Consider the following 144,179-nt stretch of genomic DNA (forward strand, 5'->3'; position numbering starts at 1 on the left):
TATGACTCTTTTTCAACTTAGCCATTTCAAAAATAATTTATATGTTTTATTAGCAAGATTGAGATTTACAAAAAAAAAAAATGTTAAGGTAATTTTACCTAATATTAATAGGTCTTATAATTTTAAAGATAAAATAGCTTTCATAATTTTAAAAAATACAAAATTAGCAATATAAATGTATAAAAATAATATTGATGTAACAACCACTATACAATACAAAATAATTAGAAAAAACAAAAATTATTATCTTAATACCCGGCAATAGTATTAACAACAACATTTAACTATGGTGTGATGAAAAGGTCTAATGGGTGATTGTTTTAATTTTAACCTTACAAGGGACATGTACTATGCATATACTTTGGTCCTATGCAATCTACTGTGCAATATTCGATACAATGAATTTTCAATTATGAACATGTCATTCATATCGTTCTCGTCTTCCAAGGAGTGTGTGTCAATCTCGATAGTGCTTCTCCTACCGTCCAGATGCACTCCACAACGCATGCCACTTGGAGTCAATTATGTGATTGTTGAAGATGGGAGAGATCTGACGGTTCTGGAGGCTTTGGTTAGGGTTAGGGTAACTGCCTTTGAGGAATTGGCTGAGGGTGGTCATTTGTGTTCATGCACCACTGATGGGAAGCCTCTACAACCCTTCCCTATTCTTGCCTCCTGCGGCCTGAAAACTAAGTCGGTTTCCTCTGTTTCCTTCCTCCGATGTCGTTACTATGGAGCTTCTCAGTCTCCTCTGACAATTGGCTTGCTCAACAACATTTTTCATGCGGTTAGAAAGGCAAGGGGTTCCTCTTTACCTATTGCCTCTACTAGACTTGTTGCAATCCTACAGCATGATGGTTGCCGCAGCTCAGAATGTTCATCTTCGTGGTTGCAGAGGGTCTGTTCATGCCTTGAAGTTGATTTCTTCACATCAAATTAAGGTAAATTCATATTTGGGTTACTTGATTCATTTCTCTGTCACATATTCAATTTTAATTTGTTCACAGACAACACCTAACGAGGGTTTATTTCTGTGCCATAGGAAAATTGGTCGATGGTCTAGAATTTGATAAGTACTGAGGTTTTAGAGCCACCGAGCTCGATTCAGTCTCCGGATTGGCCAAGTTGGCTTCCATTTTCTTTAAATACATGCTATGGTTTGATTGGCCGAGGTTTCACTTGGTATGCTCCATCTCCTATTTGGAGTCTATAAATCCTTGTATAGCTTGTAATTACAACCATCTAGGCCTGAGATTTAGGTCATCTGTGGCTAGTTTGTTCTAAGTTTCATGCGCAAGAAGTTCTCGTTTCTTGTTGTTTGCTTCTTTGTACACATATTCACTAGCTGGTTAACACTCGAACTTTTGAGAATGCACTTATTGGTGTAAATGAAACTTTATTGCATATGAACTTGGTTGGCCCAAAATCATTTCTGTTGTTAATTTTGGATTCTGAACATATTAGGTTGCCATATTGTTTAATGACATATTTATGATTTTTATAATCGTAGATGTTTACAGTTCTTGTTACATTACTGAGTAATACTAGACTTAATATGATGAATGACAGGCGTTTGATTGTTTTCTATTTGTCTTGCACTTAAGTGCTTCTGAATGATTTCCATAATGTTCAGTTATCTGGTTATCTTGCAAGTTTGTTTGTTTAACATTCTTTATGTTTTGGCACTTGTGGGCATAGTATTATATTTCAGTTTTAATTAAGAGATTCTCTACTTAAATTTTTTGGTGCATAATGGCCACAAAGTTGAACTCTATTCTGAGACTGCATAGGAGATCATTGGAAACAACTTGGTCTCTAGCTAACCCAGTAACAGTCCAATTACCTTTCACCTTTTACCATGTAATTTGTGGATTGTTGTATGAGTGAGTTGTTTTCCATTAGGATGTGATCATGCAGTTTTATTCACGCATCTCTGCTATCTGGTATCCATATGTTCATGCATTAAACAAGGTATTTTCCATTATTACAAATACTTTTTGGTTATTGGCAACTTGAACACTGCATTCATCATTTATACTAGAACTAACCACTTGGGTGCAATTGACAGTTTTTTTAATTATGTTTATGGAATTCATCACTCTTGTTTCCTTTGCTTTTTCTAGCAGTATGTGAAATATTTGTTGTTTTCCTTAGCAATTAATTCATCTGCATACATTATCTACATGATTTTCTTTCAGCAAGTACTGCTAGAATTGCTCTCCTTATTGTTGTTTTTTTTTTTAAACGCTAAGAAAAGAGTTCCATTCAAATAGTCAGATTTCGGACCTCTTGGTAGATTGACCTCTTTTGATCAGTATCTGCACTCCTTATGAATAATAATAAATCTCATATGATTTCTTCTTACCGAGATGATGCATTGGTACTGGAGATTTATCATATTTTTCGTGTTATCTCCACTGCATTGGATGCAGATTTTGAAAATCTTAGATTTATGCTCCAACATAATTGTTATGGAATTAAGGATTGGGGTTGACTTATAGAGAAAATCCATTGTAAAATTTTATCATGGGCATGGAGTTGGCTCCCCTAGGAGGCAAGTTGACTCTAGTTCGAGCAGTCCTTCAGAGAATCTTTGTATATTGGCTTCATATTTTTTCTCTGCTTAAGAATATCAGTAAATGTATATTTTTGGCTTCATCTTGGCATGAGACAATGTGTCGTAAAGGACCGAGTGGGCTTGGTTGTTGTTTACTATGTATGGAGGCGATGGATATCCAGACTCATCTATTTCTTTGATTCTCCTCAGAAAAATCATTTTAGAATGGTGTATTTAATATGTTGCATTTATAGGCAGATTATAACTACTCTTTTGTGGTTGATTGTATTCGAGACTGGATTATTGAATATAAAACATTTGGACCACTTCCAATATACATTGGGGTTTCGACCCAAAGAATGCGTTATTTTCCTTAGCTCCTTTGTTGTGATACATCCACCTCCATCCTTGTCAAAAAAGCTAAAAGCCTCCCTGAACTTAGACAAAACCTCCATCCCATATTCCAGGATGGGGAATTTGATGCGTACTCTAACAATATTTGTTAGATACTATCCCAATTTTCTTGCTTATTCATTCATTGCCAAACACTATACCACTAGTTCTAAGAATCTTGTGGATACTATCACCATAATAAATGTATATTTTCTTTTATAGGAGACAAGAATTGTATATTTACCTTTGGGACACTTTAAAAATATTTTGATGCACCTTTGTGACCTTTATGACTTTATGACTTTAATTCCCATTACATGTTCATCCATGTCGATGCACTTTATGATGCTCTACAACAACCTAATGTCCTTGTCAACTTCCTCTCATCTTCCTTGTCATGTTTACAGGACTTGTGTATCCAACAAGAAATTTGGGAGATGAATGCCATCAAGGTAGAAAATCAAAGGGGTTTCAAGTCATTTATATAGGGTTCCCAGTAGCACAGTCCCACCATATGATCCACCCAATCCCTCAATTAGGGTCTATAGCTATTTCAATTAATTATTAGATTATCATGGTGGGCCATAATTCCAAGTTAAATATTATGACTCTTCATATGATATTATTGGAGATACTTGAGGAGACATATTTTTGGCTAAAGGGTTAAGGGAGGATTTTGACTTCAATATCGAACCATCAACCATATCCTCAATATATCTAACCAACAATCAAGAAGACAACTTAGATCAAGCATGGGCATCCTCTCTCGCCCACATTTTTCATGATATATATCAATCTATGAATGCCTCTACACTCCACCAACTGTGCATCAATAAAATTTTGGGTTTCCCCACTGTCCTCCAAGATGGATACATGTTGTCCCTACATTGTGCCTTTGATTGCAGTGTGGCTAATAATCACAGTTTATCGTGGATGATTGTCATCGTATGTAACATCCATGGTCCAATTCATTTGTTTGGTGCCCAATGTTGGTGAATCATTGTATTGCATCATGGTAGCACATATTTCCTTTTTTAAAGCAAAAATATATTGAAAATAAATTAAGTGCTAAGGCAGACCTAAAGGTGGTGAACTAAGTGCTTCCTATGCTCATGTTAGATGCTTGTATTTTTTCCACTTAGCATCTCAGTTTCTAACTTCCTGTAATCTTGTTTAGGATGCTAAAGATCCTTTTGAAAAGGCTATCTTGGATGGCCGAAAATTGGCTTTGAAGGTAAGTACAGCTTTGTCAAGTCTGTATTAATTATGGCTTGGACATGAAATAAAAGTAAAACTAGGTATGCTGGTGAAACGCATAAAATAGTTTTGGCTGTGTTCACTTGCAGATCAGTGCGAATTCAGTTTATGGGTTTACTGGTGCTACAGTTGGGCAATTGCCTTGTTTGGAGATTTCATCGAGTGTGACGAGCTATGGTAATTTCATAGTGCTTCCATGGAGAAAAAACATTAAATCCATGGACACCTTGATTCTCCCCTTGTTTTTCCTAGTTGTAATGTTATTGGTGCTTCTTTTACTTACAAGATAGAGATGCTTGCAATCCTCTCTTATTCTATATATGCATGTATCAGCCATTCACATTGATTATTTTTGGGCATCAATTATATCCATGTAATTCTTTTCTTCCTCCTGGCATAATGTTTTGGGTATGAACTGTAATTGACAATCTTGTACAAATAAGATCGAGTTCTTGAATTGCATTAATTAGTCATGTGTACTTGTACAACTAAGATGATATGCTTAGGCCCTCTTATTATATTTTGATTACAAGTCCAGTTTGATCTTTTGACACATTCTCTGTTCCATAAGACAATATCGATTTTATGTGTTGTTTTAGAATTTCATATCATTAATCATCTCATTTTTTTTCCACCTGTCAGGTCGTCAAATGATAGAGCATACAAAGAGGCTAGTTGAAGAAAGGTTCACAATATTTGGTGGTTACCAATACAATGCTGAGGTAGGCTATTATTTAGCAACTAAAGGCATTTGTAACCTTTGAACTGGATCAGTAATGACAGGAAGTACACTTGTTGTATTGGTGATAGTTTAAGTTCGAAATCATAATGGGTGATTTGATCCTAACCAAGATCTCTACTGTAATACTTGATATTATATTGTTATATTTGAATCTAGGTTGTATATGGAGATACAGATTCAGTTATGATACAGTTTGGTGTACCAAATATAGAAGAGGCCATGATGCTAGGGAGGGAAGCCTCAGATTATGTTAGCGGTACATTTACACAAGTACAGTGTCAATAATTTTAAATATCCGTGAAACCTCTAGAGTTGTTAATGATTTTTTTGTAGCGATGAATGTTTTAATATCACATTTCTTTTTAAAACTAATCTTCTTTTGACATTCCACTTCCATGAGATCTTTGTAAATATGCACAGGACAAGATGATCAGTTATGATTTTCTGTGGCTTATCTGCATATGTTTGGTGCATCTTTGGCATCTAATCAGTGTTTTATTTAACATATGCTTTTATGCAGCCTATTAAAATAGAATTTGAAAAAAATATACTACCCATACTTGTTGATTAGCAAGAAAAGATATGTTGGGTTGTTGTGGACAAAGCTAGATGCTTATGACAAAATGGATACTAAAGGTGACAAACCTGATCTTTTTTTTTCAAAGACAGGCCTTAGCGTTTGTGAAGGCTCAAAATTCTCTTAGAAAACTAATTTATTTTATGCCTTCTTAATTATTAAATATTCCTGATCTTTTAAATATTCCATATCAACAGGCATTGAAACAGTGTGAAGGGACTATTGCCTACTGCTGAAGAACTTGGTTATAGAGTGCCTTCACAAAATACTCATTGATCGTGACATACCTGGTGTAGTACAGTATGTTAAGAACACTATTTCTAACTTGTTAATGAATAGAATGGATTTGTCACTTTTGGTGATAACTAAGGTGACAACAATGAATCCTTTTGCATGTTTATGACGAAATTTTTTTGACCATTTGTTACTTTTGAAATGGAGAAAATATGATAGGGGGAAGAGGAGATTTACATTGCGAGCAAGTCACTTATTACATATTCCTAGTTTCAAGTGTTAGAAGTATATACTATATACCTAGTTGGGGCAGGCCATGGAAGTTTCCTTTTTAAGTCTGTCATGTTTCTTCTTCCTACATTCTGTACTTGGAAGGAATTTAGTCAATATTTACTGCTAGCAATGGGAGGAAGAAGTGTCAAGGGAGGTTCTTATACAATTGAAGAGAATCAAAACATGACAATATATAATATATCTACATTTCTAATTTCATCGTGAGAAAAATTGATTACTGTTTAGCTGTGGCAGAAACAGATGTTTGTAGGTCATATCCTTTATCAAGGCTATCATCATATTCTTAAGGGCATTGTTTTTTTCCTGTGCTAACAATCTCTTTGTTGAGTCAAGGTCTGACAAAGACTGGACATGACTATGCAGTCAAGGCAGCACACGTGGAACTAGCTGAGCGCATGCAGAAGGTAAATACTGGAAATAACTTCTCAGAACAAGTATAATGAAGGGTGCAATGCCTTCTGGTTCCATTTCAATCCTATCTCTCTATTTTTATTACTGCATTGCATCTAAAGACTCTTGTAATACTTTGCTTTTTATTGACAATGAGTCCATTGTTGGATTTTTTAAATTGATGTCATGTTTTAAAGCCAAGTTGCCCCTGGTTTACAGAGGGATGCTGCAACTACTCCAACTGTGGGTGATCATGTTCCATATGTCATCATAAAGGCTGCAAAAGGTACCAAGGTAATAATTAACCCCTTCTGTGCTCAACATAAGTCTCGATATTGCACTAAAAAATGGTTATTTTAATTATTTCGTTATGTTTTATTTGGAGGCATAATTTACAGAGGGATATGGATATTAATTAACCCCTTATGTGCTCAGCATAAGTCTCGATATTGAAGTATGTTTTGTCATATTCAATACCACCTCTACATATTTCGTATATTAAAGGCTGAGTATAATTATTCTCAAAAATATATCGTAGATTAAAGGCTGAGTAGAATTATTCTCGAAATTCTAGATAGTAAGCACTTATTTTGAGCTACATTATGCTTGATATTGAAAGGCTTTTAAGCCTGTTAAAATTATTATCAAAACTCTACACGTTTAGTGCTTATTTTGAGCTCCATTGTACTTGATCTTGCCGATTTTTTCAATTCCTTTGGTCTTTTCCTTTTGTCAACTTGTAATTTGCCAAAAGCATAGATGTTCAGTGCTTATTTTGAGCTTCATTGCACTTGATTTTGACCCTATTTTCATTTCCTTTGGTCTTCTCCTTTTCTCAGCTTGTAATTTGCCACCAAAAAGCATAGACAAACTTTACAAAGAAACGGTAGCCAATTTTGAACCCTGCTTAAATAACTTTCAAACGTAAGAGCTTTTCAAAGTTTCCTATTATGCAAAAAGAAATCAAAGTTTAGAGCATAGGTTTTTTCAGTCTTATTTTTGTGCAAGTGTTTGGACATGCCAGAAAAGAATTAACAATGGAGGGAGCCTGGTTAAATCTGAGCCAGTGGCTGGAAAATGCTCTTTGCTTCTTTCGCTTCACAATCGTATACACGCTCAAAAATGTATTAAAGGTATGTACGTAAATATAGGTTTGAAACCCCTTACCCATGTTAAAAGACGTAGAATTTTCTATTTTAAGAAATGATGAGCAATGGTTAGCTACAAAGTAGAGTATTAAGACTTATACTTTTAGAGTTTCATGCAGACAAGGCTTAAATATCATGGACTTTACTCCATACTTTGATGAGGTTCCATTTTTACATGCATGCCATGACCTTAAGGTAGTTATGCAGGCATCGAGAGGTAAGCATTGAACATATGGCATTGGTAAGCCATTCGGGTACTTGAGGTAGCTATGCTAGCACTCAGAGGCAAGGATCGAACTTAGCATTGGTGGTTCATTGGGGTACTTTCTGAGCAGTAGGCATGAGGGCACTGAGAGGTAGGATTTGAATTTATCCCATCGTAATGATTATCCAAATGTTACATACCCTAACCCATCTCCATGCTATAATTAAGGCCTACATTTTAACATTTGTTGGTTGGGTTGTAGGAATTTATCATAATTATCCAGGTTCGAGTCTAAGAATGGGCTATGCTTGAGAATTTTTCTCTTGCCAAAAATTATGACTTATTCTTCTTTCTTCATGGATATAAATATTTATTCAATTCCAAACAGAAAAGAACATGTCTAATATTCAGGAAGAAAGGGGGATCCCTTGAATTGCTTGTATTTTCAAGTTTGTTCATGGATATGAATATGTTTAATTCCACATGCAAGAAAACATGTCTAACCTTCGCGAAGAAAGGCTGATCGCTTTTCTTGTATTGTCAAGTTTAGTCCCTTTCTTTGCTCTGCTTCTTTTACTTTTCTTCATTTTTTTTTCATTGTAGGAACACTCTTGTACCTATTCCCTTGAAGCATAATATATAGGGCGGAAAAACTTGGCTAGAAGTGTTAAATACAGAGAAGTGTTATAGACGAGGATGTATAAGTTAAATTTGCTATAAGCCCAGTGGGCTACTTTAACTGGTTACTTTGGATCGACCAGTTTGAAGTGGAGATTGTTGCAAATTTCATACGTTCAAGTCCAATAGAATGTGACAAATCATTTTTAGGATTTCCTCCAGCTCTACTTGAGTTATGCATGTCGTTAAAAAAAAATTCTAAACCATTTGAATGAAATGATAGTTGGAGGCCATATATGTTTCTGGAGGACCAAAATGATGAACTATATCAAAACTTTGCTAGTTAGAGGAAACATAGCCACAATAATGACATGGTTCACTTCTGGGGTAAGGAGAAATTGTTGCCACCACAGTTGCGCTGTGGAAGCCATCGATAGTATAGACCTGTAGCTTTCCCCTGCAAAGAAGGGGAAAAGGAAGTTGTATACAATGATGAGCATGCAAAACAAAAAGACCTATGATAACATAAACATCATATATTCCACAAGAGCCTTACCTGCGAAGGTTGGCATATAGTGGGTGATAATGTTGAAAAACTTTCCAGGAAGACCTTACGTTTTTGTTGAATGAACCTAAAATCCAAGTGAAATTGGGAAAGATTTATCCAAGATAGATTGAATATATGTTGTTTCTGTTATCATAGGTCTTTTGTTTTGCATGCTCATAGAAATCCACCGTTCGATCATATTTCAAAGCTTTAGCACTTGTTTTTGAGAGAGAAACCCCAGAAAATATCGCCTGAATGGAAGATTTTTGAGGTCGGTGAAGAAATTAGTGACTCGATTAGGTTTTGAAAGCTTCCGAGTTCTCTTTCTAGTTTGGATGCAAGTCTTTTGATAAAACTATAAATGTCTTATATGTAGTACTTCTTTCTTTTGTGAAAATCTGCAATTATACATTGTGATGACTTGTACCATAGAAATCTTAGGTTTATTTAACACTTCATGAGTTTGCAACTATGTTCCCCTTGGTTATGATTTTCTAAAGTTTTTGGTCATTGGAATTTTCTAAGTCTCCAGCCTTGATATCCCCGATATCATTACTACAAGATATAGAGCTGTTGCTGGTTTCGTTCAAGCAATCAAGCCTTTTTTTGGATTAAAAATTGTTGCACCACAGATAATTGAATATTTGTCATTTTAAATATCTATACGAGTGGTATTCTGGGGCTAGCTTGTGGTTGAGATTTACAAGTTGGAAAAATTTAGCCTTTCTTGTTTGTTTTTGAGAAGTTTTCAAATAACTGCAAACAGTTTAACTTCACGACTTGTTGTCATAGGTTGCGTATTTTAGTGTAGAGTTACCTTCTCTAATTTTGTATAGGGAGCTCATGTTATGTTGTTATTTTGAGTCCTATTATTGTAGTGATATGCATAAAGGTTTTCCTACTTTCTAGACATTTGGTATTTTGGTCCTCACATTTTTATTACTGTAAGTTGTATATTAGGCAGTGTTAATTCATGGCTTTAACGTTATTTCTCCTATGATAGACAGAATATTTTCGTCAACTGCTTAAGCCTGTAACGTAGATGGGCAGTTGGCATTCTTAATGTATCAACCGGTTTTTATTTTCAAGATACCTTTATCTAAAAATACCGATCTTTCGGTGGAAGAGAACATGGATGGGCTAATGTGGTTACCATCATCCACATGGACCTTATGACAATTGTATATGGTAAAAGAAATTAATCAGAAAACGTTATGAACTCATATTCATTTGATATTCTTATTATGATCTATTACCCATCTGCTATTTTTCTATTCCATATTCAATAGAGTTGCAAACAGATGAGATATTTTACATGATTTCATCATGTGTTTATACAGCTGGTGATTTCATTTCACTAATATGAGATATCAGTTGCCTCATTGCTTTATCCATGTAAAGTTGGATTTCTCAGGAAAGGTGTTGAACTTCCTTCAGGCATATCGTCATTTGGGTATAGGAGAGTTTATGACGCTACGAACAGGTGTTTATGTTGGTTAACTGATCAAGACTACACTGATGTAAGTTTTCCCACACCATACCTGATTAAATGATGGAAATAGGGAACTTGTTTAGATTTTCATTTTTTCTATTTGTATATCTAAATGTCATGTTGGGTATGCTAAATACATGTTTGAAGGGGTGTTTATTTTGGAGGAGTATTGTTGTCCTCAATGACTTGAGAATCAACCTACGAGCAGCCTCTGTTGGTCAAAGTTCAAATTTATCTATGATGCAGTGCAAGTACAAAACACGTCCAAAGTTATTTGAGTCTTTGAACTCAAGGATCGAGGTTTGACAAAAGACGTTCAATTAGCATCATATATATTGATGCCAGGTCGTTGGTCCCTAAAGAAATCACATACCAGATGTTGTGAAAGTTCTACTTTACAAGTGAAACATATCAAGCAGATATTGGATAGTCCTTTTTGTTGATTTTTTCTTTCCCTCCAACTTTCATTTCAGAACATCTTTTTCCCACTTTTTCCATTTGATATAATTGCTATTTGGCGCTAATTTCCAATTTTAAAGTAGTCCAGGATTACTCTACATTGATGAACAAAGTTAGATTGAAGGTCTAAAATTTAAATGGATTTGTGGTACCAAGGTCCCATTCTTCTTGAATTTTCCAAAAGGGGAGTGTGTTTTGTTTTATTGATTGGAATCCTGTCCAAGCTGACTTTTTAGATTAAACTTATTTGAAAGTGACATGGATTTAAATAAATAGATACAATGGGAGGTGCAACTTTTGTGAATGATTTCTTCCTCATCACTATTTTGTAGGATGGCTTCTTTATGTAAAATTTTTCGTCTGGATATAATGGCAAGTGTGTTTACTTGGGCTCAGTCATATGAGAAATCTGAGGATCCAATTTACGTACTGGAGAATAACGTCTCTATTCATCCATAATATTATCTGGAGAATCAACTGAGCAAGGTGAAATACCAAAGCATCATCACTTGCAGTTTATGCTCTTTTTGAAAATTTCACGAGTGTTTCAAATATATCTTGATAGATAGTAATTCTCTCCAGCTAAGTGTTTTTTATTAGTGCCTGTTTTTGCTCTGTAGCCGCTGTTGAGAATATTTGAGCCCATTTTGAAGAATGCAAGCAACGAGCTTCTTCATGGTAGTCACACACGAGCATTTTCCATATCAACTCCTTCAAATAGTGGAATTATGAAATTTTCCAAGAAACAACTCAGTTGTATTGGTTGTAGAACACATATCATGTATTTAGTTAATACAAGTAGAGGGTGTCCTACATGTGGTTTCCTTGCTTATAGTAGTGCAAAATTGAGAGTAACTATTATTTTAGTTTGGCGCTTTAGAAAGCTACTAGGGTTCATCTTTTTGATGTGGAAAAATCTACGAGGTTGCATGATTCCATGCATGCTCTCCTTGTAAGAAGTTGTCTAGCTTTCTTATATTAAGAATGTCTGGTTAGGTTGCTTCATACTGAAATTAATGATGTTACCTGATTTCATGTTGCCATTGCAGCAAAGAAGATCAGACACTTTGTTCACATTGCAAAGGGAGAGAAGCAGAATTGTATCAGAAAACAGTTGCAAATGGTAAGCTGGTATTCTAATACCATTACTCTTTATTTGGAGAATTTAAAGTAGGCCTTGTGTCTATTGTTCTCACCTAGATTTTCTATCATATGACACTAATATTTGATCAATGTCAGTTAGGGAATTAGAAATGCTCTTTGGCAAACTATGGACACAATGTCAGCGGTGCCAAGGCTCTCTGCACCAAGATGTTCTTTGCACAAGGTTTTTGAATGCTATATTTCAGGTATTACATTTTCATAACATGATTTAAATTTACATTATGGATGTATTTTGTAACATTTGTGTGATCATGCATTTGTTTTTAATTAATAGGATGTTTTTTTTTTTTTTTTACAATTACTATCTCTTTTATAGTTGCATTGATGTCCTATCCTTATTGCAGTTGTGACTGCCCAATATTTTATCTTAGGAAGAAAGCTCAGAAAGACCTAACTGAGGCAGAGGTGCAACTAGAGCGCTGGCAGTTTTGAGGATGTTTCCTGTGTAGCTTGTAATTTTTTGTATTATTGAATATTTTTGTTTTCCTGAATTTTCTCTGGTGTATGTTTCTTTGATTTAATGGACTAGGGAATTTATTTGGTCCCTGAATCAAGATGAGCATGGTTTATTTATTGTACAGTAATTGTCAAGTCCTTGTTATTTAATGTCAACCAGTTCGATATATCTGTTCTCCTTGCAAATGAGATGGAGAAAAATTCAAAATAGATACATACTTCCCAAGGCACACCCTATAAATGCAATGTGCACGCATATCTAAAATTTTAGGAGAGCACACACTATAAAGCATAGATCTGTAGGCTTACATATGTATATCTAGACATGCATATAGTTGAATGGATGCATGGATGGATAGATAGATAGAGATGGATACACAAATAGATTGGCAGGAGCATTGCAACTACAATGTTCACTACTAAAATGACGGGAAATAACATGACAGATTTTACAGTTTTATTATTCGAAGAGCATCTTCTACGTTTAAACAGTATCATTGAGAGTGAACACTGCAAGGGTTCATATTATGGATTGAGGATAGTGGAACTCAAATTTATATCACCATATTTGCGATGCGCTGACTTTGAAGTTATTTCATTGGCTATCATGCAACTGTTGATTAAGTACACTTATAATACCGGTTTTGCATATGGGAAATTTACCATTGGTTATGTGATTAAAGTCCCAACAGGGGATCTTTCATTTAACGTAACCAAAACAACTATTTCTTTAAATGATTCTCATGGGAATGTTGTTCCAAACATGGATGTCTTTAACATGATCATGAAAGTGGTAATGAAATCTGTCGAGGATTATGAAAAGGAAGTTATCTCACGGTTATTACTTCGCTTGTGTATTTCAGGGATGCAGGACAAGGAGGTCACTCTTAGCGAGGATGAAATTAATTCCCAACTTAGGGAATTAATTAATTCCTGCATAGTGGGTGGAGAACCACAAGCAGTGAAATCTATGGTTAGGAAACCTCATTATCCCAATTATGTAATGGCACTTCCAGCTAGGCGTAAGGACATGAAACCTATCATTGTTGCCGATACGGAGACTGTTCTCGTCAATGATGTTCATGTCCCTTACGCAGCGAGTTACTTAATTGTATACCCTGGTGATGATATTGCAGCCATGCCTGATTATGCAACTCAAATATTTTCCAGTGAGGATTCTGCGTTCATCATGCCTGAATTTGAAGAAAGAAGTCATAACATGTTGTCACAATTTCTAATGCACTTAGGTTTGGTTGTTGAGAGCAGGAATATTAACACTGTTTACTTCCATAACTTGTCTCGGTTCGATGGTATTTTATTGCTGAAGTATTATACTTCTCATGAAGTATTTTGAGCAGATTTACTTTTTTTAAATAATTTTTGGGGGGAGTAAATCTTAGACAATAGTTTGAGTAGATTTATTTTTTTTTAAATAATTTTTTTTATTGTCTCTAGAGAGACAATAGTTTGAATTATGGATATTTATTTTTTTTTAAATAATTTTCTATATTGTCTCTAGAGAGACAATAGTTTGAATTATGGACATTTATTTATTTTTAAAAAATTTTTTATAGTCTCTCTAGAGAGACAATAGTTTGAATTATGGACATTTATTTTTTTTTAAATAAATTTTTTTATTGTCTCTAGAGAGACAATAGTTTGAATTATGGACATTTATTTTTTTTAAATAATTTTTTATATTGTCTCTAGAGAGACAATAGTTTGAATTATGGAATTGTCTCTAAAAAGACAAAATGGTAATTGTCTCTAAAGAGACACAAATGAAATTGTCTCTAGAGAGACAAATCAAATTGTCTTTATAGAGACAAGAATAATATTTGTTCTATATTGTCTTTATAGACACAAATTTTCGAGATATTATATTTTGAAACACCCACTTAGAGACAATATTTGAGTTTCTTTTTTTCTTAAGTTAAGACAATTGACTCAAATATTGTCTTAAATATTTTCTTAAAACCCCCCTACATGTAGTAGTGATGGAAACGCATGTAAGAGAAAACAATACATGTTATATTTTGAAAAGAAAATATATTACTATATGTAGTTAAAGATTGTTATGATATATTTCTCTTGGTAAATAAAGTATATTATTACATGTAAACAAATAGTTTTAATATATATTTTTCTTGGTTAAGAATATATATTATTATATGTAGATAAAAATTGATTATTATATACTTTTCTTGGTAAAGAAAATATATTACTGCATGTAGATAAAGATTGTTATGACATATTTTTTATTGGTAGAGAAAATATATTACTACATATAGGTAAAGATTATTCTTATTATGTATAGAAAAATATTGTTATTATATATATATTTGCACCATTAAAAGATAAATAACCTTTTTTGTCTTTATATGACATTGCATATATTTTATGTCAGAGAAGATAGGATGCATGTATTGATGTATGAAATAGTAACAAATCCAAGTAATTTTCCTTGAAGAGAATATAGATTAAAGAGGGTAATTTGTGAAATATTCGCATGGGTAAGAGAGTTCATTTGAAGAAGAATACATAGTTATTTTAAAATATAATAACCTATTCATAGATGAAATGAACAGAGATAATAGAAGTCATAGGAATCTTCTTTGAAAAAATATGTTTTTCCTATGCATGAAGGATAAGTTAATGGTGTCATAAGAATATTCTTTGGAAAGAATATGTTTTTCTTGGGCATGAAGCGTAAGTTAATATTTGCAGAAGTTACATTTTTTGGACACTAAAACGGTAAATGATTTTTGTGTTGAATATTGGATATTTTGATTTAATTGGAAGTTTTAATGCATAAAACATTACCATTATTATTATCTTAGTTCTTATGCCGAAAAGAAAGGTTGATTATGATACTTTCTTGAAAACGGATGCATGAGAACATTGTTATCATGCTTTCTTGGAACCACATGCATACTAACTTTCTACATAAATGATAGAGGAACTATGTTGGGTTCTTGAAAATAACTATGTAAAAAGAACACATGCAGAAGCATAGAAACAATAGTTGATTACATGTATGAAGATATAACTATTGTGTTGGATATTTTAAAGAAAAACATGGATTTGTAGAACTATCGTGTTAGGTATTTTAAGAGAAATATGGTTTTGTGTGTAGAAAATAGTATGTATTATGGAAAGTATAACTAGTTACTTCGAATAAATGTACTAGCTTTCCTTTGTAAAATACATATATCTTCATGCAAGAAATAATGACTAACAAATTAGTTTTGTTTTAGAACATTGCATTCCTTTGTGCGTACAATAGATTTTGTAAGTAGCTCTATCTTGGAAAAGATGTTTTTCGAAAAGGGCCTTATATTTGCATGCATAATAATAATGTCTATTATGTTAGCGTCCCCTTAGAAGGGAACATCTATTGTATTGCAAAGATTATTTAGTTACATGCACAAAGAAGAAGCTAAGGGGTTAACTCTCTCTGAATAAGTTTCATCTAATTACATCTACGAAAAACGAAGATAAGTTGTTAGTATCCTTTAAGTGAAATGGATAGTTACAGTAGTTTCCCTTGGATATGAACGTGTGCTCATGCAAGAATCAACATATTATATTGATAATTATTTGTTTATACATGCACAATGTTGTTAGGAGAAGCATGTCGTGATATTATATTTACATCTCATGTATGCACATGAATCGATGTTAAAAGATCGCTTTTAGAGATTGATTATTAACTGGTTAATTCTTTATCTAATCATGTTACCAAAGCTTGTTGATGACAATAATGACATCAAGGATGATGATTTGTACAAAAGAAAAATTATATTTAACATTGCGGAATATAAGAACTAATGGTCCATGCTGAGGATTACGAGCTACATGATGGTCTAGTAATGGAACAATCATGCCACAAGGATGTAGAGAGTGGTGATATGTGGGCAAATGGTTTCATGACAATTGTAATAGCTTTTAGCTAGGTATGTGGTATTTTTATGATATTTCATTGTAATATTTTATAGCAATGAATAAGGGATGCACTCACTTACAAGCCATTGAGTGAGGGGTGAACACCCTCACGAATGTTTGATAATAAAATTAAAAATTTCTGGTTTTCACCCTATGTCGTTTCTAGGGTATATCTGTGTTCAATGATGTGATTGCCTATTATGTTAGCTTGATGATTTGATTCTTTGCTTAATGTGATGTTGATAATGTAAAGTTTGCGATTAATTAATGTGGTAAAGTAGGTGTTCAATGATGTGTTTTCTTATTATGTCAGTTTGATCATGTTATTCCTTGCATAATATGATGTTGATAATGTCAATTATGTGATTAATTAGTGTTGTTAAAAGAATAATGAAATGGATGCAAGGTTATATCATACAGTTTATGTTAATATACTACAAGATTGGTTGTTAATGGCTATGAAACTTACTATTCCTTTTATGTACTGATAAAAATTTTATTTAATGGTTAATAAGGAATGTGAAATAATGATTTGGATAATTTATAGTAATGGATAAGGGATGGACTCCCTTATAATCCATTACTTGGATTTGTTACTATTTCATACATCAATACATGCATCCTATCTTCTCTGACATAAAATATATGCAATGTCATATAAAGACAAAAAAGGTTATTTATCTTTTAATGGTGCAAATATATATATAATAACAATATTTTTCTATACATAATAAGAATAATCTTTATACTATATAATTTTCAATTTTTAATTTTGAAAAAAATTAATGAAATGTGTCTAAACTTAATGAAATTAATATTTATTTACAATCTTTTTAATATAAATATTTCATCACCCAGATGCGGGTGAAATTCAAGAGCATTAATGGTGAGTCGACGGAATGACGGCGCTCGGCCCAGCCAGATGGTGGCTAGTGCACCAACCGAAGCTCAGTTAAGGCGTTCGCAAGCTCACTTGAGGTGAGCGTAGGTCAGCCTGTAGGAAGCTTTTAGTGGCCACTCAGGCCGAGATACGAATGTTGTTTGTATTAACATGGCACCCATCAATCCCTTAGTCTACCCTCCCTCCCTCAGCATTTGCCCGCTCCATGCTGGAAAGCCCTGCAGTAGAACAGTTATAGGAAGTCGATGTTGGCTTTTGTGTTGCATTGACTTTGGAAATGGGTATCGTTACTCCCATTCCAGGCACTGCCCTTTGAACCCTGTCTAGGATCCCTCTACGCATTCTCTGCTTTCTTTCCAGGCTTCCAATTCTTCTGAACTTCTCTCTCGCCACATTGTTATGGTTCGTCACCGTATGAGGAGTCGTAGAGGAGGTATCTGAGGTGGTAGAACTCGCTCACAAGAAGCGCAAAACTCTGAACCACCACCACCACCTACCTCTTTGCCTCCTCCTCAAACCAATTCTCCCCCTCCGAGCTTGCCCCGCAAACACTTTCCTCACACTCGTAGTGGCAGGGGTCGTCTTTAGGCTTCAATGGCAAAGCAAAGAGATTTCTGGCTTCACACTGTGACTTTCCCTCTGCAACCCAATCCGACCTCCCACTCGACTCAATTCAGGTTCCAGAGCAACCTGAACCGGCCCATCATCACTGCTAATGTCACGATCATTTTGTATGATGAAGAAGATCAACACAGTGATCTTGTGTGAAACTCTGTAGAGCAACCTCAGGACAATCACATCATGGGTGTTAGTCATGGTTCTGAGCGGCTTCCGACGGAAGAAGGCAGGGGAGCTCGGTGTGGTGGATAGCATGCGGAAGGCAATAACATAGGAGAGACTCGCCAACTAGTTGGCAGCTACCTCAGAGCCTCAATTTCGTTGGCAATTTCCAGCAGCTTGAGCGGCACCCTTCAGGCGAGGAAGACTCCAGGTGGTAAGGTGGAAGGTGACGTGGTGAAGGAGGATGAGGTCTGGTATGGGAACGCGTGCCCCATTGTCGAGGAGCCTCCTGACCAGGACGTCCCCATGTGATGCCACGTGGACACCCACGCGCCATCTCAGGGTTCTGCTGCTGACGGGTTGGGTCCAGTCTCTTGTTGTTTTGATTTTTGTCTACATGATAGGAAATTCTGTCTTGTTTTCAACTGCTTCAGATGGTGTTGTGTCAAATCTTTATTATGGTTTTGTCGATGTTTTCCCGGTCTTCTGCTTGGTTTTTGTAATGTTAAATTGGTTTCCCCAAATATGGGGCAGTTATGATACTCAGAAGGAACTGTGATGTTCTCGGCTGAGGCTGTAGCCTCATTGTAATTTTATTTTTGTTTCCTTTTAATGGAATTAGCCTTACAGAGAAAAATAAATAAAAAAAATATATTTCATCTTAATAAGAAGTTTTTATATTATACTATTATGAACTTGATGTATTTTAATTCTTGATCTACCCTGTTTCGAGGAGATTATAACATTTTGAAGGGTGCAACTATATTTGATCTGTCACTCTTGGCAGATAGGAGTTAAAATGGATATAGTTATATATATATATATATATATATATATATATATATATATATATATATATATATATATATAGCTAACATTGAAATATGTTATTTATAATTTAATTTCTCACATTAAAATGTCATATTTGTTTCTATACGTATACATTTAATTAATTTTACTATGAATATTTTCGAAAATATTACATATCAAATCCATATTGAACGTTAAAAATTTACAAATGTCCCTTATACATTGAATTCTCTCTAGTCTAATCTAATATATATATATATATATATATATATATATATATATATATATATATATATATATATATATATATATATAGCTGCCATCCAAATATTTTATTTATAATCTACTTTCTCCCATTAAAATGTAATATTTGTTTCTATATTTATACATTTAATTATTTTTATTATGAATATTTTCTAAAATATTACATATCAAATCGATATTAAACAATAAAAATTTACAAATATCCCTCAAATATCAAATTCTCTCAATCTTTCTCTATGTGTATATGTTTCATGTTAAAATGTTTTACTCAACTTGTTTATTGAAATATTTTATTTATATATATTTTAAACTTTTATATAACTCTATATTATAAATAAAACAGATTATAAATTGCACATCTCCTTAATTATATAAATTGAAAATATAAGAAAATTTTCAATTGAAATTACTTTATTTTTCTCCATATAAAATAGAGAAAAAATTACATTTCTTCCTCATTCCGAAAAATATGGTGCAAGTCTCTGTTAACGTTCAAAATTAGCAATGTTGAAAATTACACGTGTAGTGTTTATAAAAGTTAAATTTAAAATTTGTTATATTATTAGAAAATTCTTTCCAGGGTTAATATTATGATTCTTCAACTTTTACACTTTAATTATTTTTTATTAATATTATTTATATTTCCTTATAGTATAATTGTTTATTAAATAAATTCTTAATTTTTAAATTGGCGAAACTAGTTAGAGTTATCTAAATTAATAAAATTGATTAAATTAATTTATTTTATTACTAAAATAATTTTCATGTCATTACGATACTATATAATTGATGTAATAATCAAAATTAATATTAAATCAAAATATTTAAATATTAAAATCAATTTAAATATATAAATAATAAATATATAATTTCTTATATATAAAAATATTCTCTTGTTGTCTTTCTCGTGTGTCTCCATGGAAAACATGAACACCGAGAAATAACCCCCAAGAGCAAACTGACCATTACAATCTTAGGAGTAAAGGGCCTTCCCCCACACTTGGGGAAATGCAAGAAAAGGTCATACTACTAATAAGAAAGACCGATCCACTGGCTTGCCTAAAGCAGAAAACAAAATGCAAGTCTAGGAGGACAACAACAGACAAAAACACATCCATGATCGGCAAGTTCCACAACACTGGGTTGGATAACACGAACACTCATTTTACCCCGGACACCTATGTGAGTCTACCACCTCTGGATTACAACATTGTTGATGATATAAAGAAAACTCGGGCAAACATCAGTGTGTTCGAGTTGGCTAAGATCCAGTGAAAGTGAGATATCCTGTTGCCGACATTGGGACAAATAGCGACAAACAACGCAACCTCTAGAAGCGGGGGAGAGAGCGCAGCTCCTAGATCACTTTCCACTGTGCTTAATACACTTCGGATGGAAGAAGCAAACTTAGGTTGCCCCCCATTCCTACTATCTTTTGTAATTTTTAACTGCAATGTTCGCAACTGTTTGGTTGATTCTGGCGCGACATCCAACGTTATGCCACTCTCCATTGCCGAGAAGATCAATGTACGATGGAGTGAAACATCTGTGAGAATCATCCAACTTGATAGAACATCAGTACCATCCATTGGTGAACTGTGAGACGTGATCATCTGACTATCCCATGATAGTCGAGTCCACCAATGCATCAACATAGTTGTTGTGGACATACCAGAAGCATATGGCCTGCTACTCAGCAGAGAATTGTCGAGTAAGCTAGATGGATATTTTTCTATGGACTGGTCTCACATGCGGCTTCCATACAATGGAAAGTGCAACCAAATCTAGGTAGAATATGAGAAGCACATGAAGCATAATGTCACTCCCATCAATGGTGAGAATTCACCGTTGGCTTTTGTAGAACTCATGTTTGGCAACTACCTCCTTGACAAAACATTGGGTTGTTATCGTGCATGGCCAGCTCCAACCCCACTAGATGGATAGTTGGGACTCCTTCCTTACCCAATTGATGGTAACTAAACCTGTACTCCACATTGTACCAATAGTAGCAGTGATAGCAACAACAATAGAAGCAACAATACTAGCACATCAAGTGGTCCTTGTATGTATGAATTTTTTACTATGTACTTCGATGGGTCCAAGGCACAAGACAACTTAGGAGCTAGGTGTGTTTTTATTGACCCTTACAATAAGAAGCATCTAGTGTAAAGCCGCTTGGAGTTTGAGTGCATTAGCAATGTAGTAGAATATGGAGCACTTGTATTGGGCTTGTAGAAAGCCATCAGTGTCGATGTGGTCATGCTCAAAGTGGTAGGTGATTGAGAGATAGTGGTATGTTAGGTACGTAACACCATTCACTATTTATCACCACATCTCAAAGGTTACGAAGAAGAGTTATGGTGACTAACCGCAAGTTTCCAAGCATTTAATATCATTGTTGTACCATGTGCATGTAATGCAGCTGCCAATGCAATAACAAATGTAGCCTCGATAATGTCACCGATTAAGGATGGATTAAATATTCAAATTTTGTATAAACCATCTATCCCAGACAACATAAGTAACTTACGCGTGTTTAACGATGATCAACATTTACTACATTTTATTGTCAACACTGACATTTTCAAAGATTTCGTAATAGACAATGATGAGCACGAGCACTCTCTACAAGCAGAAGATGGTAACATGAAATCCCACATTATCACAAAAGGTGTGGCATCATTGGAAAAGCTATATGACTTGCAAGAATGGTTCCTAGGATGAGGGAACATAAAGACCCACAGTTCAACCATGATGCATGAACTGATATACCTGAGAACGGATCTGAAGTTTGTCAATCTTGGTACATGTTGTATGCAGTTGGAGTGACAAGCCTTTATCCACTTGTTCAAGCAAAACCGAGATGTGTTCACGTGGACGTATAATGACCTGAAAAATTACGACACACATATCATCCAACATATCATTCCAATCAAGGAAGGAGTCAATCCGTATCAACAGAACCTGCGAAAAGTACATCCGTCGCTTGAGCCACTCATACAGAAAGAGATTATTAAACTGTTGGATGCACGGATCATATATAAAGTTCAACATTCCACTTAGGTATCCAATCTGGTGACTGTATGAAAGAAGTCTAGGGAAATCTGCTTGTGTGTTGATTTCTTGAATGTAAATCACGCCTCGGACAAAGACAACTACCCCGTGATGTCTATGGACCATATTTTACAAACAATATCTGGGGAAATTTTTTTTGTCTCATTCACAATTTCTCAGGATATAATCAGGTTCTAGTAGCAGTACCTAACAGACTCAAAACTACTTTCCATACCATGTTGGGTACGTTTGCTTATATACGAATGTCATTTGGACTTGTAAATGCAGGTGCAACATTTTAGCGCGCTATGGAAAGTACATATTGCAGCATGGTGTTATACCTCGATGATGTGACTGTGTTCTTAAGGAGATGAGAATACCACATATGTTATCTTAAGATAATTTTCGGGTGATGCCAGAGATACGAGATTTCCTTGAATCCCAAGAAGAGTGTATTTGCCATGTTAGAAGGATACCTCCTCGGACACATCGTTGCCAAGAGCAGGATTAAGGTGGATCCATACCAGATCCAAGCCATGACATGGATTCCTCACCCCGTCCACAAGAAAGCCATGCAATCCTTCTTGGGCATGATAAAATTCCTCCGAAATTTCATCTCGAATTATGCGCAGACAGTCAAGCCCATGCGGGACATGATCAAGAAAGATGTTGTGTACAACAGGGGTAAGAAACAAAAGAATGCATTCACCTGATTAAGGAGGCCTTTGTAGAAGGTCCTACACTTTACAACCCAGATTTCAAGAAATATTTCCTGCTATGCATCTTCACTTCCAATAACTCGCTAGCTACAGTACTCACTAAGAAAGACGAAGCTAATGATGAATGTCCCATCTCTTTCATGAGTGCAAGCATGCAGGGATCAAATCTCAACTATCCACCATTGACAAGCAACATTATGTAGTTTACAAGTCGATGAAACACTTCAAGCCCTATTTTCTAAAGAACCACTTTGCTGAAGAACCACTGCATAGTCTTCCTTCCCCACCCAGCAGTCTGCACATTGCTAGTACAACAAGAGCTTGGAGAACGTTGTGCGCACTAAATGACATGCTTGAAAGAATATGATCTTAAAATCAAGCCAATGCACACGATCAAAGGACATGGGCTCTGTAGACATCCAATTGAAGCAGTACATGCTCCGGAGAATGAAGAAGAGTTCGCCGGTTGGGAGAAGGAGATTGAGATGTATGAAAAAAGGTGAGCAACATCCATGGAAATCGAAACCTCTTGGTATGCAGATATAAATAGTACCTTGAGCACGATGTCATACCCTCTCACTTTTCTATCAGAAAAAAGAGGGCATTTCGCCTTAAAGCCTTAGCATATCAATCGCTGCACAGAGTGCTTTACAGAAAGCATAGTAAGAGAGTTCTGCTCAGGTGCCTGGAAGCACATGAATCAGAGAAGGTACTTCAAGATCTACATGACAGAACCATCGGGGCCCACTTTGTGGGAAATACCACTGCACACAAGGTTATCCGAGCCAGTTTTTACTGGCCCACATTATTCAAGGATGTGCATCCCTATGCTCTGAAGTGCCCAATCTATCCGCGATGCACCGACAAAACACGAGAGTCAGCAACACCACTACACCCTATTGCAGTGACTAAACCATTCCAACAATGGGGCCCGAACATCGTTGTGGAAATTTTCCCTCATTTGTCAAAACAACATCGCTATATTCTAACAACAACTGACTACATGGTGGAAAGAAGTAGTTCAGGTCAAATAGATGAATGACTAGGAGGTCATCATCTTCCTCCATCATAATATCATCTCACACTTTAGCGTTGTGGTATCACTTGGTTTTTGTAATGAAGCTTATTTTTCGTCTTTAAAACTCTATGACTTTGCTTTAAAAAATGGTATTGTGCTAAAGCATTCATCGAATTACTATCCGTAAGGAAACTATTTAGCAAAGTCTATAAATGAAAACCTCATCTATATAATCAAGATGATTGTTCTCTTTGAGTAACGTAATTGGCATCCCGCCTTGACGAATGCACTATGGGCTGACCGTGTAACACCTAAACCCTCTATAAATACCTCACCGTACTTCCTGGTTTATGGTAAAGAAGCCAACCTCCCACCAAATATCTACTTGCTTGCACTTCAACTCTCCAAGGAATCCCAAGGCAAGCCTTTCCAGCTAGTTCGACGTGGGATGCATGCCCTCCATAAGCTTCAGGAAGAAAGGATGAAAGCAAAAAAAAAATCATGCTCCACCAGAACCGTATCAAGAAGTGGTTTGATAAGAACTACGCAGGGAAAGCTAGCTTTGATGGGGGTGACTTAATTCTGAAATGGGATAAGCCCCACGAAGACAAAGGAAAACATAAGAAGTTCCAGTCCCTATGGATCGGCCCATACATAGTCCATGAGAAGATTTTCCCACACATGTATCGTTTTTTATCACTTGACGGGAGGATTGACAACCTTCCTGTCAACGACCAAGATCTTAAGCATTATTTTCACCGGGTCGGGTCACACCCATGCCATGTACATGGTCTGCTTGCTACTTATTTTTTTCATTATTTTTGCTTTTCTTATTATCTTTGTTTTTTCTTTGTTTGATTCTGCTTACTATTTTTTTCATGTTCATTTTTTTTGTTTGATATATTATTATTTTTGTTTCCAAAAATAATTGTTGCCGACAACCAAATCCAGGCTTTTGAATAGAGTATACAGATGAAACTTGAGGAAACTCGTGACACTGCTGCACTTGGAAAATATTGTGTCCTCCTTCTTTGTGCTTAGCTCCAACTTTTGGCCAAGGAAGTCCTGACATAAAATATGAACCATCTGCAAGGGAAGTTTCAGTCCAACCATGAACCTATGTCCACACTAGGAAGCCCCATGCCTATACTCAACCTTCTACTCTATGTGTTAAAGCTCATCCAACTAGTAGAAATGAAGAAGGGGAAAAATCTAAATGAGCAAACCTATGTTGGAGGTCTTACATGCTTCTCTGAAGGAACAACCTCTTCTGCTCTCAATAAGTCGGGATTCCTCTTCTGCCCAAAAAATAAATAAGTGCCTATGCACGGTCCTCTTGAAAAATACAAAGGCGAAAGAAGATAAAGGCTTCCTGTGCAGAGAGGAGAAGCACACAACTCCACCATGGTACAAACCAGGATTGCTAGAAGTACAGCAATGTATGTGTTCCTTCGTGACTCCATCGAGGTACTATCCAAGCCTGCTGGCAGTGGAGAAAAACCAGAGATGAAAACTTATACCCTGAAAATCTTCAACTCGTGAGCTAAACTACCCTTCCCAGATTCGAAACGCTAAAATCTAAGCTGAAATTTTGATTGTGTTTGACTAAGTGGCAAAGTGTGAACCATCTATGTCCATCGGGTAAGTAGGGAAACCAAAGTAACCTGTACATCGATTCAATACTCCCAGAAAGACCAAGGCCCTGTGCTAGCAATGAACCGTAACAAAGAAGCTGGAGTTCTTCTAGTGTATCACCAAGTGTTGTAGCGGCTACAACCACCCTCCAAAATTTTGGCATGCACCAATTTCAGAGCCTCCCTTGAAGAGTTTCACTTGATGAATGCACACACTTGGGTTCACTCCATGAGCTTGTGTGAGTCTTTTCATCTGCCCTTCTTTTTCATTACATTCAATTCTTTGCATGCTGACGTCTAAGTCATGCTTGCAAGCATGTTATGGTTATTCTCAAAGTCTTTGCTTCATATGTCCTTGTTGTGTTCGCTATGAAAGCATATGTCGCACTCACACATGGAGTCACATTTACTATCACCCAAGCATCATCTTGATCAATGAATGATCAATCACAAGTCTCACGCTTGTAACTTACACCAATGGTCATGTTGAACATTTGTGTCAGGATGGTTTGGTCGTTTCATTGTCAAGTCATGCAAGTGTGTGTTCTTATGATCACCTATGCATATTTTGATTGTTCACACACTCCCCTCTGACAACCAGACCATCATCCTGCCATTAACTCGATCAACTGCCGACTAGAACAATGCAAAATCACCAAGATAGTATTTTCATGCTATGCTACCCTCAAGCAATTCAATCAACTCTCATGTTGGCCACCTGGATAGTCAGACCTGACAGTCACCCAAAGATTAAATACCCTCAAAAATAGCATACAAGCCACTGACCTCAACTGATCAACTAACTAAGGAAATTGCGTAGATAGGTCGGACAGACACAAAGTGCCCATCCCTATCTCCCTCAGTAAATTATGGAGTTTTTTGAGTTAGTCATCTTGACAGTCGACGAACTGTTCATCTCAGAAATTGAGTAGTGTTCAGGAGTAGGCCTTCCACTTCCCATCAATCAGCTCAGCTTAGAAATTGTGCAGAGATGATTGGTAGGCCGACCTCTCGGCCTTAGTGTATTTTTCCTTGCCATGAGCACCTAGCAACAGACTGCCAATTCCCTCTAGGAATTGCACACCTTCTTCTGCGAGTGACTCCAGTAGCCAACTGGAAGTTCCCTCTAGGAATTCTGCAGTTTTGGCTGCTAGTGACCCAACACCCAACTAGAAGTTTCCTCTGGGAAATGTGCAGTTTTGGCTGCGAGTGACCCAACAGCCAATTGGTAGTTCCCTCTCGAAATTGCACAATTTTGGTTGGCAGTCTCCTAGGCAGTTCCCCCAAAAAATTGTGCAATCCCTCCCTATTGACTCTTCATGCAGCCTAAACCGTTCCTCTAAAAAATTGTGCAAATTTGGTTGTACAACCCCGCTTCCTGTTCATTATGAAAAATGTGCAGAGCATGCCTAACTTGCCATCGAGCAGCTTAGATTGTCCCTCCCAAAATTTACACAGTTTTTCCTCCCAGTCGAGCCAGACCTTGCAAACGGTCACTATCATATCAGATTTCCCATCTCCATCACTCAATGACTTGTGCACCATTTTCATCAGTATACTGTGGAGCCCTCATCCTACTTTGCAACCTTTCCTACCTCTCCTGGTCACCTACATCCGAAATGATCATGTATCATGGTAGACTAGGAGGTTTTGGATTTGATGTGGTCTTTTCATGAGTGACTACAGGTACAGGGACACCAACAAACATGGAAAGATGATGAATGGGATGAACAAAGGGAGCACATGCAGAATGACAGGTTCACCAAAGGACGAACGAGCGAAGCATGCAAAGCAGATGAACACAAAAAACATGCACCTCCGCGAACAGATATGCCTGTCAAGCCTTCAAGTATGAAAGCAAGAAACAACATGCTAAAGCTTCATCAAGTGAATGAAGGACCATCAAAGACTCCACACACTTCACCCTGCGAAGGTGAAGCTACGATACACCATGAAGACATCCATCACCTAGCAGCACTATAGCTCGACATGCACTCCAACAGCCATACAAATGGACAAGAGTTGTCATGTCAAGTCATGTCGAGTCACGTCATGTGTCACGACACCCACATATCCACTATGGGGTTGTTGTCAATCAATGCGATGTAATGTGGAAGTCCAAGAGACCTCCTTGTTGAACAAGAGGCATGTAAGTCGAAAAGTCATGGAAATCAGAAGGTCATGAGTGTAGTCAACCAGCCACAAGGGTCAGTTTTACCCTTAGCTATAAATACCCCCTCATTTGTACATGCAAAGGACTTTTTCACCTCACCTAGTCCAACATAGCCAAGAAAGTCTATAATATTTTATTTGAGGAGTAAGTAGTGGCTCCAATGTCCTGCACTCAGGTTTAGTGATGTATGGTGTAACGATGTGTCTTGGAATTTTTTCTTAATTTAGAAGCCTACTAATAGGCCAACATGTTTTCACACATGTATTGTATCTTTTGTAAGACTCATCATTAACACCTGTAATTCATTTTTATTTAACCTATGTTCTATATTTGAACTACTTCATTTGTTGTAATGCATAATCTATTAATGCAAATGTGTTGTATATGTTGTTAACGATGTCTTGCCCATGTAGACTACTCTCCCGGGCATCAGACAGACCTTTCACATGAAGCTTTTTGTAATAACCGTTGCCCTCGTTCGGACTGATCCATTGACTTTTGTACATGTTATCTTACCTTGTATCTTGTGACTGGCGCATCCGTGTGGACTGCTACTCCGAAAGCTATGCATGTCCTGTTGTGTTGTGTGTTCCTAACACTACTAGGACTGCTCCCAATCGACCTAGAACTCGCTGTCACCCTATCCCTTGACAATGAAACAACCATTGACACAAGTGACATTTACACTGACTGGGCACGTGAACCTCACTTCTCGAACACAAAGAAAACCACTCTCCTATGCTGATAAGGAAGAGTTGAGGAAAATCCTTAAGATAATGGCAACCAAGCCATCATAGCGGATGGGACTCTCACACCAAACGATGTGATTTCTAGTTGGGAATTCATACCTGGGTGATCCCGTGAAGGTTGGTGGGTCGATCACCATCAACAGGGTGTTACAGCTTCCCCCCCTTATGAGGAACACCATCTCTGGTTTTCTTTTATGAAAAATAATGTCGGATAGGATTTATGCATAGTCTATTATTCTTTCCAAGTAGCCTCTTCCGGGAAAAAGTGCTTCCATTGCACTGTAACATGGGTGATGGCTCGCTTCCGTAAGGTGGTTTCTCTCCGATCGAGAATACACAGTGGTACTTCCAGAAACTCTCCCTCTGGTTCGACCTACACAATTTACAATTTTGCTGTCAGAATTATACCAAAACAACATTTCAATGTTACCTATTCAATTTTTTTATTACCTGTATATTTTCTGAGTTAATTATATGCTGGGGATTGGACACACATGTTTTTAGTAAGGATACATCAAAAACATTGTGGACTCGAATGTGGTCAGGGAGTGCTAATTTGCATGCCACTTGTCCAATTCATTCCAATATTTTGAATGGTCCACAGTACCGGGGTGCCAGCCTGGTGCACCCCTTCCACTCTAAAGTACTTTTACAGGGTTTGACTTTCAAATACACATGATCCCCCAACTGGAATTCTTTATGAGTCCTTTTCTTATCTGCATGAACTTTTTGGATATCCTAAGCGGATTTTAAGTTCCGACGGAACTTTTTAACTGTGGCCTCCATTTCAGCTAACATATCAGGACCCAGTGCTAGCTTATTAACTAGGCTATTCCAATCTGCGGGTACCTAGCACTTTCTTCCATACGAAAACTCAAAAGGGCTCATGCCCAATGATTCATGATGTCCAATATTATAGGTGAACTCTACCAAGTGGAGGTAATCCTCCCACTTGTGTGGTTGTTGCATTACAAACATCCTCAACATGTCATCCAGGACTTGATTCACTCGTTTTGTTCGACCATCTTTCTATGGATGGCAGACAGTACTAAATTGAATCTGAGTACCTAACCCAGCAAAGAGTGGTTTTCAAAATGCGGATGTACATTTTACATCTCTGTCAAAAATTACTACCCTAGGAATTCCATGTAACCAGAAAATTTCCCTCGTGAATATATCTTCGATTACTACAGTCTTGTAGGTGGATTTCACAGGTATAAAATGAGTAGTATTTCTTAACTTTTCCACTACCACCATAATTGAGTCATGTTATTTCTTAGTGTGAGGTAGTCCTGTGATGAAGTCTAGAGTGATCGTCTTGCATTTCCACTCGGGAATGGGTAACGACTGTAATAGACCGGCAGGATGTTGATTCTCTATCTTCACCAACTAACACTCTAAACAATTTGACAACTATTGAAAAACATCGTTCCTTAATAATGGTCAAAAATAAATTTTCCTGATGGTCGACAACATTTTTTGGTATCCTGAGTGAGCGGCGTAAGGCTTCCTATGAACTTCATCCAATAATAATTGTTTGACAGAATTTTGGTTGGGTACATATATCCTATTTTTGAAAGTCGACAATATGTCAAAGTTTATAACATAATCAGACCGTTCCCATTTTTCCTGAGTTTCTAGGGCTTGCTACCAAAGACATGCATACTCTAGGTCTTTGAGAGATGCTTCTCAGATGACCTCAAGTAGGTTAGATTGTACTTGCTTGTATTGGACTTCATAAATGCAATGTACTCTTCTGCTTAATGCATTTGCTACTTGGTTTTCCTTCCCCTTAAGGTGTTTGATATCAAAGTTGAATTCGCTCAAGGATGCGATCAATCTGGCCTACCAAGAATTTAAGCTAGACTAGTTAAAGAAATTTGTGAGGCTGCTATGATCAGTTAATAACCGAAATTTCTTTCCTAGGAGGTAGTGTGGCCACATTTTGTGTCTGTGTACTACTGTGGCTAACTCCAAATTGTATGTAGAGTATCGTTGTTGATAATCCTTCAGTTTGCATGATTCATAGGCTATGACCTTCCCTTCTTGTGTCAATAAACCACCGACACCCTCCTTACTTGCATTTGTGCATACAACAAATGATTTTCCAGGATCTGCTACCGTTAGAATTGGCACAGTAGTAAGTAAATGCTTTAACTTCTCAAAAATTTGTTGACATTCTGTTGTGCAGTAGAAGGCATGCCCCTTTTTCTGTAGTGAGTTCATAGGAAAAGCTATTTTTGAAAATCCTTTAATGAATTAGTGGTAATAACCTACCAGGCCAAGAAAGGATCTAATGTCAACAACATTTTTCATAGTTGTCCATTCCATAATATTTTTGATATTTTCTAGATCTACTTTATGCCCTCAACTGATATAACATGACCTAGGTATTGAATTTGACTTTTGTAAAAACAACGCATGCTATACTTAACGTACAACTGATTGCCTCTCAAAATATGCAATACTATTCTTAAGTGCTTCTCATGCTCCTCCTTATTTTTTGAATAAATTACTATATCATCAATAAAAATCAGTGCAAATTTATCTATAAATGGATGGAAAATGTCATGCTCCAGACTCATGAAAGTGGCTTGAGCATTGGTAAGGCTGAAAGGCAGTACCACAAACTCGTAATGGTCATAACGAGTTCAGAATGCGGTTTTGCAAATGTCATCATCCTTTATCCTGATCTGCTGGTAACCAGACCTTAAGTCAATTTTTGAGAATACATTGGGCCCCTACACTTGATCAAATAAATCATCAGTATGGGGTAAAGGGTACTTATTTTTTACAGTCAGCTTATTTAGCTTACGATAATCAAGGAAAAGCCTTAAGGTTCCATCCTTCTTTCACACAAACAACACAACGACTCCCCAAGAAGATACACTAGGGCGAATGTATCCTTTATCCAAAAATTCCTGAAGCTGCATTTTGAGTTCTGTTAACTCACGAATGCTCATGAATTAGGGAGATTTCGAAAGAGGAGTTGCTCCAGGTATTAGCTCAATGGTAAAATCAATATCACGTCTAGGTGGAAATCAAGGGATGGATTCAGGAAACACATCCACGAAATCCTGAATTATAGGGATATTTTCCAACGAATTTATCTTGTTTCGGTCATTAGTGTATCCTACTTGAACAACTTAAATCTGGATGCCTTTTTTAGTTCATATTCCAAGCTCGTTAGTAGTAATAGGGTGTATTTTAATGTTCTTCTTCATCCATTGAATTTCATTTCTTTTCCCCCACTCTATGAGGTAGCTTAGATATTTTTCTTTACAGTCCACTAGGGACCAATGCCCTTGCAACCAGTGCATCCTTATTAGTACATCGTATGAACCTAAGAGGAGTATGTTTAGATCAACATGGATGGGTTGTCCTGAAACTATTATAGGGAAGTTTGTTGTTTTCACAGATACCCTTCTTTTTGTTCCGGTGGCTAGATGAACTAGCGAATATTTCTTAAATTCGTTGATTTGTAGCTGACATTTCTCTACCACTTTAGGAATAATGTAGCTTAGGATAGCACCTAGATCAAATAAAATAGATACATATTGATAAAAAATCATACCTTTGAACTCGATCATGGTGGGTTGGTATTCTTCTTAATGATTGTCCAAAGCATCATTAATTCTAGGCCTATTCGTTACTATATCTCCAACTGTGGAGGCTCCATGTGTATTTGAAATTTGTTTTGTTTGCGCTTTGTGTGGGAAATTCTTGTAGTAACGAGATTGCCCACACCCCTAGCATTGTAGAGAAGGTTTTAGCAGTTGATCAGTAGCCAGTTTACTAACTCCTCATGTCTATCTATTTTCGGTGTACGTTGGGACTTTGCACGTTACTTGCAAATTTCACGAAAGTTCTTTGTTGATTAATCCTTCCATTTATGACTTTTCGTTGTCTCTTTGGGGTAAAATTCCTCAATTTCCTACCTAAAGCTCCTTTGGGCCCTTCACTTTTCTGTTTCATTTGCTGATAACATATACAAGCTTTTCTCACCATATCATCCATTGTTCTAGGATAATCAAATTCTAAGTTCTCCTTCATAAAGTTGGGTAGACTGCTAATAAATCACTGAATTTTAGCTCTTTCCTCCTGCATGTATGGGACATATCGTAAGAGGGAAGTAAATTGTTTCACATGTTTTTCCATGGTCAAGGTTCCCAACCTTAAATCATGGAACTCCTTTGCTTTTTCATCATAGTAACGTTTTGTTAAATATTTTTCTTTAAAAGGTTTATGGAATTATTGCCACATCACTTGTTCTTTGTCAATTTCTCTCACAGTTTTAATTTCTTCTCACCAGAAGGTGGCCTTTCCCCTTAATTGGTATACTACCAGTCATGCTTTAAGTTTGTCAGTATATTCATAAATCTAAAAATATTTACCCATGTCGATCATCCATGCTTTAGTTGCCTCTTCAGATTCTCCTTCAAAAGGAGATGGATTTATTTTTTTGAACTCACCTTGTAACTCCATCTTCTATCCTTTTGTATTTCTTTGGTTGGAAACATTGTCTGAACGCCCCTCTTCATCCTCCTTATGTCCCTCTACTGACTCTGCATTCTCTTCATCGTGATGGGATATCAGGGTCTTCTTCCTATTCTCTGTACTAGGATCTGGTCCTCATCGATTATGTCAGTAGGATAGGATTTTAAGGATCTTTTCCTGTGCCTACCTCAATCGTTTGTTGTCCATCCTTAAATTCATCATTTATGCACGTATTTGTTGCACTGTTTGAAGTAGGAGAGCATTGGCTTACTGAGATTCCTCTCCCATTTCTATCAGTATATCCAGGTTGCCCTCCACATAAGGCACTTCTCACAATTTTGATAATCTGGGGCTCCCTCGCATTTCTACTCTTTGGTACTGACCTATGTCTCTGTGTTCACATTCATATTTACTCGGTTAGTATTACTGATTTATATACAAGAATATTTCATATATATATATATATATATATATATATATATATATATATATATAGATAGATAGATATTCTTTGTTCGTATCTTTAGGTGTATATATTGAGTCCATAAGTCTCAGTGTGGGAACTTGTCACTCATGGTTTTCTTCTTATTTGTCTCTTATTCTTACCTTTTGTGTTTTGAGGGTCTTGGGAATTAGTTGGGAAGGAGGAAGCTAATGGAGCTCGAGGAGAGGTGAATGAAACCTGATAGGTAACGTAAGACCCTAATAAAGCTTGGTGCATGTATAAGTGTACATGAAAGAAGGAGTATGATAACTAGTTAGATTGGTTGGGTCCACTGATGTAAACAAATGGTGGTAGGAAAATCATTAGAAAGGTAATCAACAAAGGAAAATTAAATGGATTTGAGGGGTTAGATGCCTTGGCTACGTTGTGAATTGTTTCTGTCAGTGTTGTACATGTTGTGTATGGATAAAGTGGGTTCTCTTAACATTGACCTTATCATATATGGTAATTATGTTGTGATCCTAATTATGTTGATGTCTCTATATGTATATATGTATGTATGTATGTCCTTGTATGTCAAGGCCATTAGAGATCATGATTATTTTACTCTAATTTTTATATGTATGTATATATGTATCTATGGCATTGTGTGACAGGGTTGTCAATGATCATGCGTATGGAGGAATGATTGCTTATGTAGGTGAATGGCACGAAGAGGTTCCTGGTCTTATGAGGAATCAATTTGGAAGAGTAGACCTGAAAATATATATCAGGTTAGTATCATGTGGATATGAATTGATATTATGTGATTATAATATGTCTATGTTATGGCAGGTAATGCTGAGGGTTGCATCATCAAAATTAAAGCAGTTTAATCTATGACATGTTTGGGAAAGCATGGATGGTGGAAAGACACTAGAAGCAGGACTTCCTCGTCGATACAATGTAGTATTTGGATGTGCAATACTACTATTGTGTATATGTTGTATATATTGTATGCTTTGTACCTGTGTTTTTGTATAGATTCGATGTTATGTATGTATGGTTTTGTGGGTATATCATTTATGTGATGTTGCTTACATATGGTGTTGTGCACATGTTGGATATGTCGTGTTCTTTAAATATGGTGCTTTGTGCATGTTGCATATGTGGTGCTGTGTACATAAGGAGAGAAGGAACTAGGTTCTTTGTAGGCATGGAAACCAATCTAGTGTGTGTATGGAAAGGAAAAATAAAAAAAGGACTAAGTATCAGTATTTTATTTCATTTTTCTTATGCACGTGATATTTGATTATGTTTTATGATGGCTACATGTGATATGTGATTCTGGTATATGATGATTGTATGTGATTCATGATTTTGATCTATGATGGTTGTGTTTTGAGCTAACCGGATGTGATATATTTATACATGATGATTTGGTCAAGAGTGGGTTTGGCTTGTTGTGACGGGAAGCGAACACAAGTGAAATTTTACCTTATCGAAGGGCCACCAATGAGGTATGATTTGGATTTATTTCAATTTGTTTTGAATCTAATGGGAATTATGTGCTTGGTACAGGAAAACATGGAAATGCCCAAACTAGGTGGTTGAAACTGACTCCAAGAATTAGAAGCATCAGTGAAAGGAATTGGAAAAGGCAGTAGTATGCTGGTAAAGCACTTCAAAAGCAGGGCCATTATGGGACACTAGTACCCAATAATGTTCATTAATTCCCATGAACATGCTATGACTTGTATGATGGTTTTGAGGCAAGGATATGACTTGGATTTTGGACCTTTCAATGGGAGGAAACCTTTCCAAGGGAGGGTTCTCTTGAGGGACTGCATAGTAGAGAAGGGGATCCTCATGGGACTTGGAAGGTGTGTGACTACATGGACGGGGGTGACTGGATATACCGAGGGATAGTGGAGCAGAGAAGGGAAGGCCAGAGATGGATTTTATTTTGTCATTAACATTACTAGATGGAATCAGATGCACATTGGGAGTGTGCCTTGGAACAATGAGTTGATAAATATTCATTCAGAGGAAATGTGGCGTAGCATTGTGTCAGTGGACATTATATGCAACATTGACTTGGGTAGTGGGTTCTAGACTTCTTAGGAAGGAGGTGAATCATGGTATTACTTTGAAGGTGGAGGGGTGATCCTCTGGATTCCCTTGTTGCTAATAGGGCATTGTATCCTTTATTTTTAGGTTGAACAAATGTGCATGCATATATTATTGTAAATACTATATTGAGTTATATTTATAAAGATCCATAGACATCATGTTTTTTTGTTGGCTAAAGAAAATGAGCATGAGAGTATATGTGGTTGTCATTGTAAATATTGTAATGATTTTTGTTATAAAGATCTAGTAAACAATATGTTAGTCATGTTTTTAGCATTGGTCATTGTAAATTCTGCAAGAGCTATATGAAAACGCTTCGTAGGTATTATGCTTTTCTTTTAGGGATTTGCTAGTTTAAGGGTGTCATTGAACACCAAGGATGGTGTTCCCCCAAGGGGGAGGGTTCCATAACAACCTTGATTGATTTTCTATATAAAAAAATAAATAAGACCAAGATAATGGAACTCGTATTCGCAGATAAATGTTGAGAAAAACATCCTAAAAAGTGTTCATTTTGTAATTATCTTTAAATAGAAAATATTTTTATTTATATAAATAATTTTTATTTAGAAATATAATATGTAATATCATTATATTATAAAATCGATTATGTTATATTCTTATTTTAGTTATATTCGAAATATATGAATGAATGAGAAAATGTTATCTTTAAATACAAATTATAATATTAAAATAAAAATAATATAATAATACATATATATTTCCTAATTATTATTTTTAAAAGTAGGTGTTTGTTTTACAATATAGTTTATATTATAATTATATTATAATTATATTATATTATATTATATTTTATTATATTATATTATATTATATGACCAATCATATTATCTAAATGGGTTATATATTGATGTAGTCTTAGAGTTATATTACGAAAAGAATTGTAATCTTAAAAGAAGAAATATATAAATATGATAATAATTAATGGTTTAGATAGCTAATATTTTTAATTATAAAATATGATTTATAATATATTACTAGAATATTATATGATAATATAAATTAAGATTTATAGTTTTATCTATCAAAATATATAGTTATATTTCAAATACATATAAATAAGAGCGAGAGAGAGTTCTGTTGGAAAAGAGAGATCATAATTTTAAAATTTTATATATATATATAGTTAAAATGACTAATTCATGGTTTACCAACTAATAAAATGACAAGAATTAATGGTTAAGACCATGTGTTTCCTCTTAAGAGGTGATGTGCTCAAAAGTACAGGGGTAGAGTATATATGCCTTGGTAGACTTCCCTGAGTGGAGGTAGGTCATTTGTCGCACAAACAAGATGTCTCATACATCAATAATAATAATAATGACAATATGATATTATAAGTCATAAATATAAATGATAGTGATATTTGAAATATAATTTGAAATATTTATTTAAGGTTTATGAAAATATTTTTATGTTATTAATATATTTTTGTGTTAAATATTACATTCCAACTAAACAAAGAATGAATTAGATGATATTAATAATATTATTTTTATTTTTACATGTCATTTACAGATTTAATTTAATTTTGGGAAAGGCTTATAAGTTTCTCATTACTAAAAAGTTAATTTTTTTTTTATTTTTTTTACACTTTTAATTATTTTATCTCTATATAAAATTGATAAACAAAACTTAACATTTAAGAAGACTTAACGTTTAAAAAAAAATAAAAAAGAAAATAATTTGCTTTGTCAAACTATTTTTTAATTGGTTAAATAAAGATAGCGCTCGAGTACGAATTAAATATAATATTCTTGGAGTTAACCAAAATGCCATGAAAGAGATCAAATAAAGTCAAAGATGGTGCCCTAAATTAAATAGGGAAACACGACAAAATTTTCAATTTTCAAACACGACAAAATTTTCAATTTTCAATTTTTTTTTTTGAGTATAGAGGTGGAATATGTTGAAGTAAAAATAATTACAGAATAATTACAGAATAAAAAATCATTGTTTATTATAAATAACAAATTTTAACTTATATATTAAGTAAAGTATTCTTTAGTATTAAGAAGCTACTTAACACATAGAGATGATAAGTGTATGTAAACCTAATATAATTTATTTAATGTTTATTTAATATTTAGTTATTATATAATAGTTAAAATAAAATATTAATTAAAAAAATATTTTATTATATTGTAAATCATATTGTATAAATGAATTATATTATGATTTATGAAAAGATAAATGGTGTTTATAAAAAGACAAAAAAAAAAAAATTAATTTAGAATTAGAATATATAAAATTAAAAATCATTGTTTATTATAAATAACAAATTTTAACTTATATATTAATTAAATTATTTTTTAATATTAAGGAGATACTTAACGCATAGAGATGATGCATGCCATAACATATAACATATAGAGATGATAAGTATATGTAAACATAATATAATTTATTTAATATTCATTTAATATTTAGTTGTTATATAATAGTTAAAATAAAATATTAATTAAAAAAATATTTTATTATATTGTAAACCCTATTGTATAAATGAATTATATTATGATTTATGAAAAGATAAATGATATTTATAACCCGACAAAAAATTTAATATTAAAATTAGAATATATAAAATTTTCTAATAATTAATTATATTTAGACAGATAGTATTTTTAATTATATAGATAAATGTTTATTTTGAAATATGATTTATAATATAATATATTATTAAAATATTATACGAAAATATATGTTAAAAATTATATGTGTATTTTAGTTATATTTCAGAATGAATGAGAAAATGTTATATTTAAATACAAATCATAGTATTAAAATAAAAATAATATAATAATAAAAATATTTCATAATTATTAATTATTTTTAAAGGTAGTTGTCTCTTTACAATATAGTTTATAAAGACACTAGGGCCTGGTTAAATTTTTTGGAGATCTACGAGAATGTTGCATTGCAAAACATTAATAACATTAAAAATACTGTTACTTCTAAGTTCAAAGAGAAAATGTGGTGTGAGAAAGATTTAAGAGCTAAAAGAAATTTAAGATATTATAAGGAGGTCATCAACCCCACCTTAGAAGATCAAAAGTATCTCTCTATTTTAACTAGAATTAATATAGCCAAGAATGAAATCTCATGACCTCCATAGTGAAACGGGTCATTGGGCACTTCCTAAAACACCATGGATGGAAAAGTTTTGCCATCTTTGTGAGAATACAAACATAGAGGATGAAAATCGCTTCCTCTTAGAGTGCCTAGCATACAACCACATTAGATCTCACTTTCAAAATATTTGTTGCAATACTGAGCTTCCTAGCCTTTTATGATGTCAAAATTACAGTGAGTTTGGGAGGCTTCTCTCCAAGCTTTTGGAGCATAGGAATAAAATCTTAAATCAAACTAAATAATTGGTTTCTTTAGGTCCGATATTCAGTGGGCGTTAACCATCATCATCAATATAATATAATATTATTATATTATGTTATAAATCATATTATCTAAATGAGTTATATATTGATGTAGCATTAGAATTATATTACTAACAAAATTATAATCCAAAAAAAATATAAAACATTATAATAATTTAATTGTAGTTTAAATATATTTAGATAGGTAATATTTTAAATTATAAAATAGGATTTACAATATAATATATTATGAGAGTATTACATGATCATATAAATTAAGAGTTATTGTTTTTTTGTAACAACATTTTTGGTCAAAATCACATAAAATAAAATCTCGTCAACGTGTTTCGAACCAACCAGTGTGGTTCATCTTCTGGACAAGATGAGTTATAATTTTATTTACCAAAATATTAATGATAGTTATATTTCAAATATAAATATGATTGAGAGAGAGTAATGTTTAAAAATAGAAAGCATAATATTAAAATTATATATATATATATATATATATATATATATATATATATATATATATATATATATATATATAGTTGAAACAACTAATTTATGGTTCACCAACCAATACAATGACAATAATTTATTTCTATGGAGTTTTGAACCGGTGACATTTTCACCATAGAGTGTCTTAACAAGGCATCATATCACCTTGTCACAATCTATTATATGGCTAGTGTGGAATATAAATATATTACATTATACTATACAATTTGAGTGAGCTGGTTAAGACCATGTATTTCCTCCTAAAATCTCAGAGGATGAAAACCAAAGAGGGTAGAGTATGTATGCCTTTGTATACTTCTTCTTCCACAAATAAGGGGGTCTCATACACCAATTTGGTGTTTGGCTTCGACAATAATGATAGTACGATATTATAAATCATAAATATAAATGATATTTATATTTGAAATATCAAAATTATGTGATTTAATATAGATGTTGAAATATTTTATTTATAGCTTATGAAAATATTTTTATGTTAGATATTACATGCCAATGAAACATAAAATGAATTATACATTATGTAATACTAATAATATTATTTATTATTTTCACATATCATCTCTCAATTTAATTTTATTTAAAAAAAGCTTATAAATTTCACAGTATTGAAATATATATATTTTTAATTATTTTATCTCTATATAAACTTTATAAACCAAGTCTGAGATTTAATATTTTTTTTAATGATTGAAAATTATTTGTTTTGTGAAACTAGTTTTTAATTTGTTAAATAAAGATAAGCCCGGACTAGCAAGAATTAAATATAATATTCTGCGGGTTAACCATAATACCACTAAAGAAGATCTCATCAAGACAAAGATGGAATTAAATATAATATTCTGCTGGTTAACCAAAATACCACTAAAGCAGATGACATAAAGTCAAGATGGTGTGCTACATTAAATCTTGAAACACCGGAAAAATTTAAATCTTCAATTTTTGTTCAATATACACGTCGAAAATGGTGCGAGTAAAAATAATAAAATAATAATTACACAATAAAAAATCAATGTTTATTATGAATATTATATTTTAATGTCTATATAAATTTAATTATTTTTTAATAATAAAGAAGTACCTAACACATAAATACGATACTGCTATAATTTATAGAAATGACAAGTGTTATGTAAAAATAATATAATTGATTTAATACTGATTTAATATTTAGTTATTACTTAAAATAAAATATTAATTAAAAAACATATTATATTGTTATTCATAAGTTAATTATTTTAATAATATTGTTATTCATAAGTCAATTATTTTAATAATATTGTAAATAATATAGTTTTATTTTATATTTATAAATAAATTAATTAATTAATTTAAATTTTGTGAAGTTAAAATGCATCTATAATAGTTATAGACATATGTTTTTGTTTTAGAATATTGTTTATGATATAATATGATATTATAATATTTTAGTTTATGCTTTTGTTTTAGAATTTTGTTTATGATATAGTATGATATTATAATATTTTAGTTTATTATATTGTAAATTATATTGTATAAATGAGTTATATTTTGATTTATGAAAGGTAAATGATATTAATATAAAAGAAAACAAATATATTAAGATTAAAATATATAAAAATTTATATTAAGATTAAAATATATAAAATTTTTAATAATTAATTATATTTAGATGGAAAATATTTTTAATGAAATAAATATTTTTTGTTTAGAAATATATTTTGTAATATTTTTATATTATATATTATATTATATAATATAAATGAGAGTTAGTTTATATATCTATATATATATATATAATTTTAAAGGTTAGTTTAATTAGTCAAATAAGTGTCTCACCATTCGAAAGTCACAGGGTCATTTCTCCCGGAAGCCCTTGGGGTTAGGGATACTTTTGATCAAGCTTAGATATTTCTTAGCGGCCAACCAGTGACTATGGGTTTCTCCCCGAAGCCCTTGGGGTTAGGGATACCCTTGATCAAGATCAGATATTTTTGTGGACGTAGCGGCCACCCAATGACTGAACGGGTGTCTGTGAACCACACCCAGTGACTACACAGGTGTACGTGAACCACACGTGAAATATATATCGGTGAGGCACGAAGCCCTTGGGGTTAGGGATACCCTTGATCAAGATCAAATATTTTTGTGGACTTAGCGGCCACCCAGTGACCGCGTGCGGGTGTTTGTGAACCACACCCAGTGACCACGCAGGTGTCTGTGAACCACACGTGAGATATATATCAGCGAGGCACGAAGCACGAAGCACTGATTTGACCAGTTGAGCTATCCCTTAATTTGACTGGTTGAGCTAACCCTTGAGGCTATATATATATATATATATATATAGCATCTTTAGAAAAATTTGTAATTTAATTATATTTAGATAGATAGTTATTTTAATTATATAGATAAATGTTTATTTTGAAATATTATAAATGTTTATTTCTAACATAATATATATTTAAAATATTATACGAAAAGATGTTAAAAGTTATATTTTTATTTTAGTTATATTTGAAATATATGAATGAGAAAATGTTATATTTAAATACAAATTAGAATATTAAAATAAAAATAATATAATAATATGTATATATTCATAATTATTATTTTTGAAGATAGGTGTTTGTTTTACAATATAGTTTATAATATAATATAATACAATATTGTTATATTATATTAAATTATAAATCATATTGTCTAAATGAGTTATATATTGATGTAGCATGCGAGTTTTATTAAAAAAAAGAATTATAATCCTAAGAGAAAAATATATAAAATATTATAATAATTAATTGTAATTTAATTATATTTAGATAGTTAATATTTTTAATTATAAAATATGATTTATAATGTAATATATTATTATAATATTTTATGATAATATAAATTAAGAGTTATAAGTTTATTTGTCAAAATATATAGTTATATTTCTAATACATATAAATATGAATGAGATTGTTTTATGTTGAAAAAAAATGAGCATAATATTAAAATTATATATATATATATATATAGAAATATACATATGAATGATAATCATTATTGTTGAAACAATTAACCCATGGTTCACCAACCAATAGGATGATAAGAATTTTTTCTATAGAGTTTAGAGTGTCTTAACAAGAGTGTCACGATATATTAGATGGCTAGTGAGAAATATAATTATATTATGTTATATTATACAACTTAATTGGGTCTAATGGTTAAGACCATGTGTTTCCTCCTAAGATGTCACAGGTTCAAAACTAAATGGGGCATAGTATGTATGCCTTGGTACACTTCCTTGAGCGGAGGTGGGTCTCTTGTCCCACAATATTCAATAGGGTCATTAGGGAAATGGAGCATTAGGAATATTCAATAGGGTCATTAGGGAAATGGAGCATTAGGTGCTAAATTTATTTTGTTAGAATAATAGTACTCAATCCAATCTCTAATGGAACTAAGTATGTAGACTTGATTATACCCTTAAGTTTACTACTTAATACCAAGGTAATTGACAGTAAAATTCCTAAGTGTATTTTTCAATGTACTATAAAAACAAGATGGTTGATAGGGTTATCTAAAGTTGGTGGGTCTCTTGTCCCACAATATTCAATAGGGTCATTAGGGAAATGGAGCATTAGGTGCTAAATTTATTTTGTTAGAATAATAGTACTCAATCTAATATCTAATGAAACTAAGTATGTAGACTTGATTATACCCTTAAGTTTACTACTTAATACCAAGGTAATTGAGAGTAAAATTCCTGAGTGTCTTTTTCAATGTACTATAAAAACAAGATGGTTGATAGGGTTATCTAAAGTTGGTTTTGGGTAATCTTGGGGGCTTCCAATATACCTAATGGTATATCCAAATGAAATTTGATATATAGCTAGTGTCTAATGGAATACTACCTGAAGGGTTACAAATAGGGGTTATAAGGGTGTACAATGAGGAGAACATATTTTTATTTCCTCTTTATATTATTCTGTTCCCATAGAATTACCCACTGGGTGATAGATCACTATAGGGTTATCTAAAGTTGGTTTTGGGTAATCTCAGGGTCTTCCAATATACCTAATGGTATATCCAAATGAAATTCCATATATAGCTAGTGTCTAATGGAATACTACTTGAAGGGTTACAAATAGGGGTTATAAGGGTGTACAATGAGGAGAACATATTTTTATTTCCTCTTTGTATTATTGTGTTCCCATAGAATTACCCACTGGGTGACAGATCACTATGTTATTTGTATATATTGAAACATGTGTATATAGGCTAATTTTTTTTTCAAACAATATTAGTTGAGGAAAGTGGTATGGTACCGTGTGTGGTGTTGTTTATTAAAAAAATATAAAATTCAAAAAAGAAATAATAAAATATTCCACGATTTTGTGTGTAAATATTAATTGTTGGATAACCAAAATACCAAAAAAAGGAATTCATTAATTGATAAAAGCAACATTAACTTGAATCTTCAAGGGAAGATACTTCATATAAATAGAGCTTCAATTATGATATGCTTCATCAAAAATATCACTACATTACTTCTACTTCTTTATAGTGACTTATTATCTACATTCCTTAGAACGTACTAGTAAGTAAAACCTGCTATTAAGACATTAATTTTTTTTTTCCACACTACATCTATTACATGGGACTTATTTAATATAATATGAGATGAATACTTACACACTTCTTTATTTACTCAACAAAGCCAGGAGAACACTCTAACACAAAACTTAGGCTTTTCTACAATAACCCATAAAAATATCTTAATATACACTAACCATCCTCCATTATCTCATATTTTAATAATTGGAATACTAAAAAAACAAAAAATTCATTTAACCATCAATGGCTATTGCATGAATTTTATTTTCCTTAATCGTAAGACAATGGAATAAAATGATGTATTCATTTTCCTTAATCGTAAGACAATGGAATAAAATGACGTATTCATTTAATATCAAAACATTAATCAAATATAACTAAATACACTCGAAACAATGTCTCATTTTAAAATATTTCAGTGCGAACTCATTTAAAAGAATACATTTTAAAGTATTAAATAAAATATTTCATTTAATAAACTTTCCATTCACAATAACCTGAGTGAAAAACAATATGAAATGCAAAATGCATTCAATATACTCTATGTGCAATAAACTTATTAAGCGAACGTTTCTAGAAACCTCATCTCGGTAATTCCGACACAAAATCAGTCCAATGAGATGCCCCTTTTTATCATATTTTTTTAAAATGAAACCAAACATATTGTCAAACGTATTTATAAAATGAAACGCGTCCATTTATCATATTTTTAATGGGAAGAAGCCTATTTATAAAATTAAAAGCGGCCTTTTATAATATTTTTTAATGTGAACATTTAAGTTATTCATAAAATTAAAAGCGTTGATTGCGGATTGAAATTTTAGAGTAGAAAAGACTGTTGAAGTATTTTCCCGCCAAAAGTTAATTATGTTGCCAAGCGTGTTTGAAGATGCATTCAGATTTCACCGCTCGCCTCACAGTGCCTTGCACTGGATGCTAACAAGTAATCAGAATGGGCGATAAGTGATGGAATGATAAGTGATGGGCAAATTATTTATCAGTGGGTAATTTGCTGGTTAAATATATATATATATATTTTTTAATTGTTAAATTTTTTACTACCAAAAAATTTGATGAATAAATCTGTTTTAAAATTCAACTTAAATTCGACGCAAATATAAAAAAACCAATAATTATAAAGTTCGGAAATGCCCTGAAATATGGTTCAACACAAGTGGAAGGAATGTAAAGCCAAAATTAGATGAATAAATCTGTTTTAAAATTCAACTTAAATTCGACGCAAATATAAAAAAACCAATAATTATAAAGTTTGGAAATGCGCTGAAATATGGTTCAACACAAGTGGAAGGAATGTAAAGCCAAAATCCCAAAATTTGAATGACAAAAAATAAGGAAAATGTGATTATAATACGAATGGCATGACATGTGTGTGCTACATTCAATGCATTAATGGTATAGAACCTTTGTTATCAATTAACACAACACTCTACGCCAAGATTAAATATAATATTTTTTTGCATAGTAGTCTAATGAAGTGGAGGAATTGTTTGGAAAGTTATGGAAATTTCGGTTATATTTAGAGAAAATTTGGCAAAGGATTTTTGTAAAAAGTTATAGTTGTTAAATTCCAAAATTTTAGGTGTCTTAGACGTTTTTGATGGTGGTTCCATTTCCACTATCAAAAACACAATTCAAACACTCCCTTTACAAGATTTTTTGAAATTTTTTTGCCCGACCACTTTTGGCCTTCGGGACAATTCCTTCGCCTAGTTAGAGGAATCTTACTTTTTTTATATAAAATGTTTTTTAATTTCTAAATTAACATGTGAAGAAGAAATAAACATTAGAAAAATCAGTAAAATTATTGATAAGAAAATAAAATTTTTGAGACAGGTTTTCCGCCATAATCACATCAAAACTCATTATTTGAACGTTTCGAACCAACAAGTGTGGTTCATCGTCATGACAAGATGAAGAACAAGAGACCCAGATCTAGGCATAACTTAAATAGAGAGAGATGATTCAAACACTTAGAAAAAAACAGTTATAATTGACCACAGGGACAGGGTAACAACTATATTTGACTGGTCCAAGAGACAGTTAATTCATTAATTAATTTGTTAGAGATAATTATTTTTAATTCATATGAACCCGAATAAATCTAATTTAAAAATATTTTTAACCTAGGAACTATAATCGAAATTTTTGTTAGTTAACCAAAAATAATTATTTTTAATTCTTATGAACCTAAATAAATCTAATTTAAATCAAAATAGATATTATTTTTAATTCATATGAACCTAAAAAATTCTAATTAAAAATATTTTGATTACACTCATTAAAATAACTCATAATATAGTATATTATGTTTAATCTAATTAGTTAATTAATTAGTTAATTCTATTACTAAACCTATTTTTATATAACCAAATATGAATAATTTTTATTAAAATATATATAAACTCATCTAACCTATGAGTTACTCTATATATATATATATATATAATCAAAATATTTATTAGTTTTCAAAAATTAATCATTTTTAATTCATATGAACCTAAATATATCTAATTAAAAATATTTTGGTTACCCATTTTACCTTTACCAATAAAACGAATTAAATAACTCATAATATAGTATATTATGTTTATTTGCATTACTAATCGTATTTTTATATAACCAAATATGAATAATTTTTATTAAAAATATATAAACTCATCTAACCTATGAGGTACTATGGTATTAACTAGAATAAAATAATAAATAAAGGATTATTCATTACTAAATAAATTGGATAACTCTTTTAGTCAAATTAGAATATGATAAGGAATACACCTAAATGATAGTCAATTAATATATGATTATAATTTTAAACATATTTATTTATATATAAATTACTAAGAAAAACATCTACTAAAATAATATAACTTCACCTCAATAATAATGGAGACTCTTTTTATCCATCTAAAAAAAAAACAAGAAATCCACTAGATTAAGAAGACAAGCAAAAAATTCTTAAAGGAAACAAGGGGAAGAAAAAAAGAGGGTGGCGAGGATGGGGGATGGGAGAGCTAAGAGGAAAGTGAACGGATCCAACATATGCTAATCTTCGAGGCGTCGTCCATATTGAGATTGCTCAGCCTCCTTTCGATTTCTATGCCCACCCTATGCTTCTGATGATGAAAATGAGCAATCTTTGATATATCCTTAGCCTCCTCAATACATAAATGATGCTTAGTCTTCTCCACATGTTCAGCCAAGGCTAAAGTCCAGGTCCTCCCATGCTTGATGTGAGCTACGTGCTCATGAATCCTTTGATTAATAGGGCACCCAGTTTCACCAACATAGGGGGTCCCACACAAACAAGGAATAACATAAATACCTTTAATGTCATTGGGATCAACCGGGTATTTAATAGATCTAAGGGAGCTACAAATGTCTTGAGGGGTCTGAAGGTAGAGGGAACATTATGCCTCCTAAGGATTCTCGCAATCGTGTCAGTGGTCCCATAAATGAAAGGGAGATGCACCCCTGTGGCTCGATCTAAGGGGTCTTTTTTAACCTTGGGACCTTTGCTAGCTCTGAGGAAGGCTTTCAGACCTTGTTGCCTACTACAACCATTATTAACAAAAATGTTAAGAAGATGGGATTTCTCTTTATCAAGGTTCCATTCATCAGAGATTCTCAGCACACGAGTAGCAAGCGTGTTGAGAACACCCAATTTTTGAGCATGGAAATGGTGAGAGTTTGCCTGAAGATACTGCTCAATATGAGTTTTCTTACGAAACACCTTGTGGGAGAAAGAACCATCTTCATTCTTCGAAATCAGAACGTCAAGGAAAGGTAGGCACCCATCAACTTCTTGCTCCATAGTAAACTTAATGGAGGAGGATTGATTTTTGAGATGTTGAAAAAATAGATCTAACTCCTCATGTCCATGAGGCCGGATGACATTAGTATCATCCACAAATATTTTCCATAGTTTCGGTAGGAGATGGGTTGAGACCGAAGCCTTTGATTCAAAATCCTCGATAAAAAGATTATCCACAATAGGGGATAAGGGGGAGCCCATGGCCATTCCACAAGTCTGCTCATAGAATTCCCCTTCAAAGTAGAAAAAAGTAGAGGTAAGGCAAATCTCTACTAAATGAGTAGTATTACGGTCATTGAGGTAATTAATGACCTCAATGGCCTCCTTTATAGGAATGGAAGTGTAAAGAGAAACCACATCAAAGCTAACAATAACGTCCCCAAGATCACAGTTTATGCCCTTTAACTCATTGACATATGAATAAAAGTCTTTGACGAAGAACTTTGTAAGCCTTATTTGGTGTATTCCTTGTCATATTCTAATTTGAATAAAAGAGTTATCCAATTTATTTAGTAATGAATAATCCTTTATTTATTATTTTATTCTGGTTAATACCATAGTACCTCATAGGTTAGATGAGTTTATATATTTTTAATAAAAATTATTCATATTTGGTTATATAAAAATGGGATTAGTAATGAAAATAAACATAATATAATATATTATGAGTTATTTAATTCTTTTTATTAGTAAAGATAATATGGGTAGTCGAAATATTTTTAATTAGATATATTTAGATTCATATGAATTAAAAATGATTAATTTTTGAAAACTAATAAATATTTTGATTTAAATTAAATTTATTCTATAAATATATATATATATATATATATATATATATATACTCTAGTGAATACCATAGTAACTTATATGTTGGATGAGTTTATATATTTTTAATAAAAAATATTCATATTTAGTTATATAAAAATAGCTTTATTAATATAATTAACCAATTAGATTAAACCTAATATACTATATTATGAGTTATTTTAATGAGGTTATCAAAATATTTCTAATTAAATTTATTTAGGTTCATATGAAATAAAAATGATTTTTTTTATTAACTAATAAATATTTCGATTATAGTTCTTAGGTTAAAAATATTTTTAAATTAGATTTATTCAGGTTTATATGAATTAAAAATAATTATATCTAACAAATTAATTAATGAATTAACTGTCTCTTGGACCAGTGAAATATCATTGTTACCCTGTTCCTGTGGTCAATTATAGCTATTTTTTTCTAACTATTTGAATGATCTCTCTCTATTTAAGCTATGCCTAGATCTGGTTATTCATCTTGTCCTAATGATGAACCACACTTGTTAGTTCGAAACGCGTCGACTAATGAGTTTCTTGTCCTAATGATGAAACACACTTGTTGGTTCGAAACACGTCGACTAATGAGTTTCTTGTCCTAATGATGAACCACACTTGTTGGTTTCAAACGCGTCGACTAATGAGTTTTGATGTGATTATCGCCAAAAACCTGTCTCAAAAATTGGATATGGATCACAGAAACCTCAATTCAATAATTACATCCCTGCACGAAAGGGCCACTGCAACTAAGTTTCATCATTTTGAATGGGCACGCTTACAAGTTTCAAAAATGAAATCAGATCTAGAATTTCTTAAAAGATGTAGAGATTCCTCCGTCATTCTGATTTTTTGACTAGATTAATCATCCCCTCAATATTCCTAGGAACCAGCATGTCTTTCTGAAGGCTAGTTTAACCTTATTGAGGTCTGAGATTTGCAGGGTTAGAAGAGTTCTATATCATCTTTTTCCACATCTTCTTTCTTTACATCTGGAACTTTCTGGCATAATTCCATCACCCCTGTGGTCAAGGGTTGATGCTCGTTCAACTCTTAAATCTCAGCAGATGGAAGACATTTCGAGATAGAAGTAGTGCTTCAAGTTTCTTAGGTTGTCCAAAAGTACAATAAGAGATTTTTCATTCTCCATGGGTCAGTCATTCAGTAGCTGGTTTTCTGTCAGTCAAATCACTTCTCTTCGATCTTGGGTTAATGGCAATCCTCCTTCAGATTGTCGCCTTGTCAACGAGTGTATCTCGTCAAGTTCTGGAGAGGCTGCTAGGTCACCGAGTTTTCGCTTTCTTTTCCGCCACACCCTAACATGGAATAGGGTCCATTGTCAGTTAATATGGTTTCCCCTAATCTGGTTCCTCTTGTCACGGATTCTAACCCATCCTCGGTTTTAAACAACCCTTCCGTTGATGTGACTATTGTTACCTAGCCCGGTTCTACTCCAATGGTGGATAACTTTCCCTGCGACGGCATAGCCAAACCTTACGGTTCCACTTTTTTTCATTTCCTTCCCTTCGAAGACAAAGTTGGTGCTTCGATCATCCCTGCAATGACCTCTCGTATTTTCTACCCTTCGGATCAACACTCCACTGATGGGTCTCCAGCGCTTCACTCAACCTAGGTTCACTACGCTAATGGTGGTATTAGATCTGGTCTATCTCCCCTGAGTGTGGATTCAGAGAGGATCTATTCATTGAATGAGAACCTTGGTGATCTTGCATCGACTTACAATAACCATAATCTTTATTTAAATAAATTAAGGATCGTATTTAATAACGATCGTAATATGAATATTGATTTTTATGTAACAATTTGAATTGTAATGATAGACAATAGAAATCATAATAATTTTATTACATACAATAATATTAATAAGAATGATAAAAATAGGACTGTTATGTATTCGGATAGTATGAACAACCATAATAATAATATTGATTTTAAAATGAGTGATAATTCCTTTTGTAATAATAATAAGATTGATAGTAGCAATATTAATAATAATGAGATATATAATAATATTAAAATTAGAAGATTAATAATAATAATAATAAAGTTGTTAATATTTCTAAATTTTATTTTCCTGATTATGTTTACAGTCTTCTTGAGAAGGGATTAAACTTTGTGTTATGAAACCATCCCACAAAAAGATAGAAAATATAGATCAATGCCTTAGAAATAAGCCTCTTCGAGGGGGCAACCTCCCTTACATTACACAAATGAAAAATTATTGGATGATACAAATGAAAAGGCCTCCTTTCTATATATAGGGGTCTAAGGGGTCATAATATAATCAGAGCCGACATAACAATAATAATATAAGGGCACAATAATAACAATAGTGGGCTTCTATGGAGCACAATAATAACAGTATGGGGACTACATGGGTAAAACAATATAATAATGGGGTTGTGCTAATAACAATAAGGGGTTACGCCAGTAGTATAGGGGTCTAACATGCCCCTCCCCTTCAAAAGGTGTTGTCCTCAACGCTTGAGTACTTCATGGTGCTTCTGTAGCTCTTGGATTCTTGTTTCTATGACTTCTCCAAGTTCCAATATGATTTTTCCTTCCTCTTCGAGTTCTGGAAATTTTTTTTGAACTGGGATATTCTGCAACTTTTGAAAGAGTGGCCACACTTCTTTGTCCTTCTTCCATTCATCCCTTGCTTCTTTTATCCAATCCGGTTGCATCATAGAAATAACACAAAACAATGCTTCCACATCCTCATACTTTCTCGAGCGTGCATCTGCAACAAAAAGTTTCTTCCCTTTCCTATAGATGATTTCAAAGTCATAACAACACATATTTGTGACCCATTTTCTTTGTTCTTCTAAAGATAATATTTGTTCTAAAAATTATTTAAGACTATCATGATCCATTTTTACCTTGAAGTGTCTTCCCATTGGGTAAGGTCGCCATTTCTTTAGTGCATGTAATATTGCCGACATTTCCTTCTCGTAAATAGCTTGCTTGAGATGTAGCCGTAAAAATATGCAATCACATACATCAAAACTTTTTTCACTACGATGTTGATCTACCTGTTGTTTCATTCGATTCTTCACCAAAGTGGCGTTATCCTTTAAAAGTTGGAGAATTTGTTGTCGATGCTCGATGTGATTTTTCACTACTTGAACCTTTTTCTTCTTGATATGTCCTTCTATCTTGAGAGTTTGAGAAGTGGTAATTTCTTCCAATGCTTTACAAGATATGGTTGGATCATTTCTTGACGATCGATGTGATCTTCCACTTCTTGAACATTTTTCTTCTTGATATGTCGTTCTATCTTCGTAGTTTGAGTGGTAATTTTGGTCAATGCATTACAAGATATGGTTGGATTCATTTCTTCTTTCTTGATGTGATCTTTCACATCTTGAACCTTTTTCTTCTTGATATGTCCTTCTATATTGAGAGTTTGAGGAGTGGCAATTCTTGCCAATGCTTTACAAGATATGTTCGAATTCGTTTCTTCATTCTCTGAGGTTGGGTCCTAGTGTATATCCTCTTCTTTTGGTTTTTTTTTATCCTTTTCTTACTCCTCTTGATACTCTATGTAAAATAATTTCTTCTCAGCACCTTATGACCTTTAGTGCATTTACTATCACAATTGTAACAAATCCATTTTTCTCTTTTTTCTTCCAATTATTGTGGTGTAAACCTTGTAGTTTGTGGAAGGCTATGAGAAGAAACACTTCCATAATTATAGTCATGAGTGGTGGGATTCCTTGTTTCCATAATTTTGCTTTCAATTTTTCTTGCCCACCTGAATGCCTTCTCTAATGAATTAGGTTACCAAAGATGAACCTTATGTTGAATGTATATCCTTTAAGGTACCTATGAAGAAATCAATCATTTTCCTCTTTGGAATACCATTTACCCTTAGATTAATTTTTTGAAAGTCCTCAATGTGCTCTGCCATTGAACACTTTTGTTTAAGATTTATCAATTGGCTAAAGAAGGTGTTTCTCTTTCTATCCTCATAATTTTCTATCATTTCCTCTGTGAAAATTGACCACGTAGCAAGTGTCTTAAAATAAAAAAGCCCTTTATACCATAAAAATTAATCCGGTTCTAAATATGAAGTTGCAATACATACCTTTTGTAACAGTTGCACCTCATGTAGATCAAAATATTGCCCCATCTGTAGTATCCAATTTACTGGATCCTTGCCATCAAACTTCCTCATATCACCTTTTCTTGATATTAGGAGCTTGATCTTGAAATGACTATAACTCTTTAATTTCAACTCTTCCAGTTCTGAAATTGCGACATGTAGTAACCCTCTGTGTCCTCTTTCCAATGCCACCAATCTCATGAAGATTGGATTCTCCAAGAAAGCGTTATGCACAATCTCCCAAGATGACCTGATTATATACCTTTTAAGAAGAGCGAACTTGTATGAAGTGCCACGTGTCACTATTTTGACCTTTGGATATGAAAACTATATACAAGAAACTACAGTCTGTCCTCTTTCTGTAACTTTTAAAAAAAGTTCAATCTAACGTTTAGAGAAAATGTAGTGATGATTTTCCCAAGGTAGCCTGTTTGGAATGAAATTCGGGGGTCTGCAAAAACCCTAACTTCCGAATATTATATCTCCGAAATTATAGTGAGACAGGATCTGAAATTCAGAGCCAAGGTTTAAACCAATTTCTTCTCAAATGGGTTTTTGTTTTAGCTTCTGAAACTTCGTAGCGAAAGATTTATAACGAAAATTCCACGATGACCTATTTTAGTTGAAATGATGGAGCTTGCAAAAACCCTAACTTCCTTAGATCATATCTCCGAAACTATAGCGAGACAAGCTCTGAAATTCAGAGTCAAGGTTCAATGCAAGTTCCTCTCAAATGAACTTTTGCTTTTGCTTTTGAAACATCACAGAAAAACATTATAGCGAAAATGTCACGATAACCTATTTGGAGCAACGAAACCCTAGAATCTAAAGCTCTGATACCAAATGTTATGAAACCATCTCACAAAAAGATAGAGAAACACCTTCGAAATAATCCTCTTCGAGGGGGAAACCTCCTTTACAGTACAAAAATGAACAATTCTTGGATGATACAAATGACAAGACCTCCTTTCTATATATAGTAGTCTAAGGGGTCATAATATAATTAGAGCCGACATAACAATAATAATGTAATTGAATAATAATAACAATAGTGGGCTTCTATGGGGCACAATAATAACAATATGGGGACCACATGGGTACAACAATATAATAATGGGGTTGTACTAATAACAATATGGGGTTACACTAGTAGTATAGGTGCCTAACACTTTTCCATCACACCTAGAAAGATCCTCATGGAAGACATTATGTGTGACGTCGAGTTTTGCATTAGGGGCTTGGCTGATAAAATCAAGGACACTATGAGACAAGATTGTGTTGTCGTCCTCAGGAAGGCCAAGCCCCCTAAGAACAATCTTAATAAGGGTGAATTTGATGCCCTTAGATCCTTGAACTAGAACAAGGACATAGTCGTTCTAAAAGCCGATAAAGGTGGGGCTTCTGTTATCCTCGACAAGGAGGATTATCTTAAGAAGATGTTGGATCATCTTTGCAATAGTGGAAGCTATAAAAAGCTTAGTAATAATCCCCTGAAAAGGATCTCCAAGAACGTTTCTCTAGCCATTAAGTCTAGCAACATTCTAGCTTCCTTCAGTCACAAACTTATTGATAGTAGCCCCAGCACTCGTAAGATCTATGGGCTTCCTAGCAGCCATAGGGACAGGGCCCCCAAGAGACCTATTGTCAACACCATAGGAGGGCCCACCTATCTCCTAGCAAAATATCTTGCCTGGAAGCTTAAACCCCTTGTTGGGCTTACAGAGTCCTTAGTCAAAGACTCTTATTCATTTTTCAATGAGTTATAAGGAATAAAGTGTGATCCTGAGGACATTCTTGTTAGCTTTGATGTGGTTTATCTTTACACTTCCATTCCTATAAAGGAGGCCATTGAGGTCATTGATCACCTCAATGACCCTGATACTACTCATTTAGTAGAGATTTGTCTTACCTCTACTATTTTCTGCTTTGAAGGGGAATTCTATGAGTAGATTTATGGGGTTGCCATGGGCTCTCCCTTGTCCCCTTTTGTGGTTAATCTTTTGATGGAGAACTTTGAATCCAAGGGTTCGGCATGTGCCCGTCTCCGGTTGAAGTTATGGAAAATATTTGTGGATGATACTAATGTCATCTGGCCTCATGGCCATGAGGAGTTGGATCTATTTTTTCAAAATCTCAACAATCAATCTTCCTCCATAAAGTTTACTATGGAGCAAGAAGTTGATGGGTGCCTAACTTTCCTTGATGTTCTCATTTCGAATAATGAAGACGATTCTTTCTCCCACAAGGTGCTTCATAAGAAAACTCATATTGAGCAGTATCTGCATGTAAACCCTCACCATTTCCATGCTAAAAAATGGGTTGTTCTCAACACGCTTGCTACTCGTGCGCTGAAAATCTCTGATGAAGGGAACCTTGATAAAGTGAAAGGCCATCTTCTTAAATTTTTTGTTAATAATGGTTATAGTAGGCAATAAGGTCTGAAAGGCTTCCTAAGAGCTGGCAAAGGTACCAAGGTTAAAATAGACCCCTTAGATTGAGTCGTAGGGGTGCATCTCCCTTTGATTCAGGGGAACACTGATAGGATTACGAGAATCCTCAGGAGGCATAATGTTCCCTCTGACCCAACTGACCCCAAGGACACGAAAGGTATTTATGTTATTCCCTATTTGTTTGGGACCCCCTATGTTGGTGAAACTGGGCTCTCTATTAATCAAAAGATTCATGAGCATGCATCTGACATCAAGCATGGGAGGACTCGGACTTCAGACTTGGCTGAACATGCGGAGAAGACTAAGCATCATATATGTATTGAGGAGGCTAAGGTTATTGCTAAGATTGCTCATTTTCATCATCGGAAGTTTAGGGAGGCCATAGAAATCAAAAGGAGGCCGAGCAATCTTAGTAGGGACTATGCCTAGAAGATTAGAAGTTGTTGGATCCTTGCCCTTTCCTCCTAGCTCCCCCTATGCCCCCCTTCTTTTTTCTTCCCCTTGTTTCCTTTCTGTTTTTTTCCCTTGTCTTCATGATCGACTGGATTTCCTGTTCTTTTTTTAGATGGATAAAAAATCCTCCTGTATTATTGAGGTGGAGTTCTATAATTTTAGTATATGTTTTTCTTAGTAATTTGATATATAAATAAATATGTTTAAAATTATAATCATATATTAATTGATTATCATTTAGGCGTATTCTTTATCATATTCTAATTTGACTAAAAAAGTTATCCAATTTATTTAGTGATGAATAATCCTTTATTTATTATTTTATTCTAGTTAATACCATAGTACCTCATAGGTTGGATGAGTTTATATATTTTTAATAAAAATTATGGATATTTGGTTATATAAAAATAGGATTAGTCATAAAAATAAACATAATATACTATATTATGAGTTATTTAATTTGTTTTATTAGTAAAGATAATATGGGTAATCAAAATATTTTTAATTAGATATATTTAGGTACATATGAATTAAAAATGATTAATTTTGGAAAACTAATAAATATTTTGATTTAAATTAAATTTATTCTATAAATTTACAAATCTAGTTATATATAAAAAAAAAATCTAGTTAATACCATAGAAGCTCATAGGTTGGATGAGTTTATTTATTTTTAATAAAAATTATTCATATTTGGTTATATAAAAATAGGTTTAGTAATAGAATTAACTAGTTAGATATCAAAGAGATATAGAATAGTCCGTGAAGGAGCACGTTGTTAAGGCGCTCTGTAACCAAAGGTCACTGGTTCTAGTCTCGTCGATACTAAAAATCCAGCATGGTTTCCGCTGGTGCGGCTCAGGCCAGATGCGATCCCCGGGTGAATTTGATGGCTTAGATGCCCCTGAGTCGTGGCCTCTTAGCCACAGGGTAAGCGTGATTTTCAGGATTCACCCACTTATCAACAAAAAATAAAAAATAAAAGAATTAACTAGTTAGATTAAACATAACATATTATATTATGAGTTATTTTAATGAGGGTAATTAAAATATTTTTAATTAGATTTATTTAGTTTCATATGAATTGAAAATAATAAATATTTTGATTTAAATTAGATTTATTTAGGTTCATATGAATTAAAAATATTATGTTTGGTTAACTAATAAATATTTCAATTATAGTTCTTAGGTTAAAAATATTTTTAAATTAGATTTATTCAAGTTCATATGAATTAAAAATAATTATATCGAACAAATTAATTAATAATTAACTGTCTCTTGCACCCACCAGTCAAATATAGTTGTTACTGTGGTCAATTATAGTTGTCTCTTGGTCAATTATAGCTATTTTTTTGTAATTGTTTGAATGATCTCTCTATTTTAGTTGTCTCTTGGTCAATTATAGCTATTTTTTTGTAATTGTTTGAATGATCTCTCTATTTAAGCTATGCCTGGATCTGGTTCTTGATCTTCTCATGCCGATGAACCACACTTTTGTTCGAAAAAGGTTGACCAATAAGTTTTGATGTGATTATCTCCAAAAACCTGTCTCAAAAATTTGATATAGATCACAGAAGACTCAATTCAATAAGAAAATAAAAATTTAAATTTAAAAAATTTCCAAATATTTAATTTTTTCAAAATTTTTATAAACTTTTTTATAAAATTTATTTAAAATTTTAAAAACTCAATCAATTTTTTTAACTAAAAACATAAACAATATAACCTCAACTATATAATAATAATGTTCCATGTGCGACGATGCGGTTGTTAACAGGTAACGTGCGAATCTCGTTTCATATAACACTTTCCGTAGGTAATTCCAGACATTTTAAAATGGATGGATGTACGTTATTGAAGACGGATATTGGGGTCACTGTATTTAATATCTACCAATAATAATTGTCCATGTGCTAAGATGGTGTTGTTAGCGGGTGACGAGCGAATCTCGTTCCACATTAAACATTTAATAAGAAATTCCGAACATTTTAAAATGGATCGATATACGTTATTAGAGATTATAAAGGAGGAGGTGGTAGTTGCAATGGTTTGTGATTTCTTTTTTCAAATCATTGATTTTTGTAAAACATATGTATATTTTTTAACAGTTATATGACTTATAAATATATTTTTATAATTGTTTATATTTATTAAATTGTTAATATAAAATCTATATTGATATTTTTTAATTTTTTTTTAAGTTACAAATAAAAGGGACTAGTGGAGTTCGACCTTGAAGGAAAAGCAGGTTTGATTTTTCACATCACTAATTTAAGTAGTAAGAGACTTTAAATAGAAAATTAGAGTGTTTTTAATTAAAATTATTAATTAAATAATTTTGATTTTCTAATTTTATATTAATATTGTTTTTCCAAAATTTAATTATATAGAATTTTTGTTTTTTTATATTATTATATTATTTTAACAATAAAATAAAAATTATAATAATATTTGATAATAACAATAAAAGATTATTACATTATAGTTGACATTATTTTTAAATTTTTTAGATTTTAAATTAATATTAATTTTTAAAAATTTAATTACATGTTTTTTATATTATTTTGTTATTTCAATAATAAAAGAACATTTATAATAATCTTTGAATTTAAGTTTCTGTGATCCATATTAAGTATTGAGAAAATATGATTTATGTTCAAATTTTTTGTACTACAGCTTTCTTTTTTTTCTTTATGGTTTTCCAACTTCCTTTATCTTGCATCTCCTTCATCTCTTCTGGTTCTTGGGACATTGGTGTCTTAGCTTCGCGATCTATTGTGTTCGTCCTTTTGAAGATAGTCGGAGAAGAAGTTTGGTCTAGGAGATCTTCTTTGTTGTTAAATGAAGATTTATTTTGTGCCGTACTCGAATCCTCATAACTGTTGATGCTTGAGGTGTTGTCGAGTTCACTTTTTTGTTGTTGGGTGGGGTTTTCCCCCTGCTTGTCTTGAGAGTTGTTTCTTCCTTGCCCTATTTCTTGTGATTTAGAGTTTTCTCGAGAGTATTCTTCTTTGATGATAGTGTAGTGCTCTTTTTGTGCTCCTTCCCACCATGTAGATCTGTGGTGATTTTTTAATTTTTCTCGGAGGTTTTTGGGCAATTTTTTGCTAGATGGTCTGTCTCAAAGCAAGATCGACATCTAAAGAGGACACTTTCATAATCGAGTTTCTGGTTCCGCACATAGTCTTTACATGTTAGGTGTATTTCAACTGGGAATCTGGCGCTGAAGTCCATTTCCACACAGATGCGTGCATAGGTGGTTCTAACATATTCCTCTGTTTCTAGGCACTTGTAGTAAACTTTCCCAATTGCATTTTCAATGGCTTTTAGCGAGGATGAATTCCAGAGATGCAAGGGTAGGTTTCGCAATCTCACTCAAACTAGTGTTGAAGTTATGATTGTTGTTGAGGGATGGAATGATGGGTTACATGGCTTCATGAATAGGCCTGAGTTTTCCCAAAACCAAGGGCCAGAATCTAGAATACATTGTCTGCTTTCAGGGTTTTCAAAATCTACTATAAAGAAACCACTAGCACAGGGGTAAATATTAATTGCATCAAAAATGACAGGCTTCCATACCTCCGAGATCCAACTTTACAGAGTTGTTAGCCGCGGCCAAAATCCATTGAATCAGATTGGAGAGTTGACATTAATTTTACAACAAAGCTTGATTTATTAAAATAAATTATTTAAATTAAAAAAAGAAAATTAATTTATATAATTTATTAATAAAAAATCATAAATTCTGAAGAAGAATAATAAGTTATATAGAGATAGTTAACGAAGAAGAGGTACTTACACTGGTTTGTGTTTTTTTAATTTAGATTTAATTTTTATAACTAATATATTGATTTTTTTAAAACTATATTTCTTTAGTAAGTTTAATGACCATTTATAAATAAACTTTTATAATTGTTCACATTTATTAAATGGTTAATTTTAAATCTATGATTATATTTATCAACCTTTACTAAGTCATAAATAAAGGGACTAGTGAAGTTAGAAAGTTGAAAGAAAGACAAGTATGACTTTCCATATCACTAGCTTTAAATAGTAGGAGACTTTAAGTACAGTATTAAAGCATTTGCAATTAACATTATTAATTAAATATATATATTTTTTTAAATTTATATTTTTTTAAATTTTAATTAGTATTATTTTTTCAAAATTTAATTATATGATTTTTTATTTTTTTATATTATTATATTATTTTAATAATGAAAGAAAAATATAATAATATTGAATAATAAGCATAGAAAATTATACAATATAGTTGATACTATTTTTAGAATTTTTAGATTTTAAATTAATATTAATTTATATATATATATATATATGTATGTATACATATTATTTAAATAATAAAAGAAAATTTATACTAATGTTGGATAATCACAATATGAATACAAGATTATATAATATAGTTGACATTAATTTTACAACCAACCTAAATTTATTAAAATAAACTATATAAATTAAAAGAATAATTTTAATTTTAATAATTTATATATAGTTAGTTGGCAAGGAGAAAGTAGTTGCATTGATTTGTGTTTTTAAGAATCTATATAGAGTTAGTTGGCGGCAGAGAAGGGAGACAAAGTAGTTGTAGTGGTTTGTGGTTTTTTCAATTTAGATTTAATTTTATAAATAATATATTGATTCTTTTATAAATATATATCTTTGATTAGCTAAATGACTTTTTATAAATATATTTCTATAACGGTTGACATTTATTAAATGGTTAATTTAAAAACCATGTTTATATTTCTCAATTTTTACTAAGTCATAAATAAAAGGGCTTCGTGAAGTTGCATAGTTGGACTATTGAAGGAAAAACAAGCCCGACAGATCACTAGTTTTAAGAAGTCAGAGAATTTAAATAAAAATGAAAGCGTGTGCAATTAATATAGTTAATTAGATGTGCATGCAACTACATGTTCTTTTCCAAATGAAAGCTACAAAATCTTGCTATGAGCTTCCTTCCATGGTGAAGGGGGTGGGAATTTAGAGGAAATAGATTTACGGAGTGATGGCTGGTAAGAACTAGGGTTTACAAAAATTAATCAGGCATTGAACGCCATGGAGGGGTGTAAAGGGGGGAGATCAACTCCCTCCTATAGTCAGGTAGTCTCCAGCCGAGGCAAGAAACCACTGGAGGTTGAAAAAGGTCTTTCAGGAGGAGGGAAATGGGACAACGACGACACAAAGGAGTAGAATAATAGGAGGGAGGGAGACAGGAAAAAAGATAAAGAAGAAGAGGACAAGAAACAAGAAGCAGAAAACAAAAAACAAAATGGTCCATGTAAGCCTAAGACCATTGTCACACCCAGAGTGTTGTTAAGTGATCCAACACTGTAGGCACATAGGGATCACATGAGGACTTATGCTATCATTTGCAAATTCATGGGGTTATGGCCCATAGAGAAGGCGCTACAGGCATAGATTAAATATCACTGAAACCTAAAGGGGATATAGACCTACATCTTGGGTCGAAGGGTTTCTTTACTATACTCTTTACTAACATCGAGGATAAAGAAAGGGTGTTTGAAGGAGGGCCCTACTTCTATGCAGCTGGAGGCCTCTATATGTGGCCTTCGATGATGAATTTTATCCCGGAGCACGAGACCTTTACTTCGGTCCCAGTTTGGATATGACTCTACTCCTTATCTCTAGATTACCTGTGACCAAAAGCTTTATCAACAATAGGAAATAAATTAGGGTGTTTTGTTAAAATATCTGAGGCAACAAGAAGGGGAAAGTACACCTTCTTTGCCAATATATGTGTGGAGATGGATCTCTATGGAGCTCTACCAGATGAGGTGATCTTGGAAGTTTTTTATGAAGAACAGGTGTAAATAGTGGATTATGAACATGTTCCTTTTAGATGTCGCAAATGCCATGAACATGGGCATCTATTTAGAGACTGCCCTATCAACAATACAAGGAGCAGAAGTAAAGTTACAATAGGAAAAGAAACTGAAAGCTTTCTTAAAGTGGGAAATAGAGGTAAAGGAGGGAAAATGTTGCAAAAGAGAAACCACACTGAGGAAAAATAGGCAAGTCAGAAAAGGTACAAGATACTAGAAGAAGAGGAAGAGGTAACAAAGGAAAATCAGGCCACAGAGTATAGCCACGGGGAGAAGGAAAAGGAGGAAAACATGGAGAAGGTAAAGGACAATAACTAGCAAAATTAGACTATGTTGAGCAACATGGAACCAGAAAGAGACCAAGAAATGACCCCGAGTGAGGTGGAAACGGAAGATCATGAACTATAGGATATTCTTGAAAGAGAACATCTAGATCTAGAAAGATTGCTGAAACAGGGGACTACGGAAGGTATAGATTCATTACCTCAAGATGAGTTTAATAGAGTGCAACAGCTGTTTCTGTGGATAACTCAGGCTAAAGGGCTGGGAGGGAAATGAAACCTCGAAAGACAGGACAACCAAGGGGTGAAAACATTGAAAACCACATCAAGACTTGCTCCCAGAAACCCAGGAAGGAAAAGGGGTAGAAAGAAACAAAATGAGTTACTGATAAAATGTGGAAAATTGATGATAGATTCAGGTAATATGAAAGATCTAACGAGCTACTCCTTTACAAATATTTCTTAATGAAGCTCACATCATGGAATATTAGAGGTCTAGGAAGTAAAATGAAGCAAAGGAATATTAACAATACAATGAAATAAGAAACTCCAGATATGATTTTCATCCAGGAAACTAAATGTTCAATTCAAAAAACAAGAGAAACACACAGCAAGTCGCTCAAGAGATATGAATTTCTAGAAGTCAAGGTAGACAAAACAACAAGAGGTATTCTCACACTTTGGAACCCTCAAAAGTTTGGCATAGTGGATGGTGCGGCATCTAGGAATTATTGATCAGTGGTTATTCAGCCTGTGGGAGATAGGGAGACTTATGTAATCACAAACATTTATGGCCCTAAGAGACCTGATGAAAAACTTAGACTACTAACTTCTCTAGAGGATCTAAGAGATAGACATTCAGGAATACCATGAATTTTGGGTGGGGACTTTGACGTCATCAAATCCCTTTCAGAAAAAAAAGTGGGACCAGAACACTAAGCAGAGACTCTATAGAATTTCAGAACTTTATAGACAACATGAATCTAGTTGACACATTTACAAGTAATGGCCTTTTACCTAGAACAACAAAAGAGGAGGAGAGTCTCAAGTAGCCTCAAAGTTGGACATATTCATTATCTCATAGGACCTCATGCTCACAAGCCTTAATATGACAACGAGAATTCTACCCTTTGGTGGCTCGGACCATTGGCCTATTCAATTTGAGGCGACCAACATTGGGACCCCAAAGAACAGACCTTTTAGGTCTGAAAACATCTAGCTCACCCATCTAGAATTTATTAGCAACATTGAAAAATGATGGAAAGAAGATCTGCAGATCCAGGGAACGAGGATGTTTCTATTACACAAAAGATTGAAACATATCAAACTTAGGCTCAAAGATTGGAATAAGAATGAGTTTGGCAATATTTTTGAAGTGAAAAAAGTTGTTGAAAGGAAAATGCAGGAAATTAATCAAACCCTTATCACAGATGGGTTTGATGGGGAAAGAAATGAACAAGCCAACAAGCATCAACAGGATTGGGAGGACTTAAGGAAACAAGAGGAAATATTTTGGAGACAAAAATCAAGAGTACAATGGCTAAAAGAAGGGGAAAGAAACACAAGGTTTTGCCACAAATCTATAACGGAACACAGGTCTCACATCATAATCTCCACGATCAAGGACTCTAGAGGCCAATATCTCAATACCCATAAAGAAATAGAAGTTGTGTTGGTTCAACATTTTCAAAGCATAGTAGAGGAACCTCTCTTAGATAGATCACAATTTATCAGAGACTTCACAAAGCACATCCCTATGCTAGTAACAAGAGAAGATAATTATAATCTTAATAGGCCGGTGAATGAAGAGGAGGTTAGTGAGGTCATCAAAGAAATGCAGAATGGAAAAGCGCCAGGCCCAGATGGTTTCGATGTAGATTTCTTGAAAGGAGGCTGGAGTATTGTCAAGCAAGATATTCTGAATGTGGTGGAGGACTCTAGGAAAAATAGAATTGTATTGAAGGCGATAAATACATCCTTCATCTCCTTGATTCCTAAATAGGACAATGTAATGAAACCAGACAAATTTAGACGTATAGCTTTATAAAATGTGGTGTATAAGATAATATCCAAAATTATTGCCAACAGACTCAAACCCCTTCTTCCTACTCTGGTTTCTGTGGAGCAGACGGGATATGTGGAGGGCAAACAAATTCTCAATAATATCATTCAAGCACATGAGGTGGTTCACTCATTCATGAGTAAAAGGCAGGTAGGAATGGTTATGCAATTGAACCTAGAAAAGGTGTATGATAAGTTAAATTGGACCTACATGAGGAAGGTCCTGCTAGCTTTTGGATTTGAACACAACTGTGTAAGATGGGTAATGGCCCTGGTGACTTCCGCTAGTTTTTCAATTCTGGTACAAATGGTTCTCCATCGAAGACCTTTAAACCTTCAAGAGGCCTCAGGCTGGGAGATCCTCTATCCCCCTTTCTCTTTATTCTTATGATGGAAGGACTAGGTCAAGCCATAAAGTCCGCTAAAGAAGTAGGTAAGATCCAGGTTCTCAAACTATCCAAGGACGGATACCATGCTTTGACCCATCAACAATTGGTAGATGATACCATGCTATAGGGCATTACCATGGTCAAGGAAGCACTAGCTTACAAACAAATCCTGAGTGACTTTGCTATAGCGGCGGGAACAGAGGTGAGCCTCTCCAAATCAAAGATTTTCTTTTTCAATACTAACATTGCTATTCAGTGAAATATCTCCAGAATTCTGGGTTTTGAAAGAGATATGCTACCTTCCAAATATTTGGGAGCGCCGCTCACAAACAAACCTCTAAAAAAAATTGTTTGGGAGTCTGTGATTAATAAGCTACATGACAAGACTCAAATATGGACTGACAGATCTTTGAACTTGGAGGGCCGATTGGTGCTTGCAAAAGTTGTCCTGCAAATAATTCCCATCTTCATGTTTTCAGCCCTTCCATATCCAAAAGGAGTTTTGCAACAATGCAAAGATATCCAAAGAGATTTCCTTTGGGGTAAAGGGGAAATGGGATTTGGTAGCTTGGGAAAAGATTTGTGAACCTAAAAACCACCGAGGTTTAGAACTGGATGATCCTGAAGTGCTAAATAATGTTTTGGGGAAAATTAAGGTGGAGATGGATAAAACATTTAGATGCTCCTTGGGCTCAAATTTGGAACCAGAAATATGCAAGAAATTGGAAAAACAAGGACCACATAAGAATGTATGGCATCATAAAAGGCTCCCACATCTGGAATAAAGCTTGGGAAAATAGAGACATAGTTCAAAAGAATAGCTTCTGGGAGATTAGAGTGGGAGACCTGGCATGGTTTTGGGAGGATAAATGGAAAAAGGAACCTAAGTTGTTAAGAGAGGACTTTTTGGATCTCAAGAATGATATTGATAACAAAGGTTTACTTTGGGTAAATGATTTTTGGCATCAGACAAATAGTGAAGAAAATGGAGAACCTGGAAGAAAATGGAATACAAGAATAATAACCCCTTGAAAGCAAAAGCTGATGATCTAATGGCCATTTTGGATCAAAGAAGGATATTGATATCAACTGATCCCAACTAGCTTAGATGGGGAAATAACAATGAAGGCACCTTTAACCTTCAAGAGGTAAAATGCATAGCCCTTGAGCTTGATTCCACAAAACTGGATTGGGTTTGGAAGAATCTCTCTCTGGAGGAGACAAGGATGGATGAAAACCAAACTATTGATGTGGCTGGTACATCATAAGAAAATTATGACATGGGAGAATATCTGAAAAGGGGGCATTTTGGGACCATCCAGATGCCAGCTACATGAATCACAAGAGGAAACAATGGAGCACCTTCTCAACACCTGCATATTTACCTCCACGTTCTGTGATGGTTTTGCCTTAATATTCAGACAAACATACAGGGATAGAGGAAGAATTACCAATACGCTAAGAAACTGGAGGAGGAACTTCCCTGATTATGAAACGATAAACAAAGCTTGGGCTTTAACTCCGAGCCTCCTAATATGGGACGTTTGAAAAGAACGCAACAATATAATTTTCAAAAATAAAAAAAGTTTTTCCCAGACCATCATGGAACAAATTTTAAGACAGCTCAAGGAGATAGTTGGAACTTTATGCAAACACCCCCTACAAATCTCCCTTCAAATGTTGATGTGCAGATACTTCTTCAGTTGGGTATGTAAGGGCTTACTCCTCAAGCCAAGAACAAGTTGGTAAATAAATTGGTCACTGATAAATATTTCGGGCATCATCCCCCTCAGGGATTTATGAAATGTAACATAGATGGGGCCTCAAAAGGAAATCTGGGTATGACGGTTATGGTGGTGTAATAAGGGATGAAAAGGGCTGCATACAATACATTTTTCATTTCAATCTAGGAAGAGCCACAAACAATATCGCGGAGCTAATGGCACAAGTCCAATGTTTAGAAATCCTGAAGAACGACAATCTTTAGAATATCATAATTGAAGTAGATTCTGAGCTGATCATAAATTCGGTCAAGAGAATCTGTTGTAGTTTGTCTCCGGAAAAGGTCTCCAGACGTTGGAGGCTTCTTCAAGTCTATCAAAGAATCTGTAACAGATCTAATCTAAAAATATATGATAATAGAAATAAACCCAAGAAATAACCAGTTCTGAATATAGATATAAATGCTTCACTTTATTAATAAAAACCCTTAAGGTAGGGAAACACCATACATTCACTCCTTAAGGAAGGAGAACGCTCCACAAGACATATGCCTGTTGATACAATATTCCTTGACATCTCTCAATGGGGAGTCCATAGCCTCTATATAGGCCTCATACATATAATACCATGGGTCATACCATGGTTCCCTCAATACCATCTATCTAATACCATGGGCTTATTACATTATTGCTAACTACTTATGGTCCCTTACATGATACATGTTAACCACCTTATTTATTACTATGGCACATCCCATTATTACATTATTCCCTTGGGTACCTCCCTTTATACCCCATATTATCCCCCGAGGTATACTACATTCCAACCCCCCTTAACATGTTTTGTCCCTGAAACATGGGAAGAACACAAATAATAAGATCCACTCAAAAGAGTAGTCCACTGGTACCATGCACATGCATCTAGCCATTCAAGAGAAAGGTGAACCCTCGATCTCGTTGGTGCCTCGCTCGCTTGAGATGGAAGTTGACCCTGGCGGCTCTAATGTGTTGATGTGTAGTAGGTGGATCTTCGCTCCTCTCTATCTGTCATGTGGGGGTTGTTGTCCTTGTGGCTAATTCATTGCCATCTTGTTGGTTGTTTTTTTGCGGGGTGATGTGCGTGGTGATCATCTGATGTAACATTTTCTACTTCAGCCTCTACCTATTTTTCTGGTACCTGGTTTGGTGTTTGTGTTTAGTTGTCGACCATCAATGGCTCATCATATGATATGTTAGTCCCTACAACATCTTCTGCTTCAGCCTCCATGGACTCTAACTGTTTATTGATGGAAATATCATGTAATGTAATTTTCTTCTTTTTATACCAGAGCTTCAGGAATTTCTTCTACACATTAATATTGATAGTACCCACAGATTCCATCCAAGGATATCCCAAATCAACATCCATGTTATCCATATAAAGTATAAAAATCACCATGCAACACATACTTATCCATAGAAAGCTTCAAATCCTTATAAACTTGAACATCCTCATCATCAACTTGTGTGCTTTCAATGTGTTTTGCTGGAACTTGCAATTTTTTTGCCAAATTAACATTGATAAAATTATGCTTGTAGCTAGGATTTATAGACACAATCATCTTGTCCTTATGAATCAATCCATGAACCTGCAATAAGGAGATACCGGTAGGAAATAACCCCACATGTTTCTCATTATCTTGTTTTCTAGCATGAGACCATTTGTCCAAAATGAGTTTTTCAAATTCTTCATCTGAAAGTTTGGTCAACTGCTTGCTGTCAAGTGAGTACCACCATCTGGCAGCCTCATCTTGGAAACCAAGCGGTAATAAAACCTTCCAAGGTTTCCCATATGTGAACTTTTGTCTCTGTATGAATTCTTCAATAGTAGGGCTATCATCTTTTCCTGTAAAAAGCATCTTGCTAGACGGCACGAAAAAAAAATCACTTACTTGGCAAAAATTTAAAGTGGTCACAGTTTAGTCAATATTTCTTGGAATCTTTATTATGACCTATTTTCAGAAATGGAATGACCATTCTGCATATTGCCATGTGATAGAAATCCCGATCTAGGCACTAGAATTTCAGATTCGTGCTGCAATTGTTCCGTCATCACAAACATTTATGAAAAAAATGCTGAATTTAAATCAACGATAGCTCCCTCATCCGGACTCCGATTCGACCGATTTGTTTTTTGAAATTGGGTATTTTTTCACAAGAAATCTAGATCTACACTTAGAGACTACAAATTTTGCACCAGAACGTACAAATCTGCTCCGCAAACTCGCTGCCCCGAAAAATGTCTGCAACCCAACTGATTTTTAAATTAGTAATACCTCCCTCATCTGGACTCTGATTCGATCGATTTTATTTTTTGAACTTGGGTATTTTTTGACAAAAAATTCAGATCTATAATTAGATTTTATAGATTTTGCACCAAAACATATAGATCTGATCCGCAAACTCGCTACCTCGGGAAATGTCTGCAACCCAACTGATGTTTTTAAATCAACAATATCTCCATCATCCAGACTCCGATTCGGTTGATTTTTTTTTCAAATTGGGTATTTTTTCACCAGCAACCCAGATATGCAATTAGATTGTGTATATTTTTCCACAAATCATACAAATATGATCTGCAAACTCGACGCCCTAAAAAATTTCTGCAACACCACTGATTTTTAAATCAACAATATCTCCTTCTTCCGGACTCCTATTCGGCTGGATTTTTTATTCAAATTGGGTATTTTTATGCAATAAACCCAGATCTGCAATTATATTTTGAAAATTTTTCACCAGAAAATATAGATCTGATCTGCAAACTCGTTGCCCCAAAAAGTTCTTGCAAAAATAAAAATAAAAAAATTCTCTGCTTTGCCCAAGAAAGAGCTCTGATACCACTTGTTATAGAACTAATCTAAAAATATATGATAATAGATATAAACCCAAGAAATAACCAGAATTGAATATAGATATAAATGCTTCACTTTATTAATCAAAACCCTTAAGGTAGGGCAACACCAAACATTCACTCCTTAAGAAAGGAGAATACTCCACAAGCCATATGCTTGTTCATACAATATTCCTTGACATCTCTCATTGGGGAGTCTCTAGCCTCTATATAGGCCTCATACATATAATACCATGGGTCATTACCATGGTTCCCTCAATACCATCTATCTAATATCATGGTTTTATTACATTATTGCTAGCTACTTGTGGTTCCTTGCATGATACGGGTTAACCACCTTATTTATTACTATGGCCCATCCCATTATTACATTATTCCCTTGGGTACCTCCCTTTATATCCCATATTATCCCCCCTAGGTATACTACAAGGTACAAAGGGAGGTACCCAAGGGAATAATGTAATAATGAGATGGACCATAGTAATAAATAAAGTGGTTAACCCGTATCATGTAAGGGACCACAAGTAGTTAGCAATAATGTAATAAGACCATGGTATTAGATAGATGGTATTGAGGGAACAATGATAATGACCCATGGTATTGTATGTATGAGGCCTATATAGAGGTTAGAGACTCCCCATTGAGAGATGTCAAGGATTATTGTATGAACATGCATATGGCTTGTGGAGTGTTCTCCTTCCTCAAGGAGTGAATATATGGTGTTGCCCTACCTTAAGGGTTTTGATTAATAAAGAAGCACTTCTATCTATATTCAAATCTTGTTATTTTTGGATTTATTTGCATTGTCTTATATTTTCATATCAGATCTATAAAAAGTGGTATCAGAGCACTATTTTGGGCAAAGTGGTGATTTGTTTTTGCAGGATTTTTTTGGGCGGCGAGTTTGCAGATCAAAGATGTATGTTTTGATGCAAAATATGTAGAATCTAATTATATATATGATTTTTTGGTGAAAAAATACCCAATTTGAAAAAAAAATCAGTCGAATCGGAGTCGAGATGAGGGAGATATTGCTGATTTAAAAATCAGTGGGGTTGTAGACATTTTTCTGGGCGGCGCATTTGCGGAGTAGATTTGTACGTTTTGGTGCAAAATCTTAGAATATAATTGTAGATATGGCTAGCTTCTAAAAATGTACCCAAGTTCAAAAAACAATCACTCTAATCGGAGTCCGAATGAGGGAGATATCGCTGATTTAAAATCAACTATTTTTTTAGAAAATTTTGTGGTGGCGGGACAGTTGTAGAGCAAATTTGAACTTCCAGTACCTAGATCGGGATTTCTACCAAATGGGCAGATGTAGAATGGTTGTTCCATTTCCGAAAATAGGTCATAATAGGGATTCTGAGAAATATTGACTAAATTATGAGAATTTCAAATTTTCGCCCTATTTTTTTGTGATGGCGGGCCTAGATCCGAAATTGAGGGACTGGTTTAAATTTGATGGCTCTCATCTGGCCACATGGCTAGCACAAATGGAACAATATTTTACATTGAATCACATCAGAGATGATGTGACTCAACTGAGTGTGGGAAGCATGTACTTGGACCACGCAACATGGCAATGGTGGCAGGGGACAATTGCTTGGAAAATGTTCGTAAAAGTATGTTGTTATGCTCCTGACCTGCAAGAAGGTACCAGAATACCAAATATGTGAAGAAATATACCCAAAACACAGAACAATAAGAAATAACAACAAGTATTTTATTATTCAGAAAGCAATGTTCACTTGCCTCTTCGAGGGGGCAACCTCCAATAGAGCTGGGCACAATTACAAAATAAGACACGATGCCCTTGAGGAGAGTCCCTATCCTTTATATAGGATTCATACATGCAATACCATGGGTCAATACTGTGGTTCTTATTAATACCATCTATCTAATACCATGGCCCATTTGCAACTAACTGTGGTCCCTTCTTTTAAATGTGGGTCAACCACTTACAATTATCAATATGGGCTTTATTGACTCTTTACTTAACTATAAATATGACTCGATCCTATTACATTAATAAGGGGGTGAGGGTTGGACTCTAACATGCCCTCCTCCATAAGAATAGCCTTGTCCTTGTCACGCGGAAAGAGTCGTTAGTGCGGACACAACCGACCTTCCTAGAAAGCCTAAGACTTTCTAATGACAAACAAGACAAATAAGAGCAATCCTTCCCTAAATATGCTTTTACAATATGAGAAATCAAGTGTTTAGATCCTACCTGTAATTCAACGCTGTTGTAGTAGTCCAGCTTCGTTGATCCGGATGAGCTCCTCCTTCCCTTCGAAACCTGCATTCGCCAACAATCAAACGATTAAATAGCACCTAAATATCACATAAAATAAAACATATTTAACATACAGACCAAGGAGTATATGAAACAACTCATTAATAACAAATTGTTGAGAAGAATGGACTAATTTGTATTAAAAGGTAACAAAAGGAACCATTACAACCTGAGCCTTGGTGTTGTGCAAGCTCCTCCCAGGGTCCACAAGAGTTCTCCCTTACTCTGATCAGCTCACCCACCTCCCAATGGAAACAAGTAAAGATGGTAATCTCTCCTCACAAGCTTCTACAAGGAAGTCCTAATTCCAGCAGCATCTACCCTTAGGAATGTTCAACTTTCAACCTCTTCTCCCTTTGGCCCAATGCCTATATTTATAGTGCTTTAGAGGAAGTTATTTAGGTCCACCATCAATGGGATAAGCCCCTCTTTGGATGGGATATCTCCCCTATTAATGGGATAAGTTCCTCTTTGGTAGGGATACATGAACCATCTGGAGGTGCTTCATACACGTCAAACAAGCTTCTAGAAGACTCTAGAAATGACCACAAGTAACTTTTTTGGAGTGAAACTTGCGCTTTTTGACCTTTACAGGAGTACGCACCCACACCTTTACATACAGAGCGTACAAGTACGCAGGTATTGTGAACTTGGGTTGCGTACCCGCAGGTAAGGCTAAGAGAAACTGCGTACCAGAGATAATTGACTTTAAATGACTTTTCTCTCTTTCTTGAAGTTTGACATGGAGAGCAGAGGCATGAGACTTGCCAAGGAGGATAGTATGATAGTGGATGGAGCCATACTAACTGCAAATAGTCATGGTGACATTTTTTAGTGTAACAGATTGCCCCCTAAAGTGCGAAGCCTATAGTAGATTAGGGTTTTTATGATCTAGGAAGGGTGAAGTACTTTATCATTTCAAGGAGTATCTTGCGGAGGACCCGGTCAGAACCTGCAAATATTCAACACAAAATACATATATAATATAATATCATCGCTGAGGTAGGCATTCCCATACTCAGATTGAAAACTTTAACTAATAATCTAATTACTGCTCTGATACAAGAATGATTTTGCAGTACATCACAATCATAGACTTTTGTAGACACAGTATGGACGCAACCATCTGTTTATGATTTGTCTACTATATAATGAATACAAAACTCCTCGCAGCCTGGATGGTGGAAACTAGATCCAGGGTCTTCATTTCTACTTCCTGAATTGGTACGATTCTATCCATGCGAATAAATGAGTTGATGTCGAGCATGGTAGAAACCACTTGATTACCAGTCAATGATGTAAACTGTTAACAAGTGTGAGAGAGACCACCAGTGATGTCAATGGTTTTCAAAGTACCCAGTACAATCCATGAAATGTGAATGAATGGGTTGATGTTGAACACGTCACGGAATCCTTCGATCGAAAGTCAATGATGTAAACTGTCGTCAAAGGCGAGAAACCTGCCATTGATGCATGCAGACTTCAAGGTACTGACGATTTCTAAGTCATCTTTCCAGATAATGTGCTGATGTCGATAGAAAGCGACCCGTTGCAGGCAAGCCCACAACACGAAATCATTGTTCAAGTTGAAGAAATGTTGCTGTAAGGACTGACTCAGGGATGGTCAAATGGATGACAAGTATTTTGCATATGAATGGTTTATTTGCAGAGACCTCTTGAACACATAACGACACGACAAATGGCTTGGTGACGATTGACCCAAAGTTAATACCCGGAAACGGTTGAAGACTTTCAAAGTGGTTTGATCAACTTTTAAGGCAAAGGATTTCCCAACCTAGGTGAATGGAAAGTGTCGTGTTCAAGAGCGGTGATAAGGTTCTTCTGTAACAAAGGATGACAAATCGGTTCATTCTTCTTTCTTTTCCCCCACCATTTCTGGCAAGTACCTCTTTATTTTTTTACAAGCTTGAGGAGGATAACATGTGCTTGATTATAAGCTCATCCTTCGGATGAGTCCAACTTAGTTTAAATTCGGACCCTAAGAAGGAGTGGTCCATTCCTGTTTGTAATTGAACAGGTCCTGTACTGTGAAATTTTAACGAGTCCAGTATAGGAGAAGCTCGCCGTTTTTCATTTTTAGAGAGTCTGAAAAACTAAAGAAGACTCCAAGGTGGACTTTTTCGTAAGTTTGTGTCTCCCAAGCCTGGAAAAGTATAAAATAATACCCGAGAGAACCGCTTGATCTTGCGACCAAGGAGTACTTTCATGACTAGCGTCTCTGACCTGAAAAGTAAAAAGCGATCAAGGACACGTCGTTTTATTTCCGTATCGAGTTTGAAACGACAAAAACCCGGCAGTCTTTTCCTGTTTTTACGGTCAGAAAAGAGCTATAAGGGGACCGTCTTTTAATTCCGTTTTAACGAGTGTAAAAGAAATGCTCGGCAATCTTTTCATGTTTTAGGAGTCAGAAAAGAGCTTAAAAGATGACTTTGATGTTTTGGTTCGTGAAAAATGATGATTTTACTCTAAAGTCCTTTTGTCCTGCACAAAAACGACACATTACTCATACCTGTTTAAGATGGGTAAAAATACATTGAAAAATGTCCTTTCATGGTGAAAAATAAACAAACTTAGCATTCATTCATCCAAAAAACCTATAAAAAGACTTTTTACCATGTCATTTTTACCATTCTACTGTTGAGGTTGAGAAAAGGGCTTTTGACAAGAAAACTTCCTGTGGACTTTGCGGAGAATCTGACCGTTAGAATCGAGCGCCGTCTCTTTCAGGTATTTCACAACATCCTCCTCTTCAATTTCATCTGTTTAGAATTTCATTTCAAGTTTTAGTTTCATTTTTTGGAGGGTTTAGGGTTTTAAAATTCGTTTCTCGGGGGACGCAGGTGCCCCATGGGCGACCTGCGTACCCCGAATTTTTTGTATATGGGAAAAAGGTCGGGGTACGCAGCCCTCCTTTAGAACAGCTGCGTACCATTTGTCACGCGGAAAGAGTCGTTAGTGCGGACAAAACCGACCTTCCTAGAAAGCCTAAGACTTTCTAATGACAAACAAGACAAATAAGAGAAATCCTTCCCTAAATATGCTTTTACAATATGAGAAATCAAGTGTTTAGATCCTACCTGTAATCCAACGCTGTTGTAGTAGTCCAGCTTCGTTGATCCGGATGAGCTCCTCCTTCCCTTCGAAACCTGCATTCACCAACAATCAAACGATTAAATAGCACCTGAATATCACATAAAATAAAACATATTTAACATATAGACCAAGGAGTATATGAAACAACTCATTAATAACAAATTGTTGAGAAGAATGGACTAATTTGTATTAAAAGGTAACAAAAGGAACCATTACAACCTGAGCCTTGGTGTTGTGCAAGCTCCTCCCAGGGTCCACAAGAGTTCTCCCTTACTCTGATCAGCTCACCCACCTCCCAATGGAAACATGTAAAGATGGTAATCTCTCCTCCCAAGCTTCTACAAGGAAGTCCTAATTCCAGCAGCATCTACCCTTAGGAATGTTCAGCTTTCAACCTCTTCTCCCTTTGGCCCAATGCCTGTATTTATAGTGCTTTAGAGGAAGTTATTCAGGTCCACCACCAATGGGATAAGCCCCTCTTTGGATGGGATAGCTCCCCTATTAATGGGATAAGTTCCTTTTTGATAGGGATACATGAACCATCTGGAGGCGCTTCATACACGTCAAACAAGCTTCTAGAAGACTTTAGAAATGACCACAAGTAAATTTTTTGGAGTGAAACTTGCGCTTTTTGACCTTTACAGGAGTACGCACCCACCCCTTTACATACAGAGCGTACAAGTACGCAGGTATTGTGAACTTGGGTTGCGTACCCGCAGGTAAGGCTAAGAGAAACTGTGTACTAGAGATAATTGACTTTAAATGACTTTTCTCTCTTTCTTGAAGTTTGACATGGAGAGCAGAGGCATGAGACTTGCCAAGGAGGATAGTATGACAGTGGATGGAGCCATACTAACTGCAAATAGTCATGTTGACATTTTTTAGTGTAACAGTCCTCAAGGCTGAAGCTACAGAAAATGCTGAAGGATAGTGGCTGGTTCCTAAGTCGCATCTTCTGGAGAGGTGTCTTTCCACTTGACGAGGACTTCCTTGATCGTGCGGCTGCACAGATGCCATTCTCATGTGTCAAGAACCTATTTAGGTTGGAGCCATATTGACCCTTCTTCATCCAATTTAGATAGACTGGTTTGAATTCGGCAATGGTTCCCAATCACTTTCTTGAGGCATGAGACATGGAAGACTAGATGGACTTTTGCAGTGGGTGGCAAAGCTAGCTTGTGGGTGACTTCTCCAATGCAGTGAAGTACTTGATATGGTCTGTAGAATTTCGGAGATAATTTCTGACAACCCTTGTCTTTGAGTGATGTTCTCTCATATGGTCGCAACCTCAAAAATACTTGATCCCCTTCTTGAAATTGGCGTTCTGAACGATGTTGATCTGCCTATTGCTTCATGCGGTTTTGAACTTGATGAAGATTCTCTGTAAGGTGGGCCAGCATGCTTGTGTGGTGCTGTAGGAGTTGATCCACTGCTTGTACCTTCGAGCATCCCTTGATATAAGAAGTAGGTGAAGGAGGGAGTTGACCATAAACTGCTTCATATGGAGTCATTTTGGTGGTGGCATGATAGTTGGTATGATACCACCATTCGATTAGAGGTAACCACTGTACCCATCAATGTTGCTTTTCTAAAGTGAAACACCTAAGGTAGGTCTCAAGACATTTGTTGACTGCTTCAGTTTGACCATTAGTTTGGGGATGATAGGAAGTACTGAGTTGTAATTGGGTACCTTGTAGCCTAAAGAGTTCCTGCCAAAAGTTACTGGTGAAGATTGGGTCACAATCAGACACAATAGAAGTGGGCATGCAATTCAATTTGAAGATCTGGTCCATGAAAGATTGAGCAGCCAAAGTCGGTGTAAAAGGGTGGGGTAGGGCACAAAAATGAGCATACTTAGAAAGTCTATCCACAACCACCATGATGACGAACTTGTTTCCTGACTTCGGAAGACTCGTAATCAAATCCATGGAAACCTCTCTCCAGATTGAGGCCGAGATGGGGCAATGGTTGTAATGTGCCTTGGGATCTGACTGTTTCTCCTTTGTGGTGCTAACATATGTCACACTCGGCTACAAAAGTAAGAATGTCCTTTTTCATGCCTGTCCGAAAGAATGAACGTCGAGTGAGAGCCTAAGTCTTCTGAAATACTGAATGGCCTGTAGTGGGAGATGAGTACAACTCTACCAAAATGCGGCTTTTGAGGGCGAATGTTGGTGATATCACGACTCTATCCTTCTAGCGAAAAATCTCATCCTGCCAAGAGTAGCCCACTGTGGAATTTGGATCCACCTACAATTGGTTAAAGAGTTGGGAGAGCAAGGGATGTGAAAACCATTCTTTGCTAGCCTCTTCAATCCATTCTGGAATGGGAAGGGAGATTGCGAGAAGGGTGCTTTCCTCCTCAAATTGGCATGAAAACGCATCTGCGACGACATTTTCACACCCTTTGTTGTAAATTATCTCATAATCATATCCCAACATTTTGGCGAGCCATTTATTTTGTTGTGGCAAGGATAGGAATTGCTCCAAAATTTATTTAAGGCTTTGATGGTCTGTGCATATTTGGAAATGCCGCCCCAATAAGTATGGTCACCAGGGATCTACTGCATGTAAGATGGCCATCATCTCCTTATCATAGGTAGATTGTCCCAAATTTTTCCCACTTAGTTGTTGGCTAGTGAAGGCCAAGGGTCGACCTTATCTGTTGTGGTTCGGCTATGGAAAAGGTCTCGAGACACTAGAGGCTTCTTCAGGTCTATCAAAGAATCCATCTCTACCTTCAAAACACGACAACCTTAAGCTTCACACATGTGCGCAGGACAACCAACAAATTCACGGACATACTTGCCAAAAAAGGTGCTCTCTGCACTAAAAGCAATAATAAGTACAGATGGCAAGAGGTTCCATGGGGTAGATTGAGGGATGACTGCCTCAACCAGGTGAATGGGGACCGAGAGATACATCAAAACAGAGAATTTTAGTAGTTGCAAAGGTTGGGTTTGTAGATACACTATCAACATGAAGGGGTTTTCTAGAGGTAATTTTGAAAATGACACGCAGGCCTTTGTTAGCTTTATCAGGCCAGAACAACTCAGACACAGAGTTCTTGGGTGGGAGATGATCTGCAGATTGAGGAATTTTTCAAAACTTTCTCCTAACACAGATCAACTCAGTTTTACTCGGTGGGAAGAGGGGGTGAAGAGTCTTCAGTTAGAAGGAACAGCAACACCCCACCATAGGTATATAACTGTGGGCAATGGATACAGCGAACTGGCGGGGTTGGTCTATAGGTTTTCAGATGCTTGGATGGCAGGAATCGCTCCTGCTTTTCTTCAAATGGAGATTCCTCTCATCCGTTGGATTAAACAACTGAGGATCGATGGTGGAGATTCGAATTTAAGATTGATGGGTTCAGGTCAGAGTATTTGCTTCCTCAGTGGACTTGAAACCTTCCTCATAATTACCTTTAGTTTCAATACCGCCCTCAAGGTGGTTTTTGGCTTATCGGAAGCTCTCAACTCTAGAAAGTGGTTTCAAAGATTTGAGCCCAATGCCACTCAACATGCAACACGTGGCTCTAGTAGGAGAGAGAATACCGCCCTCATCGGGTGGGTATTCTCCGGGCTTCTTTTCCATCCGATATGTTTATCAACTATTGGATCTTGCGAGGCGGATGAACGGCCCAGGATCATTTTGCATGTTGGTGGGTCCGGGTCAGAGTTATGCCTTATTGTTATCGTCTATGCTTGTTCAGCTTCGTGGTGGGTAGCAATGAATTTCGGGCGGACCACATACACAATGTTTATGCCCCTTTTCGAACCTGAAATCTGAATAGTTTGGTTTTTAATTCCTTTTCAGGTCTGGTTTTAGTTCCAACTTGTATGCCTTTTTTCGCTTCGTTGTTATGGATCAAATTGCATCTGTATTTTGAAGGACGTAGGGGTGGGAACCCATGGCACAACTGGTTAGCCTTGGGCTCGTGGGCCCATACCCTAGGAGGGATAGTTAATTCTATGTCCCCTGATTCCTTAGGGTTGGTTGTAATTTATGTAATTAATCCTTTTTGTTTAATATGAATAGAAGGCACGACTCTTGCTTCAGCAAAAAAATAAAATTTAATATTGTTAACTAAATATTTTGGATTTTATTATTATTTTCTCAAAATTTAATTATGTAAATCTTTTATTTTTTTATATTATTATATCATTTTAATAATAGAAGAAAAATTATAATAATATTCGATAATAACAGTAGAAGATTATACAACATAGTTGACACCATTATTGGATTTTTTATTTAAAAAAATATTAATTTTTAAAAATTTAACTCTTTATTTTTTATATTATTTTATTGTTCCGGTAATAAAAGAATTGTTTTCTTAATATTTGATAATCATATTACTGATACAAGATTATATAATATAGTTGACATTAATTTTACATCCAACGTAGATTTATTAAAATAAATTATATAAATTAAAGAATAATTTTAATTTATATAATTTATTAATGAAGAATTATAAATTCTAATGAAGAATAATAATTTATATAGAATTAGTTGGTGGAAAGAAGGCAATTACACTGCTTAGTGTTTATTCGATTTAGATTTAATTTTTATAATTAATATACTAATATTTTTTTAAATATATTTGGTTGACTTGATAAAAGACTTTTTATAAATATATTTTTATAATTGTTCACATTTATTAAATGGTTAATTTAAAATCCATGCTTTATTTCTCAACCTTTACTAAGTCATAAATAAAAGGAACTTGTGAAGTTGGACACTTAAGGAATAACAAGTTGACTTTCCATATCACTAGCTTTAAGTAGTAAGAGACATTAAATACAAAATTAAAGTGTTTTTAATTAACATTATTAATTAAATCATTTCTATTTTTAACCTTAAATCAATATTATTTTTTCAAAAGTTAATTACATTTTTTTTTGTTTTTGTATAATTTATGATTTCTGCAGTCATAATTATCTCTCTGCTATAATAATTCACGATCTGCAGTAATAAAAAAACAATTTGGCTCACGTACATCTGCGGCTTGTTGATATCAGCTGCACACATTCCTTATATTGTTCTAATACATATATGCTCATAACTTTTCAAGTATGAATAATTCACCACAATTACCAAAGATTACCAAAGGTAGACCTAACACAGTTACTCTACAGAGCCTCTATGAGTATATAGAGTCTTTAGAGAATTTTAGAGAAGAAAGAGAAGTCAAGCTACAAACAGAGTTAGCAGCGATGCTGGAAAATAAATTCACATCTCTTGAAGAGAAGATCCAAAAACAAATAGGAAATAAAATAGAACTATTGGAAAATAAGATGGAGGTAATGTAGACTAGGTTGCAGGTAATAGAAAAACAAAACCAAGATATGAACCAAACATCCCAACAAGTAGATGTTGATACTTTAGAGAGTCTTAAAATGAAGGACATGATTAAAGAACTAGAAGATATAGTTAATAACCACTTCACCCTAAATACTGTGGTAGGTAAATTAGATATCAAACCAATTAAAGATGAAATGAAAAAATTGATAGAATTACACCATGAGCGTAACAAAAGGGCCTTTAACCTTATAATCTTCGATTTGAAAGAGGAGGTAGACAAGGATACTTTAGCCATAGCCCAGACATAATTACATAACGGATTACAAATTGAAACAATGTGTCTCACAGAAGCAACAAGGTTGGGGAAACTAACTGAGAATGAAGGAAGGCCAATCCGAGTAAAGGTGAGCTCTAGTGACCATAAGTATGACATACTTAGTAAAACCTCAAGTCTAAAAGGAACATGAATATTTATAAATGAAGATCTCATTCCAGAAGATCAAGAAGAATTGAGAAAGGAGGTTCAAAAGGTAAAGGAAGGAAATTTGGCAATAATTAGAAATAGAAAAGCCCTTATTCGAGTTAGAAACCAAAAAGATAATAATAAATAGCAATTCAACATGCTCCAGATTCTTTGTTGGAACTATCGGGGCTTTCCACGGAACAAAGGCCCCAAGCTAAGTTGGACCTCGAATGATGTTGATATTATTTTTCTTGTTGAAACTTGGGAGCACGAAGAATCTAAGGTCCCTAACATAGATGGATTTACATTATGGTCTACCTGGAATAAGCAATCCTCCCATAGAGTCATTGGGGGTATAGCTTGTTACATTAAGAAGAACATCTCTCCCCATGCTAGGATTTATAAAAATTACCCTTACAACCAATATAGTTGGATAGAAATTACTAACATTTATGATAAAAAGACCTACATAGAAATTTGTTATCCCCCCCCCCTCCCCATCAATTCTAACTTCTATAAGAAAAAGAATCTAGATTAAAATAGTCCTTACAATGGTTTAGAAAATGATATTTCTAGTCTAAGGAATGAAGGCAATATCCTTTTAATGGGTGACTTTAATGCTCAAACTTCAAGCAACCAAGCTATTCTTCTAAGCAATCATTCCAACCCTAATCCTCTTTGGTTAGATGAAGACCTTCCTCTAGCTAGCCAGTACAAAAGGAGCTCTGAAGACCTCAGGGAGAATTTGTTTGGGTTGGAGCTAGTCAAGCTCTGTAGTGCTTAGGATCTCATAATTTGCAATGGTATAAAGAGGTGGCCCAATTCTAGCTAGATGACCTACATCCATGGGCTTTGTAGCAGTGTGGTAGGCTATGTTATATCTGATCTCCCTCTATACGACGAAATAACAAATTTTGACAACTTAAATGACCACGAGCCTGACTCTGATCATAGGCCTTTACTTATAACTCTCAATTTTGTCATGCATAGAGATCCCATAGAAGATAATCCTTATAGCCAAAAGAACTTAATCTTTGATAGAAATAAAAAAGATCTCTGTCTAAATGAATTAAAAACTAATTTGCTTCCTTTATCTAGTATAGACAACATAGAATATCTCTATCATAATTTTACTACAACCCCCTCATATTGTATTAACAAGTTCTCAATTGAAGTTTCAAGTAATAAAAGAAATAACAAAATGAACCCATGGTATGACAAAGATTGTAAAAGTACAAGGAGAGAAATTAAGGGAGTTGTTGATGAATCTCTTAAAATTGGCAAGATAAAAATATACAAAGCCCTAACTAAAAGGAAAAAAGGCAGTATATTCGTAAAAGACAAGAGAATATCTTACACCTCTTTAAGGTAACTCCTAAGAAATTCTAGAGGCAGATTCTAACTAGGAAAATTAAAGATAATAAAATTTCTTTGCATGACTGGAATTCCTATGTTAAAAAGCTTTATGAATCTCCAAATGCAATGGATAACTTTGAAACCCTGCTCACAATGAAAGAATTTTTCTCATTATAAGACATTGATTTTGTGGTTAATTGCTTGGCTAATGGGAAAGCTAAGGACATTGAAGGTTACCAGGCGGAAATCTTAAAAATTGGAGGTTGTGTCCTCATCCCTCAAATTCACAAGCTTTTCAATCAAGTGGTCAAGAAAGGGTTCCCTAAACCATGGACTCAAAGCCTCATTATCCCTATTTTCATAAGTAGGAATACAAATAAACCCTCAAATAATCAGACAATTATGATCAGCCCTCTCCTAGCTAAGTTATATGGTATTATTTTGGAAAGGAATTTGAGCATATGGCTTGAAAGTGAAGGTAAGCGAGCTGAAGGCCAAGCGGGTTTTAGAAAGAAAAACTCAACAATAGACCACCTCATTACGCATAGGATCATCGTGGAGGAATGTCGCAATGATAAATCCAATCTCTTTTGTTGCTTTGTGGACTTTATAAAGGCTTTCAATACGGTTCCTAGAATCAACCTTTGGAACAGATTAGAAGAGCTAAAGGTTCCTTTTTAGTTGAGAGCTGCTGCTATAAAGTTATACGAGAATGTAATTACCAAGTTAAAGAGCAATGAGGGGTGGTCGAAAGATATTAAGTGTAATATCGGAGTTAAACAAGGTTTCCCCCTCTCCGCTACCCTATTTGGCATTTACATCGGCAAGCTAGAAAGTGGTTTAGAGGAAGTAGGATGTGCTGACACAATCTTAGCTGGGATAGTCATCATCCTTTTTCTCTACATTGAAGATATTGTTCTTCTCTCAAGGTGCCCATCTGATCTTCATTAGAAACTTAGACTTCTTAAGGATTTCTGCTCTACCATGGCTATGATTGTTAACACTCACAAAAAAAAAGTTATGACTTTCAGATCCAAGAAGGACATTTACACAAATTTTATGTATGACAATAGTAACTTGGAGGAAGTGTTTTCCTACAAGTACCTAGGAATTGATATTCATCATAAGCTCAACTCGAACTATAGCATTGAGAAAAGGATTAATGGGGGATGGAAAGCTTATTTTGGTCTTCAAAATAATTGTAAAATGGTAAACCTCGTAATGTGGGATAGAAAGAAGTTCCTCTTTGAAACTTTATTCACTCTGGTTATCTTATATGGATGCGAGGTTTATGGTTGTAGCATCTCTAGACTATCCTAGAGAAATATTGAGCAAATCTAGATGCATTTTATAATGTATAACCTCAAAATTGAAAGCAACACACCCTATCATATTCTCCTTATAGAAGTGGGTCTTTCCCCTACCAAGAGCCTAACTATGACTAGGTTTTTGTTGTACAAGCACAAACTCAATAACATAGGAGAACATAGACTTCCTAATCTAGCTTTAAATTCCAGCTAAAACCACCTAAGGCTGAAACAAGGTTGGTATAAAGACAGCAGGGCCTGGTTAAACCATTGGGAGATCGATGAGAATGTTGCATTGCAAAGTATTAATAACATTAAAAATATTGTTACTTCTAAGTTCAAGGAAAAAATATGGTGTGAGAAAGATTTAGCAGCTAAAAGAAAATTAAGATATTATAAGGAGGTCATCAACCCCACCCTAGAAGATCAAAAGATATTATAATAAATATTAAATCTTAAATTCTAATTTCTATATGCTAGGATTAATAATTTCAACATTACCCTTAATACAAAATTCTAGGATTTATTTAATCATATTTAATATTATTAATTCTCATTATTATTATTATTATTATTCGATGAATTAATAATAATTATTAATAACAATAATATTTCTATTAATTATTATTTCTTTATTATTATTATTATTAGATTAATTAATAATAATTATTAATAACAATAATATTTTATATTAGTAATTATTTCTTTATTAATTTCCTTTCTAAAGCTATAACTTAAAAAAAAAAAAAAAAAAAAAAAAAAAAAAAATAATAATAATCATTAATTTTGATCATTATAATTAATATTTCTAATTACTAATTACTATATTAATAATAATAATTAAAATAATTATAATCATTTCAATTAATTTTAATAATAATATATATTGTTGATTTGATATTATAATTAATATTACTAATTACTAATTATTATATTAATAATAATAATTAAAGTAATAATAATCATTTCAATTAATATCAAAAAAAAATTAATTAAATTAATCAATTAAATCAGAGGCAGCCGACTTCTCAAAAATTGAGAGCCGACCTTCCCCTCTTTTCTCTCCTCATTTCTATTTAAACCCTAAAATCTGCTCTTCTTCTATCAAGCATTCAAGTTGTCCTGATGATGGATCCCGGTTGGGATTTGAAACGTTGGCAGAAAATGGTTCTTACTGTGGATTCTCCGGTGACTAATTCGAAAATAATGTACCACAGAGGTCTTAAATCCATAATCAAAAGTATCTCTATGTTTTAATTAGCTCAAAGAAGAAAATTAATATATCCAAGATTATAACGAACTCTCATGAGCTCCATCGTGAAACGGGTCATTGGGTAGTTCCTAAAACACCATGGATGGAAATGTTTTGCCATCTCTATGAGAATACAAACATTGAGGATGAAAATCACTTCCTCTTACAATGCCCCACGTACAACCACATTAGAATCTTTTAAATTTACATTTTAAATTAATATTCATTTTTGTCAGGCTAGGTAGTAACCAAGGATAATTTTAGGGGCGAATGTTCGCCCTTTGGCGAAATTAAGGGGTTTTAAATTTTTAGTGGGCGAATATTTTGTATCATAGTACATTTTTACAAATCACCTCAAATAGCCCACCTTATTTTAAGGGAGAGGGTAAAAAAGGTAAATTTAGCCCTTGAAATTAGGACTTACAACCTTCCATTCGCCCATTTTCAAGAATAGGTTTTATTTAAGTGAATCCATTCGCCCATTTTCAAGAAGAGGTTTTATTTAAGTGAATCCTATGGGCCAAATACCATATTTATAAAAGAGGTATGGTAAATTAATAAAAATATAAATAAATGAGAGGTATGGTAAATAAATAAAACATTTTTTATATTTACTCCATAAGTCACCTTATATACATGTAACGGTGTAAACAAATAAAAATATAAGTAAAGTGGAGGTATGGTAAATAAATAAAACGTCTTTTTATACTTACTCAAACGGTATGGTAAATAAATAAAAATAAAAATAAACGAGACGTATCGTAAATAAATAAAACCTCTTTTTATGTTTAGTCCATAACCCTCGTTCTATTTATGAAGGCTCAAGAAAGAGGTTTTATTTAAGTGAATCCTATGGGCCAAATACCATATTTGTAAAAGAGGTATGGTAAATTAGTAAAAATATAAATAAACGAGAGGTATGGTAAACAAATAAAACATTTTTTTATATTTACTCCATAAGTCACCTTATATTTAGGAACACTCAAAAAATGGGTTATATTTAGGTGAAACCTATGGCCAAAATACTATGGGACAAATACCATGGACTAGATTGTTATTAATACCATGCAAAAAACTATTATTAACCCTAATATTAGAATTAATAAAAATAAAAATGGCACATGGTATTGACCCATGGTATTCACCAAAATGGCACATGGTATTCACCTGGAATGTAGCCTATTTAAATGGGGGAATTAAACCAGCATGTGGCCTATGCTAAGATTCACTAGGACTTTACAAAGTTATATTATTTAGTGAAAGACTCGCCAAGATCTTACAAGATGTTATAATTGAGTAAAATATTCGCCATGCCTGGTGAGAGTTTCGCCAAAAAATTATATATACATATTATATTATTGATAAAATCGCCTTCCATTTTTCCTATATACCATGGAGATTCGCCCATTTATTATATTTATAAATTTAGGGGGGGTTCTTAAAATTTTCCCTGGTAGTAACTCCACCAAATCAGATCATATTATTCCTTCAGGTTGGTCTTTATTATATACATGAGGGAGATTGTTGACTTCATCTCCTAACGACTGTTTATATTTCTTATTATTTATTTACATCAATTATATTTATTCACCCAATCCTGATGATTAGGTGTCAACATTCGCCCCCTTAATCTGAAGGGATGTTGGTGAGTCCAAGTATCATTCTGAATCATTCAAGCTTTTCTCTTCCAAGCTCTTTGGTGAAGATGTATGCAATTTGCTCACTAGGGGTTCAACAATGATGGATATGGATTGTTTTGGCCTCAACATGATGTCAAATCAGATGATATTTAGTATTGATGTGCTTCGTTCGATCATGGAACTTTGGGTTCTTGGCCAACTTTATTGCAGAGGTATTGTCAATCATGAGTGGAGTTGATTATATTTGTTTTACCTGCAAATATTCAAGAATTTTCTTAAGCCACACAGTTTATTTTGTTGCCTCAGCTGCTGCCATGTATTCTGCTTCTGTTGTCGAATATGCTGGAACTGATTGTTTGTGTGATCTCTAGGAGACAGCTCCTGATCCAAGACTCATAGCATATCCTGAAGTAGATACCCCAGTTTCCTTGTCTCCATCGAAGTTTGAATCAGAGTATCCAATCAAACTGAAGTCGTCCACCTATGTATACTTGATTCCAAAGTCATGAGTTCCCTTCAAGTACCTTAGAACTCTTTTTGCAGCAGACCAATGTCCTTCACAAGGCTTTTGCACAAACTTGGAGAGGATTCCAACAACAAACGAAATGTTTGGTTTTTGTAGTAGTTAGGTAGTTAAGACTTCCTACAAGCTGTCTATACTTTGTTGCATCGTCAATTTCTTTTCCTTCAATAGATGTGAGCTTTAAGTTTTGTTCCATTGGAGTAGTAAGAGGATTACATTCTGTCATGCCAAACCTGTTCAACAGATCTCCAATGTACTTCTTTTGAGAAAGACATATGGACTTCAGATGTTGAGTTACTTCAATACCAAGATAGTAATGAACACAGGCCAAATTAGTCATTTCAAAACCTTTCTTCAATTCCTTCTTTATGACCGAATTTAGTTTCCCGTAGATACGCTACCCCTTGCTCTAATACGTAGCCAGCTCTCATATAATCTATGGTGTTAGTTGCCTGAAGCCTCCTCCCATGCTATTCACCATTATTCTCATTACTCCTTGTACTATGTTGAAACACTATCAATGTATTGAAAACACCATTGTATTCTCTGGTCTTACCGCCTTTGTATTCTGTGAGGTTGAATACGCACTGCATTTTCATTGCTCCAGTAAGCCACAATGCCATCTCTTCATCAAATTTTCTGTGCTAAACATATGAACATCTCCCAGTTGGTTTTATACAATAGTTGTTAAATGTATGTGGAACCTATGATGATTTTGTTTCTCAACATTAGCGTGCCAATAGTTTTACTGGACCACACAAGTTAAAAAGTAATCTCCCCTCTATATCCCCTCTGCATCACACCTATCTACTCTACTATGCAGCTGTGGAGCAGTTGTCGCGAGAGAGAGGTAGTGAGGATCATTTGCAAGACAAAGCCGCACTTATTGAGCAGTTGCTAGACTTCACGGCAACGGTGGTGGAGGCCGCTGTTATCAGTGCGATGACATGATATCAGTGCGGTGACCTGGTATTCGAGATTACCCGAGATGGTGCTGGTGGCGACGACAACGGTGGTGGAGGCAGCTGTTATCAGTGCGATGACATGATATCAGTGCGGTGACTTGGTAATTGAGATAATATTTTATGTTGCATGATAATATATTGCCGAAATGTCCTGAGAGCCTCAATATCACTGGAAAAAAGGGGCATTGAGCATGATAATATATTGGAAAGAAACAATTTTTTTCATGATTTTTTCCTTATTGTATTAGTCATTCTGGGTTTATGGAATACAATATATTGATAATGGTGCGCTGAGTGGTTCCTTTTCGTCAAGGTCATGGATGCTTGATATATTGTATGAAAGAAGGTTGAAAATACAAATGGTGATATTCTATATGGATAGAGTATCGTTTTTCTCTTTGTATATTAAATCAATTTCTTATCTAATCGAGAAGGAAGAATAAGGTTGTATTATTTTGAGGCACATTTTTTCCAGCAGAAGTATTTTTTATTATAGTACACAAATTTTACAATGCATTCAATCATATCTATTGTGGGAATATTTCTCACTGGCAAGGAGAACTATCTTGAGTGGTCCTGGATGATAAATCACACCCTCATTTTCAATGAGTTTTGGAAAGGTGTGTGTATTGGAGATGGAGACAAAGAGCCAAAACAACCTACCTCAGACAAAGAGTTCACCATTTGGGAAAATAAGAACAACAAAGCCTATGCATTAATTGCAACATCTGTAAGTGAAGAGGTGAGTCACCATATTTCACCATTTTCAACTCCTTTCGAAGCCTTACAAAAGTTGAAAGAACACTATGACTCACATTTTGCACTTGAAGTTGTTCAAATCACGGTTAAACTCTTCACTCTTGAATTACAAAGAAATGATCCTCTTGCTCTTGCATCCGAAGTAAAAACTATAATAAATGATGTCAAAGTCACTAAGGTTGAATTGGATATTCCTCTTATCGCTTTTCTCAAGGCACTTTATCCTACTTACTCCAATTATCTTGAGTCATTGCAAGAAAATGGAAATCTCAAAGATATTACCTTTGACTCTCTTGTGAAAAAATCCACTGAAAGAGAGAAAGATTTTGGAAAGAAGACAACCCCTGAATCTTCTGAAGAGGTTGTGTGCCTTTCTCATAAAGAAAATAATCTTGCCCAAGATTCTTCCAGAGGAAGAGGTGGTTGAAGGCGAAGAGGAAGATATTTCAGAGGGAGGGGGGGCAAACACTCTCAAGGAGAAAATTCAGATTTCCACTGCATACATTGCAAAAGAAATGGATCACATGATGCCTCTACATGCAAGTTACCTTGGGACAAAATTGAGCAGCAAAGAAACCAATGCAAAGGTAAAAATAATGACACATAAAAAGGTAAAGCACTTGAATCACCTCACTAGTTGTGGCACAATGTAATATCAGAGTAAATGAAGACTTATTTAATGCTTCACTTCCTTCTTGGAAAAATGATTGGTTTCTTGATTCAAGAGAAACTTGCCACATGGCTCATAGAAAATATTTTTTTGAAGAATTTACTAACAATGTTGATGGAGTAGTATACTTTGCAGACCAATCAAAAATCAAGCCATCAAGGCTTGGCACAATCAGGCTTAAATTGCCTAGTTTTCGAGACTTTGTTCTACATCATGTTCTATATCTCTCACAACTAAAGAGAAACTTGTTCTCCTTGGTCCACATCCGCCAGCAAGGTCACTCCATTCATATGTTTTATGGCAAGATTGAGGTGAGAAAAGCATCTGACCACTCACTTGTCATGAGGGGGATAGAAGAAGAAAGGCTTCTCAAGCTGCAGGGTACCTTTGCTCGTGCACAACATTTATCATACAACTCTCATTATGAAGAAGGTACACTTCCATCAAGTTTATTATGGCATGCTAGATTTGGACATTTGAACTATGACATCCTTCACTTGTTGAATAAAAATGGTGTTGCTGGTTTGCCTACAATTCCTAGGAAACTTAAGCAATGTGATGCTTGTATTCTAGGAAAGCATAGCAAACAGTGTTTTCATGATTCAAATTCAATAGCACATAGAAAAATTGAACTCATTCATTCAGATTTATGTGGTCCAATGCATGTTCCTTTTACAAATTGAAATAATATGTGATGACATTTATTGATGACTACAGCAGAATGTGTTGGTTTTATTTATTGAAGGACAAATTTGATGCTTTTCAAAAATTCAAGAACTCTCATACATAGATTGAAAATGATGCACAATCTCATATTGGCTCTATTTTCACTGATAATGAAAAAGAATACACTTCAAATGAATTTGAGAACTATCTTCGCCAACATGGGATCAAATATCAAACAACTGTGCCTTATAATCCCAAATAGAACGGTGTAGCTGAAAGAATGAATAAGACAATATTAAATATGGTACACTCCATGATGTTGTTCAAAAATGTAAAGTTGATGTTTTGGGCTAATGCAGTTCTATGTGTTGTATATATAAAGAATAGATGTCCATCTAATGCTATCAGAAACAAGACTCCCTGTGAAATGTGGTATGGGCACGTTCCTTCGGTAAAGCATCTCACGGTCTTCGGTTCGACCTGTTATGCCATGATACGAAAGGTACATAGAAACAAACTTGGTGCAAGAGGTCGTAAGTGTATCTTCCTAGGGTATTCAAACACCTCGAAAGCATATCGTCTCTATGATGAAGTCAATAAAAAGTTTTTTGTATCTAGAGATGTAATATCTCTTGAAGCATCCAAAACTAACAATGTTGTTGAGCGGAAACTTGATCGCTTGGATAGATTCACAAATGCAAAATAATTTCAAGAATTTGATAATCAGATTCCACATCTTGAAGGGGGGATTCCTATACTAAATCAACCTATGGAATCTTCTTTTGAAGCACTCTCTCCCCCACCTGAAACTCCAACAACGGATGATGCTTTAAGTGATGTGATTGATATAATTGGGAGACTCAATCTTGATTTAGTCCCAACTCAATCAACAGAGCAACCTGGACCATTTGAGAAAGTTCCCCCAAAGTGGTTGATAAAGACACTTGAAAGTGTTCATCATGACGAGGTTGGAAAGATAGGAACTAGAAATTCAAACTGGCAAAATGGAGGTGATGTAGATTATTCTAATTCACCTATTGATATGGATGTTTATTATGATTGTGAATTGAATTTGTCTACAAATTTCGAACCAAATTCCTTCAAAGAAGCTTCTTCTCATGATGAAGGGAAAGGAGCGATGCAAAAGGCGTATGATTCCCTGATAAAGAATGGCACTTGGAAGCTGGTTGATCCTCCATTAGGAACCAAACCAATTGGCTGCAAGTGGGTCTACAAGAACAAGTATAAAGCAGATGGCTCACTTGACAAGCACAAGGACATGCTTGTGGCAAAAGGTTTTGCATAGACGGAAGGGGTCGACTATGAGGAGACTTTTTCCCCCACAGCAAAATGGGCTACGATCCAGACACTCTTTGCCCTAGCAGCTCAGAACAGTTGGAAAGTCCATCAAATGGATGTAAAAACTGCTTTCTTGAATGCAGATCTAAAAGAAAATGTTTTTATGTCCGAGCCTGAAGGATTTGCTGTGAAAGGACATGAACATAAAGTATGCAAACTTGTGAAATCGTTGTATGGCCTCAAACAAGCACCGCGAGCCTGGTATGAAAAAGTAACTGAGCATCTTCTGAAACTCAATTTCAAACATTATGATCTTGATGATTCAACTTCATTTTTCAAGAAAATTGGAAAAACAGTTGTATATCTTGTGATATATGTAGACGATCTTTTGATGACAGGGAACAATGAAAGCTACATTTCATCCATAAAGAAGGAATTGAAGAAAGGTTTTGAAATCAATGATTTGGCCTATGTTCATTACTATCTTGGTATTGAAGTAACTTAACATCGGAAGTCCATATTCCTTTCCCAAAAGAAGTACATTGGAGATCTATTGAATAGGTTTGGCATGAGAGAATGAAATCCACTTACTACTCCAATTGAACAAAACTTAAAGCTCACATCCATTGAAGGAAAAGAATTTGAGGATGCAACAAAGTATAGACAGCTTGTAGGAAGTCTCAACTACCTAACTACTACCAGACCAGACATTTCGTTTGATATTGGAATCCTCTCCAGGGAACTCAAAGGTACTTGAAGGGAACTCAAGACTTTGGAATCAAGTATACACAGGTGGATAACTTCTGCTTGATTGGATACTCTGATTTAGACTTCGATGGAGACAAAGAAACTGGGGTATCTACTTTAGGTTATGCTATGAGTCTTGGATCAGGAGCTGTGTCCTGGAGATCATGCAAACAATTAGTTCCAGCAGATTCCACAACAGAGGCAGAATATGTGGCAGCAACTAAGGCAACAAAAGAAGTTGTGTGGCTCAAGAAAACTCTTGAACATTTGCAGGTAAAACAGGTACAATCGACTCCACTCATGATTGACAATACCTTGGCAATAAAACTGGCCAAGAACCCAAAGTTTCATGATCGAACGAAGCACATCAATACTAAATATCATTTTATTCAACATCACGTTGAGGCCAAAAAAATCCATCTCCGCCATTGTTCCACTAATGAGGAAATTGCAGACATCTTCAACAAAGTGCTTGGAAGAGAAGAGCTTGAAAGATTCAAAACGATGCTTGGACTCACCAACAACCCTTCGGATTAAGGGGGGAATGTTGACAACTAATCACCAGGATTTGGTGAATAATTGAAATTGATGTAAATAAATAATAAAAGATATGAGTAGTCATCAAGAGATGAAATGAACAATCTCTCCCTCGGGTATATAATAAAGACCAACCTCAATGAAAATCAATGAATTGTTTTTGGGGAGTTACTGCCTGGTGTGACAAATTAATTATTTTAGCTTTTTTAATCTTAAATTAATAATAATTTTTCAAAATTTAATTATATAAATTTTTTGTTCATTTATATTATCATATTATTTTAATAATAAAAATAAATTGTAATAATATTGAATAATAACAATAGAATATTGTACAATATAGTTGAAAATATTTTGGGATTTTTACCTTTTAAATTAATATTCATTATATATATATATATATATATATATATATATATATATATATATATATATATATATATATATATCTATATATATATATATATATATATATATATATATATATAGAATAATAAAAGAAAAAATTCAATAATATTCGATAATCTCATTATGAATACAAGATTATATATTATAGTTGACATTAACATTACAACTAACCTAGATTTATTAAAATAATTTATATAATTTATTAATGAAGAATTATAAATTCTAACGAAGAACAATAATTTACATAGAGTTGGTGGAGGAGGAGGTAGTTGCACTAGTTTGTGTGTGTGTGTGTTTTTTAATTTAGATTCAATATATATATATATATATATATATATATATATATATATGTTACTAGTTAAATGACCTTTTATAAATATATTTTTATAATTGTTCAAATTTATTAAATGGTTAATTTAAAATCGATGCTTATATTTCTCAACATTTACTAAGTCATAAATAAAAGGGCAGTCAAAGAAAAAAAAAACTCTGACTTTTCATATCACTAACTTTAAGTAGTAGAATCCTTTAAATTTTCATATCACTAGCTTTAAGTAGAATCCTTTAAATACAAAATTAAAGTGTTTTCAATTAACATTATTAATTAATTATTTTAGATTTTTTAATCTTAAACTAATATTACTTTTTCAAAATTTAATTATATAATTTTTTTTGTTCATTTATATTATCATATTATTTTAATAATAAAAAAATTGTAATAATATTGAATAATAACAATAGAATATTGTACAAGAAATTTAGAGGAAATAGATTTAGGGAGCGATGACTGGTAAGAACTAGGGTTTACAAAAATTAATCAGGCATTGAACACCATGGAGGGACGTAAAGCGGGGAGCTCAACACCTTCCTATAGTCAAGCAGTCTCCAGCCGAGGTAAGAAACCGCTAGAGGTTGAAAAAATTCTTTCAGGAGGAGGGAAACAGGACAACGACGACACACAGGAGCATAATAATAGGATGGAGGGAGATAGGAAAAAATATAAAGGAGAAGAAAACAAGAAATAACAAGCAGAAAATAAAAAAGAAAAATGGTCCATGTAAGCCTAAGACCGTTGAGACACCTAGAGTGGTGTTAAGTTCTCCAACACTGCAGGCGCATAAGGATCACATGAGGACTTATGCTATCATTTGTAAATTCATGGGGTTATGGCCCACAAAGAAGGTGCTACAAGCATGGATTAAATATCACTATAAACCTAGAGGGGATATAGACCGACATCTTGAGTTAAAGGATTTCTTTATTGTAGCCTTTACTAACATCGAGGATAAAGACAGGGTGTTTGAACGAGGGCCCTACTTATATGCAGTTGCAAGCCTCTATATGTGGCCTTGGATGATGAATATTGTCCCAGAGCGTGAGACCTTCACTTCGGTCCCGGTTTGGGTACGACTCCACTCCTTACCACTACATTACTGGCAACCAGAATCTTTATCAGTAATAGGAAATAAATTAGGGCGTTTTGTTAAAATATATGAGGCAAAGAGAAGGGGAAAGTACACCTCCTTTGCCTGTATATGTGTGGAGATGGATCTATCTGGAGCTCTACAGGATGAGGTGATCCTGGAAGTTTTTGATGAAGAATGGGTGCAAACAGTGGATTATGAACATGTTCCTTTTAGATGTTGCAAATTCCATGAACATGGGCATCTATTCAGAGACTACCCTATCAACAATACAGAGAGAAGAAGTAAAGTTACAATAGGGAAAGAAGTTGAAGGTTTTCATAAAGTGGGACATAGAGGTAGAGGTGGGAAAAGGTTGCAAAAGGAAAACCACACCGAGGAAAAACAGGCAAGTCAGAAAAGGTACAAGATACTAGAAGAAGAGGAAGAGGTAACAAAGCAAAATCAGGCCACAGAGGACAACCCAGGGGAGAAGGAAAAGGAAGAAATAGGGAGAAGATACAGTACAATAACCAACAAAATGAGACTATGTTGAGTAACGTGGAACTTGAAATGGACCAAGAAATGACCCCGAGTGAGGTGGAAATGGAGGATCATGAACTGCAGGATATTCTCGAAAGATAACATCTAGATCTTCAAGGATTCTTGAAACAGGGGAGCACGGAAGGTATGGATTCATTACCTCAAGATGAGTTTAATAGAGTGTAGCAGCTGTTTCTGTCAAGAACTTAGGCTAAAGGGCTGGGAGGGAAAAAAAACCTCGAAAGACACGGTAAGGAACAGGTGAAAACCTTGAAAGCCACATCAGGACTCGCTCCCAGAAACCTAAGAAGGAAAAGGGGCAGAAAGAAACAAAATGAGTTACTGATAGAATGTGGAAAAATTATCATAGATTCAGGTAAGATGAAAGATCTTACCAGCTACTCCTTTACAAATCATTCTTAATGAAGCTCACATTTTGGAATATTAGAGGTCTAGGAAGTAAAAGGAAGCAAAGGAATCTTAACAATAGAATGAAACAAGAAACTCCAGATATGATTTTCATCCAGGAAACTAAATGTTCAACTCAAAAAATAAGAGAATCACAAAGCAAATGGCTCAAGAGATATGAATTTCTAGAAGTCAAGGCAGAAAAAACAGCAAGAGGTATTCTCACACATTGGAACCCTCAAAAGTTTGGCATAGTGGATGCTGAGGTATCTAGGAATTATTTATTAGTGGTTATTCAGCCTATGGGAGATAGGGAGACTTATTTAATCACAAACGTTTATGGCCCTGTTGATGCCCTGAAAATCATTGTATCAACATTGGGGGATAACCACCCGGTTCAGACCTTAATATAGCTCCTTTTCTATTTGGAATGGTGGCTCCGACTGGATATAATGGGACCAGTTTCCCAATAATGAATAAAAGGGGATGGATGAGTGATTGATTTCTAATAAATTATAATGAATGGATGACTTAATCTATCAACAAAAATATAAACAAATATTCTATCCCGGGAGGCTTCTATTCTTTGAAGTGCAACGTTTGATGATCTCTGTTCATCGATAGGCATATAGATGACTCTAAGCAATAAACATAGACATTCCTTTACTTAATGATTACTTTGTTCAAATAGTTGAAAAAAGTGATTAACACATTGTTACACCTATCCTTTTATATTACCGATACATGTATGATTAAAAGAAAAGCATGTTGTAAACATCCAGTAGTGGAAAGTGTAAAGAATGCTATTAAAACACATGCATATATCTAATAATAGCAAGAGCGATCAAACAACATTTCACATAAAAGGAATGAACTCAGACATAGATAGCAGTACCATATGAGTTGCAAATCACTCCCAATATCAATCGCTATTTGGATTCCTTCTTCCGACGCAGAAACATTTTTAAACAAAGGCAGTAGTGCACATTCACATAAAAGCTTCGTTATCGAAATTGGAATAATTGGCCCAGTCGTTATAAAAGAATATGCCTGAAGCATAGTAGTGCAACTTCAGGTTTAAGTCATATACAAAAACTTACGACCCTTTCTAAATACATGAAAGGGTCTATAAATACTTGATTAAAACTAACTAACTATGAAACTAAAATCTTACTTAATTGGTACAACTTGATTCAGAATATCTTCCTCACGACAATCTGGCAGTCGACAACATGATTCATCACTTAGGCTATTTGCCTTTAGACCTGAGCTGGCATATTGCGAGCATTGGTTCCACTTCTGGTGGTCGGTTGAGACGAGAATTGAGTTGGGCAGCATAGGTGGCATCTTGTATATCGGGAATGATATAGGCATATGTGAGGCACTTGAGGGTGGCTCTCTGGCTGTATGGTTTGACTACGAACAACCAATAGGTGTCCCATGTCAAACTATTAATTCCTACGATTAATCTCCCATTTTTCTCCAGCTCTTGATAACATGACTGCTCCAATGTTTTAGCCAGTAGCAATTTACCTGGGGTACATTGAGAGATCATGTTAGATAAGTAGAGAGTATCATTAATCAATTCAACCAAATTACTTGTGGTTAACTTGCATCTGGAAACTGCTCTCTCTGCTTTCATTAACTGGGACTGCCATTCAATAAATAATATTTCTTTATGTGATTCTAGGATTTTTGGCAAATTAACTGACTATCCCTCATCAGTGTCTTGCCACTCAATAAAATTAGTCAAGGTCTCATCAACTTGCTCCAAGTCTGTTCTAGCATCAACCAACTTATCACTTATTGATGCTGTTAAGTCACATAAAGGTTCTTCTTGGGCGATTTGTTGACATAGCAGCCTTATCTATGTCACCAATGCCTTGTTTATCTATAATGCCTCTGCTCTAAATTCAGCTGGCTGTGGAAGATTCTTAGTTTTCTCTATTTGGGCTGATAGTTGAGCAATTTGCTCATCTTTTGACTTCACCATCTGTTCATTCATTGCTTTTAGTTTTTCCAATGCTTCCGACAGCTCTTTCTGCTTTTGAACTGCACTCGAATCAATTCTCTATTTCTCTTCCTGCAATTGTTTATTCAATTGATTATTTATTTGTTGCTGTGTAAACAATTGGTGTTTTGCTTGTTCTGCCTTTTGTTGTGCCTCCAATAGTTGTGCTTGTAGCAAAGTGATTTCCTGGTCCTTCCCTTTTAATAGATTACTAACCTCAGATGCCTTGTCTATGGTGGATGCTGAATAGGATCCAACATATTGGGACAGTTTTGTTAGGTCATCAGAAGGATCAAACTCCTCCTTCCAAACCACGTTGCCCGTCACTATTTGTTCAAGGAATAAGGAAGGTTGATCAGTCCTTCTCCTTTTCCGTTGTCGTTTTACTACAGCCTTGTGCTTTGGGCTATAAAAAACATCCAATGGAGGAATTTCTTCTACTTGCAAAAAAATTTGATCGGAGGGATCCTTAGGAATTATCTCTATTCCCGTAGAACTGGGTAGGCCATTGGTTCCACTTGGAACCTGTTTAGATGTTGTCTCCTGTGTGTCAGCCGCTTTTGATGTTTTGGCTTCCTTCGAGCTCTCAAGATTGCTTATGATTGAGTTGAATTGCTGCCATTCCTAGAGCAATTTCGGGTCAATCTGGGCATCTACATTCACCTTTGTGCTGCTCTGCTCCTGCTCTTTTCCCTGTGTTTCCTCTTGCTCTCTTCTCTACACTTCCTCCTGCTCTTTTCTCTGCACTTCCTCCAGTTTTTTTAATGTAGCAGGAGGTTCCTTAGTGAGTCGCTGCTCAGGCTCGCTTGATTCTGTCATTGGGGTCGTTGCTAACAGATCTAGAGCCAAAGTTTGCAACCACTGTTCTCTAAGTCTGTTAAATTCAACTAACCCGTCATCCTGATACTTCATTCTAGCCAGTAATTTAACCTGGAATATTGACTCGGCTGAGGAGAACAGGTCATCAAACATATCTTCTTTATGATCAAATATAGTTAATTTTGCCTGTTCAAGTGCATTGTAGGCAACTTTGTTTGGATCAAATCGCCTATTAGGAAGAATGGCTAGATTTATTTCTTTGATCTTATCAGCCTCTTTCTCTGCATGTTTAAAGTCATGCAGAGTGTAGACACCGCGTATTAGAGGAAAAGGAGGCCAAACTTGCTTCTTTTTGCTCTTTAGAGTATGAGTAACTCCTTCAGATGTAATCTGATAGGCTACCTCCCTGGCTAACAGTTTATCAGGTATGTATAAAGGGAGGACATGAGGCTTGGCTTGGCTACCGAAAACTCTTACATAGGTGAATTTTTCTTCTCCAAACCATCTTCCTACGGATGTCAAGTCAACCCCTGCTTGGTAGGAAATCTTAGGAGCAGATTTATCAAAAATGGAATAGTGAATGGGTAACATAAAACCATTGCAAACTTGATATAAATGGTGCTTATAGTGAGCTTTCCATAACTTCTGATAGTATATATGAATGGGCATGGGGTCTTGTGGAGTCCATCTCCATCCAAGCACAGGAAATTCAAAATTAAAACACAGGGTGTCCAAGATATAGGCACTATAGTAGAATGGGGGAATGACCCTTTCAGTAATGCGGGATTTGTTTCTAAATTCAAGGACTGCGGTTGCTATCTTATCAGAAAATATAGTTGCTCAATCCATTAGTTCACTATTACATGTTGCCTCCATCAAAGGAACCATTTCTATAGTGAAATTTGCGGAATTATGTAATCCCCACAATCTACACATCATTATCCCGGCATAACAATAAGGAGAACACAAAGAATCGATAGAGTTCTTACCCGAAGACTCATGCTTGTGTTTTGCTAGGTTTTGCCTCCAATCCCGAATGGGTTTCGATTCAATTTCGTTCTCATTTCTGAATTTCTCCAAGAATGCCTTGTTGTACTTCCTTTCCAGTGCAGCAAAATGGTACATTTGCCTCAAATCATCAGGTTGAAATGAACCGAAGACTCTCCCATCCATGGTACAAAATGTTCTGTTTGTGATTGGGATTTCTTCAATTGCCCACTTCACCACATCTGTATATAGGAGAATTTGTTCCGGGGCTACTATCCGATGAAGGAAAGAGTCGGCTAAATCCTTTAGAGTAGCATCGAATTTCCGAGTCATGTCTGTTGTGGCTTGCACTGTTGTTACCTCAGGCTCTTCAGCCTCAATCAAATTATAGGTGCTTAGCCAAGTAGTTTTGCCGAGTCTTAGACATGTAGTGCCGGATATCAGTCCTTTTTTGTTTGTTCCTGGATAGGCAGTGGGTTGCGCTGTAGCTGACGAAGCGGAAGTTGTTGCGGTATTCTTAGCTTTCTTCCCCATTCTGCTTGAATTTACTGCTTTGGAAGAGCTCTGCACAGGAGTGAAAATGAACGTAATGTGGAGAATTGATAGCAAAAACCAAAGAAAAACGTGATACATCAATCAATGAATAATGGAGGATTTAAACTAAGGTGGCCACGAATGCGATCTCCGAAGAGATTTTAGACTTACTGTTTCATTAAATGGCCGTTAAAACCTGTCAATCCTTTAAATGCTCATTATGTCGTTTATTGGCCAAATGATTCACTTAAGCGTGGCTTCAATGTTTTGGCGATTGAGTGCAAGTGAATCACTATCGGGAAAAGAAAGGACATTAATACTAAATAACCATAAAATATCACGGCTTTACCAATTTTTTTTGAAATCTGCGCTTTTAGCTTTATCGCAATCAGCGATCGGGGGAAAGCTTAAGTTGTTATATTGGTTCCTTTCGGAATCCCCGATTGCCGATAGTGATATCGCCAAGTCGCATCGGGAGTTTTAAATGAGGGCTTTGAAATGCATGCATGGTACATCCCCGATCGCTGATAGCGATATCGCATCACATCGGAGCGAAAAGGGACTTTTGTTATGATAGCTTGCCATTGCCGATATCCGATAACCATTCGTGTATTGTCGCATCAGGGAAAACTTAATGGGCATTTTGTTATGTATCCTTTGCTATTGCGATATGTGATCTTGCGATCGCTTTATCGTAATAATAAGGGATTATTCATTTTTCTTATAAGACTGCTTATGTGATTTATCAAAAGGTTTATAATGTTTTATTTATTTTCGGACCTTTTGAAAAATACTAAGTTGACACCAATTTAATTCCAAAAGGGACCCATTTCATATTATAGCTATGAAAATAAAATTTGTATGAAATGGGGGGTTGTTGTAGAGCACAACAGGCCCTCAAAGACTTGATGACAAACTCAGACTATTCACTTCTCTAGAGGATCTAAGAGATAGACATTCAGGAATACCATGGATTCTGGGCGAGGAATTTATCATGATCAAATCCCTCTCAGAAAAGAAAGTTGGGACCATAACACTAAGCAGAGACTCTATAGCATTTCAGAACTTTATAAACAACATGAAGCTAGTTGACACAGTTACAAGTAATGGCCTCTTTATGTGGAACAACAAAAGAGGAGGAGAGTCTCAAGTAGCCTCAAAGTTGGATAGATTCATTATATCAGAGGACCTCATGCTCATAGACCTTGATATGACAGTGATAATTCTCCCCTTTGGTGGCTCGGACCATTGGCCTGTTCAATTTGAGGCGATCGACATTGGAACCCCAAAGAACAAACCTTTTAGGTTCGAAAACATCTCGCTCACCCATCTAGAATTTATTAGCAACATTGAAAAATGGTGGAAAGAAGATCTGCAGATGCAGGGAATGTGGATGTTTCTATTACACAAAATATTGAAACATATCAAAATCAAGCTCAAAGATTGGAATAAGAATGAGTTTGGCAATATTTTTGAAGCGAAAAAGTTTTTGAAAGGAAAATGTAGGAAATTAATCAAACCCTTATCACAGATGGCTTTGATGGGGAAATAAATGAACAAGCCAACAGGCATCAACAGGATTGGGAGGACTTATGCAAACAAGAGGAAATATTTTGGAGACAAAAATCAAGAGTACAATGGCTAAAAGAAGGGGAAAGAAACATAAGGTCTTTCCACAAATCTACAATGGAACACAAGTCTCACAACAGAATCTCCACGATCAAGGACTCCAGAGGCCAATATCTCAATACCCATAAAGAAATAGAAGTTGTGTTGGTTCAAAATTTTCAAAGTATAGCAGAGGAACCTCTCTTAGATAGATCACAATTTATCAAAGAATTCACAAGGCACATCCCTATGCTAGTAACTAGAGAAGATAATTATAATCTTAATAGGCCGGTGAATGAAGAGGAGGTTAGTGAGGTCATCAAAGAAATGTAGAATGGCAAAAGCGCTAGGCCCGGATGGTTTCAATGTGGATTTCCTTAAAGCATGCTGGAGTATTGTCAAGCAAGATATTCTGAATGTGGTGGAGGGCTCCATGAAAAATAAAATTGTATTGACGGCGCTACATCCTTCATCTCCTTTATTCCTAAACAAGACAATGCTATGACACCAGAAATATTTAGACCTATAGCTTTATGCAATGTGTTGTATAAGATAATATCCAAAATTATTGCCAATAGACTCAAACCCCTTCTTACTACTCTGGCTTCTGTGGAGAAAACAGGATATGTACAGGGTAGACAAATTCTCAATAATATCATCCAAGCACATGAGGTGGTTCACTCATTGATGAGTAAAAGGCAAGCAGGAATGATTATGCAATTGGACCTATAAAAGGAGTATGATAAGTTAAATTGGACCTACATCAGGAAGAACCTGCTAGCTTTTGGATTTGACCACAACTGGGTAAGATGGGTAATGGCCCTGGTGACTTCCACTAGTTTTTCAATTCTGGTAAATGGTTCTCCATCTAAGACCTTTAAATCTTCAAGAAGCCTCAGGAAGGGATATCCTCTATCCCCCTTTCTCTTTATTCTTATGATGGAAGGACTAGGTCGAGCCATAAAGTCCGCTAAAGAAGCAGGTAAGATCCAGGGTCTATGACTAATAAGCTATAGGGCAAGACTCGAATATGGAATAACAGATCTTTGAACTTGGTGGGCTGATTGGTGCTTACAAAAGCTATCTTGCAAACAATCCCCATCTTCATATTTTTAGCCCTTCCAACTCCAAAAGGAGTTTTGCAACAATGCAGAAATATCCAAAGAGATTTCCTTTGGGGTAAAGGGGAAGAAAAGAAGAAATGGGCCTTGGTAGCCTGGGAAACGACTTGTAGACCTAAAAACCACCGAGGTTTAGGACGGGATGATCCTGAAGTGCTAAATAAAGTTTTGGGGGCAAAATTATGGTGGATATGGATAAAACATTCAGATGCTTCTTGGGATCAAATTTGGAACCAGAAATATGCAAGTAATTGGAAAAAGAAGGACCGCATAAGAATGTCTGGCATCATAAAAGGCTCCCACATCTGGAATAAAGCTTGGAAAAATAGAGACATAGTTCAAAAGAATAGCTTTTGGGAGATGAGAGCAGGAGACCTGGCATGGTTTTGGGAGGATAATGGCAACATGAACCTAAGTTGTTAAGGGAGGACTTTGTGGATCTTAAGAATGATATTGATAACAAAGGGTTACTCCAGGTAAATGATATTTGGGATCAGACAAATGGCGAAGGAAAATGGAGAACCTGGAAGAAAATGGAATACAGGGATAATATCCCCTTGAAAGCAATGGTTGATGCTCTAATGGCCATTCCGGATCAAAGAAAGATATTGATATCAGCTGATCCTGACCAACTTAGATGGGGAAATAACAATGAAGGCACCTTTAACCTTAAAGAGGAAAAATGCATAGCCCTTGAGCTTGATTCTACAAAACCGGATTGGGTTTGGAAGAATCTTTGGAGGAAACAAGGATGGATGAAAACCAAACTGTTCATGTGGTCGGTACATCATAAGAAAACTCTGACATGGGAGGATATCCAGAAAAGGGGCATTTTCGACCCATCCATATGCTAGCTATGTGAATCACAAGAGGAAACGATGGAGCACCTTCTCAACACCTACGTATTTACCTCCATGTTGTGGGATGGTTTTGCCTTAATATTAAGACAAAAAGACATGGACAAAGGAAGCATTACCAATACCCTAAACAACTAGAGGATGAAGTTCTCTAATTATGAAATGATAAACAAATCTTAGGCTTTAACTCCAAGCTTCCTAATAAGGGACGTCTGGAAAGAACACAACAATAGAATTTTCAAAAATAAAAAGAGTTCCTCCCAGACCATAATGGAATAAATTTTAAGACAACTTAAGGAGATGGTTGGAACTTTAATGCGAACACCCCCTACAAATCACCCTTCAAATGCTGATGTGTAGATACTTCTTCAATTGGGTATGCAGGGGCTTATTCCTCAGGGAAAGAACAGGTTGCTAAAGCAACTGGTCACTGATAAAGATTTCTGGCATCCTCCCCCTTAGGGATTTATGAAATGTAACATACATGGGGCCTCAAAAGGAAATCCAGGTATGACTGGTTATGGTGGTGTAATAAGGGATGAAAAGTGCTTTATACAATACATTTTTCATTTCAATCTGCGAAGAGCCATAAGCAATATGGCGGAGCTAATGGCACTAAAGCAATGTTTAGAATTCCCGAATAACGAAAATCATCAGAATATCATAATTGAAGCAGATTTTGAGCTAGCCATCAACTCGGTCAAGAGAATATGTAGTCGTTCGGCTCCAGAAAAGGTCTTGAGACACTGGAGGCTTCTTCAAGTCTATCAAATAATCCATCTCTATCTTCAAAACATGAGAACCTTAAGCTTCACACATGTGCACAGGGCGGCCAATAAATTGGTGGACATACTTGCCAACAAAGGTGCTCTCTGCGTTAAAAGAAGTAATAAGTACAGATGGCAAGAGGTTCCATGGGGTAGATTGAGGAATGACTGTCTCAACCAGGCGAATGAGGACTGAGAGATACATCAGAACAAAGAATGTTAGCGGTAGCAGAGGTTAGGTTTGTAGATACACTATCAACATGAATGGGTTTTCCAGAGGTAATTTTGAAAACAGCACATAGGCCTATGTTATCCTTATCATGACAGAACAACTTAGACACAGAGTTCTTGGGTGGGAGATGATCTGCAGATTGAGGAATTTTTCAAAACTTTCTCCTAACGCAAATAAACTCAGTTTTACTCGTTGGGAAGAGGGGGTGAAGAGTCCTCATTTGGAAGGAACAACATCACCCCACCATAGGTCTATAACTGTGGGCAATGGATATGATGAACCGGCGGGGTTGGTCTATAGGTTTTCGGATGCTTGGATGGCGGGAATCGCTCCTGCTTTTCTTCAAATGGATATTCCTCTCATCCGTTGGATCAAATGGCTAAGGATCAAGGGTGGAGATTTGAATTGCAGATTGATGGGTTCAGGTCAGAGTCTTTGCTTCCTCAGTGGACTCGAAACCTTCCTCATAATTACCTTTAGTTTCAATACTGCCCTCAAGGTGGTTTTTGGCTTATCGGAAGCTCTCAACTCTGGAAAGTGGTTTCAAAGATTTGAGCCCGATGCCACTCAACATGCAACACATGGCTCTAGTAGGAGAGAGAATACCACCCTCATCAGGCGGGTATTCTCTGGGCTTCTTTTCCATCCGATATGTTTATCAACCGTTGGATCTTGCGAGGTGGATCAACGACCCAGGATCATTTTGCATGTTGGTGGGTCTGGGTCAGAGTTATGCCTTATTGTTATCGTCCGTGCTTGTTCAGCTTCATGGTGGGTAGCAATGAATTTCAGGCAGACCACATATGCAATGTTTATGCCCCTTTTCAAACCCGAAATCTGAATAGTTTGGTTTTTAATTCCTTTTCAGGTCCGGTTTTAGTTCGAACTTGTATGCCTTTTTTCACTTCGTTGTTATGGATCAAATTGCATCTGTATTTTGAAGGACGTAGGGGTGGGAACCCATGGCACAACTAGTTAGCCTTGGGCTCATGGGCCCATACCTTGGGAGGGATAGTTAAATCTATGTCCCTTGATTCTTTAGGGTTGGTTGTAATTTATGTAATTAATTCTTTTTGTTTAATATGAATAGAATGCACGACTCTTGCTTCAGCAAAAAAAACAATAGAATATTGTACAATATAGTTGACAATATTTTGGGATTTTTACATTTTAAATTAATATTTATTTTTAAAGATTTAATTATATATAAATTTTTATTATTTTATTAATTGAATAATAGAAGAAAATTTATAATAATGTTGGATAATCACATTATGAATAGAAGATTATATAATATATGTCAACGTTTCAAATCCCAACAAGGATCCATCATCAGGACCAATCTAAATGATGATATAAGAAGAGCTATGTTATAGGATAAATAGTTTAAAGAAATAGTTTTAAAGGTTGGCTGATAACTTCTAATTTATATTTTATATTTTAATTATCATACTCATTAATAAATTCCTTCTTTATTTATTTTTATTTTTTTAACAGATTTTATATTAGTTGAATAATTAATTAATTGGAGGTTTTTTTTTAATGGATTTAATATTAGCTGATTTGATTAATTAGTTCCTTAATTCTTTAAAAACTAATTTTACTCTAAAATTCATTATCTTTAACATATTTTTTTTTTTTTTGCTGGTTCAAGAGACGAACCTTCTATAGCATTAATTCAAAAAATAACTTACATATATTACAACCACTCATGCACAGAGTGGACACAAAACCAAGGTGTTGTCTACCAATGGTACGAACTTATAACCCAAAACAAATGGACAACAGACCCGAAAGGAGACCAACCCAAAACGTGCAGACCAAAGCTTAACGAACAATTTTCCGTAGCAACACTCTCTAAAAATGCCAAAAAATACATGATACAAACTACATCTTAAACCAACGGCGAAGATGAACATCTAACCAGGAATGGCTAACCTTAACACCCCGGCCCCACAAAGATGCCCGAAAAAAATCGACCGTTGATCTTAATCAACAGATCCAACGGCAAAAAGTTGATGCTAAAGGGGGTCGCGATGGTTAGGGTTTGGAGACGAGGGTTTCGGGCGAAACCGTGTTTCAGTTCACGGGTAGGCAGCTTTGCAGGCGTTTCTCCGCAAACAGTTTGAAGGCGCAGGGAATCAACATCTCCGGGTGACTGGCAGCTGGAGGTCGGCGTGTTTTTTGCTTTGGTGTAAGTGACTGTAGTTCAAGGGAAACAACTACTATAGTTACAATATTTCCGTTTTCATTTCCGTTTTTCTCCTCAAGATTAGGGTAAAGGCGCCTGTCACTTTGACCGTTTTGCTGTCGTTTTCTTGGAACGGTTACCCTAACCATGGTTAATCCCAACGAATTGGTGGACCTGGACCCGGAACTGGAAGACATTCTCTCAATGTGGGGAAAGGAACCCACAGCCCAGAACGTGGAACAATATTTTGGAGCTTTTGAGCTGTCGAGGTTGGAGTCTTTCGCACAGCAAGATAAACCAGCTTTTCTGTATCAGAGTAAGGATCATGGTAGAGAAGGCCCTAGAACACGAAATCAAGTTTCCTACAAACAAGTGGTAAAGGAGAATTCGACTGATGGGCTGATAGAAGGTGCCCTTTCTTCTTGTCCCAAGGGCAAAGCAGAATCAAGCGGGATTTTTCCATCTAGGGGTTTCGAAGATCTCTCAAATTTGGGGCTTTCTTCAGGTCTCGACACATCTAGGGTTTCTGGTGGTTTTCCTACGCTCTCTAGGGTTTCTTTGCAAAAAGAATCCCCATTGCCAAAAGAAAACTTTGTAGGAGGCTCCGCGGGCCATTTCGACAGTCTAGCAGGAGAAGGAGGAGGTCTCGAGGGTGCGGCGGCAGGTCATCTCTCTTCAGGGACTACTGACCCTGTTGTCTCGCCCCATATCAAGTCTCAACCGGACGAAGATATCCATGAGGAGCCGGCACAGGAGGAACCTGAGTGGACCGACAACCGTGGGGAGAATAGGGCTTCTGTGGAAGGTATAAGGAATAAAGGGGAAAAAAGAAAATCACAAAGGCCAATTGGATCTCAGGAGATTGTAGGGAACGTGGTCCTAGGCATGGAGGTTTCTATAGAAGAAACCCTAGCTGTTGCAGAATGTACCCTAGTCGGAAGGGCAAGAGGAAAGAAATTTTCGTCGGAATTTCTTCAATCATGGGGAGAAAATAGTTTCGTCACTGATAGACCCTTTCAGTTCGAGGCACAATGTTTAGCGAAAGGATGGTTCAAGCTCAGTTTTGAGGACAAGGAGTCGGCAGAATGGGTGCTTGAACGAAACTGGAACATTGGGCACATTCCGGTTTTGCTGAAAAGATGGAACCCCCTTTTTGATGCTATCAAAGAGAGGACTGATGAGTTCCCGGTCTGGGTGAGAGCCCCGGGTCTACCCTCGTTTCTTTGGACAGAGGCTGTGTTCAAAACCATCGGGAACAGGCTGGGATCTTTCCTTGAAGTAGATATGTCCTTTATGGAGACAAAAAACAGAGCAATGGCACGCATCTTGGTAAGCCTAAATCCGAGCAGAGGTCTAGCCCAAAAAATCAATTTACAGTATAAAGATTATGTGTTCGAACAGCTGTTGGATTATGAGCACTTGCCGTTTAGGTGCCATCGCTGTCATGAATACGGGCACCTTGCAAAGGATTGTCCACTGTTCAGAAGAAGGAGGCGCTTTCGGAGGACCCCTGTATTCAGAGAACCAGTTCACTATCCAACTCAAGCGCCTCAGGAGAAAGAAGACATAGCAAAGCAGGCATCAGTTGAAATGGAGATCGAGGAGCCTCTAAAAGAGCCAATATCAAAAGACCCCCATGTCCAAAAGGCTGCTCAAACTTCTGAATTGCAACCGGTGGAAGCAGAGGAGGAGAATGCAAAGGATGCGCTCGCAGACCAAATTCCAATCAACGATCCGGAAATGGGTATGTGCTCAGGTCCCCCTCTTTCTCCTCTTAAAAATCCTGAGCATGTTTCTGTTTCAATGCATGTTTCGCCTTCAATCTCTCCCTCTCATATCAATGCTATAAACGAAATCATGGAAAATGTAAAGTCCTCTCCTGATGTAGACACTATATCGGCTGCCATGCCGTCCCTAGATTTGAATTGTGAAGATATGTGGCCCCCTCTTGCCCCCCCTGTCCCTCACACTCCGTGCCCTTACAATCTTAGATCTATGGGAGGGAAGACCGGGCAGTCGAATGCAATAGGTGGTTTAGGACAGTCTACCTCTCAGAGTTATGTCAAAAATAAGAGAGGTAGGAAATCAGACCTTTCCAAGGCAAAGCTTAAAGCCAAGCTGGATGTAGCAGACGGGAAACAATACTCAATCCCCGGGGTACTTAGAGCAGTGCAATCCCCTGTCTCTGTTACCAAATGATTTTGTCATCATGGAATTGCAGAGGTTTGGCCAGTAAACCTAAAAAACTGGCCTTAAAAGACTGGATCCTTAACTCAAAAGTGGACATTCTCTTTCTGCAAGAAACCTTGGGGAAGGCTACTGAAGTAGAATCAATGTTAAAGGCTCTCCTGCCAGGCTGGACTTTTTCTGCAATTGATTCATCAGGCCACTCGGGGGGTCTAGCAATTGGGTTTAGAGAAGGTCGCATTAAGGTCATTAATCAATGGGGGATGAAGCAAGTTATGGGCATGGAGGTTATCTCCCCTGATTTCATCAACCCCATTTCAATTGTAAACATATATGGCCCTTGTCAAGGAAGGGAGATCTTTTGGGATGAATTGTTGTCAAAACCATTGATGAAGTCCTCCTTGTCAATTGTGGGGGGTGATCTAAATTTTTCCATAGGCAGAGCTGAAGCATGGGGTCCTTCAGCTAGGGAAGACCCTCTGTCAGAATTTTTTCTCAATCTTCTCTTGGAAAATAATCTGATAGACCCTACCCCGGTCAAACTAAAGCCTACCTGGAGGAACAGAAGAACAACGGAGGACCGGATCGCCAAAAGATTAGATCGTTTTCTGTTATCTGAGGACCTAATCTCCAAAGCTCCTATTTTCAGACAGTGGGTTGAGGAAATAGGTAACTCAGACCATTTCCCTATTTTCCTTGATCTCTCTTTCCCTCCCCCAAAGCCTCCTTCCCCCTTTAAATTCAATTCTTCTTGGCTTCAAGACCCATCCTTCATCAATCTTTTTAAGAAAACGTGGATCCATCCGGACAGAAATGCAAGAGAGAACAAGAGCTTCCTGTTCATGGAGAATCTCAAAAGATTGAAGAAAGCGACAATAACATGGGCAAAGAACAGGAAACTGAAACAGAATGAAGAACTGGTTGGAATTAGGGAGGAGCTGAAGTTACTGGAGAGTACTGAGGAAGAGGGATATTATTCTCAGGCTTCAAAGGATAGAATTCTTCATCTGGAGAAGCTTCAAAACAAAATCCTCTTGGATAAGGAAGAAGAATGGAGGCTTAAGAGTAGGGCAATATGGCTAAAATCAGGGGATGAAAATACTAGTTTTTTTCATAACTTTGCCAAAGGAAGAAAATCTGCAAATACTATTTGGAGCCTTAAAGATGAAGAAGGTAGGGAGGTAAGTTCTTTTTCAGATCTCTCTGGTCTAGGACAGAGGCACTTCCAGGAAATTTTCTCAGACCCAGGAGAGGCCACCATAGCAGAAGTCATAAAAACAGCTCAATGCTTCCCAAGGTTTGTCGAGGAGGAAGAAGCAGAAGAGTTATCAATTCCGGTTACTAAGGAGGAGGTTGAAGCTGCTATGAAATGCATGGCCAAAGACAAAAGTCCAGGTCCTGATGGCTGGACTATTGAACTTTTTCTCTCTTTTTTCGACCTAATAGGTTCGGAAATTACTGATGTTGTAGAAGAATCTAGACAGAAAGGAGAAATCTACAGGCCTTTCAATTCTACTTTTATTGCCCTGATTCCTAAGAAGGATGATCCGGAGAGTTTTGAAGACTTCAGACCAATCTCCCTGTGTAATTGTATATACAAGATCATTGCTAAGGTAATAGCTATCAGAATTGTTCCCATTCTATCAAGAAACATCTCAATGGAACAATTTGGTTTTTTGGATGGAAGACAAATTCACGAAGCCATTGGAGTAGCGCAGGAGGTAATTCATAGTGTCAAACATAAGAAGAAGAAGGGAGCGGTTCTCAAAATAGACCTTTCCAAAGCTTATGATCGAATAAACTGGCTCTATCTCCGGCTGCTGCTCACTCACCTGGGCTTCAACTACTCTTTTATTAGCTGGATTATGGGATGTATCACAAATGTCAGTTTTGCAGTTCTGATGAACGGAGCAGCCTCCCCCTTTTTCAACAGTCAAAGATGTCTCAGGCAAGGCTGTCCTTTATCCCCTCTCTTGTTTCTCCTAGTGGCTGAAGGGCTAAGCAGACTGATTCACAAAGCAAGAAGAGAGGAGAAGGTAAAAGGTATTGAGGTAGCAATAAATCTCTTTATCACCCATCTGCTTTTTGTTGATGATATCTTGATTTTCACCAATGGATCCTATAATGAACTTAAGGAGTTAAAATGCATTTTCGATCTATTTCTGAAAGCTACAGGAATGCAGATAAACTCTAGAAAATCTCAAGTTTGTGTGGCAGATTTTGACAGAAGAGAAAGATCCAGGATGGTAAATCTCTTCCCTTTCCAACATCAGCCTCTGGACTCTCCTTTCAAATATTTGGGTTTTTGGCTGAAGCCGGCAGCTTATAAAAAAGAGGATTGGAACTGGCTCATAGCAAAGATAGAAGCCAGAATTTCCCATTGGAGTTTCAAGTGGCTCTCAAGAGCTGGCAGATTGACCCTAATAAAATCTGTCTTGCTTGCCATTCCAGTTTACTGGGCAGCTTTAACATGGGTCCCCAAAGGAGTGATGGAGAAAATCAGAAGAATGTGCTGTAGATTTCTATGGGCAGGTTCAAAAGAGTCCTCTGTACTACCTTGGGTGGCATGGGACAAGGTGGCTAGACCAAAAGAATGGGGAGGTTGGGGAATAAAAAGGCTCCCTGAGTTCAGCCTTTCTCTAGCAGCTAAATCAGGTTGGAGACTAGTCACAATGGAGAATCTCTGGACAAAGGTGGTTAAAAGGAAGTACATTGACCCAACTCCCTTGGAAGATTGGATTCGGAGCCAAGACAAGAAAATGAAGAATATATCAGTCATCTGGAAGGCCACGGTGGAGGCTTTCTTTGTGATTGAGAAAGGTTTGGCATGGAAAGTGGAAGATGGAAGACATATCAGAATCGGCAGAGACCCATGGGCAGGCTGCAATGAAGCTTATGCCCTGTCACCTAGTCTTCTCAGACATCTTGATAACAAAGGAATTACAACTCTAAATCAGGTGGAGAAAGTAGGTCATTCTAAAATTTGGGGCCAGTCTTGGAAGAATGATGGAGACTTAGATTTGAATATCAGGTGGAAGAACGAATGGGCTTCCTACATCCAAGAACTGCATTGTTCAAATGTCAGACTAAAAGATGAACCAGACCATCTGATATGGGCACAAGGCAAAACAGGAGAATACTCCCCAAAATATGGATATACTTTCTTAATGGCAAAGAAAGGATGGGGAGTCCCAGACTGGTGGGCGAAAAACATATGGAAATTAAAATGCCCAGCTAAGGCCAGGATCTTTCTATGGTGCATACTAAAAAGAAAAGTCCCTACCTGGGACATTTTACAAGCCAGATATCTAGTTGGGCCTGGGAGGTGCCCCTTATGCAAGACAGAAGAGGAATCAATCAGTCATCTCTTTACAGCATGTACAGTCTCAAAAAAAATATGGGAGGAGGTAACCTGTTTACTTAAGGTAAAAGCTCAGTGGGGTTTAGATCCATTGGAGGAGTCTTGGAGGAAGTGGTGGCAATCCTATCCGGAGGGAAACATGAGGAACCTGCCCCTTATTTTCTTTTGGGGAGTATGGTTAGCAAGAAACAAAAGTTTGTTTCAAGACAAGGATACTCCCATAGCCACCATTGCCATAAACTGTGCTGCCATTTACTCTGCCATCCCGATCCCTGTTCCCAAAGATACTCAAAAGAAACAAAAGCCTGTCTCTATTTTGGAGGGCATTCCTTGGGCATTCTTCGATGGAGCATCTCAGAATAACAAGGCCGGGGCAGGCCTATGCATTCATTTGAACCATGATCATACTCTAAAGGCTTCTGTAGGGCTAGGTCCTGGTACAAACAACTATGCTGAGCTATCTGCTTTGCGCTTTCTCCTATGCTGGTTACTACAAAGAAATATCTTCACAATTCAAATCTTCGGAGACTCTATGAATGTCATAAAATGGGTTAATGGAAATGCATCCTGTAAAAACCAGATCCTGAAGACTCTTGTAGAAGAAATCATGTTTTTAAAGTCATCCTTTAACAGTTTATCTATTTGCCACATCTACAGGGAGAAGAACGAGGAAGCAGACCAGCTTTCTAAGGCTGGTCTACAGCAAGATCTGGGCGTATGGTCAATAGCAGAATCCAGACAGGGGCAGACCTTCTCTTCTCATCAGGCCCCTTTTACTCCAACACTGTGAATGAGGCAATATCATATCTTCTTTTTGTCAGTAGTCCCGCAGGCTAGAAGGAATTTTTGCACTCAGTTATTTTTGTCTTTTTTCACGTTTTCCTATATATATGTAGCACTACAAACAATCAAAAATCCTTTCTGTACAATTTTCAGTTTTTACACAAAGACACATTATATATTTTTGTATGGGGTTGTTTTCCTTTTTCGAAGGAGACCCCGGGGTATGCATGCTTTCTGGTTTTTATTTAAAGCCTCCTGTAGGGTGGAAGACCATACTTGCCTCTATCAGCAAGTTACAGGAGAGAACAATCAGTCGTAAAAGGACTGAGTTTTATGCTTTGGTTTTTTACTCTTTAGAAGTACAAAACAACACACATGGGAGCCAACAGGCCTGCAAAAGATATCATCAGATTGTAAACTTTTTATATGCTTAATAAAAAGTTTATGCTTTTTTCTTCGGAAAAAAAACAGATCCAACGGCAGAAAAGAAAATCGCACAACCCCACATGCCACTATTTAACGTGCGATCACAGTGGTTTTTCAAATGGTCCCCCTTCCATGTGTTATTCACTGAATGGGATCGCTACAAAAGTGGTGAAACTGCTTCCCACTCGCAGGGCTTTCGATCACTCCAAAACCACTCAGGATACGAAAAACCTCTTGGAGGCGAAAGATTAAGGATGTCGATGGTGCCAAGAGCTCCCTACTACCGACCGAATGAAAAACCAACTCTGCCAGTGACATTGTGAGAAGAGGCCTCTACCAGCCTGTCTAAAACCCTCAGAGAAAAGCCACCTGCTTTGCTACCACTAGAGCCCTGATTGAGCTCACTTCTCCAAACATTAAACCACTAAAGCTCACTATTCGCTACAGTAAAACCAAAAATGTATACTCCTTTGCTCATCTCGCTTCTAAGTTATCTGTGATGCCCTCCATGGTCCTTCCTATAAACATCACCAATCTTCCTCGGCCTGATCATGGCATTTCTCCTTCAGATTGAGTTTAGGTAGCTCTTGCCATTTTGTTGCAAACTTTTCCTCTGCGCGATTCACTCCTTGATTAGCTAGGAGATCCAGTAACTTATTGGCCGATCTTTGAAAATGTTTAAAAGTTATTGTACGGAGGCCTAGAAGGTGGTTGTGGATCCGTTGAAAGATCTGGATGAGCCTCCAATTCTTTGAGACCTTTTAGGTGTCGTACCCCAGCTGATTCTCTTGGCTGAGTTAATGATTAACTCAGAATTAGCTTCAACAATCCCATTGTGTCGATTATCTTGAAGCAATAATTCTAACCAATGTTCCATAGCCAAAATTTCTGCCATATTGTTAGTGGCCTTTCCAAGGCGACCATGGAAAATAAACAGGATGTTCCCTTTTTCATCCCTTAAAACTCCGCCACGACCCACTATGCCCAGGTTTCCCTTTGACGCTCCGTCAATGTTGAACTTCAAAAAACCCTTTGGGGGGAGGTTGCCAAAAATCGAGCTCAGAGTCTCTAAAGAGATTCTTCCCACCCAGGCTTTGAGGAATAAAACCCTATAATCCTAGCTAGCATAGAATCCTCCACTCAGGAGCTGAGGGAGGATTCTCATGGAGATTTCAGACAATAGAACTTACAGTCTCTTGAAGCTGTTTTAGGATCTGATAAAAAAGGTAAAGGAGCGGTTATTTTTCCTCCTTGAAAATCTTGTCATTCCTTTCTTTCCAAGTGTTCGAGATGATGAAGCCCAGCGTTAGAGCCCAGGCAATGCTAAGAACTTCGTTATTTTTAAAATTGCTTCTCCACTTGCTTAGGGTGTTGATAATGCTTCCTTGGTCTCTATCCGACTGCTGGAAGATGGAGGCGAAAGAATCCCACAGCTTGGAGGAAAAGGAGCAGTTTTCGAGAAGATGCTCCATTGTTTCCTCTTTCACTTCACATAGATGGCACCTAGACATCCCCAAAACACCTATTTTCCTAATATTATCCCAAGTCAAAATCTTACTGTGTTGCACCAACCACATGAAGAGTGTAATTTTCATCCAGCCTTGTTGTCTCCAAAGTCTTTGCCATGTTTTGTCCGGAGCTTGGGAAGCCAAACCAAGGAGAATTATTTTAGCATCCTTAAGATTAAAGGTGCCCTAAATTGTTATTTCCCCATCTTAGCTGGTCATTCCCTTCTGAAGCTAGAATTCTCCTTTGATATAGCTCTTGCATTAGCATTTTAGCTTTGTCTTTTAAAGGGTTCTCATCCCTAAGATCAAATTTCCTCCATTTTCTCCACTTTCCTACACTATTGGTTTGATCCCAGAAATCCTTAATTTTGATTAATCCTTTAGCATCTACCTCTGTCTTAAGTTCCTTCAATTCTTCTTTTAAAAGAATGGGTTCCTGTTGCCATATGTCCTCCCAAAACAGAGCTAAGTTTCCTTCTCTAATTTCCCAGAAGCCATTATCTTCGACTAGACCTCTATTGTCCCAGGCCTTGTTCCATATGTGTGATCCCTTGATATTACCATACATTCTTATATGATCCTCACTTGGCCATGAACTAGCATATTTTTCTTTCCAAATTATAGCCCACTGAGCCTTTGGTTCTTTTAGCCATCGCCATCATAATTTAGCCCCTAGAGCTTTACTTAAAATTTCAGGGTCATCCAATCTTAGGCCTCCCTGATTTTTGGGTTTGCAAATTTTTTCCCAAGCTACCAAGGCCCATTTTTTCTTTTCTTCCCCTTTTCCCCAAAGAAATTTTCTTTGTATGTTTATGAAAATTGATGCGGGAGCATCTAGCCAAAAGGAAATTATTGTAAATAATAGAAATAGGGGTCATGCATTAGTTAATTAGATATTCTCAAATAAAACTAGGAGAGCTTTTAGGCATAAAGAAGTCGATGTGGATCTTTAAGGGATAAGGATAGTTTTCTATTTTAGAACAGAAAAAAAAAAGATGGAATAAAGCTGAGAAGATGCTTTTCCATGTGTATGCATTGCATGTAGAGTTAGAGCTTTTAGTTGAGTGATTTTGGGATTTTTTATCATGCTAAGTTTAATAAATTATGGAGCCTCATAGGCATTGAAGGCAAGGAGGGTGAGTGAGGAGTGTGTGTGAGAAGTGAGTAAGGTTTCTCCTTGGGAGCCTTCAGGCAGTTTGTAAAAGGGCCATAGATCTGCATATCTGGCCATGAATAGAACTTTTGTAAATGTTTGTTTTATGTGAATATAAGTATGTTGAATTCGATTTGCATGGACATGATTACGTTAATGAATTCTGAGGTGGTTTTGTGCTTGATGGAAGAAATTGGTGTTTATATAATGTTGAAATCGCATGTGTGCTGATGGATCTTAATATTATGCACTACTGATGTATATTCATTATGGAGGACCGCTGGCCTTCGTGTGGATTCTTGATATATGTTTAACTCTGTGGCAGACAGAGTTTAGATTTTAATTCTTTTATTATGGCGGATATCGTGTTTTTCAACACGCAATTGTTAACTGTTGATACGCTGATATTCAAGTGATTTCATATCATGATATTATTATGAATGCATGGAAAAAGGACTATAGTTTGGCATTCACGCGGATCTGGAGGTTACGATTGTTATATTCTGCGTTAAAAACGAAGTTTGAAGACCTCTGTTCGAGCGATTGTCGATTTGTAGCTGAGGTTTACATTGCTGGCAGTCCATGTAGTCTGAGCTGTTGTCTATGGCAATTGGATAGCGTAACAAGGTGAGATGAATGCATATAATTTGTTGTATATGCATCTATAAACTCGTGCGATATGAAATGGTTGATCGAACTGTATAGAGGGCGAGATATATAGCTTGGCCATTATAAACCACCGTGCATAACCAGAGTCAGCGCAAGCCTGTGCAATACATATATATAGCTGTAAGGCCATATATACATACAAGCTACAACATGTGGCGGCATTAAGAAAAGGGAGAACTTATGTGGTAAGTGAATATATAGATATATGGTATGCGCATAGACCTGTTCCTTTTAAGAGTTCTGAAAGAGTACCGAGAGGGTAAAAGGTATGGATTTCTTAGTGTTTTAATACCAAGCTCAGGTTTTTGTTTAATCATGAGATTACAAGCCATGCATCAAGCTTTATATGCATGAGTGGAGAAAGATCCTGGTAGTAGCGGCCTGGGAGTGGCCTGGGCTGCATCAGGTGGTATCAGAGCGGGAATACCTTGTTGAAGAAGTTTGTTTTATTGAATGAGTACGGTCGTGAACTGAAGTGTGTTTCAGGATTGCAGAAATAAAGGGAGAACGAGATCACGCAAGATCTTAAAGGTAAAATGATTTCCTGATTTGAAATTTATGAATTGAAGTTTATGGTTGTAGAGAAGTGGCAGTGAACCTGAAGAATCCAATAAGGAATTGGATAAAGAGGACAACTGAAGTGTTCTCAGGAGATTGCAAGAAGCCTAGAGGGAGCAAAGGTGTTGCTCAGGAGAAGGTTCCAGAAAAGGGACCGTGCTTACCAAAAGACTAAGTAAGGAGAACTTAGTGAGGTAAGATTGCAGCCAGGAGGACTAGCTGTTGCAGAGGCTTGTTGCAAAAGAAGATTCAACAGAGGTTGAATAAAGCTGCAGATGAGAGAAGCCTACAGGAGCAGTAGAGAATGCTCGAAAGGTTCTGGCAGAGGACCAATGATTACCAAAAGACCAGATCCGGAGGGAAGGATTGGTGAGGTAAGTGGCAGCAAGAGAGTTTGCTGTGGTAGAAGCTTCATGCAACTCATAGGTGAGGAACTTATGGCGAAGGAGATGACTACTGAAGATCATAAAGGAGAAAGCAGAGGTTCAGGAAAAAGCCACGGTAGAGGACATAAGAAAGAGGATGCCAAGGTAAATGGCAGGAAGATAAGTCCAGAGGAAGTGGAAGAATACATCTGTGAACCAGAACAAGGAGAATTTCTGGGAGATAGTGAAGATGAAGGCTTGAAGACTGAAACTTCAAGTAAGACCAAAGGGTCATATGATTTTAAATCTGAAAATTTGTGGACGTTTGCAGGTGAAAGACAATTGGCTGATACTGTCATGAAGAAGGAAAAAGACCAGCAGAATCAAAATTATGTTCTGGAAAAGCAGAAGGTAGATGGGCCTTATATACAGCTGGAGAAGGTGATCATGGAGAATCAGAGAAGAAGTCTAGAGAAATGGCACAGAAATGGGATGACTGCAGGAGTTCGAGAAAGAGAGATTGCAGTAATTAAGGTACATTTGCAGGTACTGGAAGAATGGCTACAAGAGCATAAAAATCAAAATAGAAAATGGATCTTTCCACTGAAGGGAAAGAGAGTGATTTGGCGACAGTTGCAGAGGAGGTTGAAGAAAATTGTGATTGCCTTGTTGAAAAAGGGACTTAGAGTTCTTGCGCCAGAGTTGGAGTTTGAAATTCCCACATACAGATATATTAAAAGAAAAATGTTGAAGGAAGCAGTCAAGACTGAAAAGTCTCGTGGTTTTAAAACTAATGAGTTGCGCATGTTTGCTGGTACAGAACAGGAAGATAAACAAGCTTTAGAGTTTGTGCAAGAAAAATTGAACCTGAAGGCTGTTCAGATCAATAATGAGTTAGCAAGATCTCAGAAGCATATGGAGAAGAAGGAGTCTAATCAGGATGTTGATGCAAAAAGAGAAGGACCAGCTGATGATTGGCCAAACACTATTGGAGGTTTTACTAAGGAGGATGTACAACCTTGTGCAATTGTTACAACACAAGAGGAAGTTCGTATGAATGCAGGTGATGATGATATGCTTCAGAAATGCTACAGAGAAATTGCATTGCTGGAATATTGGTTGGAGAATCCAAAGTATGACAAGGAGATTGCAGCAGATGAAAGAGTTCAGTACAGTGAACGAGAGCAGAAAGACATCCTGGAGATAGCTGATAAGAAGGCGAGACTAGCTGACAGTCTCATGGTGAATGCGAATCAGCATACTGATGTGCTGACAGAGAAGCTGGGAAGAAACTCAGAGCAGCATATTGAAGTGTTGCCAGCGAAAGCTGAGGAAAAAGTTGCAGATGAAATTGCAGGTGACAAGCAAACGAATGTTGCAGAGGGACAGGAAGTTTGGGAGGCAACAACATTCATAGTGACAGCTAGAGCAACATGTGGGGCGACATTTATGATGGCAGCTGAGACAACACTAGCAGCAAAAGAGGCACTGATGCCTTATATTTTTTATTCTAACAATTGTTTTGTGAGTACAGGTCTTACTGAAGAAGCTGGAGAAAATCTGCTGGACAAAGAAATTGAAATGATGAGGCAGATGATGATGAAGAAATTCTGGAAGAGACCAACAGCAGTGAAACAAAAGAGAAGCAGCAAGAGGAAGACAACAGAAGATTGCAAGAGTACAGCTAGTGGAGCAAAGCAGCATAAAATATGGAGACCTGGAGAAGAACAGATAGAAGCAGCGTCAAGTGCAAAGTTACAACACAAGATATGGGATCCAGGCAAACATGGAGCTGAACACATGATCAGGAGATCATGAAAATTTTCTACCTTGGGAGTATGATGCGGGAGCATCTAGCCAAAAAGGAAATTATTGTAAATAATAGAAATAGGGGTCATGCATTAGTTAATTAGATATTCTCAAATAAAACTAGGAGAGATTTTAGGCATAAAGGAGTGGACGTGGATCTTTAAGGGATAAGGATAGTTTTCTATTTTAGAACAGAAAAAAAAAAAAAAAGATGGAATAAAGCTGAGAAGATGCTTTTCCATGTGTATGCATTACATGTAGAGTTACAGCTTTTAGTTGAGTGATTTTGGGATTTTTTATCATGCTAAGTTTAATAAATTATGGAGCCTCATAGGCATTGAAGGCAAGGAGGGTGAGTGAGGAGTGTGTGTGAGAAGTGAGTAAGGTTTCTCCTTGGGAGCCTTCGAGCAGTTTGTAAAAGGGCCATAGATCTTCATATATGGCCATGAATAGAACTTTTGTAAATGTTTGTTTTATGTGAATATAAGTATGTTGAATTCGATTTGCATGGACATGATTACGTTAATGAATTCTGAGGTGGTTCTGTGCTTGATGGAAGAAATTGGTGTTTATATAATGTTGAAATCGCATGTGTGCTGATGGATCTTAATTTTATGCACTACTGATGTATATTCATTATGGAGGACCGCTTGCCTTCGTGTGGATTCTTGATATATGTTTAACACTGTGGTGGACAGAGTTTAGATTTTAATTCTTTTATTATGGTGGATATCGTGTTTTTCAACACGCAATTGTTAACTGTTGATATGCTGATATTCAAGTGATTTCATATCATGATATTATTATGAATGCGTGGAAAAAGGACTACAGTTTGGCATTCACGCGGATCTGGAGGTTACGATTGTTATCTTCTGCGTTAAAAACGAAGTTTGAAGACCTCTGTTCGAGCCATTGTCGATTTGTAGCTGAGGTTTACATTGCCGGCAGTCCATGTAGTCTGAGCTGTTTTCTATGGCAATTGGACAGCGTAACAAGGTGAGATGAATGCATATAGTTTGTTGTATATGCATCTATAAACTCGTGCGATATGAAATGGTTGATCGAACTGTATAGAGGACGAGATATATAGCTTGGCCATTATAAACCACCGTGCATAACCAGAGTCAGCGCAAGCCTGTGCAATACATATATATAGCTGTAAGGCCATATATACATACAAGCTACAACATGTGGCGGCATTAAGAAAAAGGGAGAACTTATGTGGTAAGTGAATATATAGATATACGGTATGCGCATAGACCTGTTCCTTTTAAGAGTTCTTAAAGAGTACCGAGAGGATAAAAGGTATGGATTTCTTAGTGTCTTAATACCAAGCTCAGGTTTTTGTTTAATCATCAGATTACAAGCCATGCATCAAGCTTTATATGCATGAGTGGAGAAAGATCCTGGTAGTAGCGGCCTGGGAGTGGCCTGGGCTGCATAAAAAATCTACAAGACTCCTTTAGGAGCTAGGAGAGAAAAAAGCATAAAAAAATAGGATTGATTGTAGAACAGCCTTTGTGAGCACTAATCTGCCAGCCAGGTTTAAGGACCTTATTGTCCATTTTCTTATTTTGTCTTGCAGTTTATTGATCACTGGTTCCCAAATGCTTTTTTGTAGAGGCTTAGCAGTTAGTGGAATCCCCAAATATTTTGAGTGGAGAGAATCTCTTTGAAAGGCCAGAATTTTAGCAATGTTCGTTTGAATGGAAATATTAGTATTAAAAAAAAGATCTTGGATTTGGAGAGATTAACTTCCATACCTGAAGCCTTGGAAAAATCGCTTAGGATCTGTTTGAATGCATGAGCTTCTTTGACTGTGGGGATTCCTTGCAACATGGTGTCATCCACAAACTATTGATGCGTCCAAGCCTGTCCCCTATCAGAAAGTTGGAGACCTTTGATCTTACCGACTTCTTTAGCATGTTTGATAGACCGACCCAATCCTTCCATCATGAGGATGAAGAGAAAGGGAGAGAGTGGGTCCCCCTGTCTAAGGCCTTTGGAGGGTAGAAAAGTTTTATAAGGAAAGCCATTGACCAGAATAGAGAAACTAGAGGAGGTGTCCAGGGCCAAGATCCATCTCACCCAGTTGTGATCAAACCCAAAAGCTATGAGTATTTTCTTGATATAGTTCCAGCTCAGTTTATCATAGGCCTTAGCAATGTCGAATTGCATGATCGTACCAGCCTTTCGGTTAATAGTCAGAGAATGAACCACCTCATGTCCTTGAATGATATTGTTGAGAATTTGCCTTCCTTCCACATATACAGATTGTTCCACAGAAATCAGGGAAGCAAAGAGAGGTTTGAGTCTATTGGCCACCACTTTTGATATTATCTTGTAGACCACATTACATAAAGCTATTGGTCTAAACTTGTCAGGAGTCTGAGCAGCCTCCTGCTTGGGGATAAGGGCAATGAAGGAAGTGTTCAGAGCTTTCAGAATAGTTTTATTCATCCTGGAATCTTCTACCACATTCAGAATATCCTGTTTAACAATACTCCAGCAGGCCTTGAAGAAATCAACATTGAAACCATCTGGGCCAGGTGCTTTACCATTTTGCATTTCTTTGAGCACTTCGCTGACTTCATCTTCGGTTACTGGCTTGTTGAGGTTGAAATTGTCCTCACTGGACACCAGCCTAGGAATGTGTCTTGTGAAGTTTTTGATGGAATTCTCTCTGTCATAACAAGTTTCTTTGTCAATGCCTTGAAAGTACTTGAAAAGAGCCTTTTCTATCTCTGCATGAGAGTTGTGAAGAATACCTCTCTCATCCTTGATCACTGAAATTCTGTTGTGAACTCTATTCGCCATAATGGATCTATGGAAGAATCTAGTATTTCTTTCTCCCTCTTTGAGCCACTGAACCCTTGACTTTTGCCTCCAAAATATTTCCTCTTGTTTGCATAAATCCTCCCATTCTTGAAGGCATTTGGTGACCTGAATATTCCTGGTTTCATCAAAGCCATTTGTGATAAGGGCTTGGTTGAGTTCCTGCATTTTACCCTCTACTGCTTTTTTAGCTACAAAAATATTGCCATGTTCATTCTTGTTCCATTCCTTGAGCCTAAGCTTGATGTGTTTTAGTCTTTTTTGAAGAAGGAACATTCTGGTGCCCTGAATGTTCAAATCTTCTGACTACCATTTGGCAATGTTACTGTTGAAATCTGGATGGGAAAGCCATATGTTTTCAAAGCGAAAAGGTCTATTCCTTGGAGTACAAATACTCTGCACCTCCATATGAATCGCCCAGTGGTCAGATCCTCCAAAGGGTAGAATTATTGCTAATATTTCCTTATTATTGAGCATAAGGTCTTCAGATATCATGAATATATCTAATTTTGAAGCCACCTGAGATTCTCCTCCTCTTTTGTTGTTCCAAGTAAATATGCCATTACTAGTTACAATGTCCACTAACTTCATAATATCTATAAAAGACTGAAACTTCAGAGAGTCTTTACTTTGAACTCTAGTTCCACCTTTTTTCTCTGAAAGCGATTTAATCATGTTGAAATCCCCTCCCAGTATCCATGGCATGCCTGCATGTCTGTCTCTGAGTTCCTCCAGAGAATCAAGAAATTTTAGTTTTCCTTCCAGTCTTTGGGGTCCATACACATTAGTGATCAGGTAGGTTTCCTTATCTCCGATAGGCTGGATGACCACAAAAAGATATTCTCGATATGCCTCAGCATCTAAAATATCTATTTTCTTAGGATCCCAAAGGGTGAGTATACCTCCTGTTGTATTCTCTGCTTTGACTTCCAGAAACTCATAACAATTGAGCCACTTGCTATGAATCTCTTTTAATTTTTGAATGGAACATTTGGTTTCCTAGATGAAGATCACATCTGGAGCTATTTGTTTCATTCTGTTACTAATCAGTCTCTGTTTTCTTTTACTAACAAGACCTCTAATATTCCAAGAAGTGAACTTCATTATGAAATATTGGTAAAGGAGTAGCTAGTTAGTTCTTTCATCTTACCTGAGTCTATCATTAGCTTTCCACATTCCATTAATAGCTCGTTCTTCTTTTTCCTGCCTCTTTTTTTCCTGGGTTTCTGGGTGCTAATCCAGGTGTGGATTTTGTTGTTTTTACTTTTCCTTGCTTCTTTGCCTCTCCAGTCCTTTGTTTTGAGTTTTCCATATATATAGTTGTTGGACTCTATTGAACTCCTCTGGAGGTAAAGAGTCTATCTCGTCTTTAGTTCCTTGATTCAAGAAATCCTCCAGATCAAGATTCTCTTTAACAAGAATCGCTTGAAGTTCTTGGTCCTCCATTTCCATCTCACTTTGGGTCATCTCATGATCCATTTTTGTTTCTGCATTGCTCACCATCATTTTTGTTTGCAGATTCTTATCTGGTGTTTGTTCCTTGTCCTCTTCTTTCCCTTCTTCCATTAACTCTTCTCCCTTCATCTAGTCTACTGTAATAACTTCTTCTTCCTCTTCCAAGACTTGGAACCTGTTTTGGCTGGTCTGTTGTCCTTCAAATTTCTGTGCCTTTGACCCCTTCTTTCTTCCTTTTCCTTTGTTTGCCACTTTGTGAAAGCTTTCAGAGTCTTTCATTGCGTTAGCTTTACTCTTATTCTCTATTTTAGTGAGAGGGCAATCCATGAATAGGTGCCCATGTTCATGACATTTGTGACATCTGAACGGAATATGTTCGTAATCTACAGTTTGAACCCATTCTTCATCATAAACTTCCAAGATTATCTCATCTGGAAGAGCTCTAGAGAGATACATCTCCACACATATCCGAGCAAAGGAAGTATACTTTCCCCTCCTAGTGGCTTCAGAAGCTTTAACAAACCATCCTAACTTATTTCCTATGGTTGTTAAGGACATTGTTTGCCAATAATCAAGTGGAAGAGAATAGAGCCTTACCCAAACAGGGATTGAAGTAAAGGCCTCATGTTCCGGGACAAAATTCATGATCCATGGTCTCATATAGAGACCTGCAACAGCAAAGAAGTAAGGCCCGCCTTCAAAAACTCTATCCTTATCTTCGATGTTCGCAAAAACCACGGTAAAGAAACCCTTTGATCCTAGGTGTAGGTAAATGCTTCCTTTTTCTTTCCAGTGGTATCTTATCCACATTTGTAAGGATTTTTCAGTGGGCCATAAACCCATGAATTTGCAAATGATTGCATAGGTGTGCATATGGTCCCTGTGCTCCTACAGAGTAGGCTCATTTAACGTAACTCTGGGAGTTACAATAGCTATGGGCTTACATGCACCCATGTGTGCTTTGTTTTTTGTTCCATGTTCCTTGTCCTCTTCCTCATTTTCTTTGTTAATAATATTCTCCTTGGATTTCTCTCCATCTTTTTCCTCTTCACTGTTCCTATTGCTTCCCTTTGAAGGTCCTTTATCATATTCCATAGGTTTTTTTCCCCTGCTAGTCATGGCAGGTTTGAAAGAGGGAGTGGAGCTCCCTCCTTTGCGCCCCTCCATGGATCGTCGCCCCTGCAACAACTCGAAAACCCTAGTTTTTTTATTTTTTTTCCTTCCCACAAAAATCATTTGCATTCCTAAGATCCTAACATAAATAAATTATTATTATTAATAATTTTAATATTTTAATAATTGCTACTAGTAAATTAATTAAATATAGTTTAAAATTTTAAATTTTAAATTTTTTATAAAGTAATTCTTTTTATAATTAGTTAATAATCATTATTAATATCATAAATTTCTTTTTTAATTATCATAAAAATAATAAAAATAAATATTAAAAAATAATTATCAATAATAATAATTATTATCATAATAATTGAAAAAGAAATTATTATTATTATTTTATGATAATAATTATTATTATTGATAATTATTTTTTTAATCTTTATTTTTATTATTTTTATGGTAATTAAAAAAGAAATTTATGATATTAATAATGATTATTAACTAAAAACAAATTAATAAAAAATTTAAACTATATTCAATTAATTAACTAGTATCAATTATTAAAACATTAAAATAATTATTAATAATAATTTATTTATGTTAATGATAATGATTTTTAGAATAAAATTAGTTTTTAAAGAGTTAAGGAACTAATTAATCAAATCAGCTAATATTAAATCCATTAGAAAAAACCTCAAATTAATTAATTAAAATATGTTAAAAATAAAAATTAAAAATAAATAAGCAATTTATTAATGATGATGATAATTATATATATATATATATATATATATATATATATATATATATATATATATATATATATATTAGTAGTTATCAGCTAACCTTTAAAACTATTTCTTTAAACTCTTTATCCTATCACATAGCTCTTCTTACAAAACTCAAAATAAATGAACCACACATGACTAAAATCCAGAATTATATAATATAGTTGACATTAATTTAAAAAAAAAAATAGTTTTATTAAAATAAATTATATAATTAAAAAAATAATTTTAATTTATATAATTTATTAATCAAGAATTATAATCTCATTTAGATTGGTCCTCATGATGGATCCCCTGTTGTGATTTGAAACATTAACAAATAATATAGTTGACATTAATTTTACAAAAAAAAATAGTTTTATTAAAATGAATTATATATTTAAAAAAATAATTTTAATTTATATAATTTATTAATCAAGAATTTTAAACTCATTTGGATTGGTCCTCACGATGGATCACTGTTGGGATTTGAAACATTGACAAATACTCCCAGACAAAACTCAAAAGAAATGAACCACACATGACTAAAATCTAGAATTATATAATATAATTGTCATTAATTTTACAAAAAAATTAGTTTTATTAAAATAAATTATATAATTAAAAAAATAATTTTAGTTTATATAATTTATTAATCAAGAATTATAAACTCTAAACTCTAATCAAGAATAATCATTTATATTATTAATAAATCTAGGTACTGTATTTTATTTTTGACCTTGTTTTCTATATAGATATAGATATAGATATAGATATATAAAACATTGGTCCTCATGATGGATCCCTCTTGGGATTTGAAACATTGACAAATACTCCCAGACAAAACTCAAAAGAAATGAACCACAAATGACTAAAATCTAGAATTATATAATATAGTTGACATTAATTTTACAAAAAAAATAGTTTTATTAAAATAAATTATGTAATTAAAAAAATAATTTTAATTTATATAGTTCATTAATCAAGAATTATAAACTCTAAACTCTAATCAAGAATAGTCATTTATATTATTAATAGGTCTAGGTAGTGTATTTTATTTTTGACCTTGTTTTCTATCTATCTATCTATCTATCTATCTATATATGATGGTGGTGGTGGCTATCGTTCACTGAGACCAAAATTTGTTTTATCGGACCTAAAGAAAAGAATTATTTAGTTTTGATTTAATATTTTATTCCTATGCTCAAAAATCTTGGAGAGAAGCCTCCCGAGGTCACTGTAATTTTGACATCGTAAAAAGCTATGAAGGGCACTCTAAGGGGAAGTGATTTTCATCCTCGATGTTCGTATTCTCACAGAGATAGCGGGAAGTGATTTTCATCCTCGATGTTCGTATTCTCACAGAGATAGCGGAACCTTTCCATCCATGGTGTTTTAGGAACTACCCAATGATCGGTTTCACTATGGAGCTCATGAGAGTTCCTTCTAATCTTGGCTATATGTTTCTTTATACAAACACATTACGTGGTTTTGGTTGGAATTTAAAGCTAGGTTAGGAAGTCTATGGTCTCCTATGTAAAAAAGGGTCTTTACTCTTTCTTATTATTTTTGAATTCACTTTTTGTTTGGAGTTTGAATTTGTTTCTGTTATTTTAGTTATATTTTTCGATTATTTGCAATTGATAGAATTTTTTAATAATATTTGATTTTAATCAGTTAATTTAAATATTGTTTTTCAAAAACTAGTAGTTTAATATATCAGTTACTTAATAACTTTGATTTTTTACTATTGTTAGTTATATTTTTCAATTATTTCCCATTAATAGAATTTTTTAATAATATTTAATTTTAATAAATTAATTTAAATATTAACTTTCAAAAACTAGTCATTTAATATAGCGATTACTTAATAATATTTATTTTTAATAAATTAATAAATTAATATCATAATTCAAATATTATTTTTAAAAGTAGGCCGTTACTTGAAATTATGGTCTCTACATTCCTTTAAGCCTTTTGCATGGTCTTCTTCTTCATCTCGTCCTCACAATGAACAAAATTTCTCTTATGTGATTTCTACAAAAAGACTTTTCTTAATTCATTATGAATCATAGAAGGGTTAATTCAAAAATAAAATTCCAATATAAAAAAATGAATTTTATTATTTTTATTACATTTTTACTTTTTATTAACACTACAACATATTGCTTTTAATTATATACTACTTTTAATATTTTATTATTAATTATATATTACTTTTAAACTTTTATTATTATTTAATTGAGACAACATGTAAATGTTTACAAATCCTTTAGCTTTTATAAATTGAACATATTAATATAAATTCAACATAGCCCAATGTAACACCTACACATCTCCCCTATACTAGGTTGTTGAATAAGGTAATTTTATAAAAAAAAGTTAAATTACATTTTAATCAAAGGTTTGCTAAATTATTTAAAATAAAAATTTGTATTATTAAAAATTTGATTATTTAAAATTAAAATTAAAATTTGTTTTTATACTTCTCAACTAAAACTATCAAATTAGAACTTAATTATAATTACGACTAGAATAGATTCCTCTTATCTAAGATTAACCATATTGTAAGAGGGATCAAAAATCAAGGAAAAATTTGCACCTCTAGATATGATTCCTCTAATTGCGAGACAAATTTGGAGATAAGATAGACCTTTTTTCCAAAGAAAAAAGAAAACTTTTTATTAAGATAAAAAGTTACAAGCATATGCATAAAGCATTCAATTTGGTTGTGTGAAAATTGATCATACAGCCCGCAATGTACAACACTGCCTAAAAATCGAAAAAAGAATGAGCTGCTCCGCTTTTCCGGAAAGCAGCAAAAAAGGAAACCCAGCTGGTCTAAGTCTTCCTACCCTTCTTATTCTCCACTTTTCGCCAACCATCCATGTTGGGAGGGGAGTCAATAACGGCTAGCTGGTTTTCCATCGTACTCATTTGTTGCTCCTTATCTTAATCCAATCCTTCAGGACTGTGGCTTCATTTGTTACTGCTTATTTCCAGCTGGATCTCTTGTTCCTTTTCCTCATTAATCTCCTTGTCCTTATTGTCCTGAGTTTTATCCTTTGCTATATTTTGTTCTTCTTTCTTTGCAGTAGTTGCCTTCTTACATGCAGAGTCTATATTCTGCCATCCTTTCGGCTTCCTTTGTTGTTGCTTGCTCTTGTTGAGGCTTGGACATGCATTGTACAAGTGACCTGTTTGTTGACATCCCCAGCATCTGAAAGTTGTATTCTCATAGTCCAAAGGTTATTTCCATTGTGTGTTATTGACGTTTAAGATGATGCTCTCAGGTAGTCCTCGGCTAAGATCTACCTCGACACATATTCGGGCAAAAGTAAATATTCCTTTTATGTGTCTCTCTGTGTCTATCTTTAACATTCTCCCCAAGGTATTTCCAATTGTTATTAGAACCTTTGAATGCGAAAAATGTAATGGAAAATTATGCATCCTCACCCATACTAGAATCCTTGATACCACCATGGTGTTAGCATCAAAATCAAGAGACCAAGGGGTAATAAAGAGTCCAGCACTGCCCCAGAACCATGGCCCTTGGTGGAGGACTGTTTCCTTTTCTTCCTCTGTTTCAAAACATCCTATAAAAAACCCTTTGGGGTATAGGTAGATTTGGCAATTTTTTGTCCAAATCAAGTGAATCCATTGATACAGTGCATCAGTTCTAGGCCAAAATCCATTAAATCTACAAATAACTGCACTTTTTTGTAGATCTGAATATATACTTTTTACCTCTGGTATTTCGATGGAGATAGCTGGGCTCTCCGACATTTGATCTACAATGTACTGGCCTGGAGGTCCTGTGATGGCTGTGGGATTTTTTCCTTTGCCCTTCACTGCTTCCATAAATGACCCATTGCTTTGCGAGCTAGTTCCAGCATTTTCGGCTCCTCCTCGTAATCTCATATTGAGAATGATTGTGGAACCTGACTTGATGTTGTATCCTTGCATGGTTCTGCATTCCTGCATCGATCTGCCCTCATTCACTAGGTGTTGTTCCTCAGCCGGGTAGCCAGTCTGTTCGGCGATATTGTTCTTTAGATCTGAAACCCTGTCGCTGTCAGAAGTCCAGACCACGATTGTGGTTCCTTTTGGCGTCTTCACAAAAATTTGAAACCCGGATTTGGCAATCTGGGGTGGCTCGATTCTTATCAGATCTGAGCCATCCAACTCCGTCTCCGAGAGAGGTTCCATATCTCTTGGATTTTGGCGTTTCCTTCGATTGTTGTCCGGATCGGGTAGATCCAGGCCAGATCTGGAGGTCAGTGATCCACCCTGGAGATGAATAGGATCTCGGCTGCCTGAATGAGGAATCGAGGTTGAAACAGTGAAATTGCGGGACTGCAGAGCCAACTCCAGATCCTGGCAACACCGCTGCTGCATGTGGAAGAGTGCAGTAGTTGCCAGGGGTATTTCGTCAAACACTTGCTGCGCATCCTCCATGCGTTGGCTAAGAACTGGATCGCTCGGCTCTTGCTTGATACACAAACCAGGCCGCGGTAGAGGGACTCGTATCTGAGCAGAGACGCTTTTGATGAACAGGGGCTTACCGTCATGCAGTGGGGAGAGGCCAAAAATGGTCTTCGCCTTGGCGCCGTGGAGATTCCGGGCAGCATTATCGTAAACTAGGGCAGCTTCTTCGGCAGTGTCAAAAATGCCGAGCCAGACTCTGGTTTTCTTCAGGGGATCTCTGATTTCCACCACGAATCTCCCCCATGGCCTTTTCCTCTCGCATCTGAAGTGCTTTTCCTTCACGACCGACGAAGCTTCCTGCTCACAGACTCCTGTTTCACGCAGCGCAGCCCAACTGGTCACCACATCCTCCACAGCGGTAGCTAGGGTTTTCATTGCCATTATCGGTAGCTCGAGAGTCTTCGGTGCTTGGTTCCATGGAGATAAGATATATCTATATTCTCTCTTAGTAATAATATTCATATTTATAGAAATTTCACATATTCTTATTTTTAATTGTATTAAATTAATAGCTTATTACTTAGACTAAGTAATTATATATATATATATATATATATATATATATATATATATATATATAATTGTTTATTGTAAATATTGAAGATTATATGTTATTTTTTTAAATTCGTTCACGAGACACATTTGCCATGATTGAACTTCTAATCATTTCAATATATAAAATCTTGCTAACATGTTTTATTCCAATTGTACTACCACACACGGACAATTTTATATGTTTATTAATTAAGTTGAAATATAGATTTTGGAATATTTGATCTTTGGCCAATTCTACCGAGGGTTATAGACGTCTAAATATAACAAATTGAATCAAACTATTTCTCTTATTACATTTTTATTTGAGTATAAGTATTTATTATTATTATCATTATTATCTGTTAGTGCTTTATTTTATGGACACTATGAAATCTCTCTCATATTAAGTTCACATTTGAACATTTACACTCATTTACAACCACTATATCTACTTATTTAGTGAACATTTAAATGTTTGCACTCATTTGGAGACACTACAACATGTCCTTGGATGAACACCTTAGTACAATATTTCACCTTTTATATCAATAAATCCTTATTTAAATAAATTTTTAAGAAGAAAATTATTCTATTTTTACCAGGATAGGATAGGTTGTTTAATTTAAAATAGGGTTTCCAAAATTTTAATTTAACTATTAATAATTTTTGGGTGGATGGTAGGGATTGAACCTCCATGGAATATTATATAATATTGATAATAGTATACACAAATTAGAAATTGAGATTTATCTCCAAAGTAGTTATGCCCATTTTGCCCTCTTAAATTGATTAATTAAAAAACTATCGTGGTATTTTTGGACATGTAGTATTGATAAACGATAGTATTTTCTCATGGTATTGTAACAAATCTTATTTATAAATTAAGAAATTCTATAATAAACGATAGTATTTTCTCATGGTATTGTAACAAATCTTATTTATAAATTAAGAAATTCTATAATAAAGTGAGAGTAAATGTTCATAACTAAGAATTTTGTATATGTATATATATAATTTTATATAATTTAAAACAAAACTATAATCGAGTTATCTTCCATTTTTATTTTAAACTTTGGCCACTTAAGATATATGTTAAAATAAATGTTTTAATGTTTATAATAGACTAGTGTGTATCTACATATACTAACCATTTAATTTATATTCTCTTAGTGCTATTTAAATTTTCATTTTTTTCAATTAATAGCCTAGCAAATTGTCCAAGAAGGTCAGAAGTGGCTGGGTAAAAAATTTCAACAAATTTTGCATAAGCAGTGTATGGTGGAAGTAGATTAACACCATCCAAAACCTGAGGCCCAAAATCTTTAAATTTGATAGTTGTAAATTGGATTTACAAAAATCTCTTAAGTCACCCAAAATCTTGAAATATGACATTTGTAATCTAGATTTACAAAGATGTCTTTGAAAATTTATCAAAATATTACCCAAAATTTCCCTTATTTTCAAAATATCTAAATGGATTTACCAAAATATTGCGAAAATTTTCCTGAGTTTCAATTAAAAAAAATGCTGTCTAATTAAACTACTGCAAAAACAAAATATTATTTAAGAAAATATAAATGAGCTATTTCAAAAAGTTTAATATATCTTTTAATAAAACTGATAAACAAACTTTACAACTCATGATACTCATCTCACTACACATTTTCAATCCGTCCTATCGACGGCGATGTCTGTACAACACTAACGTGTATTATCTGGTTGAAACAACGCCAAATTTAAACCAAGTTACGGAGTCAACAGAAACAGGAAATTTAAAATACGCTTGCTTATATTTTTCAGGTGCGTGTCAGACATTCAGATCCGTTTTTCGACTTATATATCGTTTTCCCAAGTTGATTCATTAATTAAATATAAATTTAAGTATAAATCAAACTTTTGCAGTATAATTTATGTTTAATTTTAAATGTAAATTATATCACAGGAGGTATCTCATTATAAAAATTATATTATATCATTAAAAAAATTAAATATTGAAATCATGATAATAATTTAATAAAATTATGTCAAATTATAATATTTCATTAAAAAAATTAAACACGGGATTTATCTAAATCATGTTAACGATTTATTGAAATTTGAACAAGTATTTGTAGATATTTCAAAGAATATAATCTAAACTGTTACAAAATTCTGGTTCTTATTACAATTTAAAATAAACTTGGTAAAAAATAAAATAATGTTTTGAAATTTTAAATATTATTTAAATAATTAAGGAATCATATTTAATTTAATAAAATGAAACAGATATGTGGATAATTGGTATCTTAAATATTATTTAGCCAAACAAGCAATCAATTATAATTAATTAAATTTCAATTTATTTAATATGTTAACATAGTTTACATATATATTAAAATTTTCAAGATTTAGTTATAAAATAGAGAAATATTTCTAAAATTTTAATTTTAATTATATAAATGGTTTTGATTGTAATTAATTTTTGTTTTCTATGGTACAAGTGTTACTTTTACTTTGTTTTCCACAGTTGATTTGTCAAACAATTGTCAAGGCAGGTTACTAAAACTTTGGTGAAGTTTCCCTCTCTCAAAGTCCATCTTAGCTGATATTTGTTGATTAAGTTTTTATTAATGCTCATTCCCCCTTTGTACCTTTTACCTAAAATCTCATAAAATTTCTATATTTTGATCGGGGCAAGGACAAAGTCTCGATGATTAACACAAAAATTTACAATCTCGATTCTCCCGGGGTTGGATAACTCCCGACGAGGCAACGAATGCCCAAATCCGCTCAGCACAGATTTCACATTGATGTATGTTTCAATCTTGAGTTTCAGGAATTAAATCTCCTCTGTACTAGACAAACCTATAAGAAATTTCAACAATCCAATTATTCCATAAACAATGGAGCTTCGCATCACTCGAATGGCAACAAAATTTGGACTCCAAGTTCCTCAAAACTTTCCAATATCGTAAGAACTTTCCTCATTTCCTCGAACTCTGTTTAAGCCATAAATTTTACCCAACGGATGCATCCATCTCCCTTCAAATCTATGAGGAAAATCAAGTAGTCTCAAGGTAAGACGGAAACCTTGAATCACAAGCCCTAAGTAGTGAAGAAGAAGAAGATACTTTACATCAGTTTGACAACATTGATGAAATCCCATAAAAAAAACAATGGAAGATGGTGGATGTTGTAAGGGAAATATGGCAATTTTCACAACATTTCCTAACTCCCCTAAAATCATTGTGGCTTCACTACTGACCCTTTTTGAATCAGTTCACTGCATAGAATCATTTGCACATTTTTTTCTATAAATTTTTAGAGATCCTCCATGGTAATATTTGTGAAGAGACCATTTGGTGCATTGCTTGCAATATTGTTACTAAATTTCTTAAAATCAATGCTCTCATTATAATAGTTGGAAAAATTATGATTGTTGTAACATGTATACACGAGTATGCTTGAATGAACCAAGAAGTGAGGAAATTAAATCTCCTCTACACTGGAAAAACCCACAAGAAATTTCAACAATCCAGGTGCACCATAGACAAAGGATCTCTACATCACTTGAATGGAAAAAAAATATGTACTTCGCGTCCCTCAAAACCCTCCAATATGGTAAGAGCTTTCCTCGTTTCCAAGAACTTTTTTCGAGCTATAAATTATACCCAACGGATGCATCCACAACCCTTGAAATCCCCAAGGAAAATCAGGTTGTCCAAATGGAGGACAAAAACCATGAATCACAACCCCTAAGCAATGAAGAAGGAAATATGGATGTTGTAAGTGAAATATGGTAAGTTGCACAACATCACTAACTCCCCTAAAGTCATCTCAGCTTCACTGCTTGACCTTGTACCTTGTCTTTGTCTTCCTCCTTGGAAGATGAAGTTTCATGGTGGTCACCTGAGACATTATAATTTGCAGTGGTTAGATTCTACTGAAAAGTTAGACGTATAAGTTGTAGCAAGTGATGGAATGTGTGAATGACAAGACTACCCGACTGAGAAACTCTTGTGCTCGCCAAAGTCCTGCAAATTCTTCTCTTGATTCAAACATTTGTAGTATATCAGTTTCTGGAAATTACTTGGATATATCAGTTTCTAGAATTCTTCCTTTTAATATTATAAAATGCATAATTACAATTTTTTTGTATACCTCATCAAATATCAATATCAGTCTCTCGAAATCCTGATTATCAGTATCAGCTTCGACATCAATTTCTAGAGATCTTCATTTTAACTTTATAAAATATAGAATCACAAACTTGTTGGTTGCCTCAATCAATATCAACATTAGTTTTCAGATGTCTCAATCAATATCAACATCCACTTTCCATTTTGTATGTTTTTCTTTGCCGACCTTCCATCGATTCGACGAATGAATATATAGAGGAAAAGAGTTTGTCTATCTATTTTTAATTTATTTTTTCCTATATCACATTGAGAAATTTTTGTCTCACTCCATGTAACACCTTCTGGATAGCAATCAGAGCTATTTTATTTTGTTGGTAAATGAGACTCTGGAAAGTCCAATGACATTTTGGATGGATAATTTAAATGGTAATAATATTGTTTTTCTTTTTATATATATTATGAAATTTCAGAATTCAAGAAGGGAGACCGGAAATGAATTCCAACCTCCAGACAGTTAGGAACAGTTAAAACAGTTATACCTTTATTTTGTGGAGATAAAACGAGAACTTAGTGAAAGTGAAGTAATGGAAGGAACATCAAGAGCTGGACTTGATAGAGTTTATCACTTCATTAAGAAAAGGAATTAGAGGCTGGAAGAATAGACTCTAGTCCTAAGGTGTGTAGCCTGATTCAAGAATAACTAGAATTGTTTACTATTGTTTTGAATTCGAGGAAATTTCAGAGAAAAAATAAGTATATAGGATGGGTCTTTACCTTGTACTTTTGCATGGATGAGTACTTACTAAAGTTATGGTTGAAACTCCATCAATAAATTCTAGAATTTATATCTTCCTATCATTTATAAGCTAAAACTGATTGGTAAATGTTTTTAACTTTTGATATACATTTTGTAGTTGTAGACTCATAGGAAAATGGGGCAATGTTTAGTGTTGGTGTAAACACTACCTTAGGAAGTAACGAGGATAAATGAAGGAATGGAAATTAACAAACCCCGCAACCAACTAGGACAACAAGTAGGGAAATATTGTTAGAGCTTGGAACCAAGAAAAAAGTAAACCCAGAAAACAATAATACAAGGAATTTGATCTAGAAAACATCTAAAGCATACACGTATGCTTCATGTAATATAAACCTCATAAGTAAATGAATATCAGAAAAGTAGTGTTGTTGTGTTTGAAGAACCCAAGGTTTTATTTAAAAAAAGGTGTAAATCTAAACACATTCTGGCAATGCACAGGATCATAACAAGGGGTTAGGACTAAGATGCCACCTTGGGAATGACTCAGTCTAGTCCCCTACATGACTGTATGTAGATAGGTACTTCAGAACCCACTATTACCCTAAATATATTAAAGAAAAGTAAACAACAAAATGCTCACTGTAGTAATAGTGGTAGCATGTATAACGATGAGCATAAGGAAAACTCAAACTCGAGCATCAATCTATTGCTTAAAAGAGAGTCTATTATGTATAGAATATTTTTAAAGATTGCATACCAAATTATAAAGAATATGCAAATATAACCATAATAATCATGAATAGAACGAGATTCATTATAACCCTAATAATCATGAGAAATAGAATGAGAACCATTATAACCATGTTGCTAGGACTGTTTAATTAAGAATATCAATTAAAGGCCTCATATTCCTTACATAGTAACTATACAAAGAAACCTTGCCGCAGAGAAGTCCACTTTAAATGAAAAGACAAAGGGATTTAAAAAAAAATGTTGCTACATTCAAGATAACTCTTCACATAAAACGAAGGCCAGAAACACTAGATCTAAACCATATATGCCGACAGGTTGCAAGCTAATAGATAGGCACCTGGAGTTTAGGATATTGAAGCCTAGAAGCAGCCATTGGAAATCCCTATGAAGCAGAGGGTAAAAACCGTAAGAGAGTTTGTGCCTAAACGAGTTAAGTAATATGAGTAACTGCAAAGAAAATGAATGGGCGAAAAAATTACCAATGTCACAAGGTTTCGGTTTCCCAAAACCCTGAAACTCCATCCTCAAGAGTTCATTCCAGAGACGTTGTTTCCTCATAACAGAGAATCTTGTGGGAGGAAGGGTACTTACATAGGATGCAAAAATAGAACAAGTAAGAGAAAAATAGACACAAAATCTGAGTCATATGTGGTGAATAAGAACAAATGACTTTAAATTAATGTACTTGTAGAGGTGAGGATTCCGAACTTTGCCCAAATTTGAGGAGACCACAGGGACGAAAGCTTTTGCAGATTCGAGCGGCGGGAGAGTGAACTATGGGAACAAAGAACAGTACCATGAACGGTGCAATTCTGGTGGAAGAATCACCTTGAACCTGGTGGATTCACCCTTAGTAGAGATTGCATTAGCATCGAGTTGTAGAGCATCATCTGGGAGGAGAATGAGAGACAAATGAAAAACTGCGGCCAAGGGTGTAGAAATTTCACCTGTAGATCAACTGATAATGCAATGTACTAAATCATAATACTAGATCTACTTCTAGAATAAACTTTGTGGAAGCTTAATCGAATATGAGCAATATCAAACAAGAACACATATAACTGAGAAGAGAGAGCAAACACACATGAACACAGAAATATAATCCAGGGAAATTCTCAGCCTAAAACTCCACTCTCTATAATATCATACAAGTGGAAATTATCTCAGAATTACACAAAGCCTTAGCTCGGAAGCTATCCAGCTATCAGTACAATCCCTCAACACTGCTCATAGACAAAATAGACAACACTTGTGCCTTCCTTCAGTCCTCCAAGCCTCCTATTTCCTTGCACAGTTTCTCCTGGGTCCTCTGGCTGCAACCTTTGTGAATAATCCTCTCACACACAACACTAACCTCTGAAATATCTGCGCAATCCTGAAGGAGATAATTCCTTCTGCATGGATGACTTTCCTTTATAGGAAAATTCCTCCAACTGATAGTACATTGTCCCTTCCTCTGATCCCAACTGGGTCTCTGACAGAACTGACATGCATGAGTTATTTATGAGAGAATATTCAGTTATCTAAAGTGCAGTAGTTACATGCATGCAAGCATTAACTAACTGAACTCACAATCAGTTCCTCCAACTGTTGGAACTAATCTAACTAGACTTAACTCAGTTAACTGAGCTAACTAATTACAACTCACTCTTATCTCTTTAACTAAGCGATAAATTCCTTAATCAAAGGAGTAACTGTTGCATGTCCTCACATAGACTTCATGTTTGTTTTTCCTCAACTAATTAACTCAAGATGAACTAATTAATTATTTTACAAACAACTGCTAAGATCAAATTCGAATTTTACTTCACAAGTTTAGTTCAGGGACTAACTAAAATTGGAATCTCTCCCAAAATGCTATTTTTAGCAATGTTATTTATAGCACTTCCATTTTTCATTCATTGTTGCTATGTCCAACACTGGTGCCCAAGCTGCTATTTATAGCAATGTTATTTTTATCATTTCTATTTTTAGCATTTCTTGTTGCCATTTTCAACACTCCCTCTCAACAATAAGGACATTCAACTTGAACCTGATCCTGAACCTTTGGAATGTTCTGCATGCAACACTTCTCCCAAGTGTTGTTTCTCCAACAACTCTAGAAACAAAAATAACTCCCAACTGACCTCCCCATTGGGCTAGAAACGCCCTCTGATGTTGAAGCTCCATCTGCCACTGATAAGTACTCCCTCGCTGACCTCTGAGCTGCTGCAACCTCCATGCATATCGAACCATTGCACACATTTTTGTGCCATCCTGCACTAGTGCAACACTCCTGTGCCTCTCGCATTGCTGCATCTTGCTAGCTCTACATAGTCTTGGGACTCCTGCATTGTAGCTCTCTCTACCGCTCCATCCATATCTATCTCTACCCACTCAGCTAGTCTTGCTACTCCTCGTCGGGGCTCTCATAGCAAGATTGAATCTAAGAGGTTGGGTACCTCAAGGATCCTGCCCCCTATTTCATCCTTCGTGGGACTATCAATCCACATCGCCCCACCTCCCACCTAGCTGCATGTGATCCCTCTGCCCACTTGGCTCAAAATTTCCCCCTACTGGAGGTTTTTGGATGAATGGATGCATCCACTCAATCTCCTCTCGGATTCTCCAGTTGTGGCTGCTCCATAACCTCCTGAAGTTGCTTCACCAATTGTGGCTCCTCTAAAATTGTCAAGGACTTCTTTTGGCATTGCATGTTGAGATGTATTGTACGCTCCATCTCAACCATGAAGTCTCCAACAGTTTCCATGCTCCTCAAGGCTTTGCATGCATCTAGAACCTTAAGAGCATAGAAGTTCTTGACTCATGAATCGATCTGCTTCACTTGTCTTGTGATGATGTGCCTAAAGAAAACATTTCCCTTACTGAAGACTACATCATATCATTTGTCTTCCAGCATTGCGATCGATACCATGTTTTTCCTCAGTCCTGGCACATGCTTGACATTTGTCAAGGTAATGCGAGCTCCATGCTCACTTTGAAAAACAATTGTGCCCACACCTGAGACACTATACTTTTCATCATTACCCATCTTTATGAGTATCTGGAGATCCTTCTCCTCCAAGGTACTGAAGAAACTCTTATCATTGGTCATGCTATCAAGAAACCAACCACATCCCACCATGGATGAAACCATGCATGCGATGAGGGTGAAATCCAACTCTAACTGTGAGGCCAGTGCCTCACCTTCTAATGCTTCCAAGGAATCCCTTCCTAGATTTCTTCAGTGGACAATTTGTAGCAAAATGTCCCACCTCATTATAATGAAAGCATCACACTTTCGATTTGTCAAACTTCTTCGCACCATGGGAAGAACTCGATTTGGGATGAGAATTATTTTCCTTCCCTTTATTTACCTTACTCCCTAAGGCACAATTTTCTTCATCCTCCTTGGATGAAGAACCATCTCTGGTGCTTCTCCTTGTCTCCTCCTACATCAGATCAGACCAAAGTCGTTCCCAATCTAGTGATTTATCTCTTCCATTTATAGAGTCTTCATAGCTATTCCAGCTCTTAGGAAGACCGAGGAGATAAAGAATGACCATGTCATCATCAAATGTCATGATCCCAACACTTCCAAGCTCGTCCTTGCAAGTGGTGAGCTTGGTGAGGTACGTTGAGATAGTGTCCCCCTTTTCACACTTGATTTTCCGAAGCTTTCCTTTCAGCGCCAACTTCCTCTGATCATCGCTATTATGATATAGATCCTTCAATGCTTTCCACATTGAATACATCGTCTTCTTCCCATGGAGGCTTGAGACAATTTGGTCTCGAACTCCCTCCAGGAGGATTCTCCTTGCTCTAGCCACACATTTCTTCCATTTCGCCAATTCTTGGGCATTAGCTGTTGCGGGCTTAGGTACTTCTTGATCAATAAAGTCCTTCAACCCATTGTCCTCTAATACCACTTCCATGAAATCCTTCTAGGCTATATAATTCAAGCTGCCATCAAGGGTATACTCGAGTCTCAAACCATTGAACTCCATTGATGAAATTGAGATGTGATAAGAACTCGATTTCTATAATCAGGAACTTGAAACTTTGAACTTCTCCCTTCTTTGTATATTGTTCTTCGCTTTGATCACCTTTGCTCTGATACCATGTAGATATTTCACCTATAGATCAACTGATAATGCAATGTACTAAAGCATAATACTAGATCTACTTCTACAATAAACTTTGCAGAAACTTAATCGAATATGAGAAATATCAAACAAAAACACATATAATTGAGAAGAGAGAGAAAATACACGAACATAGAAATATAATATGGGGAAAGCCTCAGCCTAAAACCTCACTCTCTGTATTATCATACAAGTGGAAGTTATCTCAGAATTACACAAAGCCTTAGCTAGGAACCTATCTAGCTATCAGTACAATCCCTCAACACTGCTAATAAACAAAATAGACAACACTTGTGTCTTCTTTGAGTCCTCCAAGCCTCCCATTTCCTTACGCAGTTTCTCCTGGGTCATCTGGCTACAACCTGTGTGAGTAATCCTCTCACACACAATACTAACCTCTGAAATAACTGCGCAATCCTGAAGGAGATAATTCCTTCTGCATGTATGAGTTTCCTTTATAGAAAAATTCCTCCAACTGGTAGTACACTGTCCCTTCCTCTGATCTCAACTAGGTCTCTGACAGAACTAACATGCATGAGTTATTTACGATAGAATATTCAGTTATCTGAAGTGCAGTAGTTACATGCATGCAAGCATTAACTAACTGAACTAACAATTGGTTCCTCCAACTGTTGGAACTAATCTAACAGGACTTAACTCAGTTAACTAAGCTAACTAATTACAGCACACAATTACAACTCACTCTTGTCTCTTTAACTAAGGGATAAATTCCTTAATCAAAGGAATAACTGTTGCATGTCCTCACATAGACTTCATGTTTGTTTTTCCTCAACTAATTAACTCGAGATGAATTAATTAATTATTTTACAAACAACTACTAAGATCAAATTCAAATTTTACTTCACAATTTTAGTTCAGGGACTAACTAAAATTGGAATCTATCCTGAAATGCTATTTTTAGCAATTCTATTTATAGCACTTCCATTTTTCATTCCTTGTTGCTATGTCCAACACTGGTGCCCAAACTGCTATTTATAACAATGTTATTTTTAGAATTTCTATTTTTAGCATTTCTTGTTGCCATTTTCAACAAAGGGTACCTCTTACGAGAACCCTAACCATTTTCAAGTGATTTCCTGCACTCAAATCAACCCTTGTGGAATCAACGATCGCCTGGATGCCCAACTCTCTGTTATGGTGAGACAGAGCTATAAACCATATACCCTTCTCAATACGTCATCATTAAATCTAAAGCTTGAATTAAAACATAAAGTTAACAAATGATGCCACATTAAAATCACATTCTACCCGTACGTATTCCACTTTTGATTACATATATACACATATCATATAACATATTGTTGTAATGTGATTGACAAGTACGATGATCACATATTAGGAGCAAGTTACATTCTATTTATATTTAAAAGGTAAATATTTTTTTTATATTTATTTGTGTATTAACTTATAAGCAGGCCTAGAATTTCAAATCCCCTCTGCCCGTCAAATGAAAATTTGATGACGTTTTAGCATTTTTCATGCCTTTCATTTTACATTCTACTTAAATTTGTGAGTGTGACTTCCCCTTATATAGAAATTCTCTTACAATTATTAGTTCATCTCAACTTCCTTTAATCTCCCTATGAGAGTGTCTTGTTTCTTCTCAGCATATGTGTTTCCACCTAGTATACAACCATATTTTAAAGATTTTATAAAGGTTTTTATCCTTTGGGAGTTAATAATTTTGGATTTGTACACATGTGAAAGAAACTAATGAAAGCCATATAATTATGATGACGAAGATCCTCAACTACTAGTAAATGAGATAGAGTTATTTTTTTTAAATATCAAGATTTTTTTTTCTAAGTTTAATCTATTAATATGATACAAAAAAGGAGTTACAGTGAGGCCCGGCCTTAGAAGTTCTGAGCATCATTCACCACACTGTAAGATTGTCTAGCTTTGACTGTGCCCACAGAGGGGAAACCAGTCCAAGAAAGCATAAGTCCTAAAATAGCCCACGCAGGGGTTACCAGTTTGAGCACAAAACAACAGAGACAATTTGACATAGCAGATTCCATAACAAAAACATACCCACTTAACCAAAACTGCCTAATCAACAAGACGAAACATCCACATGGAAAACTCGACACCTGGCTGTCAATTGTCCAGGGCTGGTTCCTCCACAATCGCACAGGCATACTTGTCCAAATCTTCATCCTTATCCAAAGCACCACGGCCATGTGCTGGATGGTCTCCCTCAATGTTGCATGCACCCACACGCATTCTTGATGTGTCTCCACAACGACTACCTGATGCCTGCGTGTTACTAAGCCTACCTTCCTCAACATGCTAGCCACCAGCCACCGCTTTGAAATGTAGGGTGGCTCTATCTTTACTAGCTGTGAACTACTTGAATAATAAATCCAGTAATGATAGCTAAATATTTCTAAAATATTTGTATATCCTTTCAACTAATTTGATATCCATTACACATATTTGGAACACATTATTCCTAAAACCATGACACTAAAAAATGTCAAGAGTAAGCAAACCCTCTAATCTACGAGGTAAACTCTGCAATCTATATATGAGGTAATCAACTCATCATTTGCATTTGAACATTGTTAACTAATCATGTTCATAATATCTTAAATAATAGCCTAAGATTTTCTCATCTTAGAAAATTAGATTCACATTATTGTCCACATCATATATGAAATATACAGCGCAACCAATTACACGAAGAAATCCTTCCTAGTAAACATTGCCCTACACTATACCATCACTTATTCTATTCATGTACTTAGTACGATTTTAATCCTCCGAATACAACTATTAGAAGTGATTGACAATGTAAATAGGAATATTAAATAAATATGAGTTTGTAACATCTTCAATAATTATTTGTATTGTAAGAGAAGTTTAACTCAATAACTATGTAATTATTTTTTTTTAAAGAAATTCACTACTGTAAAAATGAAGTTGATTTCAGAGCATTTAGTAACAATCTCAAAATACAAAATTAGACAAAATAAGATAAGGCACTCAAAAAAAACAAAAATAGTCAAAATAAGCTTGGGCTTTTCAAGATGGTAATTAAGCGCCTTATGGAATAAATCACAATCTATTTTTAGTCAAAATAAACGAGGGCACTCAAAAATAACAAAAATAGTCAAAATAAGCATGGGCTTTTCAAAATGGTAATTGAGCACTTCATTATGGAATAAATCACAAGCTATTTTTCTAATATTTAAGACATTTTTTTAAGGTGACATGATATATTATTCTTGTAAAAGAACGGACCTTAGAGAAATTCATTTTGATAAGCCTGTATAATTTCACAACATTTATTTCACATGAAACAAATACTAAGAAAGAAATAAAAAAAACAACAACCGATTGAGATTGAAATTGGTTGAAGAAGGCAACTTACTTGGGACTTGAAAACTGGGAAATCTTGTCGATTGTGAAGTAAATGATGAGGGCAAGTTTAGTAGAAAGCTCCAACATTTATTTTTAGTGGCTTATTTATGGTTGTGGTGTTGTTTTCCGTATCGCATAAAAAAATTTGGAATCAAGGTTTTGAACCATTTTTAGTGGTTCATGTTCATGAACCACTGAAGATGGTTAGAAACTTCGATTCCAAAAAATTATATGCAATGACTCCCAAAAACAACACCACACATAATATAGATTGCAAGAGCTTCAAATCAATAACTATCCTTGCATTTCAAAGAAATAACATGGTAGTGACTATTGTTTTGAATGAGTTTGAGGTCCACCTTTTGCTTACCTCTTTTCATTGTTATTTTGTTGTTTGTTTGCTTGGAATGGTGAGTAGAAATGGCAGATCACCGATTTTGCAATAGAGCATGAAGTTGAATAATAGTCTTCTCTTCCTATCCCCTTGATATTTGGTCTTAGATAGTTAGCCCAATGTAATCTCCGGCTCTTTCTGATCTCATCGCCCAACTTTTTGCCGCAGAGCCCTCCAGCTTCCATGGCTGTGCTACAGTGTGTAAGTAACGAGCTTCTGATTTTGTTCGAGCATCTAGGGCCCTTCTTGAGCCCAACTTTTTCACAGCAGGGAGCCCTACCATTATTTCTGATTTGGTGTGACTTCTGATAATCCTCGGCAAAGATGTTGTCGAATTAAACACTGCAACTGCCCTTCACGTCACCAATTGTTCCTCGACTGCTTTTATCTTTCGATCGCACTTCCTCGTCGATGTTGGAAGATGGAGGAATCAAACAAGAGGGAGAGTGTGGAATGATTGAAGGAAGCCTAAGGAACAAAAACAAGCACACCACTCCTTCTTAGTGTTATACAGACCAAAAAATGCATGTATATTTTTAGTATTTTTCAATCACGTACTAGGTTATAGTTTGATTACTGAATTCACATTCTCGACGTACACTGGTTGGTCAGTTCCTTAAATGTAACACCTAAATTACAATGTAGTTGTTCTTAGTTGCCTATGGTGTGATCTCCCTTCATAAAGTTCAAATCTACAAAAAGACTATAGCCAGATAATTTTTTATACTATTCAAATCTATGAAAGTGTGCCAGCGTCCATTGCCATGTGAGCCAGAGGTATTGTATGCATTTGCCTTATGACCCTCGGGTGGTCTAACT

Source organism: Pinus tabuliformis, chromosome 1_1, assembly GCF_031772625.1.
Source record: "Pinus tabuliformis cultivar Carrire ecotype Pingquan chromosome 1_1, CPIR1, whole genome shotgun sequence".
Lineage (NCBI taxonomy): Eukaryota > Viridiplantae > Streptophyta > Pinopsida > Pinales > Pinaceae > Pinus > Pinus tabuliformis.